Source organism: Panicum virgatum, chromosome 9N, assembly GCF_016808335.1.
Source record: "Panicum virgatum strain AP13 chromosome 9N, P.virgatum_v5, whole genome shotgun sequence".
NCBI lineage: Eukaryota > Viridiplantae > Streptophyta > Magnoliopsida > Poales > Poaceae > Panicum > Panicum virgatum.
In genome coordinates this window covers 68060681-68197000 of record NC_053153.1, presented here as the reverse complement: position 1 = coordinate 68197000, position 136320 = coordinate 68060681, and the positions used below count along the sequence as shown (strand labels likewise).

Genomic DNA, 136320 nt, shown 5'->3' with positions numbered 1-136320 from the left:
ATACCTTGATGCTTGATCACAGTGGGTGGAAGAGGTTCAGATCTGGTGAGCATTGGTATTGCCAAGTTAGCAAATGTGCTGCGATAGTCATCGACTGGGTGCCCACCGGCCAGAACCTTGTAAAGCTCAATGCACACAAGTCCTGTGGCCATGGCTGTTGAAGTTGCAATAGCTGGGATGATTCTCCCTGCAATCAATTTCGCCTTCAGCTTGTCGACCTCTTGGATGCCATAGTTCCTTGCGCGCATATTTGCAAGGCCAGCAATTAAGTCCATGTGGAAATTTGTATCATCATCCTGTAACATAATGGAACTTGTATAAGCAGAATTAAGATACCAAAAACAATCAACTGCTAAAGTTTTGATTACTTTTGTTTTTGTACAGCTAGAAGGGCGGGCCTGGTGCAGCGGTAGAGCCTACCGTCTGTAACCGGAAGGTCCCGGGTTCGAGCCCCAGCCTCTGCACATTTGTGTGGGTAAGGTTTGGGGCTTAAAAACAACCCTTCCCCAGACCCCGCACAGTGCGGGAAGCCTACGGCACTGGGTACGCCCTTTTTTTGTTTTTGTACAGCTCTACATCTTAAGTATTTATCTTATATTGGATTTTGAAGTTTAACATAAATGCCCACAAATACAATAGCATGGCTTCTCAAGACTTCAAGCTTTGATAGAATTGGTAGCACACAATTTTTTCTCAGTCGTATCATGAATTGGAAACAGAAACAAATATGGAAGATCTAAGTGACCGAGGAACCCACTGTAGAGATCTCTCAGAATTCTCATTTTCTCAAAGAACTGCTAACTGCACTTTTTCTCTCTGGCAGTGAGGCAGCAGGTAGAAGGAAATAATGGAATACTAATAGCAAGGAATCACAAAACTGATAGGCTATTTAATCCAGTCACAGCAGAATAGTAATGTGATGGCACATCACAACAGAATTTATGCTAATGTTTGTCCTTATCAGGTCACAACATACATATTGGTTCACATTTTAAAGAAATACATGGTGGCTTCAAAATTGAAAATATTTGCAAAAGGAATTGTTCTTCAACAGCAGGGTAAAAAAAGCTAAAACATAGGGTCTTAAACTTAAAACAGCAGAAATAAGGTTTTGAAAAGGCTAACCTTCTCAAAATGAATAGGTTTCATTCGGAATCCTGGAGGTAGTTTCTTGGCACATGCTTCCAACTTTGTTAAAAGATCTTCAATAACAGCGGCATCATCAACTGAGGCACTGGGGATGTTATTGTCCTTCTCATTTGTCTGAATCTTAACCCCACTCTTTGGCTTAAATTCAGGTATGTAAACTTTACTGATTGCATCGATCAGATTACTAGTGCTCTTTGCCCAGTCAGGTGTGTCGATTCCAGAGGACACTGCTCTCAATATGGAAGCCGCCATTATAAACTGAACGTGTGATACATCAGTAGCTGAAAATTCCAGCGGGCGAGGGAAACGCTTTGGAGCAGACCAGAAAGGGGCTCCCGAGCTAGTGGCGGCATCTTCAGGAAATGTGAATGTTAGCTGCTTCACACGATTAGAGAAGTAATCTTCAAATCTGGGAGAAAAGGGGATGTTAGATGGCACAAAAAATGAGTACCCCTTCCTAGTCCTATAGGTTTCAATGATACATTCAGCAAAATTAGTTAAACGTTGAACATGGAAAGATGGTTGAATTCCAAAAGAACAAAGAAACTGGGGAGATAAATCTTACTTCAGTCTTGCCCAGGTTATGCAATCTTCAAATCTTTCACAGTACTCCTCCTCGAGGCATTCACGTATGCGCTCAAGCAATTCCCTGGCCTGAGCATCACCTGCCTTTTTCGTGGCAGCAACATATTGAGTAGGATTAGACAGAAAAGAGTTGACTTCATTTGGAGTTTTATCTAGCAGACCCTCAAACTCTGAGCAAGCCCATGTCAGACAATGGTCAATATTGTGAGGAAATGAATGGACTGTGCACATGGGTGCCTGCTTCTCAGGAGGGTCTCGTGAAGCACCATAATTTTCAGTAAGGTGAGGAATTACCATTTGTGTATTACATTTTGTACCCAAAGTTCCAGATTCCAAGAGTGGTTTCTGGAAGTACAAGCATCTCATGTCCATGTACATCCTAGCATCAACATTATCAAGTGCATTAAGGACAACATCAAGGCCCTCCCAGAATGCATCATGGAACACGTGCTCAGTCTCTGGACAGGCACGATTCTGGAGAGCATCAATGTGAAGGCAGGAATTGATAGCACTAGCAGCTGTAGCTGCAACTGTAGATTTAGCATGTCCAATATTCCAATCACGAAACAGAAATTGGCAGCTCAAGTTACTTTTCTCAATGACATCATCATCTGTTATAGTTAATTTCCCTTTACGGCTGCAAGATACTCCCATTAGAGCTAGGTTCTTCAAGAATTCACATCCAAGAGCACCAGATCCCACAACAAAGACATTGGCATCCCGCAGCTTTTTCTGAAGCTTAGATCCAAAAACAGAAATCTGAGCGTCATAGCGGCTATTCAATGGCTTCAAGTCTTTAGGGCCCAATTGATGGGTTGGCAGACATTCAATAGACTCGAAGTAGAAGAACTGACAAAGGCAACATTCTTGTCAGATAACAACAGACTTGAGTAGCATAAAATATCTTGTAATCCATAACAATTACCTGGTACAGTGGATGAAATTTTCCAGAACATGCCTTCACAACTTCTTGACCAACAATTCCACCAAAAATAGCAGCCATTGGGTTCAGAACAGCTCTAGAACCACTTGCAAAAAGCCGCAGCAGCTTCTCATCAAGCTTACCTTCTATCCTGTAATCAATTGTGGCTTCATTGAAAGAAGCAGTGAATTCCACAATCCTTTGGGCATCCTGGCCACAACCAACAGCAGGGAAACGTCCAAACTCTTTCCTAAATTTATCCAAAGCTAGAAATGCAAAATGAAGCAGAGGTGGGCGGTCAAACTTCAAGCAATCACTCAGAGGGAAATTGCCAGGTTCTCTGATAGAATCTCTCAAACTCTTATATTCTAAGATACTTTGTTCTTTCACCTGCGTAGCAATTCCACCTTTTGTATAAATGCCAAAGTTACTTGTATCCTCCTCAATGCAAAATGAATATGGTCTTGAACGTATTATCCTCCTTGGCTTGCCATCATTCAGTTCTGTCATTCCCTGGACCTCTGAGAAAACAACAAGATCACCATCCCGGAAATCAAGGCGCTCATCATCAACAGAGTACACCGTTGCAGGATTGTCATTGCTGATGGATGCAATTATGCCAGTATTCACCATCGATATCATGAACAGTGAACTCAGGCCCAAAGTCACAAAAGACACTACCAAAAAGACCACGGACTTCTGTTTTGATAAAGAAAATTGGAGGCCGGTGGCTGCGACAATAATCATCGAATTCAAATGCCTTGTCCATACTAATGTCAGTGAAAACAACAGCCTGAAAATCGTAAGTGTAAGTATGATCACTGTGTGATGATTTCAGAGTTACATTGCCGATTTATGATACAAGACTTGAACACAGCAGCAATATATTTAGTGATGCTACAAAACACTGCAGAAACTGTCACTTTAATCTAAACACATAGTCTTCAGTCATATCATGTTACTAATCAGCAGTTCAGGTTGTAGTGTCACTTCAAAATTTCCAAATCTATTGACTGTGGCTAATTAGCAAGATATCAATATACAAGGTTGGTCAAGGGGATCTGCAGTAGAATAACCAACCAACTTTTTTCACAAAGTAGGTTGGAAAAGGTAGATCATGGATGCATCTGATAGCATGAAAGGACATCTGAGCCTCTGAGGTATAAGCAAACCCCACACACACTTGCAATTGGCAAAGAGACTATTACAGATTTGCACTAGTTCAATTGCAGGTTTCAGCAATTTTTATTGCAAGCAAATAAATTCAACTAGGCCCCACTAAAGGAAACCATTTGGCACTATGAGCATGATGATACTTGGGTGGAAAGAAAAAGGTACTTATAACATTAGGATCAGTTTCTTAAATCAAATAGAGAATATGAGCAGACACATAAAAGATCATAGTAAAGGCCAACCAGGAATGAACCTGAATATATATTTATAAAATCACACAAGTAGTTTCTTAGTCATGACTATGCTACCTATTACAGACAAACATGAAGAAAACATAACAAGGAGTAACAAATTTTAGCACAGTGGAGAATTAGAAGACCTGGAACTTTGAAAGGTGCTTGGTAGTCAATTCTTCTGTTAAAGCAGATATATCGACAGCATTGTTAAGTTCTTGAAGCTTTGCAACACAAGAAACAGCCCTGTTATTCCCAATGTCATCCTCAGATAGAAAGAAATTGCCTGATAGGTCCCACATTTCAACATTTTCCGCATCATGTAGGGTGACAGACTTAACACCAGCCAGAGCAAGATTCTTTGCTGTTGAAAGGAAATATTAATTCCAAAGATCATGATCCAGATAACATATATACTAAATAAATCATACTCCTAGCAATCATAGCATACCAATAAGACTCATGGTAGCATTAGAATCTGACAAATGCACATAAAATAAAAGAAATACTATCACTTAAATAATTGTGAATTACAGTGTCAAATACGGGCGGGAGGATCCTTATGTCCCCATGCTGACAGGAGGAGAGAGGAGGTGATCTAAATTATAACAACTTGAGGGGTGAAAGAAATACACACAAGAGGTGGTGAGTTAGGCTGTTCGCTGCTCATACATGTATCTTATAATGACGAGAACCTATACATTTCTCTGCCACAAAATACAGCACATATGTACATAATTAGCAGAAAAATGGTCACAACTCGAACAGAGTAAATGCCGCCAGTCTGTTTGCTTGTACATACAAATTACATGGAAGTATTCGAGGTGTATTTCACAATTGAGTAAATCAGCCTGGACACAAACTACATTGCTTAGAAATATCACAGGTTACAAACGACAGATAAAAATACGAGAGCAGCAGATAGATAGGTTTTCCTTTTGGCACCAATATTACAACAGGAAGTTAATAAACGTACGAATCGGAAATCAGAAGGGGGCACGCACCGATCTCAGCCCCAAGCCCGTTCAGGCCGGAGATGAGCACGTTGGACGCGAACAGCCGCCGCATCGCCTCCCTTCCGTACACGACAAGCTGCCTACTGTGCAGGTCCTCGTCAATCTCCGCCACCCCGCTCCCATTGCCGCTCCCGCCGCCGCTTACCTCCTCCCCGGCCACCATCGCCTCCGCCCCCACAGCCGATTCCCCAATCCGAACCTTCTTCACGCCCCCGTCACTGTCCTCATCTCCCTCCGCTCTCTTCGTCGGGAGCATATAGTGAAAAAAACCCTACACCGGGCAACAACATCAGCAACGAATCAAAAGCCAAAACCCCCTGCCCCAACCAAAACCCCAGGAATGGCGATCGGGGAACCACGGATCGAATCATCGGAACGGATCGAGTCGTCGAGGGGGCTTACGGTTTACTTTACTTGTGGGGGCGATCGGCGTGGCGGCTAGGGTCGGCGCGGGCGATCGCGGCCTCGAGGACGGCGGGTCGCCTCTTCCTCCCGGCGTGGAGCTTTGGAGGCGAAGCTGGTGAGATGGAGGTACTTATACAGCAGTGGCGGGCGGCAGACGGGTTTTGCTGCAAGGTGGTGACGGTGGATGCGGGTGGCGTGGTTGAGCTGGCGGGGGGAAGACCGGAAGAGGGCTTCGAGCGATCACGGCCGTTCGTTATTGACAGTGACGGGTGTGATTCTGTGGACAGGACGCCTGGACGGACGGTTGTTTTTTTTTTTTTGACAACTAGCGGACGGTCGTTTTGGGCAAAGATGTGACTGTCCATCGGAGGCATCACGTTGCTGAACCTGGACGGGTAAAGTCCCGGATTTTTTTGTGTTTTTTTTGCGGGTAGGATTTTCTTGTGTTCCTCTCTTTAAATTGCGCGGTATTCATATCGGTGCACAAGTTTGGAGGATCTATGGTAAAAAACTGATGTTTTTTTTATAAGTAACGAACTGATGGATGGCAGCTAACAAACCATTGCTGCTTCTTTATTTCTCTCTGGCTTCATTGTGTTTTCTAGTATTCCATCCGTTTAAAATTATATGTTATTTTAATTTTCTTAGATTCATAGTTTTTATTACATATCTAGATATAGTGTATGTTTGAGTGCATAACAAATATAATATATTAAAAAAGCTAAAACTACTTATAATTTAACAAACTTTAAGTGCATAACAAACTACTTATTTCATTGTCTCCCATGTAAACACCACAGAAGAAAAATCCCCCCCCACCCCCCCAATGCTGAATCTACACTCGACCGTAACTTTTCTTCTGAGCGGTCGATTTTTTCAACAGCTCTCACGTGGCGGGACCCACCACCCACTACCACCTCTTTTATTGCTGGATCCCGCAGCGCACCTCCCCTCCTTCCTCCCGCAGCCCCCCATCTTCTCCTTCCTCCGTCCCTCTCAAATCCATCCCGCGCCCCTCCCCCTTCTCCTTCTTCCTGCATCCTCGACGTGGCGGCCACGGGGAGCTCCGCCCGCGGCGCGGCGGCTGCGGCCATGGGGAGATCCGCTCGCGGCGGCCCGGGTAGTAGTGGTGTTTTTTTTCTTTTTACTTTGTGGATGCAAAGTTTTTGTAAAGAAAATTCACAAATGAAAAAAATACCGAAATTTTTTTGTTTGTTGGATGTAATTTTTTACCTTGAGTTTTTTTTGTTTTGGATGCAAAAATATTTTACTTAAATTTTATTTTGTTCTGACGCAAATTTTTCCTATTCAATTTTTTCAATTTGTTTCTCAATTTTCTCTCTCTAAAATTTTTCTGTATACAATTTTTCTCGTCAAAATTTTCTCTCTTTTTTCGTTTCAATTTTTTTCTTGAAAAAATTTCTTGGAATCAGAAAATGACAAAAAACTTACTAAAATAGGAAAAAATATACGGTCGGAAAATCGACCGTACGACCTGAAATTTACGGTCACTCGTAAACTAGCGTGGCCCCCCAACCCCCAGATTGCTGTAATCTCCCATAGACTATTAAAAAAAATGATAATTTAAGAATAACTTTACATCACTCTTTCCTCCACCAACCAATTGTGAATCGTTCACCATCAAAAAGGGCATTGAACTAAAAATTGTGGGCCAAGTAAACGGCATTTCCATAATTCTATATAGCATAATAAATGTTGTTAAGGTAAGCAGTGATTCCTGCCATTTTTAAGTAGTGCTTATTATAGAAGGTCAATTTTTTTAATCGAACATGACATACTCCGTATCGCTGATTTCATTTTGTAGGGTACCAAAGCACCCATAGCCATAGGGCCATATCCCCCATGCTAGATTTCTGTCTCGACTGTGACATCGTTTGCTTGAGCAGTGTGGTTTAATCGTCACTTTTGGCCTTAGTGTGCCGTCTTGACAGATGAGTCTCCATTTCCAACGGAACAACAAATACCGGTCACATGTATTATTACGATAACAAAATCTATGGGTTTATGTCTTTTTTCACGATGAAAAATTATCGGCCGTAGAAAAATGTATTCGAAAACATGAGCACAATATGTAGCAACACAAATGGTATGCCGAATTTTCCATTGTGAAAATTGGATTTAAACTCTCACAACCATGGCGGTTCCTTGTCAGTGAAAAGGCCAAACCCAAGAAGAGGCAACACATAAACCCTACAAAATGAGCCTACACGAAGCCCAATAGCTCGGTGCTTGACCAGTTGACCACGCACTCCGAAGCCCACGAAGTCACGAACCGCAGAGAGTGGCCGTCTGGCCGAGCCCTTCCTCGGCCCTCAGCACTCACCACTTCGCCTTGCTCTGGTCTTGTTTGGTTTGGAAAGAATTGTAGTGTTACTGAATAGTAACAAACTTTGATCACTAATTACGGTGTCAAACAAAGTCAGTTTACAAAACCAACTGCAGAACCTCCGTGCTAGTGACTCTGAAGAATCTAATGAGGTCTTTGACCGCGCGATTAGAGGATGGTTACTGTAGCATCACTATAGCTAATTATCGATTAATTACCGTCATTAGATTCGTCGCGAAAAGTTACACCCATCCCTAAAAAGATTTTGCAAATAGACTTCATTTAGTGCTTCATATATGCGAGATTCTTTTTTCGGAATGTGTGCGTGCTAGAATTCGTATTGCCAAACAAGGCCTCTCTCCATCTCCTTCCCCTCCCCCCTTCTCGTCTGGGTCTGCCCGTCTCGCTTCCCCCCACCTCCGCCCCCAGATCTCCAAGGCCAGGAGCCCCAGGGACCCTCTCGCACCCGCAGCGATGTCGGCGAGCAGCACGCCCGTGGACGCCTCGGGGGAGCCGATCCCAACATCGTCGGTGTTGATGGCGGCGTCCAAGCACATCGCGGTCCGGTGCCGCCCGGAGAACGTGGCCTTCCTCAACTGCAAGAAGAAGGACCCCAACCCCGATAAGTGCCTCGAGAAGGGCCGCCAGGTCACTCGCTGCGTCCTCAGCCTGTGAGTTCGCCTGCCACGTTCTCCCTCTATCCTCCCTGCCTGTCCTCCGTCCGATCCCCCTCCTGCTGATTGCGATTGGACCCCGGACTCGTAAAATGTTGTTTCCATCTTGCTGTTCGTTACGGTTCGATTTGTTATCGAAGGTGTGTTCGTGGCGCTTAATGCGTGTGGCCGATTTTGTTAATTGTAGTGAGATGTTCTGGGTTTGTGATGTTTAGTGGGCACTATCAAAGATAAGCTGGCGATTATGCCAGGCTTCGTCAATTAGGCTGTTCCTAGCTCGGGATGGATGAGTAGCCGCATTTCCCAGTCATTCAGTGTCAGATGTTGCACAGTGTAGCAGTCAAGCAGTGATAGTGCAGGTTAACAGCTAGTTGGCAATGGGTATGTGGCGGTGTGTACCTCTGTTACGCGGATACTCCTAGGAGGTGGCATATCCGTATCCGATACGTATCGGATACGGATACGCCCCGGATACGCCTTGGATACGTTTCTAGCCGTATCCTGAAAAAACGGATATGTATTTGCTTGGATACGCGTATCCGATACTTTTGGGCCAGATGGGATACAGCCCAAAGCAGTAATCAGCCCACCCTAATGCTGTTTTGGTAGTAAGAGATGATACAAAATGATGAACTTACTGCAATAGAACTGTAGAACTAGATGAGCAGCAACTGAAGAACCCCTTGTGGAATCAGTTGTGCTTTTAGAGAAGGCTAGTTATAGAGGTAATGTTATATGGACATGCAAGTATTGCACATCTGAGTATAGGTGAAGTTACTCAAGAGTAAAATCTCACTTGCTGAATATCTATGTGATATTTATATATAATTATTAATTATCCTAACCGTATCCCCGTATCAGTGTTTTTTGGGAAAGTGCGTATCCGCGTATCCGATACGTATCGTATCCGATACCCGTACTAGTATCCGTGTAACATAGGTGTGTACGCTTTGGTTATCAAAATGCCCAGCAGCTGAGTAGTTCTGCAATCTTCTGCTGAGGTTGTGATAATAAGTAATAGCCAGTAGCATTTCCTGAGAAACATTTGAAGAAGCCTGGGATCTTGTGGAAAGATGTTACACTGAGCTGATATGAGACTTGATTTGTAGCTGCTGACGAATACAGAAAATTCCGAATTATGATCACATGATGAATGCTAGAGTCCTGGTTGCACGATTGCTTTGAAAATAATGTGGATAAATTGGTGAGGCAGCACGGATTAGGCAGTGCACTATTAATCTGGTGATTTTGTCATTGTTAGATAGCTCATTTTGGCTGTAAAGTCATCCATAAAAAATGAGCTCATACCTTTACTGCTTAGTTTGTTTCTTTAAAACAAGAGTTCTCCTTTGCAACCATTAAATTACTGTGTGATTTCCTAAGTTGATTACCCTGAAGTTCTAAGATAGGAAGGCTACACTTGCATGAAACCTTTTTATAGTTTTAAGTTTTAACCTTATATGTGTTTCTGTTACTTCTGATTTTTATCCTTTATGTGTATCTGATTGTTCTGTGAGAGGGTAGCTTTTGATTCTGCCATGCTCATTTGCTAAAGCAGTTTGCATGAACCATACGATTTGTGTTTTTCGTTTCAGTTTCTTACCATCAACTTATTAATTGTAATCATATAGATCCTAGGGACAAAACAGTGATTAGTGAAGTCCCGAATGTAGCCAAGATTGATAAAGTTATAGTCTCTGGCATAACTAATTCCGCCGAAAACTGATGTTGCGATGCTTAGGTTTGTACTTGGTCTTACAGCTGAAATACAGATACTTTCTATCTACCATATATCTTCTTACAGTGGTTAGTTCAGTGTTTTTAACCCAAACTGGAAGTACGGGTAGCAAGAACCTACTGCTGCATGTTGTGTCACAACACCTTTTCTTCCACTAGTAGGCTGGGAACTATCCTACTGTAGATCTTTCATTTAGCCGCCTTCTATTTCTCTTGAGTCAGTTGATTCAAAACTAACCAGTTAGTGTGGTAACATATTGCATTTGTTAAATTTGATCCACCCTAGATAATCTTGTTCAATTAGAATGTTCAGTCAAGGCCAGATGATCTTAAATCATTGTGAGTACGGTGTGGCATAGCCATAAATTAATCAAGCGGAATTACATGTAATGCCAACAAGTGATTCATGGAAGTAAATGAGTTACGGAATTCACTATTTTATGACATCGCGGTTACACGCTGAAGATGCTGGTAACACAGGTTCAAGACTAGTTCTAACGTGCATGGTTGCATCTCCCAGGATGTTAGGGGATATGTTTCTCACAAGTATCCTGTATTATAACATGATACGCAATGGAGGAATTGTTCGTCTTTTGCCAAACTTTATACCTTTTTTAATACACTGTACTGGTACAGCAATTTAGTGAGAACAAGTGAATTAAGAGAGCATTTCATTCATCTTTGTCTCATATGATTTTAAAAGAAAAGAACTGGTGATGTCAACCTGGCTTTATATTCTACTCATTAAGTTTGTTTTAGGAAACCTATGAAAACGAGCCCATTATAGTTATGCATTTCTTGAGTAGAAGCCTGAAGTGGTTGAATTGGTGTTGCCATACTTCCATGTGCCCTTTTTTTGAGGGGCTTCTTGAGCATTGTGGCCAGGGAGTTAAATTTATATAGTTTGCACAGGATAGAGGTTAGAACTGGGAAGTTCATTGTCAGTGTTGACATTATGGCTTGTATTATTTGAGATCTACCATATCCTGAGGCATCTGGCATTCTTTAGAGGTTTAAAAAGTTCATGATATGCCCTGAATAATTGCATGTTCTACAATATACAATATGACACTTGTGCACGGCAAGGTTTATATGCGGCGCAAGAAGAAGGCCCAGGCGCCATCGGCCGTGCCGGACGGGGAACAGTTGGCCAATAAAAGTGGCTAGGTTTTAGGAGTTTGTTTCCTTGTTAGTCGGATTGTGTCAAGAGATAGAGTTTGAGTTGGTTACGTAGTCTTAGCATTATATATAGTCTTTAGCTTGTAACTTGGGATGATCATCAATCAAGTATCTTCCACATACCGTTTCTCCTACGTTGAAGGGAGCAGTCCTGCCCTCTGGTTGCCGCGCCGCCACGACGGCGTCGAGGCGGCGTCCGAAGGGTCCAGGGCCGCGCCCCTCTACCTCTCACGAGTACAATCTACGACATCTTCCTCCCTCCAACATCCCCGTCCATAACAATCTGGTATCAGGGATGCCAGGTGACGATGTGGATGCAGCGGAGTCCCTCAACAAATCCATCCAGAAGCTCTCAGATCAGATGACCAGCCTTCAGATGACCAGCCTCTCCAAGGATTTCAAGGCCTTGAAGCCGCTCATCCCGGCGGTGAACGAGTTGGTCAAGCTGCCCGCTGCGATGAAGTCACTCGCGGGCTCGGTCAAGGATGCCGAGCAGCAAACCGCGGCCCTCAACTTGGCGGTATCCAAGCTCGAGGGCTCCGGGTCAAGCAAGATCGCCAAACTCGGTATCCAAGCTCGAGGGCTCCGGGTCAAGCAAGATCGCCAAACATTCTGGCAAGGAGAAGAAAAAGCAGATCAGGCCGGTGGACGGCGATGATGCGGAGTATGGGCCGTCCGAGTCCGAGGGCGGGGGTGGCGATCCGTCCGACCCATCGTCCTCCTCCGAGGGGTCACGTTCGCCATCACCGCGTCGTCACCGTCGTGCGTACTGTGACCGGGACGCCCGCCGCCGTTTCCGTGGCGAGGACGAGGAAGACCGGCTCCCGACGCGAGTCCTCAAGATCGACTTCCCGACGTTCGATGGATCTGGTGACCCATTGATCTGGCTAAATCGCTGCGAGATCTATTTTCGAGGCAACAAAACCCCGTCACGTCGGCGCGTATGGATGGCATCCCTGCACATGACGGAGTCGGCACAACTGTGGTACTACAAGTATGAGATGAACAACGGCGAGCTGTCGTGGCGCGATTTCGTCCGACTCGTCCAGAAGCGGTTCGGGCCAACCATGACCGACACGCCGCTGGGGAGCCTTGCCCTACTACGCCACGCCAGGAACGTCGTCGACTACTCTAACAAGTTCATGCACTTGGCATGTCGCGAGGCGGAGTTCTCTGTACTCCAACAGGTGCATCTCGACGATTATGCAGCAGTGTTCCAGGAACCGCACGGCCTGCCTCCGGAACGTCGCCACAGCCACCGTATTCGCCTGGTGGCCGGCACCGACGCGATTGCGGTGCGCCCGTACCGCTACGCACACCTGCAGAAGGACGAACTGGAACGCCAGTGCGCCGACATGCTTCGACAGGGGATCATCCGTCCAAGTTCATCAGCGTTCTCCTCCCCGGTCCTACTGGTGCGCAAGCCGGATGGGTTTTGGCGTCTCTGCATCGACTATCGCGCGCTGAACGCGAAGACCCTCAAGGATAAGTTCCCCATTCCCGTGGTGGAGGAGCTTCTCGACGAACTTCGGGGTGCCATGTTCTTCACCAAATTAGACCTCCGCTCAGGGTACTACCAGGTTCGCATGTTTGAGGGCGACATCGACAAGACAGCTTTCCGCATGCACCAAGGGCTGTTTGAGTTCTTGGTCATGCCGTTCAGGTTGTCGAACGCGCCGGCTACCTTCCAGGCGTTGATGAATGAGGTACTCCAACCGTTTCTCCGGAAGTTTGTATTGGTTTTCTTCGACGACATCTTGATCTACAGCACTTCCCGAGCCGAGCATCTGCGCCATGTCCGCCTCGTCCTCGACACCCTGCGCTAGCACCAGCTGTTCCTCAAGCGCAGCAAGTGTACCTTCGCCCAGACGTCTGTCACGTATTTGGGCCATGTGATCTCGGAGCATGGCGTGGCCATGGACCGCGGCAAGGTGGACGCGGTGCTGGCATGGCCCCAGCCCCGTTCAGTCCGGGCTGTCCGCGGCTTCCTCGGCCTCGCGGGCTATTACAGGCGCTTCATAAAGGACTACGGGGTCATCGCGGCTCCCTTGACGAAGCTGCTACGGAAGGAGGCCTTCCACTGGACAGAAGAGTCCACGGCTGCCTTCCGGGCTCTCCAGAACGCGCTCACCTCCGCCCCGGTGCTCCAGCTGCCGGACTTCTCACAGTCCTTCGTCGTGGAGTGTGATGCATCGGGGTCGGGATTTGGGGCGGTGCTGTGTCAAGAGGGCGGGCCGATTGCCTTCTTCAGCCGACAGATCGCGCCGCGACACGCCAAACTTGCCGCCTATGAGAGGGAGCTTATCGGTCTTGTCCAAGCGGTGCGCCATTGGCGGCCTTATCTCTGGGGCCGGGAGTTCGTGGTGCGCACATACCACTACAGCCTCAAGTTTTTGCCTGACCAACGTCTTGCCACGATCCCACAACATTAGTGGGCAAGCAAACTTTTGGGTTTTGATTTCAGGGTGGAGTACAAGCCAGGCGCCCAGAACGTGGTGGCGGATGCGTTGTCACGTCGCGATGCTGATGGCGAGGGCGAGCTGGCTGCGCTTTCTGCTCCGTCCTTCCAGCTCTTCTCCGAGCTCCGGGACGCGGTTGCGGCTGATGCGTCTTTGGCCGAACAGCGCAGCAAGGCGGATCAAGCAGCGGATGGGTGGAGCTGGGTCGATGGCCTGTTGCTCCGCCATGGCAAGATCTACGTACCGGCTTCACTGGACCTCGCCGACACACTGATCGCCCAGGCACATGGCGCGGGTCATGAAGGCACACAAAAGACACTACTTCGCCTACGTGCTGACTTTGCCGTCGACCGAGATCGCGTACGAGTGTGTGACTTCGTCCGGCGCTGCGAGGTGTGCCAACGTAACAAGACCGAGCACCTCCGTCCGGGCGGCCTCCTACAGCCTCTACCGGTTCCGTCGACGGTATGGGCTGACATCGCCATGGATTTCGTTGAAGGCGTACCACGTGTGAACGGCAAATCAGTCATCCTTACGGTGGTGGATCGGTTTTCGAAGTATGCTCACTTCATGCCGCTTGCACACCCCTACATGGCGACCTCGGTGGCGCGCGTGTTCTTCGACGAGGTGGTGCGTTTTCACGGGTTGCCGGCTTCTGTCGTCAGCGATCGTGACCCGGTCTTCACCAGCTCTTTCTGGCGCGAGTTGTTTCGGCTGTCCGGAGTGCAGCTGCAGTACTCTACGGCGTTTCACCCCCAGTCGGATGGACAATCGGAGGCGACGAACAAGATAATCATGATGTATCTGCGGTGCTTGACGGGAGATCGACCGCGGTAGTGGCTCAGATGGCTTCCATGGGCGGAGTATTGTTACAACTCCTATCAGGCCTCCATCAAGACATCACCATTCAGGGTCGTTTACGGCCGTGACCCGCCTACCATCGCGGCGTACGGGCCTGGCGACTCCAAGCTGCCGGCGGTGGAGCAGCAGATGTTGGGACGTGATGAGTTCCTTACTGAGATCAAGGACAGATTGGAGCAAGCACAACAGCAGGCCAAATCTCAGTATGACAAGACCCACCGGCACGTGGAGTTTCAGGTGGGGGACTGGGTGCTCTTGCGTCTATTGCACCGGCCGACAGCGTCACTCAATGATACTCGTGGACGAGGGAAGCTAGGCCAGCGTTACTTCGGCCCGTACAGGGTGCTTGAGCGGATTGGACCCGCATGTAAGTATATGCTTTTTTATTTCTTGTTTAGTAATTGGTAACATATAAGCCTGTCTTTTTACCCCAGAAGCCACCACAAGGAAGTGTTTTTTATTTTCCTGGGAGGGAGTTAGGGCAGAGGATGAGAGGGAGATCCATCCTGGGGTAGTGCTTCCTACTTTTATCGTATTGATTCCGAAATTAAGTGCAGACCGGTATCCAATGTTCTAGCTATATTTTTTTAGAGGAAGTTACGTGTACCCTATGTTTTCCTGGCGATTCTGAAATTAAGTGCATACGGTATCCAATATTTTAGCTGTATCTTTTTAGAGGAAGTTACATGTATGACCCTATGCTTCATTATCAGGATTGCTTATTTAAAAAATGTGGTTTCTGTTAAGCTTTATCACTTTTTGTTAAGTTGCATTTATCTTCTAGGTTGTAGGACCCTGCATCTCTTGTTCAACATGGCTTTCTTAAGCAATGCTGTTTTCGTTAAGCTTATCACTTTTATACATCCTGTATACCAACTTTGACTGATCGTGTTTCATTCCCAGGTTGAAAGAACTGCACCAGAAGTGTCCCAAAGAGATGGACGCGTATGCTGGTTGCATGTATTACTTCACCAATGAATTTGACTTCTGCCGTAAGGAGCAGCAAGCTTTTGAGGAAGCCTGCCCCATTTCTGAGTAGATCATTCAGAGTTTTACTTCAAGTGATCTTCGCCAATAAGGAGAAAAGCCAACAAACCGAGTTCATTATCTCCCATGTTTGCTGTCCTCATGTAATTTTTACTGAATGAATAGCACACCCTGGAGCTATTCACCCCACTTGTCTCTCTATATTTTTCAAACTTGAATTGACTCAGCCCATCAGTCGTAGGTTCTAAAATGATGATGATGATGGTTTCACTTGTTGTGGTTCACAAAATACATTTGGCGGACCTGCCCTTGTTTCTGGCCGAGTGCTGCTAATCTGATCTCTCCAGCTCTGGACGTCAAAATCACTGCCACTATACTGCGCCCCACATCACATTGGCCTTGTTTGGTTGGTGCTAGATTTCTAGCACCAATGAATAGTAAACAACTTTGACTGTTAATTATGGTGTCAAATAAAGTCAGTTTACAAAACCAACTTTAGAACCCCCGCGCTAGTGACCCTGAAGAATCTAATGAGGCCTTTGACCGCGCGATTAGAGGATGGTTACTGTAGTATCACTGTAGCAAATCATCGATTAATTACCGTCATTAGATTCGTCGCGAAAAGTTACACTCATCCCTAAAAGGGTTTTGCAATTTGACTTTATTTAATGCTTCATGCATACGAAATTCTTTTTTCGGGAAGTGTGCGTGCTAGAAAACTAGCATTCCCAAACAAGGCCATTGCCAGCCTTTCCTCTTTCTTTCTTTTGAAACTGCATTGTCTCAGATCTGAATGTTCTGTGCCGAGTACCATTCTCTCTGTCGGAGTACAGGCGATAGTCGCTGCTGCTGCCAACGCAGGGCGCAGGCATGGGCTCCGAGAGAGAAGGCATCAATTCTTTTCAGCGGGGACTGATATGGTGGGGTGGCTGCAGAAAATTTATGATTCGAAGGTACTGAGTGGTCCGTGCATAGCGGTTGAACTTTATTACTCACTGACATTTCGGTAAGTTAGGTTCTACACACTTGTAGCCTGAGTCCATGATCATGGGACCTGCCTGCCCATTTTGATTCGATGGGAAAGTAAACTTAATGGAGTCATGGCTAGTTCAGCATTGAGGTCTGGTTGGAGATTTGGATGTGGTAATTTTGTGAGAGTTCCACAGGAAAAACGATTCGTTTCCCTGCCAGAGCTGCAAGTTCCAAAAGACCAAAGTATCAAAACAACGAGCCGGCCGAGCTTCGGGTGACCGGGGCAAGGGCAACGGGCGTCCCCGTGCGCTGCGCCGCGTGTTGGGCCCGCCGGCCGCACCCTGTCGCGCAGCAACGGACGGCCTGGATCGCAGCAACGGACCGTCCGTTAACCGCCGATCGCATCTGGGCGCCAACGGTCACCGCTCGTCGCCTCGCCGACCTCTCGACGACTCTTGTCGCCTGTTGGAAAACCACGGCGGCCACCTCGGCCACTGATCCTCTGTTCGCCGCCGGGATGGTTCTTCCAAATCTTCAACACAATTCGGCAGTAGACTCCGCTTCTGCTCTTCACACTTCTCCCCGTCAGATCGACATGGGTTTATCAGTTGCCGTGTCTTCTCTACCCCAAGCGTGAACACGGATCTGCGCACCGTATTCAGCTGGCCGTTGATCGTTGGGCGCGCGGCGGTAGACGAAATAATTGGGCGCGACACGATCATTCCACCATTGTTTTCTGGCAACCAACACACATCGCTCAAGGACTGGGATCGCCTCATCCCCAAATGGAGGGCGAAGGATCAGAGAGGAGAAGCATCTGATCTGACGCGGCACCAAAGCTGACGAAGTCGTAGGTGTCCGCTGTTCCAGGAAAACGAGACGCCAATGATGGCGGCGGCCATGGCCGTGGCCATGGAGGCACATGGCGTGATCACGGGCAGGCAGACATGGGAGTAGAAGGAGCAGATGTGGATACGAGGGGGTGGGTTGGGGTGGCTCCTCAATTTTGACCCCAACTTCCTAGCCGCATCGCAATCTTTTGAGCAGGTCAGACAGAGAATCTCAACATATCTTGACCTGTCCCGGAGACCAGCGCCGGTAGATCCAACATTGTTTATGTGCTGCTCGCAATGTGCATCCAAACACTGCTGTTTTTTTTTGAGAATAACACTGCTGTTCTTGGTGGCTCTTGATAAGCAGCCAAGGACTGTGCAGGTTGTTGTAGAGGATGGGGCACAGCATTGTGCTTCATCCCCACTGGATCCTGCAATTAAAACCCTCACGCCCTTTCACTTTCACGTCACTTTCTGTGGACTAATTCAAGATGGGCTGATATTTCAGGTGAGCAATAATATAACAAGCCTTTGCACATATATATTATATTATATTTTATCGGATGCAGTTTCCTGCATGATTAGGCAAACAGCCAAGCCAAACTGATATATAGCATATCGTAGAAGGAAAAATAAGAAAACTATCTAGCATTCTGCCTCTGTAGGATGGATATGATCTCAGAGAACTGAGGGCGCCTCAGAGGGTTATTGTCCCAGCACCTGTTCATCAGTGACCTCAGGAAAGGAGGACAGTCTCTTGGGATCTCAGGCCTCAGCCCGCAGGCGGCGATTCCAACCGCTGCTTGCACTGGCGAGTAGGTGGAGTATGCCTCCTCTCCGGTGATCATCTCCCACAGCACCATTCCGTAGCTGTAGACGTTGCTCATCCAGGTCTCAGAGACTGTTTCAGGATCTCCAGCAATGATCTGCGAGGAAAGTTTCAGCATAAAATGAGATGGTAGAAAAGTTATTTTGGGTATTGACGATTTAATGATTTTCTTTTACAGCCCTGTTTATGAGTTGCTGCCAAAGAAGGAAAAAGAAAACAATATCTCTCACGGTTACATAGGATAGTAACTGAGTGAAGACAAGAAAAATGAACTCGTGGACAGAAAAGGCAACAATTCTTCACAGGCTACGCAAGAATATTTATTAGTTCTCCAATAGGATAAGAAAGAAAAATAAACTTTTCTTCTTCATGAACACAAAATAGCTAGAGTGCTTGACCGACTAATTTGGCTGTGGACTCATGTATCTGCTAAATAGATCTGAGCCGTTTAAATTGAATAGTGCGGATCATTGAATAATAGCAGAAGATTAACCGTTTAAAATAGAGCTACTCCATAACTACGTTCGAGCATGCTAGAACTGAACATTTACTTTCAGAAAGATAACTTCTAGACAACAAAATAAATTTTCAGTAAATTTATCAAGTAGATAACTAACCTCTGGAGCTAGCCATCGATATCCAGATGTCTCATACTCCGTGACCTCACCGACATTATTACAAGGGGTAATAATGCCCATATCCCCAAGGCAAGCGTTCCCTTGCCTGTCTAGCAGGATTTTCCGAGAATTAAGATCACGGTACGCAATGCCATAGCTGTTCATGAAGGCTAGCCCATCAGCAACATCAAGGGCAATCCTAACTGTATCTCGGAGCGACAGTCTTTTGTTTCTCTGCATAATAATATCATGAACAGATCCCCCTTCCATCATCCTCGTCACTATGCAGAGCCCATGGTTTTCGTTGAAGCAAATGCCATGGAATTGGAGGATGTTCCTCTGGCCACAGCTCATCAACTGCAGCAAGTCCTGACGGATCTCAACATCATAAGCACTTCCCATGTCACAACCCCTCAATTTGTTGACCCAAACCTTCTTTCCTCTAAAGACCCCCCTGAATCAATTAGCACCAACCCAGTCAATGAACTCAATCTCCTCAGAACGCAGCATCCAGCGGCCAAGCTCCTCACCGCCAGATCGGATTGTTTGCCATTCATCCACCGAGACAAAGACTGATGACTGTGGTAGGGGAGTGGGAAGCTGTGGTCTGCGAATCGGCTCATTGTCAAGTACCTGACCATCATCTGGATCAAACATTGACTCCTCATCAAAGTTTCTTGATCCTTCTTCTTGGCAACCACAAAGCCCAAATGGTAGCTTCACACCACCACTGTTCTTCCTCTGCTTCTTTACAACCGATTTCAGTGCAGACTCGACCCGGTTCTTGAAGACCACCTCATTCCCAGACTGCACAAGTATCATGACAACACCAAGTGTCAACCCTCTCTTCTCAAAGATCTGGATCTTCTTGCAACAGAACAAAGGGCTATCTAATGATCCTGACATTGACTGCCATGAAAGTGGGGCAATGCAAGCAAATGTTAGCTGAAAAGTAGTGCCTTCATCACCACCTCCCCTGCCATGAATTTCCTCAGTGTTCACTGCAGGCTGATCCTCACCAGTCGCCTGCTCTACAAGGCGGGCATGCAAAAGGACGTCTTTCATGTCAAATCCTGCCTGTGCATAGCTGCAAAATGGAAACTTCTGCTTGTCAGCAGCCTTTCAGCAAATCCAAAGAGAAATGCATTGCCATCTCAGCTTACAGATCAAATTATGCAGTTCACTTAATCGAAATTATGTGCTTCATTTAATCATAAACACAGTAACAGATAAAGTAGCAGGGCAAATTTGTGTTATCTGGAAGTTAAAAACAAACGTATAATCATATACGGGTCCGTCTCTAAATATCCACTTGATGGCTGAATACTGTTATAAACAACAACTGATCTCGGATTGCAGCAAATTTGTGCCACCAATGAAGGCACTGGCAAGTTTTAAATCTCTGGGAGTATCTAGTTACACTGTTTCACCCAAAGAGGTAAAACACAGTTTCTGATTAATAATGCACCTTGAAATGTTGCAAAATTCGATGGTCCAGAAAAAGAAAAAGAAACCGCAAAAGGTGGCAACTTTGGGACACCGACCTGTTGGGCAGAGCGTCGAAGTGGCGGCGGAGGTCGGCAACGAGCTTCTCCGGCAGCTGCTGGTTGTTGGCGCCGCGGGAGTAGAGCTGCGCAAGGCCACGGAGGAGGAGCGGTGGTGGCTTCTCAGCGCGCGGTGAGGGGTCGTGGGGGAGGCCGCCGCCATCCAGGCTAAGCGTGTTCTTGAACGCAGCGATGGCACCGGCGAAGTTGCGGCCCAGCCTCTGCCACTTCTTGGGAGGCACCGGCGCCGACGTGGGCTCGCCGGTGTAGGCAGAGTCGGCGCAGGTCGGGAGGGAGTCGTCTGAGCGGCCGTGGGGCTTCATGAGAACCTGCTCCACCATCTCCTCGTCGGTGCTCGGCCGCCCTGACCAGCACTCCAGCGCCGCCGCCATAGCTGGAGACTGGGCTTTTTCTTCCGCTGCTGGAACTACAACTTCCTGAAGACGGCGGCTGAAGGGCCCCTAAAGATGGGAGTCTTGCTGCTGCTCAAGTTGGGATCGATTCTACACGGCTGAACTGATGCAAATGGAACATAACCAAGATCTTGCTATGGTGGTTCTTCGTCCTATGGCTTCTGCCTGGAAGATAGGACCGAATGACCAGGAAAAAGAGGTGGATTTTTTTTGGCTGGATTTCTTGGTTCTGAATTTACTATGTGTAGAAGAACACTGAAAGAAGAAAATGTCTACAAAATGCGAAGAAAAATAGCGAAAAGCTAGATCGAGCAGCGGCTAGAGAAACAACTGATAAGTGTTGTTTTTTCTTCTGGTTCTTGGGGAATCTATGAGCCAGGGAAGAGATTTTTTTTTTTCTCACTACGATGTTTGCTCTACACAACTAGTCTTGCTCCCAACCTTGCTCAGCTCATATGAGGGAGAAGAGGGGAGCCAGACAAGGAGGAGAGGGAAGCAAAGAAAAATGACGCCATCTTTGTAGTACCAGGCTACGAGCGTGCTATGAGTGAGGGCCTCTGGTCCATGGCAGAAGGGGGAGGGAGAGAGAGAACATGCATCATGGAGGGAGGTGGGGCTGGCGTCCTGCGAATAATTTATGGAGGTGTTTGGTGTGTTCATGTGATCTTGCTGCCAAGCACAGGCAAAAGAATTGGATTAAGCTGCAGTACACAGGCCCAGAAAATGAATTAGGGAGATGCTTTGCAGCTTGCAAATGGCACCCTTTCTTTGCATGGACCATGCACCCTGCATACACTCTGTAAGCTGGGATTTCTGATCCAAATGTCAGATGAAAAAAAAAGAATTTACGAAACCACTGCTTCTGCTCTCTGTTTCTTTTTCTTTGTTTTCTTTACAAAGCTTTTGCAAGCAGCATCAGTCATGTGTAGGTAAACGGGTAGGCTACGCTAGCATCACTACCGCATATACCCAAGACGCTTGCGAGTAGAAGATCATAGATCGTTACCGCTAGACGCGCAGCGCAGCGGAAGAAGTCGCACGTCGATGTAGAGGAAGTAGTCGATCACATCCCACGAACCGAGCTCCTCGTACTTGATCCCAGCAGCCGATCAGCGCAGCAGTCGCAGCAGCGCCTCCACGGAGTCCACACGTACGGGGATGAAACGCCGGGCGTCGGTGTGCTAGCACCGCACGCACGGCAAGGGCGGCGGCAGAGAGAGAGGGAGGGGCGGCGGCTAGGGAGGTGGCGCAGCTCAGCGGGTATCGCCCCCCTAGCCCCTCCCTCGTATATATAGGGCGTACTAATGAGTTTCTATCTCATAGGCCCATTAGTAACCCTAATCCCTCTTGGATCAATACCCTTTTGGGCCTTTAAACCGTATTGTGATGATGGGCTCTTGGGCATATCACCAACAATCTCCCACTTGCACTAGAGACAATCATACAGGCAAGCTTTCCAACATTCCAAACCCCTTAAGTGTGTGACCCGTTAGGTTCATGTGTAGGTGGTCGTGATCGGAAATCATTTCCGAATCACAAGTCAATAGCGGCACCTAGCAGTGCATAGTGACTCACAAATACACATAAAGATCATATCGGCCGAACCTTAGATATACTCATACACCGATCCCTTTGCCACACGATACCAGTCAAGCTCAAAGCGAGATGCGTGCCACCTTTGTGATAGCTCGACCATTCTCTCAATCTAATAGTGGATTATATTCATAACTAACATTTAGTCATCATGATTAACTCTTTAATCACTTTGACATGGCCATGCACTTTCAAATCCAACTATCTCGAGGGGCCCAGAGATATCTCTCCCGTTATCTAGGAGGGGCAAATTCCATCTTGATCCGCTCACATCCCATTCCATGTTTCATGACACACCTGTAAACTACTTTTGTAACTACCCAGTCACGGAGTAGCGTTTAGTAGCCCCAAGATGCACCACTACACACAGTGAGAAACAATGGCGATCTCAGGTCTAAGGATCCAGTAGGTATAACACTCAAGAACAACTGATGGCACATACAAAATAACAATCCCAACATTGTCTTGGAGTGGGTCAATCCAACACCATGTTCACCAATATGTGTCCACATCATTAATCCGATATCTCCATATCCATGATCCGTGAAACTTGATCATCAATTAATGCATGTGCTAGTCTCAACGTCGTTGTTGTCCCACACAACGACATAAACTATGGATAATTTAGAATCATATCATTGTCAACAAAGAGTTTCACGAACAAGTCACATACTTGATAATCAATGTAAAAATAATCATCCATGGAACAAATAACAATTATTTATCATTACATAAACATACTCATGACACAAAAATCTCCCACGCACACTAGAATCACTGATGTAAGTATCTAATACCCATAGATCTCATGTGCGCATCATGCTTTGGTTGTCGGAGAGGCTTCGTCAACGGATCAGCAACGTTTGAATCCGTGTGCACCTTGCAAACCTTCACATCACCTCTCTCAACAAAGTTACGGATGAGGTGATACTTCCGCAGTATATGTCTGGACTTCTTAGTTGTTCTAGGCTCATTTGCTAGTGCAACGGAACCACTATTATCACAATAGAGGTCCACTGGACAGGACGCACTAGGAACAACACCCAAGTCAGAAACAAACTTTCTGATCCAAACAGCTTCTTTTGCAGCTTCGGAAGCTGCAATATACTCGGCCTCTGTCGTCGAATCAGCCACCGTATCTTGCTTGGAACTCTTCCAGCTCACTGCCCCACCATTGAGGCAGAAAACAAAACCGGATTGCGATTTGGAGTCATCTTTGTCTGTTTGAAAACTAGCATCGGTGTAACCCTTTACAAGGAGCTCATCTTCGCCTCCAAATATTAGGAACATATCCTTAGTTCCTCTCAAGTACTTAAGGATACTCTTTACAATTGTCCAGTGAGCTTCACCAAAATCTGACTGATACCTGCTCGTAACACTTAGAGCAAAGGAAACATCTGGGCACGTGCAAAGCATAGCATACAAGGCTCATCTTCATTCTTGATGAAGTCAAACCCTTTGACTACTTCATCAAAACGAATATTCCAACTCCGAGATGCTTGCTTCAATCCATAGATGGACCTCTGAAGCTTACATATTTTCCCAGCATTTTTAGGATCGACAAAACCTTCAGGTTGTGTCATATACACATCCTCACTTAGATGTCCATTAAGGAAAGCGGTTTTGACATCCATTTGCCATATCTCATAGTCATAATATGCGGCAATTGCTAGGAGAATCCGAACAGACTTTAGCATTGCAACGGGCGAAAAGGTTTCCTCATAGTCAACACCTTGAATTTGTCGGAAACCTTTCGCCACCAATCGTGCCTTATAGATGTGAACATTTTCATCCATGTCTAATTTTTTCTTAAAAATCCACTTACAGTCGACAGGTCTCACACTGTCAATTTGATCGACCAAGTTCCAAACTTGATTATCATGCATGAATTTTAACTCGGATTCCATGGCTTCAAGCCATTTGTCGGAGTCGGGTCCCATTATTGCTTCTTTGTAGGTCAAGGGCTCATCATTTTCCATCAATAATACGTGGCGCTCCTCCGTAATAAGGAGGTTGAGCTTGTCAGTAGCGCGACGTGCCCTTATAGACCTTCGTGGGGCTGGTGCCTCAACTACGGGTTGTGCGATATCTTGCACATCCCGTGGATCTTCAGTGGGTGCTGAAACAGTTTCGGGTGTTTCCTGAATTTCTTCAAGTTGCACCTTGCTCCCACTAAATCCTTTTGAGAGAAACTCATTTTCTAATAAAACACCATTGCGAGCGACAAACAATTTGCCTTCCGTCTTATTGTAAAAATAATATCCTTTGGTTTCCCTAGGATACCCCACAAAAATGCATTTGTCTGACTTTGGAGTGAGCTTATCTGACATCAAACGTTTGACATAAGCCTCACATCCCCAAACTTTGAGAAAAGATAATCCGGGACGCTTCTCAGTCCATATCTCATATGGTGTCTTCTCAACAGACTTACTTGGAACCCTATTCAGTGTGAACGCAGCAGTTTCAAGAGCATAACCCCAAAATGACAATGGAAGATCAGCTTGGCTCATCATGGACCTAACCATGTCCAACAAGGTTCGGTTCCTCCGTTCGGATACCCCATTCCATTGAGGCGTTCCGGGCGGAGTTAGCTACGGAATAATTCCACATTGCTTCAAATGATCACCAAATTCAAGGCTAAAATATTCTCCTCCACGATCAGATCGCAGAAATTTAATTGTCTTGCCTAATTGATTTTGTACTTCATTCTGAAATTCTTTGAACTTTTCAAACGATTCAGACTTGTGCCTCATTAAGTAGATATAGCCATATCTACTAAAGTCATCAGTGAAAGTAATAAAGTACTGAAAACCACCTCTGGCTATTGAGCTCATTGGTCCACATACATCGGTATGTACAAGTTCCAACAAGTCACTCGCCCTCTCACTCTGACCAGTGAAAGGCGCTTTGGTCATCTTTCCAAGCAAACAAGACTCACATGTGTCAAATGATTCAAAATCAAATGAGCTTAACAATCCATCTTTATGGAGTTGTTCAATGCGCTTCTCATTTATATGACCTAAGCGACAATGCCAAATAAAAGTGGGATTCAAATCATTTGGTTTAAGCCTCTTAGTATTAATGTTACAGACAGATTTATCCTCAAGATCAAGAACATATAATCCATTCACCAATGGACAATGAGCATAAAAAATACCATTGCAAAAAATAGAACAATGCTTATTCTCTATTACAATCTTAAAATCACCAACTTCTTCCAAACATGAAGAAGAAATAATGTTCTTGCTCAAAGCAGGAATGCAATAACAATTATTTAATTCCAAAACTAATCCGGAGGGTAGAGACAAGTGGTAGGTACCGACCGCCAACACCGCAACCTTTGCGCCATCGCTGACACGAACGTCCAACTCGCCTCTTGCAAATCTTCTAGTCTCACTTAGACCCTGCAACGATTTGCAAGTGTGAATCATTGATCCAGTATCAAATACCCATGATTCACTAGAAGATAATGCAATATTTATTTCTATAACATTTATACCTGAAGTGGAAGTCTCACTTCCATTCTTCTTCTTTTCTTCCAAGTACTTCTTGCAGTTTCTAGACCAATGTCCCTTTTCATGACAGTGGAAGCATTCATCCTCAGAAGTAGGGCCACATTTGGCCTTAGGTGCTGGCTTTAGCTTAGAGCCCGAGGACTCACCACCGGAACTCTTTTCCTTGCCTTTACCTTTGGGATTAGGAGGCGTCCAACGCTTCCTCTTTTTGTTCCCCTTCTGAATCATCATCACATGATTGTGATTCTTCTTAATGCTCTCCTCTGCTGTCTTTAGCATCCCATGCAACTCACTCAATGTTTTATCCAAGCCATTCATCTGAAAGTTCATGATAAAAGGCTCATAGCTCGCCGGGAGCGATTGGAGAATAACATCAGTAGCCAAGTCTTGGTGAAGTTCAGAACCAAGTCTGTCCAAAGTCTCAATGTAACCAATCATTTTGATCACATGAGGACTGACCGGGCTACCTTCTGCCAGCTTGCACGCAAACAAGGACTTTGAGATATTGAACCTCTCAGTCCTGGCTTGGTTCTGAAACATCCCACGCAGCCCCTCGATCATGGTATGAGCATCCGCATGCTCATACTGCTTCTGCAGACCAGGGGACATGGTGGCGAGCATCAGACAGCTGATATCAAGTGAGTCATTGCAGTGTTTCTCATAAACTCTTCGAGCAGCAGCAGTTGCATTGTCAGGGAGATCATCAGGATATGGCTGCTCAAGAACATACTCCTTTTTCTCTTGCCTGAGAACAATTCTCAGGTTGCGGTACCAATCAATAAAGTTTGTTCCATTCAACTTTTCTTTCTCAAGAAGAGAACGCAAATTAAAAGCGGAATTGTTACTGGCAGACATGATCTACAACATTAAAGTAAAGCAAGATTTCAGCACTAAGTTTATGTAAAGACTTTCATTAACTGATTTAACAAAAGACAACCTACTATATCAAAGTCATCTTCCCTCTAATGACATATAGTGGTTTAAGATCCATAATCACTAAAATTCTAGTGAGCTTTAGCATTACGGCTAGAAAGGTAGTGATACAGGTAAGTAACAAATTACTAATCACATCTCTATGCGACTCTTGTTTGTTGGGTGGCATCCAATGCCCCGGCCCCAACCCTATGCCTTAAAGCCCAAAACTGTTTTGATAGCTTTGCTGAGTAAACCAATACTATGCTTGTGAATGTCCGACATCCACCCTATACAAAAGTGATAGCTGAGGGTACTCTACTTTGGTAAACCTACCACACAACGATCAAAATTTATAGGTGCAGCTATTGGTAAAAGGCATAAAAAACTCAACCTTTTCTGAGGGAAGTTATTCTATCATGATTAAAGCATCCACCATATGTAAAAGCATAAAAGAATAGTATGACAGGAAAATAAACATCACAGGCATATAATCATATTATATTGTGAATAGTATGGCCTCTTGCATCACAATGGGCTCCATCGCCATGGCTCCAAGGTGACCTCTATTGCCATCCGTCCTGTCTTGTGGTGATCATCATCGCCATCATGATTGAAGCCTCCATGAAAAGATACTAAGCTACTACATCTAATAGCTAGTGAAATAATTACATGAGGATTCAAACATCACAAGTCGACACGCAGGTCGTTATACAATAATGGTGCAACCTCAACCCGGTTGTGTTAACTTGCGACACGCAGGCCGCACAAATCATCACATACATCATCACATGACATTGAGGCCATACCATTCACATCACACCCTGCAAAAACAAGTTAGGCGTACGACGTGTTCTACCAAAGTAGCGCTTGGGAAGCCGCTATAGCGAGAAAGCAACGGCGGTCTATGGAATCCCTATGAAAATCTCATCAGAGTGATCGCATCACCTCAAATCCAAGCCATTCATAATGCCTCAATTTTCACTAGGTCAATCACCTTGACCGTGCAAACTTTGCACTTGAGAAGACTGCATCTACACATGACCTCGATCTGTTGGTTCAATCTGCTGACTATGCACACAGTTAGTCCCGATGGTGATTCCAGCCGGTAGGGACATGTCGTATGCATAACAGAGAAAGAACACAAACTAATCTTTTGTCACATGCCGCACAATCAACTCGCTCCAGTTTTAACCCCTTATGACCAATTGATCTAATCAAACCGTGCAAAAGTAATAGATCCAATCTACTACAACAACATATCACCTATATGCAAAAGATCCAGACCAAAAACTACGCAAGATGACTCTGGTACCACTATAGGTAAACGGGTAGGTTACGCTAGCATCACTACCGCATATACCCAAGACGCTTGCGAGTAGAAGATCATAGATCGTTACCACTAGACGCGCAGCGCAGCGGAAGAAGTCGCGCGTCGATGTAGAGAAAGTAGTCGATCACGTCCCACGAACCGAGCTCCTCGTACTTGATCCCAGCAGCCGATCAGCGCAGCAGTCGCAGCAGCGCCTCCACGGAGTCCACACGTACGGGGATGAAACGCCGGGCGTCGGTGTGCTAGCACCGCACGCACGGCAAGGGCGGCGGCCGAGAGAGAGGGAGGGGCGGCGGCTAGGGAGGTGGCACAACTCAGCGGGTATTGCCCCCCTAGCCCCTCCCTCGTATATATAGGGCGTACTAATGGGCTTCTATCTCATAGGCCCATTAGTAACCCTAATCCCTCTTGGATCAATATTCTTTTGGGCCTTTAAACCGTATTATGATGATGGTTTCTTGGGCATATCACCAACATCATGAACTTATGATGTAAATAAAGCTTTCAGTGTCCATTGATGGCCTCTTGCAGAGATCTCCTTGACCTTTACCTGGGGAAAAAATGGGCAGCAGCGAATACGGAGATTTCGCCACAGGCATGGTAAAATCCATCTCACCTGTTCGGCCTTTATGGTATCACGAGAAAGGAAAAGCTTATCTGGTACAGTGGCTGTTGCCGTTTGACCTTTTTCGCTGCGTGGCCTGCTGCACTGACTGCCGTTATGCCGACTCGGGCATCGCGTGAACCAATCTTTTTTTTAAATGATTCTGAAACGTGAACCAAATTTTTCACCCGTCGGTACTATCACAATCACTGCAACTGCAAGTGACACCATGACGTGACGCGATCGCTCAAGATCAGCATCGTGGCGTGCTCGTCTGCAGCATCAGCATCGCTTGCAACTCCGATGTGCCGCCGCCGCCGCTGCGCGACGGAATAAAATCACGTCAAAGCACAGGCGACGCCTGTGCCGCCGCGTCACTTTGCTGCTTATGGAAAGCTATATGTCCGGGAACCCTAACGAGCTAGAGCACCACCACCCAAAAACATTGCACGCAGGAAAAGACGGAGAGGCGGAGGGCTACTGTTCTGGTCAGCATCCCCCCGCAGCCGTGTGAACGGCAAGCAAGATTCCGTGCCCCCGCACCGGCGGAAACGCCAAATCGCAAAGCACCGTCGTGCAAGGCTCCAACGGAATCGTTTCACTCTCAGCGCAAAATACGACGTCGGACTTGGGATCAAGATCATCAAACGGAGCTGCAGTACGCTACAGTGCTGCTCAGGCCTCAGCGTGTGCACGGCACTACGGCTCTGCCGGTGGTGTCTCGGAGTAGCGCCCTGTGCGCCCGATTTGACGTCCCGAGACATGACCACGCGTCCGATACGGCCATCTCCCCCCTTTCTCGGCACCACCCGTCCTCTCAGCAGCAAGCCTCATCGGTCATCACTGTTCGAGCCCGGCCACTTGTCCCCGATCCGCGCGGCGGTCTCGCCTCGCCGGAAAGCGGAGAGCGTGTGTCCCCCAACCGAACCATCGGGCGCGCGCGCAACCCTGCTCCGGAATCCGGCCGCCGTGTCGGCCATCACGCTCCGCTCTCGGCCGCGCTCTCTGCGCGCACTCGGTCGAGGAGTCGGCGAGCTAATCATACCTGCGCTGCCGAGGCGATGAGGTTAGCGCCAAAAAGCCAGTTGCTTAACGCGAACCCATCATGCTAATCCATCCGGCCATAGGGTCATCGGGTCCTTTTTGTGCGCTTCCGGACTGGCCCCCATCTGGGCCTGATCCCGTTGCTAGGCTCACTCGCCTTCTTTTATCGCCACCCGCCTGGCCGGACGCGAGGAGCCTGTACCCAAATGCCGACTTCATTAGCGTAATTAAACCTCGAATCCGGCTGGCTGGATGCTGACGAAAGCGAAGAGGGCAGCCGCGACAGATACGAACCAACCGTCCGTCCTGGATGGCTGGATCGGGCCATTGATGGTCACATCCCCGGATACCTTACGCAGCGTCCTGCTCTGCACTTGCTAGGGGTGGTCTCCTGATCTACATATGATATAGGTATGATACGATTCATTGCTCCGAGAAAGCAATGCAATTAGGCTATTATACTACGTAGCAGATAGGACGACAAGTTCTAGTTTAAGGCCGTCTGATCGCGTCGGCCTGACACGCTCTTACTGCGACGCGAATAGGTTACGGTTCTCGATGGGAGCGAGAGCGCCGTGCCTGACGTCCAATCCATAACTGCTCTCGCAACGGCTTGCGCCGCTGCTCTCTGTTGCTCAACGAGGAGGCCGGCACGTAGCCACCCTGCTAGCGAGGCCGGTGCGTCCGTCCATGTGGCCTGCGGGGGGCGCCCATGTGACGGGGGCTGTTCAGACGGCAGGGCGCGGCACGAGGTTGGTCGCGGCGGCGCGCCGGGGTGCCGCCGCCCGATCCCGCCCGGCCGGTCCGGATCGCTGGATGGGGGCGCCCTGCTGCCACGCCGCGACGCGTGGCGTGGCTGTCCCGGCCCGGCCGGTGTTTCCCCCACGAGGCCACGACGCGTCACTGGCGATCGACCGGAGCGCGCTCAACGCCTAATGGCGGGCGCCTTTGCTTAACCAGCTTGTGTTAGCTTGATATAGATTCGGTTTGCCTTGGCCTTTGCCGCCACGGTGCCCTGTCCTCCTGGCAGCGGCGGCCGGCGGCACCCCCTGCCTTTCCGTTCTTTTTCCGGGGACCCAATGGGCAGGAGTCCGTACGAGAGCCCAGCTCTGCGAGGACCACGTGCTCGCGGACGCGGTGGTTGGCAAAGATCTCATGCCATGTGCCAATCGGCCGTCGACGCCGCGCCGGATTGCCCGGTGCGGCGCGCGGCGAGCGGCGCGAGACCGCTGGTGCGCTGGAAGCGCTCGCGCGAACCCGCGTGTGTGATCGCCGGTCTGCGTAGGCGACGGCGTTCCGCGCCGAATCCGGCCGACGTACGCGCGGGCACGCGGAGGGTGTGAAGTGTGAACTGTGTGAATTAACTTGTTGAGGCTTTGACTACCTTTGCTCCTATCCGTGGAGATCTGCTACACAAGAATATGTGAAGATAGCTGAAATATTATTTGTCGTCGTAGTCAAAGGATAGGATCATAGCAGGATGATGCCACATGGAGGCAAATGTTCAGTGCTGGTGGAATCAACTGTTCGATGAAATGGGGAAATTCCTTCCTGGAGGTACCTAGAAATTTGGAAAACTTTACAAGCACAAGTAGGCCTATGTTTGTTTCGTCTAGCTGAAACAAATAGGAAGCTATTTTACCATAGATTACACAATCTAGCTAGCTTCGTTCCGAATATTTTAAGCACGCCAGATTCCAAAAGCGATACACGATTTTGTTCAGGAGAACATGTGAAATTGCCCCTCAAAAAAACATGTGAAATTACACAAGCCATGAAGAAGAACAACAACAACAAAGTCTTTTGTCCCAAGCAAGTTGGGTAGACTAGAGATGAAACTCAAAAGACACAAAAGTCATGGTTCAGGCATGTTAATAGCTAGTCTCTAAGCGCTCCTATCCAAAACTAGCTTCTCAGAGATATCCCAATCTTTAAAGTCTCTCTTAACCGACTCGTCCCAAGTCAGTTTAGGTCTACCTCTACCCCTCTTTACCTTATCAACACGCTTTAGCACCCCACTACGCACCGGCGCCTCCGGAGGCCTCCGTTGGACATGTCCAAACCATCTCAACCGATGTTGGGTAAGTTTCTCCTCAATTGGTGCCACACCTACCCTTTCTCGAATAGTTTCGCTCCGGACTCTATCCCTTCTTGTATGCCCGCAAAACCACCGTAACATCCGCATCTCTGCTACACTCAGTTGCTGGACATGTCACCTTTTTGTAGGCCAACATTCAGCACCGTATAACATCGCCGGGTGAATCGCTGTCCTATAGAATTTACTTTTTAGCTTTTGTGGTACCCTCATGTCACAGAGTACACCAGAAGCTTGATGCCATTTCAACCAACCAGCTGAAATTATATGCCTAACATCTTCATCAATGTCGCCATCTTTTTGTAACATCGAAACTAAATACCGAAAAATATCCTTATGGGCCACCACTTGCCCATCGAGACTAACGTCACCACCCTCATGCCTAGATGCGCTGAAATCACACATCATGTACTCGGTCTTGGTCCTACTAAGTCTGAACCCTTTTGACTCTAACATGCGTCTTCACAGTTCTAACTTTCTATTTACCCCTGCTCTACTCTCGTCCATTAGCACCACATCATCAGCAAAGAGCATACACCAAGGGATATTACCTTGTATGTCCCTTGTGACCTCATCCATCACCAAAGCAAATAAATAAGGGCTCAATGCCGACCCTCGATGAAGGCCTATGTTAATAGAAAAGTCAGTGGTGTCGCCACCACACGTCCGGACAAACATCATCACATTCTTGTACATATCTTTGATGAGGGTAATGTACTTAGTTGGGACTTTGTGCTTCTCCATGGCCCACCACATGACATTTCTCGGTACTTTTTCATACGCCTTCTCGAGGTCAATAAAGACCATGTGCAAGTTCTTCTTCTGCTCCCTATATCTATCCATCAATTGTCGTATTAGGAAAATCGCATCCATAGTCGACCTTCCAGGCATGAACCCAAACTGGTTTTGGGTCACACTTGTCACTCTTCTTAGGCGGTGCTCGATAACCCTTTCTCAGAGCTTCATCGTATGGCTCATCAGCTTAATCCCACGGTAGTTAGTACAACTTTGAATATCTCCCTTGTTTTTTAAGATCGGTACTAATATACTTCTTCTCCATTCTTCAGGCATCTTGTTTGACCGAAAAATAAGGTTAAAAAGCTTAGTTAACCATACTATCGCTCTGTCACCTAGGTATCTCCACACCTCAATGGGGATACCATGAGGGGGCCATCGTTTTACCGCCCTTCATCCTCTTCAAAGCCTCCCTGATCTCTGTCTCCTGAAATCTCCTCACAAAACGTCTGTTGGTATCGTCAAAAGAGTCATCTAGCTCAAAGGTAGTGCTCTCATTCTCCCCATTAAACAGCTTGTCGAAGTACTCTCGCCATCTGCTCTTGATCTCGTCATCCTTCACTAGAAGTCGATCCGTCCCATCCTTGATGCATTTGATTTAGTTGATGTCCAGTGTCTTCCGCTCGCAGATCCTAGCCATCCTATAAATGTCCTTCTCCCCTTCCTTCGTGCCTAGTCGCTGATACAGGTCATCGTACGCCTTACCCTTTGCTACACTCGCAGCTCGCTTTGCAGCCCTTTTCACTAATTTATAGCCCTCGATGTTGGTTGCACTCTTGTTAAGGTGGAGGCGCTTGAAACATTCATTCTTCTCCTTAATAGCCCTTTGTACCTCATCATTCTACCACCAGGTGTCTTTCTCTTCCTGTTTGCCTCCCCTACTCACGCCAAGCACCTCTGAGGCCACCTTCCGGACATATGTCACCATCTTTAGCCACATGTCGTCAGCATCTTCTCCTTCTTCCCAAGGCCCCTCACCTAGCATCCTCTCCTTAAATGTTTGCGCCACTTCCCCTCTAAACTTCCACCACTTCGTCCTCATAATCTTGGCACGTTTGTCCCGGTGGACACGTACCCGAAAACAAAAGTCCGCCACCGCAAGTTTGTGTTGAGGGACAACACACTCCCCAGGTATCACCCTACTATCTAAGCAATCCCGTCTACCCTCCCTCCTAGCAAGGATAAAGTCGATCTGGCTCGAGTGTTCTCCACTCCGGAAGGTCACAAGATGGGATTCTCTCTTCCTAAAAAGGGTATTCGCTATCAACAAGTCGTAGACCAACGCAAAGTTCAAAACATCCTCTCCTTCTTGACTTCTGCTACCATACCCAAAATCCCCGTGCACCCGCTCTGAAGCGTCCCCTCATAAGAGAAGACCAAAATGTGTTACAAACATCAGTCCCAGGAGGCTGATGGCACATTTATTACATCAGATGGTTCATTACCGTACAACTCTACGTGGTAGTGAGCAGAGAAATGCCACTATCGCGAGGATTACAATCCACACACATGCGACGATATTAAAAACAAAGAGAAAATCCTCAAGGTCTTGCGCCATGCGGAAACTCTTGCGGGTGACCCAATCCACAGGCAAGGCTGGGTGCAGGACGGTAACCCTACTCGGCGTCGTCTGGCACAAAGTCTGGATCTTCTTCTGTAAGAAGGAAAATGGGGTGAGTACAAACGTACTCAGCAAGTCCAACCACACCCACGGAGGGGGGGGGTATAACAGAAAATATGCATAGGTAAATCAAGGATAAGGTTACGGCTTAATTTGCAGAAAAACGACATTTTATGCAGGGGTTTATTTTATAGAAAACCTTTTAGAAATTAGTTTTTGTTTTTACACGGAGTTCAGGTTTTAAAACTGCTACCGGGCTCCCCGTCCGTCGTAGCACACGGCACAACTGCCGGAACTAACTCCAAAACAACTCACGCCAGCCCATCCCAATGAAACACTAGTTATGTGACCACACCGTAACTCGCCCAATACCGTGGGCACGGACTATTCGAATAGATTCTTAACTCTGCAGAGGTGTGCAACTTTACCCACAAGTAGGATACCACAACTCGAACACCGTCGTGTCGGTGTAGATCCCAACATAGCCATTACCCACCATAGCTAAGCCTGACTAGCCATCACGGGATGCACCAAGGGGTCATTGACCGTTCACTTAGGTATAACCGGGCATAAGTCACTCGGGGCTTATCCCTTTTCCTTAGTCACCCGTTGCTCCCAGCTCTCCTGATGGCTATCACACCAACTAGTGGGATTTATGCTACGCCGTTGCCCATACAACGGTCGAGTGGTTTGCACGATAGTGGAGTTAGGTGAGATGACACACCAACTCGGTCCTTAGACACAACAAGATGGATAACTCCCTTCTTTGCCCTTCCACACAGGCATAAGCACACCAATCGGCAATTCACACAGAAATGCCGTCCATCTCGCCCATAATCATCTTTCGAAAATCCACATTTTATCCCTTCCCACACGCACACATTTTCTTTATCAAATAAATCATATTAAGGGTAAAGTCCTAAGCGTTCTAATATCGATTAACGTCCAAGCAAAATCAGACATTAATCTAGGTGGTCAAGGAATGGTCATCACAAATCAAGGGGGTGGCTATCCAACCGGGTTTTCATGCAAGTAAAACATATGCAACTTTATAAAACAGGCCATTTGGTTGTGTTCATAAAAACTAGGACAGAAACATGCATCAAATGATGGGATTGAACTTGCCGTCTTCGTAGCCTTCGGGGAAGTCCTGTCCTTCGGGCTCGGGGTCGCGGAACTGGCCCTCGTTCTCCTGCTCACAGAACTGCTCGTTGACGGGCTCTCCTTCGTTCACTCCGCGGTCTACAGCACACACAACCAAGCGTCCAATCAAAACAAAGATTCTATCGTTGAGCTCGAATCGGAAGCACATAAAATATAGAGTACGAAGTATTATTTTCGAGTGGTTTTCTAATGGCATGGCCAAGACTTGGTTAGGAAAGGCGTGATAAAGTTTCGGGTTGATCAGAGGTCGTTTGTTACATGAAATGATAGGTTTTAGTAAAGGTTCGGGATCGGATAAAGGGGCAGGGGCCTAGTTGTAAATAATTCGGGAAAACTCGGGGCCTGTTTACGATTTCTAAAAGTATTTGGGCCTAAAAGGGAAGTGCAGGGACCTAATTATTATTAGGTTTAAATAGTGGAGGATTTGTTTGCAAAAATAGAAAAAACAGAAGGGCCTTTTTAGGAAAAAGCCCATAAGGAGTGGGGGGTTCTTTATGGAATAAAGGGAAGGGGGAGGGCCTAATGGCAAAACTGCCATCTCCCTCCTCCCCCTCGCACTGGGAAACAGGGGAGGCGGGGGCTCACCGGCGGCGGCCTTGGGCCGGTGGCTCAGGGCGCTAGGGCGGCCGGGATCGTGGGGGAAAAGGGCAGTGGGATCTGGGGGATTGATTCCCCCACTCACCTTGGCCCGGGGCGTAGCGAGGAGGCGGGGCGGCGCGGGCCGGCGGCGGCGGCGCTACTGGAGCGGGGCGGCGGCGCTGGCGCTGAGGAGAGGGAGGCGGTGGTGGCTGTGGCAGCTTGGGTTGTGGAGGAGCGGCGCCGGCGGGTCTCTTTATAGCTGTGGAGAGGCGGTGGCGAGGCCGGGGGTAGGTGACGGCCGGCGAGCCGCGCGGAGCGCCATTAATGGCGTCTTGGCTCCTTGCGGGCGTCGCGGAGCGAGGCACAGGCGGCGAGGCGGCCTCAGTTGACGGGACGCGAGCGGCAGCGGCGTGCATAGGGCGGCGCTGTGCGGCCCAGGGCGGTGGCGCTAGCGGCGAGGCCGCGGCGAGCACAGGCCGTCGCAGCGACGGGCGGCGCGCGGCGCGCACGTGGGCAGGTGTAAGGATCACCGGGGTGTCCGACCCTAGAGGGGGAGGGGGTGAATAGGGTCGCTAATCGCTTTTCTATCCTAGGGCTCAATCTAATTGCATAAGATAAACCTAACACGTCCTACACATGCTAGTTATGACTAAGGTTTATCTATGCTACCCTCTACTTACCCCAAAAGACTTGCAACCTATAGTCAATCCTAATCAAACTAACTAGGAAAGTAAAGGTAAGCAAGAAAGAGTAAATGCGGAAACGTAATGCGGTAAGTAAAGCGGTAAGGGAGAGGATATGCAAACTCCCGTGAAGACACCAAGACACACGATTTAACGTGGTTCGGTTAGGACACCAAAGTCCCTCCCTACGTCCACGGCCACTTGCTCACAAAGAACAAGTGTGATACCGAGTCTCTTCGCTTGATCACCGTCTTGCCACGCCTCCAAGGCTCCCGACAAGCAAAGGCTAAGTGACACCAAGTCACAAAGACGAGGTCACCGCCACCGTCTATCTCGAAGCGTCACCACGGCACCGTCTTCACTATCTTGGAGCTTTAACACCAAGTAGGGGCCTCCTTCCCCGCACAAAGTGTCGTTGCCACTCCACACCAAGTCGGAGGGTCATACGACGAGTACACAAGTTGCTTGCCGCAGCAAGACTTTCTCTCAAGCTAGTTCTCTCAAGAACTAAGCCTAAACAAGCACTAAGCACTCTCACAAGTGTGCTTAAGCCTATATGATGTACAATGAAGCTCTATGGTGGTTGGAGATGATCTTTAGCTCTAGTATACTTCTTTGAACTCCAGCACACTCAAATGACCCGGCCTTGGGGGTATATATAGGCAGCACAAGCAAATATAGCCGTTGGAGAAAAGCTGCCAGAAAAACGCTTAACGCCGGTTAATCCGATGCTCCCCAAATCGCCATCGTCGGTTTAACCGGTGATACTAAACTGCCCACTGAAAACTAGCCGTTACGTGTACGGGCAATCAACCGACGCAATCGACCGGTGTATGTAATGTTAGCGTCGGTTTAACCGGTGAGTGCAACTGTCCTCTGATCCTTGAAAAACAAACTCTCTGGACAACTGCACCGACGCCATTAACCGGTGCATCATCGGTTCATCCGATGTATGCATTTTCCTTGGTCTGCTTCTGCCATTGCACCGACGTATTCAAACTTCCTATCGTCGGTTCATCCGGTGCCAAACCCTAGCCCGCAAGCCATCTCTGTCATTGCACCGATGAGTACATTTTGCCTTACGTCGGTTCATCCGGTGATACTAAAACTCCCAGACGTGCTCAAGTCAATGCACCGACGTGTGTAATTTGCTTGGCGTCGGTTCAACCGGTGACTTGATTTCTTTTAGGTTTCAGGGCGTTGCCCTGAGACCCGCGAGGGGCGGCTCCCCCTCGACCCCCGTCCGCTAACCGGGTAGCGGAACCCCCGTAGGGGCGGCCCTTCGGGCCTAGCTTCGCCTCTCTTCTCTTTGTCATCACTTGAACCTAAAAGCCTGAGTATATCATCTAAGCAAACACATTAGTTCAAGTGTTGCGTGTGTCATCAATCGCCAAAACATTATATTGAAATATGGCATGAGAGGCCATTTTCGCTACAGCAGGGCAGGGCGTGCGCGTGTGCGTGCGCGGCGGGGCAGGGGGTCAGCGGCGTGCGCGGGACCGGGGCAACGCCAGCGGCGGTGTCGCGGCGTTGGCGCGGGCGGCGAGGCTGCGGCGTGCGGGAGCGGGCAGCCTGGCGGCGGTGTGCGCGCACGCACGCGCGTGCTTGGTCCGGGGTTGGCGTGGCGTGGCGCGGCGCGGCGCTCGGCCAGTGCGCGGGGTGCGCGCGGGCAGGCGGCTTGGCACGGCCGTACGGCGGCCGGCGCCGCGGTCCGGGGCTCCGCGGCACGGCGAGCGCGTGCGCACGGCCCGGGTCGACTTGGCGCGGTGAGCTAGGCAAGTGGGGTGAGCACGCGCGCGCGAGAGCGGGGCGGGGCAGGCTGGGAAGCGGCGCTCGGGCGGCCGGGCTGAGAGAGGAGGGGGGCCAGGCCAGGCGGAGCGGGCGGTGCTCAGGGGCCGAGCGCGCGGGTAGGAGAAAGGAGAGGGAGGGAGAGGGAGAAAGGAAGGGGGAAGAGAAAAGAAAAGAAGAAAAAGAGAAAAGGGGGAAAAGAAATGGGAAAAAGGAAAAGAAATAGGGAAAAAGAAAATGGTAGGGAGGGAAAGGAAAAGGAGGGGGCGGTGCGCGCCAGCGGCGACCGCGACTGCGGTCGGCCACGCGTGGCGTGCGGCCGCGGGAGGTGGGGCACGCGGTCGGAGGGGAGAGAGGAAAAAGGAGGGGGCGGGATTCGCGGCGGCTGGTCACGACGCGTCGCGTTGGATGGGAAAGAGATGAGACGTGGATTGAATTCGGGTGTCGGGTCAGATCTCCGGGGATCGGGAGATCGGAGCAGGAGGGTTTCCGGGAAGTTAGGGTTAGGGTTTGAGTCGAGCTCAACAACAAAAACAAATTTAGCGCATGATTTATTTTGGTGAGTTTTCGGGATGTCACAAACCTACCCCACTTAAAATGAATCTCGTCCTCGAGATTCGGCTGGTTCCTAAACAGGTGGGGAAACTCCTTCTTCAGAGCGTCTTCTCGTTCCCACGTCACTTCTTCTACTCCGTGTCTGCTCCACTGGACTCTGCATATCCGTACTTCAGAGTTTCTGAGTCCTTCTGGTGACCGTGTCGAGAATCTTGACCGGTACTTCTTGATATCGTAGGTCTGGCTGTAGATCTATCGTTTCTATTGGCACGTGCTCTGCCTCGGGTACTCTCAAACATCTTCTTAGCTGTGAGACGTGGAACACTGGATGTATATCTGACATTTCTTCTGGCAGTCCCAAACGGTATGCTACTGCTCCAACTTTCTTCAGAACTCGATATGGTCCAATGTACCGAGGGGCTAATTTTCCTTGTACCTGAAATCTTCGGGTTCCTCGAATGGGTGATACCTTGAGATACACAAAATCCCCTGGACTGAAACTTATTTCCCGCCTTTTCTTGTCAGCGTAACTCTTCTGTCGGGACTGGGCTGCTTTCAGCTTTTCTCTAATCTCGGCCACCCTTTCTTCTGCTTCCTTTATGAGGGCGGGCCCGACTAGAGCACGTTCCCCAACTTCTAACCACATCAGAGGGGTTTTGCATTTCCTTCCGTAAAGAGCCTCGAACGGCGACATGCCCAAGCTTGCTTGATACCCGTTGTTGTATGAGAACTCGGCATAGGGTAAACTCTGTTCCCAATCTTTACCGTGGGTGAGAACACATGCTCTCAACATATCTTCCATAATCTGATTCACCCTTTCTGTCTGACCATCTGTCTGCGGGTGATAAGCGGAACTAAAGTCTAGCTTGGTGCCCATAGCTTTATGCAAGCTTTTCCAAAATCTAGAGGTGAACTGGGTCCCTCTATCTGAGACGATTCGACTGGGCACACCATGCAACTTTACTATATTTTCCACATAGAGCTTGGCTAGCTTCTCTCCACCGTAGTTGGTCCGTACGGGTATGAAGTGAGCCGCTTTAGTGAGTCGGTCCACTATTACCCATATGGAATCATGTCCTTTCTGGGTTCTGGGCAGCCCTACCACAAAATCCATTCCGACTTCATCCCATTTCCAAACTGGGATGGGTAGGGGTTGCAATAATCCTGCCGGCTTCTGGTGTTCAGCTTTAATTCTCTGGCAAGTATCGTAATGGGCGACAAATCGTGCAATATATGCCTTCATCCCATTCCACCAATATTTCTGTCTTAGGTCCATATACATTTTGGTGGATCCTGGGTGGATGGAGTAGGCCGAGTTATGAGCTTCGTCCATGATTATCTATCTGAAGTCTCCCTTCTGGGCCACACAAATCCTATCTTTATACCATAACGTTCCCTTATTATCCACTCTAAAGTCTGGTGCCTTATTTTCTCCGGTCTGCCTCCGGATTTCCACCAGTCCCTTGTCCGCTCTCTGGGCTTTCCTGATTCGTTCTTCTAGAGTGGATTGAACATTCAGCACTTGACTGGAGCCTCGAGGGACAATGTGCACGTTTAATCGCGCCATTTCCTCTTGTAAATGGTCATTCTTGGGCCCATAGGATTTCCGACTCAAGGCATCAGCTACTACATTTGCCTTTCCCGGGTGGTAATGAATTTCCAAATTATAATCCTTGACTAATTCTAGCCATCTTCTCTGCCTCAGGTTTAAGTCCGGTTGGGTGAAGATATACTTCAGACTTTTATGATCGGTAAAGATTTCGCACTTATTTCCAATTAAATAATGCCTCCAAATCTTAAGTGCGTGCACTACGGCTACAAGTTCCAAATCATGAGTTGGGTAGTTTTGCTCATGGGTCCTGAGCTGACGGGAAGCATATGCAACGACTTTCCCATCTTGCATCAGCACACAACCCAATCCTTGTCGGAACGCATCACAATAGATGACAAAATCCCGATGAATATCCGGCAGGGTTAGCACTGGGGCTGTCGTCAATCTTTGCTTCAACTCCTGGAAGCTTCTTTCACACGACTCCGTCCAGGTGAACTTTTTCTCTTTCTTGAGCAGCTCTGTCATGGGCCGGGCTATCTTAGAAAATCCCTCAATGAATCTCCGATAATACCCAGCTAATCCGAGGAAACTTCTGATCTCACTGACATTAGTTGGTTGCTGCCAATTGGAGACTGCTTCAACCTTCTCGGGATCCACTGCTACTCCTTCCGTGGTCAAGATATGACCAAGGAAAGCTACTTTCTCCAGCCAGAACTCACACTTGCTGAATTTGGCGTATAGCCTGTGCATTCTCAACTTCTCCAGAACTACTCTCAGGTGTTGCTCGTGCTCCTGAATACTCTTTGAGTAAATAAGTATGTCGTCAATGAAGACTATGACAAACTTATCTAGCTCGTCCATAAACACTTTGTTCATGAGGTTCATGAAATAGGCAGGTGCATTTGTCAGTCCAAAAGACATCACCGTAAACTCAAACTGACCATACCGGGTGACAAAAGTTGTTTTCGGGATGTCGCTCTCCCTGATCTTGAGCTGAAAATAGCCAGACCTCAGGTCAATCTTGGAGAAGTACCTGGCTCCTTTTAACTGGTCAAAAAGGTCATCGATTCTGGGTAGGGGATACTTGTTTTTGATAGTGACTTCGTTTAGTGCCCGGTAGTCTACACATAACCTCATACTTCCGTCCTTCTTTTTGACAAATAGAACCGGGGCTCCCCAAGGCGACGAACTTGGCCTGATGAAGCCAATCCGTTGCAACTCCTCCAGTTGTTTCTTTAACTCCGCCAACTCGGAGGCTGCCATTCTATAAGGTCTCTTGGCTATAGGGGCAGTTCCAGGGACAAGGTCAATAACAAACTCTACATCCCTATCTGGTGGCATACCAGGAAGTTCTTCCAGGAAAACATCTGGATACTCGTTCACTACTGGGACTTCTTCCAAGGACTTGGCTTCCATGCTGAATACCATCGGGTTTGCTCCACTTTCCCGGGTATGACAAGTCACTCGGACTCCCTCTGGGTTTGTTAGATGGACTACCTTGTCCGTACAACCTATGAGGCCATTATGTTTGCTCAGCCAATCCATTCCAAGGATCACATCTATCCCTTCTGACTTAAGTACTACTAGATCTGCTAGAAACTCTACCCCACTTAAATTAATCCTTACCCGTAGACAACCCAGTTGACACCTGATGTCTCCTCCGGGCGTCCGGGTTAATAGGGGTGTCTTTAGTAGTACTGTAGGTATTTTATGTTTCTCCACAAAACTCGAGGATATAAATGAGTGTGACGCTCCAGAATCAAACAGTACTGTTGCAAGAGTTGAGCTGACTAGGTACTCACCGAGTACTACGCCTTGAGCTCCTTGAGCTTCCTGTGCGTCGATGTGGTTGACACGGGCTCGTCCGAAAGATTGCTGGGATTGCCTCTGCTGATTGTTGTTGTTGTTGTTGCCGTTGCCACGGAGAGGCACTCGGTTGGCACCCGTCAGAACTGGCTTGGGTCCGTTCACCGTGTTGGAGAAAGCTGAAGTAGCCGGCTTGTTCTTGGCATAGGGGCAGTCGGCGATGAAGTGACCCGTCTCACGGCAGTTGAAGCAGGCCCTCACGTTGCTGTTGTTGTTGGTGACCTGGCTTGCATTACTCTGTGGGGCCCTCATGGTGCTCTGGCTTCTGGGCTGGGTGTTAGGGGCTCGTGGTCCTGTCACTTGCGACTGAGTTCTGTACTGCATTGGGGCTTGGGACCTTGGTGCATTGTAGCTGAAGCTTCTGGCCTTCTGGGAACGATCCTGCTGGCGGGCCTTGCTCTCCAGGAACTTGCGCTTGTTATCCTTTCTTTCATCACTCTTGGCCTTCTCAGTGAGGATTGCCTTGTTCATCAAGGTGTTGAAGTCAGGATAGATCTGAGGGGTGAGCAGGGTCTTGAGTTCTGGATTTAGTCCCTTCTTGAACATGTCTTGTTTCTTTTCGTCGTCGTTTACTTCTTCGGGCGCATAGCGAGCCAGCTCCATAAACTGGTGTGTATATTCTTCCACCGTCATATTCCCCTGCTGAAGTGCGCGAAATTCATCTGCCTTGCGCTTCATGGTGGCCGAGGGGATGTGATAACGGCGGAACTCTCTCACGAATTCATTCCAGGTGATGGTGGAGGCATCTCTGGCAGCAGCGCAGTAATTTTCCCACCAGGCTAAGGCAGTCCCGGTGAGTTGATGTGCTGCCAGGAGTACTTTATCTCAATCCTGGCACCCAAACAGCTCGAGCTTCCTCTGGATCACACGGAGCCAATCATCTGCGTCCAACGGGTTGCTGGATCCGGCAAAAGTGGGTGGCTTGGCCCTCAGAAAAGCTGTCAGCTTGTCATTAAAGGTCTGCTCTCGTGGCTGCCTATTCATTAGAGCATTGGCCAGTGTCTCCAGTATGAGAGTCTGGTTATGGATTATTTGTGCCAGGTCCACGAAGGGTGGTGGTGGTGGTGGCAGCTGTGCATCATGATTTTCTCCTCTGCCCTGACTCACTTCTTGTTCTTCCTGAGGATGGTTCTGCCCGTTAAGGCGTACTCCTGCATCAGCGGCTGCAGGGTCCCTGACACGGGAGGCCCTCGTGACGCTTCGGGAAACCATCTGCAGATTTGGTAGGGTTTTTGTGAGATTGGGATTAGGTGATGTTTAAGTTATTTAATTCGTATTTTGAAAAAAACAGAATTAACCTTCTGCGGAAAGGCACACACACAACAAACACACAACAAGGCAAACAAGCAACTTTTACTAAAGCGAGGTAGGGTACAATATGGGAACATGACTAGAACGCGTACTACACGTCCGGGTACAGGTTCAAACTAGGAATACAACTTAAACTGGAAGGGCTAGAAGGGTACAACAATAGGGTAGGGTTGGACACTCTACTCGCGGGGCGAGTCTTCTTCTGGGGTGGTACGTGCTTCCGGGGAAACAAACGGCTCGTCGTCCTCCGGGTTCCCGTTCTCTTGGGGCTGAGCAACAACTTCTCTTTCTCTGACAGCAGTAGACCCTTCGGGGTTCTCGGGTGGAGCTCGAGGGCTTCCAAAGAGCATTCCCCATCCTATGACGGGTGTCCCAAGTAGAACATGGTCTTCTCCGACGGCCGGAACTGGGGTCCCACTTTTGGTCCATTCTTGCATGCGCCGGTCTCGGGCCCGTCTGAGGCTCTCCTGTGCAACTGCTTCACTGCTGATCGCGGCTGCGGCTCTTGCCTCGGCTTGGGCTGCTCGGACCTGTTGGAGCCTCACCGCGAGTTCAGCTTGCTCGGCACGATTGGTCTGCTCCCTCAGCAGGTGGGCCTGCTCATCGAAGAGTTGGTCCAAAGCGGCCAGATAGTTAGCCACTTGGTACAAAGGGTCTACTTCATGGCGGCGCCGTTCCAGGCTTCTCATGCGGGCTTCCCAAACAGGGGTTCTGATGGCCGGCGGAAAGAACCTCATTGGCGTGGGTGCTAGGTGTTCTTCGAAAATCCGGCATAGGTACCGAAGTGCCTTTCTGACAGCCAAGGGATAGGTGTCTTGGTGCCTGAATCCCGTAGCGGTCACTCGCCACGACTGGATGTTGGGGTGGCGCTCACTTCTGGCGATGACTATGATCACCCTGCAGCGGAGAGTGCCATGATGCTCGTACTCTCTGCTGTAGTACCTTGGGCGTTCCGTAACGCCAAGGCTTTCCAGGGCGTTGATCAACAGGCTGGGGAAGCCAGGTGCAGCTTGGCAGTCGCCCTGGGTCCATCCTTCCTCAGCCATCTGAAAACAAAGATAGGGTGAAGATCTTGCACGAATATTTGCGGTACACAAAGGGGTAGATGGTTTTTATTTATGGCATCATGGTGGGGTACAACTTCATGGGTACATGATTATTAGAGCAAAGGTTCTAGCTTAGAGACCACTCCTATCATGGGGATTCTTCCTCAATCCTAAGGGAGCGCTTCTTCAGTGGAAAATACTGATTCGTGGTATCATCGGTCTGAGTACCCTTATCCCAATGGGTTTCCTCGGGCTCTTCTTCCTCTGTCTGAGTACCTACGTCCCAATGGGTTTCCATGGGTTCTTCTTCTTCATCTTCCTCTATCCATCCACCTATTCCCCAGCGAGCCTCGTACCTCCGCATCTGAGCTTGGAGAGCGGCTAGCGAGTTCTCGGCACGTGCGGTTCTTGCCTTTTGCTCTTCCAGTTCCGCCTCTTTTTCATCCATTTGGACTTGGAGGGCAGCCAGGGAATATTCGGCGTGTACGGTTCTCGTCCGTTGTTCTTCCAGCTCCTGGGTTGCCCTTTCTGCTCTGCGGACTTGTTGCTTTAGTTGTGTTGCTTGCTCGCGGTAGAGCTCATCCAGGCCGGTGAGGTAGATGGACAGGTGGGATACAGTGTCTTCCAGATCTTCTTCTTCCCTCCCGAGTCCTCTCATTCGGGCGATCCAGGTGCGTCCACTTCCTTCAGTTGGCGGGAAGAACCCCATAGGAGTCCGCTGAAGGTGATGCTTGTAGATCACTCGGAGCCGTCGCAGGGCTTTACGGGCGGCTTTCCGATAGGTATCCGGGAAACGGAATCCAGTGGTGGAGATGAACCAAGGGTCCACATCAGGATAGCGGGTGCTTCTTGCTATGAAGATCATCAGGTCACACCGAAGAGTACCCTTGGAGTCGTACTCCCGATAGAGAAACTCTGGTGGATCCACAACTCCGATGCGTTCCAGGCTGAGTATCAACAACTTGGGAAGGCCGGGCTCTGCGAAACAGATTCCGCCAATCCATCCATTGTCAGCCATCGGAACAGGGCAAGAACCAAAGGTAAGTGTTTGTGTGAGGAAAGGATTAAGGATAGAAAAGTCCTAAGGTAAAGGGTCTAAAAACGGGTTTCGCTCCTAGGGTCACGTCCTACGGCCAACCTACGGCTCTGATACCACCTGAAGCATCCCCTCATAAGAGAAGACCAAAATGTGTTACAAACATCAGTTCCAGGAGGCTGATGGCACATTTATTACATCAGATGGTTCATTACCGTACAACTCTACGCGGTAGTGAGCAGAGAAATGCCACTATCGCGAGGATTACAATCCACACACATGCGACGATATTAAAAACAAAGAGAAAATCCTCAAGGTCTTGTGCCATGCGGAAACTCTTGCGGGTGACCCAATCCACAGGCAAGGCTGGGTGCAGGACGGTAACCCTACTCGGCGTCGTCTGGCACAAAGTCTGGATCTTCTTCTGTAAGAAGGAAAATGGGGTGAGTACAAACGTACACAGCAAGTCCAACCACACCCACGGAGGGGGGGGTATAACAGAAAATATGCATAGGTAAATCAAGGATAAGGTTACGGCTTAATTTGCAGAAAAATGACATTTTATGCAGGGGTTTATTTTATAGAAAACCTTTTAGAAATCAGTTTTTGTTTTAACACGGAGTTCAGGTTTTAAAACTGCTACCGGGCTCCCCGTCCGTCGTAGCACACGGCACAACTGCCGGAACTAACTCCAAAACAACTCACGCCAGCCCATCCCAATGAAACACTAGTTATGTGACCACACCGTAACTCGCCCAATACCGTGGGCACGGACTATTCGAATAGATTCTTAACTCTGCAGAGGTGTGCAACTTTACCCACAAGTAGGATACCACAACTCGAACACCGTCGTGTCGGTGTAGATCCCAACATAGCCATTACCCACCATAGCTAAGCCTGACTAGCCATCACGGGATGCACCAAGGGGTCATTGACCGTTCACTTAGGTATAACCGGGCATAAGTCACTCGGGGCTTATCCCTTTTCCTTAGTCACCCGTTGCTCCCAGCTCTCCTGATGGCTATCACACCAACTAGTGGGATTTATGCTACGCCGTTGCCCATACAACGGTCGAGTGGTTTGCACGATAGTGGAGTTAGGTGAGATGACACACCAACTCGGTCCTTAGACACAACAAGATGGATAACTCCCTTCTTTGCCCTGCCACACAGGCATAAGCACACCAATCGGCAATTCACACAGAAATGCCGTCCATCTCGCCCATAATCATCTTTCGAAAATCCACATTTTATCCCTTCCCACACGCACACATTTTCTTTATCAAATAAATCATATTAAGGGTAAAGTCCTAAGCGTTCTAATATCGATTAACGTCCAAGCAAAATCAGACATTAATCTAGGTGGTCAAGGAATGGTCATCACAAATCAAGGGGTGGCTATCCAACCGGGTTTTCATGCAAGTAAAACATATGCAACTTTATAAAACAGGCCATTTGGTTGTGTTCATAAAAACTAGGACAGAAACATGCATCAAATGATGGGATTGAACTTGCCGTCTTCGTAGCCTTCGGGGAAGTCCTGTCCTTCGGGCTCGGGGTCGCGGAACTGGCCCTCGTTCTCCTGCTCACAGAACTGCTCGTTGACGGGCTCTCCTTCGTTCACTCCGCGGTCTACAGCACACACAACCAAGCGTCCAATCAAAACAAAGATTCTATCGTTGAGCTCGAATCGGAAGCACATAAAATATAGAGTACGAAGTATTATTTTCGAGTGGTTTTCTAATGGCATGGCCAAGACTTGGTTAGGAAAGGCGTGATAAAGTTTCGGGTTGATCAGAGGTCGTTTGTTACATGAAATGATAGGTTTTAGTAAAGGTTCGGGATCGGATAAAGGGGCAGGGGCCAAGTTGTAAATAATTCGGGAAAACTCGGGGCCTGTTTACGATTTCTAAAAGTATTTGGGCCTAAAAGGGAAGTGCAGGGACCTAATTATTATTAGGTTTAAATAGTGGAGGATTTGTTTGCAAAAATAGAAAAAACAGAAGGGCCTTTTTAGGAAAAAGCCCATAAGGAGTGGGGGGTTCTTTATGGAATAAAGGGAAGGGGGAGGGCCTAATGGCAAAACTGCCATCTCCCTCCTCCCCCTCGCACTGGGAAACAGGGGAGGCGGGGGCTCGCCGGCGGCGGCCTTGGGCCGGTGGCTCAGGGCGCTAGGGCGGCCGGGATCGTGGGGGAAAAAGGGCAGTGGGATGTGGGGGATTGATTCCCCCACTCACCTTGGCCCGGGGCGTAGCGAGGAGGCGGGGCGGCACGGGCCGGCGGCGGCGGCGCTACTGGAGCGGGGCGGCGGCGCTGGCGCTGAGGAGAGGGAGGCGGTGGTGGCTGTGGCAGCTTGGGTTGTGGAGGAGCGGCGCCGGCGGGTCTCTTTATAGCTGTGGAGAGGCGGTGGCGAGGCCGGGGGTAGGTGACGGCCGGCGAGCCGCGCGGAGCGCCATTAATGGCGTCTTGGCTCCTTGCGGGCGTCGCAGAGCGAGGCACAGGCGGCGAGGCGGCCTCAGTTGACGGGACGCGAGCGGCAGCGGCGTGCACAGGGCGGCGCTGTGCGGCCCAGGGCGGTGGCGCTAGCGGCGAGGCCGCGGCGAGCACAGGCCGTCGCAGCGACGGGCGGCACGTGGCGCGCACGTGGGCAGGGCAGGGCGTGCGCGTGTGCGTGCGCGGCGGGGCAGGGGGTCAGCGGCGTGCGCGGGACCGGGGCAACGCCAGCGGTGGTGTCGCGGCGTTGGCGCGGGCGGCGAGGCTGCGGCGTGCGGGAGCGGGCAGCCTGGCGGCAGTGTGCGCGCACGCACGCGCGTGCTTGGTCCGGGGTTGGCGTGGCGTGGCGCGGCACGGCGCTCGGCCAGTGCGCGGGGTGCGCGCGGGCAGGCGGCTTGGCACGGCCGTACGGCGGCCGGCGCCGCGGTCCGGGGCTCCGCGGCACGGCGAGCGCGTGCGCACGGCCCGGGTCGACTTGGCGCGGCGAGCTGGGCAAGTGGGGTGAGCACGCGCGCGCGAGAGCGGGGCGGGGCAGGCTGGGAAGCGGCGCTCGGGCGGCCGGGCTGAGAGAGGAGGGGGGCCAGGCCAGGCGGAGCGGGCGGTGCTCAGGGGCCGAGCGCGCGGGTAGGAGAAAGGAGAGGGAGGGAGAGGGAGAAAGGAAGGGGGAAGAGAAAAGAAAAGAAGAAAAAGAGAAAAGGGGGAAAAGAAATGGGAAAAAGGAAAAGAAATAGGGAAAAAGAAAATGGTAGGGAGGGAAAGGAAAAGGAGGGGGGCGGTGCGCGCCAGCGGCGACCGCGACTGCGGTCGGCCACGCGTGGCGTGCGGCCGCGGGAGGTGGGGCACGCGGTCGGAGGGGAGAGAGGAAAAAGGAGGGGGCGGGATTCGCGGCGGCTGGTCACGACGCGTCGCATTGGATGGGAAAGAGATGAGACGTGGATTGGATTCGGGTGTCGGGTCAGATCTCCGGGGATCGGGAGATCGGAGCAGGAGGGTTTCCGGGAAGTTAGGGTTAGGGTTTGAGTCGAGCTCAACAACAAAAACAAATTTAGCGCATGATTTATTTTGGTGAGTTTTCGGGATGTCACACACTCGAACCCTACATTAGTCGCACCCACATGGCCGTTGAGATCTCCTCCTATGAGGAGTTCCTCGCTGACATGCACGGTATTGACCATACTATCCAGATCTTCCCAGAACTGCTTCTTGGTGCTCTCACTAAGGCGTACCTGAGGGGCATAGGCACTGATCACATTCACAGCCGAATCTCCAACTACTATTCGGACCAGGATAATCCGGTCGCCTCGCCTTCTACGAATCTCCAACTACTATTCGGACCAGGATAATCCGGTCGCCTCGCCTTCTAACATCTACGACTCCATCCTTAAGGCTCCTATCGATCAAGATACCGACACCATTTCTACCCGATGTTGCCCCCGTGTACCCAAGCTTGAATCCAGTACCCTCAACCTCCTTCGCCTTCTGGCCCTTCCATTTAGTCTCCTAAACATATAAAATATTTACACGCCTCCTAATTGCTACATCAACCAGCTCTCGCAACTTATCCGTTAGGGACCCTACGTTCCAGCTACCTATACGAATCCTAGTTGGCTCGGCTAGCTTCCTTACCCTTCGCACCCGTCGAGGGAAGTGCGAAAACCCTTGCTCATTTATCACTACACCCGGGCGTAGATGTAGCGCGCCACTCAGGTGACGACCCGACCCTTACTCACTTATCATCGTACCCAGGTCACGATACGACGCGCCATTGGTGGGGTGGCGGCCCGACCCTTGCCCACTTATCACCACACCCGGGTTCCGATGTGGCGCATCGCTCAGAGGGTTACGCCCCAACGATTTTCTTATGGGTTTCGTATCCATTAGAGTGGCTATTTTTTACACTGGTTCGCCAAACCTACCGCAACCCTCCTCTTTTACCCGGGCTTGGAACCGGCTATGTTGAGACGACTCGAGAAAGTTTTCCAGTCAACACAGGCGGAGTTACACAAGCCATGAAGAAATAAAAGAAAAAAATGACTGTACCAGCTTACACATATGCAACTGTTATGAGCATTTCTGTAGCTCCTACCTGGTGAATTTTAAAATGCTAGAGCTAGTTTTTTTAGGGGGAATGCTAGAGCTAGTTGCCAGCAAAAACGAGAAAAGGAGTTCAACAGGCCTAAATCTCATCTGGTTTCCCGCAAGGGCCTCCACCACACATTCGGAGTTCCAAGTCGTCATGCCCAAGTCAGGCCCAACAGTCCAACAACCAACAACAACAGCATGCCGGCCGGGCCACGCACTCTATTGGCCCGATGGCCTGATGCCTACAGTTGTCGTCAAACATTATTCTTTTACTCCCTTCGTCCCAAAAAGAAAATATAAATCTCGCTTCCCGAAGAGTCAAACAATTTCAAATTTGACCAAATTTAGACAAAATAATATTAAAATTTGTATTACAACATAAGTATTTTTAAATTAATCATGTAATATACTTCTATACTTGTTGACGACCAAAATTGGCAGTAACCTGAACAGACCGTTCTGACCGGTGTGTCCAGGCGGTCTGACCGGTCTAGGCGTCTGTAGATGGTCTGGCATGACCAACCGGTCTGACCGGTAGGTCCGACCGGTCTGACCGGTCTAGGAGGAGTCCGAGTACAATTAGAGTTCTTAATATATTTAGATCTGTAAACAGGATTTCTTGCGGGGTAAGTCTTCCCCACCCTATAAATATAAAGGGTCACGGCCGATTGAAGGAGAACCCAATCGAACCAATCAAATACATTTATCTTTTATCGTCTTTACCTTTCTTCCTCGTTATCCTACTTTTCCAACCTCGACATGCTGTTCTTCTCTCGTCTCCATGGCGTTTGAGGACGCCCTAACTGGTCTGCCGAGCCTAGGGCAACCCTACGTGCGCTTGCCCCGACGGGGTCCCTCCCAGGCGAGCGTTCGTCGGATCGTCGCCATTGTGCACGGCGACCGGTCCCTCTGATCGGTCTAATCGCTCCACGCAGGAGGTGCTGCAAGGAGCTCCTCCTCGCATCGCGCGACCTAGCACGATCGTGTGTTGGCCTGTAAAAGGCGTCAACATATTTTGGCGACTCCGCTGGGGACAAAGGTGTTTCGGTTTTGCATAACCGAAATCAAGCCCTAGCAATATGGTGCAATCTGAAGACATACTTATGGCGATGACTTCTGAACTATGTCAGGAGATTCTTCGAGTACCGATCGACCTGAGTTTTTCATGCTGGATGGAGAACAAAGGATCGCCATCATACCACGATGTTCTGAGAGAGGTACTGTCTACAAGTATTTTATCCAATAGTGATCGTATTTATATCAAGTATTTGCTTGATAAACCTGAACTAATTGATATAGTGGATAAAGTAAATCCAATTCCTGTTGTTCAAAAGTCGGTTATTGAAAAGCCGACTAATAGACCATGCAAAAATTTACTTGATGTTGCTGGTCAAGATACAATTCGGCCGTCTCAAGCCGAAATTGTTGAACCAAAATCCCCTAACAAGAGCACAGAGACTAAATCTAGTACTTCAACGCTCGGGGGCAACAAAACAAAGGTAAAGATGCTTGTTGCATTGCAACCGGTCTGACCGGTTCCACGACCGGTCTAACCGATTCATCTAGGGTTTTGCAAAATAAATCAAAATCTAAGATGGTTAAACCCAAAAAACCCGAGATTGGTGTTTGGAAAACCGTTGAATTCAAAGGCCGTCACAAACATCAAAAGGAAAAGCCGAAGCCCTTTCTTGGAGATCTTCCGGCTAAATCCAAAAAACAAAATAATGATGCTAGTCGGTCAAAACATCCAAAACACTCGAGGTATACTCCAAAACAGCAATTCCATGATCGGAATCGGCAGCTGAATAATTTTCCTAATTCAATGCCGTTTTCATCATATAGGTCGTCTATACATATGCCATACGGATCTTATTATAGCATGCCTTCCTTTTATCCGTCATGGTATTATAATTCATATATGCCGTCTCTTCCTAGATATTTGTATCCAGATTATATTACCTATAGGGAGCCGGCAATTAGTAAACCATCACCTACCATTAATGACCGTTTTGATGAAAAAGATCGGTCTATGAAGAAAAAGAAATACAAGGTGATCAAGCAAGTTTATCAGTGTCAAAAAAGATGGACGGTTAAACAAAAATTCAGATTTGACACTAAATAAAGAAAAGCCGATTGTTGAAGAGCAATCGGATAGCTCAATTAGTAAAATTGTCCCCAATGATTATCCTGATTTAAACAATATAGTCGAACAATATTTAAGTTCGGCTGGGGGGCAAGATAAGAGCAACCATATCGGTCCTGACAGGACCGGTCTGACCGGTTCGTCAGATCGGTCTGACCGGTCTGAACCTGGAAAGTCTGGTGATGCAAAAAATAGGATCAAGCCGACTTTTGAGGAGCTTCTGGATAAATACAAGAAGATATCTGCGCAAAAACAAAGCAATCAATTGAAAGGCAAACGAAAAAGGAGTTCTTCATTACCAAGATCAAGAAAGCATCAACGGTCATCGTATTGGTCTTCGTCATTTATCCCGTCGATGCACGTACCATGGTCTGCATATTCAAGTTTGTTTAATCCATGGTTTGGTTATAATCCTTGGCTGCCATATTATGATTATCAGTTTTATACTTTACCAAGAAGCTATGATTTGTATAATCGGCCGCATTGGCCATCTCAAGATTTTTGTTATTGAACATGCTAAGGAATGTAAAGCCGAAATAGTTTGCTGATCATAAGCTAGAAATTGTTACATGCTAGTTCTCTTAGTTCAGCTATTTTAGCATGTTTAAATATAATGTATGGCCGACGTATTGTTAATCGTCGTCCTTAGACAATTTTGGTCCAGAGAAGTGTTCTTTGGCACGCAAGATTTGCCAAAGAACAGGGGGGCATATGTTGACGACCAAAATTGGCAGTAACCTGAACAGACCGGTCTGACCGGTGTGTTCAGGCGGTCTGACCGGTCTAGGCGTCTATAGACGGTCTGGCATGACCAACCGGTCCGACCGGTAGGTCCGACCGGTCTGACCGGTCTAGGAGGAGTCCGAGTACAATTAGAATTCTTAATATATTTAGATATGTAAACAGGATTACTTGCAGGGTAAGTCTTCCCCACCCTATAAATATAAAGAGTCACGGCCGATTGAAGGAGAACCCAATCGAACCAATCAAATACATTTATCTTTTATCGTCTTTACCTTTCTTCCTCTTTATCCTACTTTTCCAACCTCGACATGCTGTTCTTCTCTCGTCTCCATGGCGTTTGAGGACGCCCTAGCTGGCATGCCGAGCCTAGGGCAACCCTACGCGTGCTTGCCCCGACGGGGTCCCTCCCGGGCGAGCGTTAGTCGGATCGTCGCCGTTGTGCACGGCGACCGGTCTGACCGGTCCCTCTGACCGGTCTAACCGCTCCACGCAGGAGGTGCTGCAAGGAGCTCCTCCTCGCGTCGCGCGACCTAGCGCCATCGTGTGTTGGCCTGTAAAAGGCGTCAACAATACTATATCTATTCGGAAACACAAATATTAATAATTTTTGAATAAATTTGATCAAAATTAAAATAGTCTTCAGGAAACGAGATTTACATTGTTTTTTAGGGCGGAGGGAGTATTTCCTAGACCTAGTCCACGTACCTATGCCGTGGGCCCGCAGCTCTGGAAACCGGGTGCGACCGGCGTACGGTGTGCCACAACCACACCACCAAGTACGAACTGTGTCACGCTCTTCCACTTCCCTTTCCCTCCCTCGCGGCCTCCCCCTCTCGCCGATCTGACGGGGAACGCGGAGAGGCTTCCCCGCGCCGCCACAGCGGCGCTACTCCCGCTGTGCCTGCGTAGCGCGTCGCCATGGCCTCCTCGTCCTCCGCTAGGTACGCGAAGCACCGCCGGATCGGGGAGGACGAAGAGGCGGAGGAGGACGAGGAGGAGGCCGAAGAGGAGGTACACAGCTTCCGCTTCCTTCACGCGCTTGCTATCAGGCTGTTTCCGATTTTTTTACCAATAGTGTTTGATTTGGTGCTGTCGTTGCGTGACGATGGGGATTGGTTTTCGAGTGTACTCACGAGGCGCATAGCTTGAATTGCTGAAGTTTCTAGGCTAGTTTTGGAGAATTTGTACCATATTTTGTTGCTAAAATCTGCTAGTATGGGACATGTCGATGTATTGGTCGCCAGATCATGGGTCACGACTGTGTTGATCAATAAACTAGTCCATTACTGACCTGTTTATAGTGTTCTGCTTCTAAAGGAGTATGCATTTGCACATTTCCTTATGCAAATGGTTATAAGAGGCAGAACAACATGGTAGTATGTAGGGATCATGTGTAACAGAACTTTATGATGCTCAATTACATAACGTGTGCCTGTCAAACATTTTAATTGCTCGGTAACTGCAGCTTCTGTGCTTTGTTGGTACCGCTTGCCGCACTGTTCAGATTGACAGCATGTAACTCGCAGTTAATGCTAGTTTTTCTTCACCGTTTCTTTTTGTAAGGCCCACCGTGTGTAGCTCCATACATTTTGAGCTGAAAATTATCTGTTAATTTATCGTATTTCATTTCACTCCACAGCTTGAGCGGTTTGATGATTTCACTATTGCTTCATCATGGGAAAGGTATGCATATCTATGATCATACTATCCAATTTTCTTACTCTCGTTTATTGTCAATTTTAGTTACTGCAAAGGCTTATTAAGATTTTCTTGATCATCTAGGTTCATATCTGAGATAGAGGCTATTTGCCGTCAGTGGCTTGCTGATGGCCCAAAGATCTTAATGGTACTTCTCTGTCTGGAACCTCATATTCAAGATTGTGTACTAAATTGTTGATCTGTTAACTAACATACATTCTTGTAGAAAAAAGGTGCAGATTGTGTTCCTCCCTTTGAAAACTTATACATGATCAAACGGGAACTGAAGCATGGGAAAAGAGTGTATTCTATGGAGTATCATTTCATGAAATCTGCAAAAGGTGCATTTATTTGTTTAAACTTTAATGCCTTCAGCAAGTTTCTGTGTCATGTTATTCTTCTCCAGATAACTTCTGTTTTTTATTTTTCTCACAGTCACCAATATCTATCTGTAGGCAAAAACTCGTACTGGGATGATGATACACATAGCATGCAGCTCTCATTTGGAGTTGATGAGTTTTTGGTATTTTTCTGTTTCGCCTTATACAAGCATAGGCCGTCATATGATTCTGTTGGGTTCATTTATTATTACTTCAATCATTTTTGTGTTTTTTTAGCTTTTAGTCCTTAGTTCCCTTTCAGCATGAAATAATTGCAATTTCGCCAATGAAAACCACTGAATTATTAGTTCAACAAACTTTAATGTTCCTTTCCAAAAAATTTCACCAAGCTCTAACAGCGGAGCCTAGTTATTGTGCATAAGCTAGTTTGCATCACCAAATTCTCTCATAGTGTTCTTATGTGCTCACAGATGATTGCTCCACTGAGTGCCAGCGGTGTGGTTCTTGACGACCCGGAATCAACTAAACTTTTGAGTTCTGTAGCAATTGCTCTTTCTAATTGTGGCAGGTGTGTGATCTTTAGAGGTTAGCTTCTCTAACAAGCAGTATCACTGTCATTACTGAACTGTTGTTGTAATTTAGCAATTGGCCAGCATTTGTACCTGTTCACGACCCTTCACGGAAAGCATATATTGGAATTCAGAACCTGGGAACAGTGTTTACTCGAAGATTTGAAGCTGACCGAATTGGTAGCCAAGTGCCAATAAGACTCATGCATCTGGAGGGGTTACATGAGCTATTTCTATCAAAATTTGTGAGTATCTCTAAAAGCTTCTATTGTTTCGTGATGTCTTCGTTCTTTCACTAAATCTTGATAGTATTTTACAAAACTAAAAAAATTCTGAAATAATGTGATGGTATTTTATAGGGGGGAAGATACACCGACTAACTATATACTACGCATAGCATTTGAACTTTAGAATATATTACTTGCTTTTGTTCAGTAATTCTGTTACTCTTTGACTCCTCATATTCAACATGCCTTACCTGTTCTGTACTGTTTTTTCATGGGTTAACCTTCATTTTTCTGTTTTTGACTTTCGAGGTTCTATCCTCGACAGATTTTCCAGCCAGGGTAAAGGTTCATTTTTCAATGAAGCTTACCTACCGGACTCCTGAATACGATTATGATAACGTGACTTTAGACTCTGAAGCTGCTGAATCGTTAACTGAAAATGAAGTTGCAAGCCACCCCAAAAAACAATGGGATGATGATTGCCCTTGGGCAGAGTGGTACTCTGCTGAGGATCCTGTGAAAGGTAACTGAAGTCTCATGATTTTTATAAGGAAATTTGAATAAACATTAAACAGCCATAGTGGGAAGAGCCGATTTTAGCCATGGGACTGAATCTAAAAGGCACAGATCAATGTCAATAAGCTACCAATACTTCTAAAAATTCCCCTGAATTATTCCACTTTACACCTATGCCCTTTCACCATCCAGTAACATGAGGTCTATCCAATTTGATATATACCATCCAAGGTTGATCTAGCATCAGAAATTACAATTGTCAATGTTCTATTTTAATGGTAGTTACCACTTTTGAATTGAATTGCTCCCATGTTTTACATATTAGTACACTGTGTATAAGGGTAATACATAACATAGTTATTAAGATTCACATTTATCTTCTGTCACAAAAAATTATCTTCATGTAGAAGGAAATGATCCCTTTCATTGCAAAAGTGAATATGGAGGTAAAATATTTCTCGTTCTGTCTTCATACATGATAACAATAACCCTAACATGGACCAAGAGATAATGTACCTTGCATATGACAAGGTAGATTTCTTGTGTAGAAATTTAGCTATAATAACTAGTTCCACTTGAATGATACGTTTGAGAAATGTTAGCTCAATAAGCAGTGATAGTTGCATGTTATACATTTGAATTGATACATATCATGTTTCAATTTTTCCTAGAGGATATTTCAACTTGGTGTATGTTTAGAAACATGATCCACTTGATTATGCTAGGTTTTGATCTGACTGCCATTTGGGGAGAGAGGACATTTGAAGAAACCCTTGAGATGGCTGAAGTGGAAAATGTTTCGTCCTTTGATGCTGATAGCTGGTTTCTTCACCCAGTTGTATCTCAATACATGTAACCTTTTTTATTTGTAAATCCCTTTTTAGCTTTCTACAAGTAATTTCTATTTCATGAAGTATAAGCGTCATATCTATCCATCACTTCAACACTCACCAGTTAGGTGTCTGTTACATAAATAATATATTCTCCCTTATGATGGATGTATTTTTTAAATATATGTTCAAACTTACATTGTAGGGTAGACGATTCTATTGGAAAATTTGTTGGGTTTGCATCCCAGCTACAGCTTCTAGTGAATGCGTATGAATCATCAGTGGAGGCGCAGTTTTTGGAAGATTTTGTTGCAGGTTAAGAAGTTGATAAAAGTCGCTGTACCCTCCAAGTGACCCCAATTATTTTTCTAGCATTTTGTTTCTAATTTTAATTCGCCGTGCTAGGTAGCAGATACTTCAGGTCAGGACAACTTGAAATCTACTAATGTGCCTCCACCATCTGTTATTGATCGTGTTATGAAAGATCTTTTCAGTGATGGTATATATTTATCCTCCTTTTTTTGCCTGATCAAACTTAGTTACTAAATCAACATGTTATCTATCATAATGGAGTTAATCACTTATGAAATTCAATGCTGAAAATCTGAAGGTTCCACATTGTTGCACTAGACTGTGAGTATATAAGTGATTGGGCTGATTCATATGGTACTTTTTGCATGATATTCAAATATTAGCACCTTGCAAAGCTTCTATTTAAAATCTATGTAATTGAAGTAATCAGTTAATTTGAGTCTGAGAATGATCTGCTAGCCTTAGCAGACAGTGAATTACTCCTGAACTCATGCTACTCTCTTTGTGCGTTCATGGTTTGGCAGCGTCGGGAGTTTTAGTTCAGCAGTCTACATGGATGGGTCTGTCTTGCTTGATCTGATAGTCATCTAGTTCTGGTCCTCTGACTTACGTCCCAGTTTCGTTTTTCACGTCCTCAGATTGTGTGCAAGCTTCATGAGCTGCTGATCCATAAAAAGGATGTCATGCCACCTTTTGAGGTTGTAGATAGTGATTGGCATTACTGGATTCAGAAACTCAAACTCAACTAACAATAATGAAATGACATTACTTGATAGATGGATCATAATATTTCATGAAATTTCTGCATCTTTCTCTTCAAATCCATTTTGAGAATCTAATAAACTCTTTATGTTTCTCTTTAATAGAGGCTGGAAACTCAAACTATATGGAAGCAGAAAACAAGTATACCCGTGCTATGAGAGGCGCACCTGCAGATTCACTTTTTGGCCAGTTCTGTTTGCACGCACTTTGGTTTGGCAACTGCAATATACGTGGTCTGTATTATGTGCTGATTTTTCTTTTAATTTCAGTTTCTAGAGCTTTATTGATAAAAGACTATTGTTATGCCAGCAATTGCTGTATTGTGGATTGACTTTGTACGTGAAATTCGTTGGTGCTGGGAAGAATCGGAAAGATTGCCTAGGATGAAAAGCAGTTCGACCATTGATCTCTCCTCTTGTCTTATCCACCAAAAGTTACAAATGGTACATCAATACTTTTCAGTTTTCGCATGTCTTTAGGGCAACATCTCCTTATCTGAGATTATAATAGTCATAAAAATGTTATTTATTTATTTATTTATTTATATTATTTCTCAGTATACTAGTTTAATGAATTTTTAGAAAGAATACATGTATCATAGTACTTCTAGCATGTCTGTGTCTCCACTGCGCTCAGCCAACACATGCTTTTAGCAATGCTCTACTGCCATGCCAGGATGGCAAGCTCTGATATGGCCTGTGTCATGCCTCCATTGTGTGCTTGGCCTATACAATGCCCTCAATTCCATGGCAATATGGATGCTTCAATGTGGCTACCGTCATGTCTTTACCACTACGCTAACACAGCTTACAATGCTGTCCTTGAATTGCGCTCCTCGTGGCAAAAAATTTGGCCTTATGCAGGCTGTGGTCTGTGGATAGGTATAACTTCATCTAATAGAATTAGAGCTAGTTTTAGAGATAGAAGGGGGAGGTGCAGTGGCGGAGGCAGGATTAGTCTCCTGTTCATCTTCCTCCTCTCATCTCCCCTTCCCTCCTTCCACCTCAAATTTGTTGGGGAGGCTTAGGGGGGGCTCCATGGGATTCCCAGCGGGGAGGGGCTTGAGCCTCCCCAGACCCACCGCTGGATCCGTCCCTGGGGAGGTAAGGACGTGGGGTGACATACAAATCAGTCACTACACATCAGTTCTATATACTAGAAAGATCCATGCAATATTTCATTATGTTACTCTAACAAGGTATACAGTCATGGGTTTTCACTTGTTTCTGCAAGCTACTGTTTATCGAATGATGCAACTATTTTTTTGTTACTACCTCTTTCGCATCTAATAAATTTAGCATTGATAAGCTATTTGTTACTTATCTTACGAATGGAGTATTAAGTTTTGACATATGGAAACATGTTTTAAACATCCGGTCCTTAATTTTTTTGGGCAACTGTTTTTTCCAGCATATTTTAAGCAGTTGTGTCTTTTGCTTTTTCTTATGGCAAGCTTGCGATATGCATTGAGAGAAAGAAATCACCGAACCATGAGAAAGGTGCTGGACACAAAGATGAAACTTCAAATAGTAAGGTAGTATACTGTCAGCCACTGTATTTATTTGGAATTTGAAACAATTTGATGCTAACTCATAGTTTACTAACAGGCCGTCACCAAAACTCGGAAAGGATCAGCTGGTGTTGTGCCTAAAATGATGCTCCTGAATACATTTCAGGAAATGCATGCTCCATATACTCAGGTTCTGGTTGCGCTCTTCTTCAGATTTATTATTGCGGTCCTCATGCACCACCTTATGTTTCCATCAGTTCTTTAGGATGCACCTTTGATGACCGAAGATATGCATGAAGAAAGGCTTCACGCAGCTGAAGCTTTCGGCAATGCCATTGTAAGTTCTTGAACTTGCTCTTTGTATGCATGAATGTTCAAATTCCTTTATAGTGCTAACTGTATTGCCTAGTCAGCCTACCTAAATCAGATCAGATTTTCATAGCATTCATCTGTTCCTGCAGGGTCTATCTGGTCAACTGGAAAGGGATATATTATCTTCGGGTAAGATTTTCTGGGGACGTCATGGCATTACATTTGTTACATGATGTGCTATTATCTTATTATTTCTAGAGTCTATCTTCAGAAATTTTCTTTACTTCCTCTGATTTATGAGCAATGGCTATGATAGGAACTCTACTTTTCCTTTTTGTTACTAGTATTGTAGAACTTCTTCATTTGCTAGTTGCTACTAATCAGAAAGCCCTGCTTCCTGCTTAGATATGTCTGCTTTTAAAGCTGCAAACCCAGATGCCGTCTTTGAAGATTTTATTCGGTGGCATTCACCTGGTGACTGGGTGAGTGAGGGCAAAGCAGATGGTAATTCAGGCTGGCCTCCTAAAGGAAAGCTTTCTCAGCGTATGTCTGAACATGGGAATGTGTGGCGCAAAATCTGGAATGATGCTCCACCATTGCCTGTATCCGAACAGAAGTCGCTGCTTGATCCTGTTCGGGAAGGAGAAAAGGTGATTCGTTGTTTCATATCCATGTGCTGGTGATATCGTCATCATATAAGAAGGCATGTTGGCATCGCTACTAATTGTTGTGGCTCTTCAATTATAACTGGCAAATGCAATTACTAGTAGTGTGTAATTTGAAGGTTTCAGTTATTATTATAAAGAAAATTACAAATTAATCAGCACATGTTTTCTTTTAACTGGAAATGGACTTTTGAACCACATGTGGTTGGTTCTCTTTTAAAGTTGGTACCATGATTTTCATGACTATTATTTAACATCTTAGTATCTTACTCTTGATAAAATAATAGCATGCTGCTTATTGAGCTTTTCATATATGTGATACACAGGTGCTTCATTACCTTGAAACTTTGAGGCCACAGCAGCTCCTTGAGCAAATGGTGTGCACTGCCTTCAAATCATCAGCTGACATCCTGAACAAGACCACATATGGTGGCTTCAAGTTAATGAAGACTAAAATGGATCAGCTATATGCCACAATGGTGTCAACACTGAAATCTCTTCAAGGTACTACTAACTATACTCGTCAGACAGCTTGTGTGTGTAGACTTGCATTTAAAGAAAGTACCAATTGATTGATTTTCACAGGAGACCTTTCATTTGTCTAACAATAGAAATAACAGCCAGTTTGAAATGTCATATGCATTTAGTTGTTTTTCTGTGAAGGTGCAGCTTTAAAATACAGCCCAAGGATTATTGGCTGCCGGGCAAATAAAATATTTAACTTTTATGCCAGCAGGCCTTAGGGACTAGAGAACTTCCAGGATGTTGAGCACTGGCATGAATACTCAGGCTGTCATTATTTTTAACAGGAAATTCTGACATCAGTGATTTGGCTGGAGACCTGAAACGGCTTTGTCAAGTTTTTGAGCACATCGAGAAGTTGCTGATTCTTGCTGCTTCCGTCCATAGGAAGCTTATAGATGCTCCACGACTGGCGCAAGCAATTTTTGCTGACTACTTCAACTACTATCTTCCGAAAATGGGAACTACTTTGGAAAGCATTTGCTATGAAAAGGTAAATGCTATATTCTTTACCCTTATTTGTTACACATGCTGTCATTTACATGAACGAAATTGATGAACTAAAATGTTCATATGTTGAATTAATTTGCTCCATTGTTTACATCCTAAAATTGCAGATTGGTGCAGTTCTTATATCAATTATATGATAGTTTACTAGATACTAAAAACTGAAGGTTTCCATTGTACTTCCTCCATTCACTTTTGAAACTAATTAGCTTGTCACATCATATATTGAAAAACTGAGTGAGTATGAAGATATTGTTCTACCACCTAAGTCCCCTCCGAGCAGGTGGTAGTCATTAGTCTTTACATATTAGGATGTAACCACATCACAACTCCTGATCTGTATAACAGTAAACTGCAAACTTTTCTGTCATGCTGTTTTTATCAATTTTTCAACCATATCACGCTGGTGTGGACTAGAGATATTTATATTCCTTGCAACATGCTTCTTTTCCCTTATATATTTTTTTAAAAAAACTTCATTTAGAATCTTCAATTTTCTAAGACTTCATCTGAGGTTATTCTCTTAGTTTCTTGCTGTGCCCAAGCATGGTCATTGTTTTCTTTTTCCACCAAATTTTCTGAGGCCATGCTCCTGATTTTCTTTTAACATATTGTATGTTAGGAGTTCACCACTAAGGAAAAGGTGGGGATGCACGAGAGAGATGCTGTATCAAACCTGTTTCCTCCCCCTACTGCTAATCAGTCATGGAGGAAGGTTTTGAGCATGGGAAATCTTTTGAATGGCCATGAACCACTGCAAAGGGAAATCATATTCTCGGTCCAGGAGAGAATAAGCAACGGTCACTATTCGAGCCCAACCCCATTATGTACTGATGATGAGCAGATCCAGACACATAGGATGTATATATCTGGGACATCTAATGATCTTTGGGTTGCATTGTCTGTGACATCCTGGGATTGAGCTGCCCATCTGCACAGGAGAAGCCTTTGAATCGACAATTGGTGCAGGCGGGGGCCCAGTTTTGATAGCAAATCAAAGTTTCAAATCCTCATCCACGAAAATATTACCAGGATCTGCGTGATTGACGTCCTGTGGCCAAGTTTCCTGAGAGCTGCAGGCCTGTATCTTCGTGGCCTGAGCCGAGTGAAGTCTTTGATTTGGCTTTTGCTTTTGCTATAGAAAACTGGAGCTACACAAGCTTCAGTTTAGCCGAGGCCCGAGGGCATTGTTTGGAATGGACTTTTGGAAGTCGCAATTTAGATATATGTGGCGGGGGTCAGGTGTACCACATTGGTTGTATTGTGTCAGTTTTGTACGAGTGATACGGAGGTAGATGTACTTGGAACACAGATTTTTTTTTTATATATATAACATACTCGAAACACATTGATTGACGTTTACTTGTGTAGTTTGATGTGATGTGGTGCATGATTACGTTGCGTTCAAATCTTGTCATGCTCTCATTCCACCCAGCCATCTGATCTCATTCCCATCTAGGTAACTGATCTTGCACGAAGACTGCACACTTCATCAAAGGCAGCAGTACAGAAGAACTACGATACCCTTTAACGTTTGTTAAGGACGTAACCAAACGTTTCTTCCAGTTCTCCGTGCCACGAACAACTGAATCTTGCGCCTCCTCCTTTTGGGGGATTTTAAGGGACTTCCTAACTTCCTACTTTAAAAAGATACCGAGAATTTCTATGCAAAATACTATGCTCCAAACGGAGCCTCACGCCAAACAACCAGTTGATTCTCACCCACGAGGCATACGCAAAGAGCAAACCAGATCAGACTATGATCAAGCAGCAAAGCAGCTTAGTGCATCATTAATTCATTATTTCTGTACGACCTACTGCAGCCAACCCATAGTATGTAATCTGGACAGTAACATGCAACTGCCTATGTCCACATGACCCAAACGAGCACACCGTGCAGTATCAGTTTTCATTGTCCGGGAGCCGCATCCTAATCTTGCTGTCCCTTCCCTCCTCTTCAGCAGTCGCAAGCTCGATGCCGCCGGAGTTGTAAGTGACGCCGTTGCGCGCCACCACGGTCTCGAGCGCCACCGGCGGATGCACCAGCCCCTCGCAGACCTTCGGAGGACTGCCCTTGTAGGCCTTGCAGACGTAAGCCTCGAAGTTCTCGTAGTCCTAAAACGAGAACATGTTTTTTCATCATCAGCAAGAAACGAGTTTGATCAAACAGTCGCGCAAGGTGAAGTGAGCCACGAGCCCACAAGTGCAGATGAAATTCCGGTGGAACTTGCCTCAAGCAGTGGCTGCCCGTCGACGACCACCCACGGGACGTACCGGTGCGGCGGCACGAGAGCGTCGGTCTGGTTCGCGTACTTGAGCTCAAGCTGGAGGAGATGAACAGGACGCAAAACAGCACAGTGGTTAGTGCAGCACATAGCAAGTGATGGGAATGGGATACAACTTGAGCTAGCCGCCGAAGATCGAGAATGAACCTTGTGACCCTGTTCGCTTTTGTAGCATTCAGTTACGGGCTTCGGGTCAAGCCCCAGCTTCTGGAAGCAGGACTCCCACTCCTTGTACTGACGCTTCACCACCAGGTCCTCCACGCAGTAGATGAAACGGAAATGCACGTCCTGCACACAGGAGCATCAACGACAGGATACACATTGAGCCACTGTGAAATCTAACCCAACATTTGGAGCGAAAGGCTGCAGAGATGTTGTCAATTTGAGCCGGAAGCTTTGAGGAATGCGAATAGAGTACGGTGGCATGTTCGACAACTATTTGTTGATAAAGAATTCGCTGCGATCGAGTGATCGTTGTATGGTTTAGTGCCGTTCTATCCGGTGCGTTTTGCACTCGTTCTTGGCAAGCAGTAATCAGCAGAAGAGTGTATGAGGAGAGAGGAATTACCAAATCCGGCCAGGCGTCGATGGCGCAAGCTTCCACGGTGTTGAGCAGGCACTCGTACGGACCATGCTGCAAGAAGCATGAGCTCAGCACTGTTAGCATCAGCAGTTAATCCTAATGCTGGGCTAGAAGAAACAGAAAGTAATTCCCGATCATGCCTCGGATTACCAAGCACTACTGCGAGAATCGAGACCCAAGAGATCAAGCCAACAAGTCAACCACAACTCCGAAGTCGGAACGAAATAGCGCGCCGAGCCAGCGCGCCTTACCTGGCACGAGATCTCGCCGCCGGCGTGGACCCTGGCGTTGCCGTAGGGGAGGAGCGTGAGGTCGACGGCGTCGAGGAGGCCATCCTCGAAGACCCTGGCGAGGCGGTCCACCACGAAGCTCGCCGAGTAGGGGCACAGCGACTCGTAGTAGAGCGCCACGGCCACCTTCTCCGGCCCCTCGTCGCCGACCGCCGCGGCCGCGGAGGACGCGAGCAGCAGGAGGAGGAGGAGCGCGGGGACGGCGAGGCGGGCGGCCATCGGGCGGGATCGCGATGCCGACGCGAAGGTCGCCCCGCGGTGAAGTGAAGTGAGAGCAGAGGAGGTGATGCGGGGAGGTGGAGGTGGAGGCTTGCCCCACGAGGCGTATTTATCGAGGATTAGCGCGAGGCGGGTGGCCACGTGCGCCCCGCGCTGCGTTTATTACCAGAAAGGCGACTAGGAGGTGGGTCCGAGTCAGCCTGCCACGTGGGACGCCGTGGGACCCAGCGGCAGCAACCGTGGGACCCAATGGGTTGGGGGCCGGGTATGGCTGGGAAAAAAACCCGATACCCGAAGCTCGAACCCGAAAAACCCGAACCCGAACCCGAAAAACCCGAGCCCGAAAAACCCGAACCATAATACGGGTTCCAGCCCACGGTACCCGAAATTAATACGGCTAGTTCGGGTTTTGGGCCACGGTACCCGAAATACCCGATTTACCCGAAAAATTCGTCAGCCCATTAGCCCAAGTAAATTGCAGCCCAGCCCACCACCAACACAAAGCGTCCAAGCCTAACCCTAACCCCACGCCGTGCCCCCAGACGGCCAGACGCGACTCGCCAGACCCAGACGCCCAGACCCCGCGCCGCGCCGCCGCCCCAACACCGCGCCGCGCCGCCGCCGGAGGCGCCTCGATCCACCCTCTATCCTGCCCCCTCCGCGCTGCTGCAGCCCACTCGCGCCGCTGCACCACCCTCTATCCTGCCCCCTCCGCGCCGCCGCCGGAGGCGCCTCGATCCAGATCCAGGTAACCCTCCGCCGCGGCAACTGCTTCTCTCTTTCTCCTCACTCGGGCGCGCTGCAGTCGGTTGCTTCGTGCTCTGCAGATTATCTGCTCTGCTGCGACCGTTTTTTCATGGTGTTCTGCAGATTCTCTGCTCTGCTGCGAGCCCTTGAATCCAAAAGTTTTTCTTTTATATTTTTTGTTGCGGATCTGTTTATTTGTATTACGCTGGACTTGATGCGCGGAGGGGACTATCAATTTACTTTCTAGGGGTTCTCCATGTTTAGGGGATTTGTTAGTTCTCGGTCAGATCTAGTTGTATTTATCGTTTTCAAGCAATAAGTTCTTTTTTTGTCCGCAAAATCTGTGTTTTGCGGGTGGGGCAACTTGCTCTTTGATTTTGCTGGGTCAAGCTGTTTTCGTCGGTTATACGGTGAAGGATTTACAGCGCGGATCTTAGTTTTACTTCCTCTGGAATTAGGAATAGTTGCAGCTTGACATTTATTTAAATAAAAGGTGGTCAAACCGCCAATCCACGGGCTGTTGTTTGCTAGCATCAATCGTAGAGTGGGCAGTTCAGTGTTCACAGATCACAAATGATTTATCATAAGCAACACCAACAGGAAGCAACTCCAAGTCGATCTCCAAACCTGGGTCATCTACATCTTAAAAAGGTAATGCTCTAATGGTTTTTACTTTTTTTTCAATCTCTGTTATGTTAATGAAAATCTCTGTCTTATTGCTTTGCATTTAGGGTGGTGCAGTGGTGCTGCTGGACAGATGGAGTACTGCCGTGCTGGGTGGTTTGGACTTTGGAAGCGAATCTGTCTTAGTCATGTAGTTTTTTCATCTATGATTTGATTTGTGTGCTTTAAAACTATGTTTATTAATTGTGATATGTGAAGTGTGAACTGTCACGGTTTGGACGTGTGAAGTGTTAGTTAATTTCGTTTGAACTGTCAGTTTGGACGTGTGAACTGGATGTATGGTTGGGTGTATTTGATTTGATTTTATACTGCATATGTGGAGTTCCAGAATTTCGGGTAATTCGGATAAAACCCGAACCCGAATTTTCGGGTTATTCTTTTTCCCAACTGATTTCGGGTATTATTTTTGGAAACCCGAAATTCCTAAAACCCGAACTACCCGACCCGAAAATTTCGGGTAACCCGAATGCCCAGCCATAGGGCCGGGGCTCGTGAACATGGACGCATGGAATACAAAACCGCTCGATAATCGCGATTATCGGTGAAATTTATCATTACCGATGCTAGCTGAAAACGTAAACCGACTGGAATTTCGGTGGATTTCAATGGAAAATTCAAAAATTTAAAAAAAATCATAAAAAATAAAGAACTTATTTTTATAAAAAACTAGACATTCTCTTGATTCCAGAGTGTTGTCACATGTTGAAAGCAACAATTGTTTGCTTAGGGAAAAAATATTTTTCGTGCGATTAAGGCCGATAATCGATATATATAGCGGCGATTATCGATGATGCTGCAGCTGGGAGCGAGGGAGCTGTGATCAGTGGCATCGATAATCGAGGTAAATCGTTGATTATCGATTTGTATCGGATGATTTTCAGTTCAGGCCAGCTTCTTTTGTATTTCTACTCACCGATTTGGCCAAATATACTACATTGGTATACAATATTCATTGGATGGTTGGTTGTATCACAGATCTAAAATCTAGGCTACAGTTTTAGATATTAGTCCAGGAGAAAAGTTTATTGTTGTACAATATGCTATGTTAAATAGGAAAACAAGGTGCATGCCTTTACTTTATATTGTATGCCTAAATGGTACAAATTAAGAGTGAGTATCATTTATTCGTAGCATAATTTTGACACAGACGACATGATTCGATTTCCCTCTTGCAGGTGAATGTCTGATAATCAGGAACTTAGTTTGGGAACATGGAGAGAAGATTGGCATTGGCTTCAAATGCAAAATTGTGCATATATGTGTAATTTATCTAATATAATACAATACATAACCTAAAAAATTAAATGCTATCAAATCTTTATATTTTTTCCACTGTCAAAACATATTTTCAGTAGGCGAAGCGATAAATCGTTCGGTTTGCATCGATTCTCGACGATAAATTGTCGATTTTCGTTTTTTTGAATTTGGAGTCCCTTTACCGATCGGTTTTGACGATTTTTCACCGATTTTCAACCGATTATCGTTACCGGAGCTCACTGATAAATGTTGTATCGCCGGTAATGTAATCCTTGCATGGACGGTATCCTGGACGAAATTAGCTCTGCTCGCGCAAAGCGTAGACCGACTGAGCAAGTAGCAAGCTAGCCCAAGCGAAAGAAACGTACGGTCGAGTGTGAGCTGACAACTACGGAGAGTGTGAGCGTGGCGTGTGACAAATGGCATGTCTAGTAGCTAAAAGAAAGCAGCATTTGCAACCTTCGTGCTCACTGCAAGCACAGAAATGCTGCACACGGTTGCAAGGGCTGGCATTTTAGGAAACATGGGGGGCTGAAATCAAGACCACTTTGCGATTCGTCAAGGAACCCGGCTGCCATTAGCAGACGGCGGTTGCAGATCGTGCTTGCCCTACCTCAAGTAGTGCAGCGCGCTTCGCGTGCACAGCTTAGATCGATCGGTCGGTCCGTTTCCATTTATGGTCATGGTTGAGTGTGATTAGTGGCCTTTGCTTTGTCGTGTAAAAGAGGGCGACACTACTGTCTTCATCGATGTGTTCAGAACTTCAGATACGCACCCACCCACCCACAAGCTAACTTGCGTTTCTAGTGATTGGATTGGTGACTAAGTACTGCAGGTGTACTAGTGTTTAGTGCCATAACCGCGAGTGGTGATTTGTGAGCAACTGAGCATATTCACTACCGAGTGCGCAAATCCTGTAGTAACCCCCACCCCACAGAGACACAGACAACACGTAACCTAAACACCCACACCCAGTCACCCATGGTAATACTAGCAGCAGAAATTGATCATAGGCTGCACCGCTGCAGCCTACAAACAAGTTATTAGCAGTAGTTGACTGATTCATTAAGGCTTTTTAAGTTTCAGAAAAAGGAAAAAAACACTGGAGAAACGTTGGATTGGGCCTCAGTTTTTACCTGGCAAGAGATGTCGCCATTGGACCCGACGCGGGCGTTGCCGTAGGGGACGAGCCGGAGGTCCACGGCGTCGATGAGCCCGTCCTCGAAGATCCCGGCGAGGTGGTTCACGATGAACCGCGAGCAGTAGGGGCACAGCGACTCGTAGTAGAGCACCAGGGAGACCTTCTTCGCCCCCTCCGCGGCCACCGGCGACCGCGGCAGGAAGGCGCCGCCCGCGGCGGCGACGAGGAGGAGGAGGAGTGCGACCGGCAGGAGGAGCAGACGCCGGGGGCCGGGAGCAATCATGCTGCCCGGGAGGTGTCTGCGTGCTGCCGAAGCGCCGAGCGGTTTCCCCCCTTGCTTTCTTGGTTCTCACCCCGATCGGTGGCGAGCGGCGGGCGTCGGTCGTCGAGCAAAACAAGTGATGGGATGGGATGGGCCGGCCGGAACCTGGAATTTCCACGGTGTCCTTGTTGCGTGCGGTGGTGTGGCCGGTGCAGCGAGCTTGATGGGTACGGGAGCTCGGTGATTTTTTTCCCAGCTCATTGAGACGTGTCAAGTTACCAGCGGCACATTGTTTAAATTTTCTAATGCTTCAGTTAACACAAACACAAATTCATCGTGGAAGATAACACGACAAATGCAAATTGCCAAAATAGCATAGCGTTAGTCGGTAACAGCAAGCTCTTTGATTGGTGGAACCTAGTAGCAAAAATAGTCAGTAATACAACCACAAACGCTAATGAATAAGCATGGCCAGTTCTCTGTATGTTCCATGTATTTAGATGTTCCCTTCTCTCTAAATTTATTTGGAAGTTAAAATGCCGCTAAAATATAATTAATCTTTTTTTGCTACAAATAAACACAAATTGCGTCCTTGAAGATCCCCGCGAGGCGCTTCCCCATGAACCGCGAGCAGCAGGGGCACAGCCACTCGTAGTAGAGCTCCACGGAGACCTTCTTCGCGCCCTCCAGCGGCAGTGGCAGAAGGAGGGCGCCGGCGGCGAGGAGGATCCCGACCGCCGACCGGCAGGAGGAGGAGGAGGAGACGCCGCGGGGCAGCCACACCCGTGTCTGTGCTCGATCGTTGGTTCTTAGCCTGCCCTGATCGAATGCGAGTGGCAAGCGTCGACCCGTTCCGTCGTTGACAGGGGAACTGACGGGGACATGGTGTGTCCGTGTGTCCCTGTTGCGTCTGGTGGGTGGCGGCCGATGAAAGTTGCTAGGCCTGCCTGGAGACGCGCCGAGTTACCGGCGGCGAGCCGGCGACTTGATTAGAATTTCAAACGCTCTAACCCAGGCGCAGTGTTAATTGAAAAAAACTGCAAACGGCGTTATGTTGATTTATATGATCCTCGGTTAATAGGGGATTGATGGTACTGGTAGAAATAGAAACAACCATGAAACATGAAGTGGTTCAGGGCGCATGCGTAGATGAATCAAAGTCCGCATTCGAAACAAAGCAGAGTACTGATTCGCCGTAGCTGCTTGCCTGCTTCTAACCAATCAGCAGCCCCCATTCCCGAGACTGCGACGAAGACGAGGGAGGAGCCGGCGCAATAGGAATATAGGATGGGATGACCAGCAGCTCGGCGATGAGCTGCTCCACCCCGGTTCTCCTTGCCGCAGTCCAGCATCGCGTCGGGGAAGAAAGCAACCGCCGGCTACGCGAAGGAAAGAAGGGGAAAAAAAGGAGGAGGAAAAAAAGACTTCGGAAGCCCATATGAAAAATTATCAGAGCCAGGTTTCGATCCTGGGACCTGTGGGTTATGGGCCCACCACGCTTCCGCTGCGCCACTCTGATGTCTCTGAAGATTGCCTGTTGTAATTTTATTTATTCGTTTTAGAAATCGCAACGTTCCCCCGACACCCTCTGATCCCCCGATCCACCGTCCACCCGACATCTCACCGCCTCCTCGCAGAAAGAGCAAGAAAAAAATTGAAAAGGCCCGAAGCGACGTGCCAATCCGCGCCCGCCAGGCTACGCGCCCCGAGACGGGCCGTCCTTGGTCCTCGCCGGACGCGTGTAGCACCCGCGTCGCGCCGCTATAAAATAGCCGCTGCGGCACGGCTCCTCCTCCCTCCCCCTCTGCACTGCACCCCGCCGGCTGATTTGCTTCAGTAGAACAAAATCCGTGTGCTTTGCCCTAGTTCGCACTCAACGCCTTGCTGGTTGAGAGCTTAGTTCCCAGATGGAGGATTCGGTGCGTGACGAGGAGAGGAGGGAGTTGGGGGAGACCGCGGCGCAGGCGAAAGCGCATCAGGAAGAAGTAGCGGCGGCCGGCGGTGCTGGCGGCGGCGGCGAGCCGGCGCAGGACGGCGGGTTCCTGAGCGCCATGGCGTCCAGGATCGGCGCGACGATGTCCGGGACGAACGGGAGCGGCGGCGAGGCCAATGCGGCCGCGGCGTCTGATGGTGGCGAGGCGTTGAAGAGAGACGGCGACGGCGACCCCGGTGAGGAGGGCGGGTTCCTGATCGCAATGGCGTCCAGGATTGGCGCGGCGATGTCCGGTGCTAATGGCGGGAGCGAAAGCGACGGCGGTGGAACTGCGGCCGTGGCGTCTGATGAGTATGACGAGGGCAAGGAGAAGGACGAAGGAAACGGCGGTGGCGGAATCTTCCATAAGCTCCTGTCCAGTTCGCCCGCTGCTTCGTCGCCGGCGTCAGGTATGGACTCTGTTTTCTCCGATCTCCGCATCCAATTACACCGGACAAGTTTGCATTTTTTGCAGTGAACTGAATCCTTTCGATTGATCGATTGGTTCATGCAGGAGCATTGGAAGCAGAGGAAGCAAAAGGGGAAGGGAAGGATCAGGGCGTGTCAGACGAGCAAACCGGGATTCTGAGCGCGATGGTCTCCAAGATTGGCATGGCCATGTCTGCCGCCAATGGCAACGGAAACCACGGCACCGAGGACGCCAGCAAGACGAGCAATGGTCACGCTGCTGATGTCAGTAGCGGTGAGGAGAAGGGCGGCGACGCGAATGGTGGTGGAATCCTGAACACCGTGGCTTCTAAGATTGGCATGGCCATGTCTGGCGCAAATGGTGATGCGAACCATGGCGGCAGTGGGGTCAACGCCAAGACGAGCAATGGCAACTCCGTTGATGCTAGTATGGATGAGAAGAGGTCCGAGATGAATGGTGGTGGGATTCTGAGCGCTGTCGCTTCCAAGATCGGCATGGCCAATGGCAGTGGCAACCACAGCACCGAGGGCGATGCCAAAAAGAACAATGGCGACGCTGTTAATGGCAGCAAGGGCGAGGAGGAGAAGGAGAAGGGGCATGATGCGAATGGTGCTGGAATCGTTGAGCAGATCATCTCCAATCTCCCCTCAGGTATTTCTGCTACAAGCTTGTGATTATGGTGGAAGCAGTACTTTTTATGTTTTTTTTTAAACGAATACTTTTCATGGTGGATTGAACTGACAGCCTCTCTCTTTTGTTTTCACTGTTACTGCAGATGATCAGGCGCTAGACTCCGAGGAGGCTTCCCTGCTCATATCCATTATTGATGACTAGCTCCATAGGGACTTGGTCGCTCTTGAGCAACAGTGGAATAGATTTGGTTGTTCTGAGTTACTTAGATTCCTCCTCAAAAAATAGATCGCTCTTAATCTGAAGGCATGTAAGTTATTGATGTGGATGCATGTAAGCACCGGGGTAGGTTTCATGTAGTTGTAGACACTAGGGATGCTGTAAGACTGTAACTGTAATCACAATGTCTGTTGGACAGGAGTGAAAGCGATGTTTGTATTTCAGACATCAGGCTTGTGAAGTAACGGAGATAAGTTGAAGATCAAATTGGACATGCTATGCTAAGAAACTTAATAATTTTCGAACATTTTTATTAACAGAATTGCATCACAAATATGATGCCACAGTGGCATTTCGCAGAGAGAAGGGGGAAGGCTAAGAAAACAATAGTTCAGCGTGGATCACTGCATCAGTAGTAAACCGGAAGTGAAACACAACGTTAGGTCAGCAAGTTATCACCTACAGAGTGCAGGTTGAACAATAATATAGAAACCTGTTGCTGTCGACAACAACATAACACATTTGAGAACACAGTCGATTAAGGTGGACCTTCAAGGTGCAACAATGGTCCAGTTATTATAACTCCGAAGCCAGGTAATAAATTGAAAATAGCAAAAACTTTAGGGTACAAAATCTCTCAAGAGATGTCAATGACTGGATGTTGCAAATAACCAGGTTCTTCTGCTATGGCTGCTCATACTCTGCTACAAAAAAAAAGCTTCATTTCAAATTGGCATCACACATTTTAAGTATGCCGATCAAAGAACTTCTCAATCGCCAGTGAGAAGGCAGCAAAACCCACACATCCAATGCATGTTGCTTTAGGGCCACCTGCAAGAAAAAAAAATCCATTCTGTATGAGTTCAAATATAGATACATCAGGACTGCAATATAGGAAATGTCTACTCATTCTAAGCTAGTTATCTAAGCAGGTATGGAAAATCAAGGGATATAATCATAGAAAAAGTGTATGTCACCATACATACAAAAGGAACAGAAACATCTTTCAACTTCGGGCTATGAGTGGAAATGCAGATATAAAGCTAATACAGAACACTTCATTAAGTTCAGCTATCTGAACTCTGAGACATGGCAGATACACAAATAGTTGAAAGAAAGGTACTAGAGATGTCAAAGATACACATCCATCTCAATCCATACAAAATACAAGTCCAACATTTGCACTGTGGGGTTTTAGTTCGGGAAATTGTCATGGAACTAGTAAGTTGATAATAAGTTAAGTCAATTGTCTCATGATTTCATAGATAGTGACATGGCTAAATAGTTACCTTTTACTGCTAAAGCTCCACCTGTGACACAGCCAGCAACCGCAGTATTGGTAGTGTCATGCTTTGCCCGAGCCTGCCAAAATATGAGAATACAAAGTTTAAATAGGAAGAAAACATGTTGAAACATTCATGAATATGAAAAATGTTACAGTTATCTACCTTCTCTACGACACATTCAGCTGCTGAGAAAATCAGACCCATCACCGCAAAGGTTTTGGCATTGCTTAAACTTCTCCTACCCATCTGTTTTGCTGTGTATACTATTTGTTGCCTTGCTGTCATCTCCTCTGCCATTATTGGATTGTCCAGAGCTCCAAAGAATAGTCCCATAAGTACACCAAGACCGCCTCCTATTGAATGGGAAGGATACTGAGTTAATACAAGTTATAAAAAAAAATGCATACCTCTATCTATCATCGTTGTGATGCCATTGTATGTTTATTGCTCCATGCTTATAGCAAGAATGAAGGCAAAATAAGAAAACATTGAAGGGAGCGCACAGTTAATACAGCCTTTTACCTGCTTATGGGCAAATCTACTTGAATTTTTTTTCTGAACCAATTCAGTGAGCATATTCCATGACTATCAATTACCATGACAAAGCTATAAAAAATATCACGCTTATCTGAGGCAAGTTCACTTCAAACATACTCCATTAGCATATCATATTTCACATTAAACTCCATTTCAAGGGATAATAAGATTTTTCTTTGATTTAGTCCAATAATTTGAAAGATATCTAAACAGGCAAGAGGATAACACACAAAATTATAATAATAAAACCAACTATCGAATTGACACATTAGCACACCAAATTCTTCTCATTCCTTACAAAACTAGCTTTATTTGTTTTGAACTCTTTTGACAAAGCAGGGAACAACTACCCACAACAATATAACCAATGAACAACCGCTGCAATACCAGACCTCTCAATATCTCAAGCACATTCCAATCTCCAAGCTTCCAATGGATTAACTTTTTTTTTTGTCCAAAGCATGGCGACAGTTAACTTCATAATATTAAACGCCAAGTTCACGTAGCCCCAAACTCCCAATCAAAATGTTTTCTTGGGGACTAGCTACGAAATTGTAGAAACACCACTGACGACACTAAGAAAAGGAAACAAAGCCGGAGCTCCCGGGCTCAAGAGCAGTGTCCCTCACCCATGACGCCACTGACGACGCTGCGGACCGCGCAGTTGTTCCAGATGTCCTGCCCCTTGATCTCCTCCACCGTCGGCATCCGGATCGGCTCCACCGCCGCCGCCTGGCTGGTGGACTCGCCCCCGGCGCCGGCACCCGCCGCGGATGGCTCCGGCGAGGCCATCTCTCGCAATCTGGTCGCCTTACACTCGGGCGATGGAGGTAGCACCGGACGCCACAGCTAGTGTAGTGTCCCCGGCGCCGGCGGCAGCTTCGCTTTCTTACCCCCTCCTCCAAGAAGAGGGTCGGCGCCAGGGAATCAGAACGGACGCAGCGCGCGGGGGGGGGGGAATAGGTAATACAATCGCGCGCGTGATAGAAGTTGCTTTTGTCACCTGAGAGCCGTAGGGTAAGATTTTATACGGCCCAATTTGCGAAGTTTTTTTTTGAAGAACCCAATTTGCGAAGTTGTTTCGAGTTTTTCTTATCTATTCCTTTTCTGGTAAGTGAGTTAGCGCAGTTTTTTTTTCTTCCTATTTTTTCTCTATTCTTTTTCTCTCCTGTTTTTCTATTTATTTTCTTCCGGCCTTTAACTTTCCTTTCTTTTTTTTCTTCTATTAGTGAGTGAGTTAGCATAGTTTTTCTTCCTAATTTATCTTTGTTCTTTTTCTTTACTTCTAATTTTTATTTTGTTTCCTTCCTAATTCCAGATCTGCTTAGTTCTCACTTCCACAACAGAGTCAAATCTAAATATGCTACTTAGGTGCTCTAATCACTGGCCTAAAGGCCTTTTTGGTTTTTTTCCTTCTAATTCTCTATATGTACATATTTATTATTTTCATTTACTCTTTATTTTCATTTTATTTCCCCTTGAACCTTAGGTACATATCCTTAATTTTATCTTTTTTCCAACAACATTCCACATTTCCACTTTCTCGTATATAATGAGGTGAGTTTCTATATTGGAACAACTGGTTTGCTTTGAATAGTGATTCATGCTCCGTGTATACCAACTGTTTTACTATATATGAATATATCCTCATTAGCCGGTGATGCAAAGTGATTTATTCAGTTCATATACTAATTTATTCACTATCTGCACATATAGTATTCATGTGTAAGAATAATTTGTTCACGTGCGAAGTATCTTAGTTCAGTTGACGGATAAATTTGTTCGCCATGTTAAATTACATGTTCGCTTTGTGGACTAATTTATTCACCAGTATAAGTAATTTGTTCATGATAGAAACTTGTTAATTCTCCAAGTAGAACATTTTGTTCGTGTGCGAGCCATTTTATTCAGCTTATAGACTAATTTATTTGATGTGTTAAACTATTTATTCATTTTTTAGACTAACATGTTCAGGTGTGTCACCTGCCATTAAGTTTTAAACGTGCGAGACATTGTCCAGGTCGCCAATGTAAGAAGCTGAACTAATTAAGGATGGCACTATAAGGCGACAGTGAAATGCAATTTTCTTTCCTATTATTTTATTTTATTTGACCGGATGATAAGAAAAATAATTTGTGATTGCATTCGATGCAGCCAGTTGTATATAATAAAAAACCTAAGGGAATAGACAAGAATATTTCAAAATGCAACGTGCTCATTAGCTACGACCCTTACCATTAACAAAAGCATGTGCATTATTCATTGATTTGTAATGTTCAAAATTAATTAATTAGTCAAAAAATATTTGTAAAAAATATTAAAATATAGTTAAGTGAGGTCTTATTTCAAAGATCTGATTATGGTGTAACTAAAATTAAATTTTGATCCATTTAGGATCTATAATTATTTTTAGTTCACATGTATGCATATATGATAATATCATCAATTTCTGTTAGGCAATATCTCTCCTTCCCGTTAAAATATAGTGCCGCGAAAATGGCACCTGGATTCGTCCAAATTCCAACAAACATTAGAAGAACCAAGCACCATCTTATATGCAAACAAATAATCCTCAAAATAAAATTAGTTAATCGGGCTGAAAAGCGGCCCATTAACTCCCCGCTCCTTCGGGCGCTTCTAGCCCTAACCGCGTCCGTCTGGACTCTGGACCTCCCAGGGCCGCACGTAGGCTATGTTTGTTTCTATTAGTTTTTTTAAAGTCTCTATCACATCAAAAAAATCTTACTATTTATTAATATTAAATAAAATTTATTTATAAAATTTTTTTGCAGATAGGTGCTAATTTGCGAGATGAATCTAATAAGTCTAATTAAATATTTGCTAATTACGAATTAATATATTTTATTAGATTCATCTCGTAATTTAACCTCAAGATTCTGCAGTTAGTTTTATAATCAAATTTTATTTAATATTAATAAATATTAAAAAATTTAAATATAAAATAGTCTAAAATTTAACTCTGGAACCAAGCAACCCTCGTAATAAGGCGGCGCAAACCGGTTGGAGATATCATCCGCTCCATCGCGTGGCCGTTCGATTCGTTGAGTTCCCTTCCCGAGCACAAACAAGCTCCTCCGCCCGCACCCCGCCGCCGCCGTCTCTCCAAAACCCAAGCAAACCCTAGATCCGCCGCCTCCGTTTCCCGACCCAAGCTCCGGCGAGACCCACACCCCTCCGCCAGCGAAGATGCCGAACCTCGAGTGCCGGATGTACGAGCCGCGGTTCCCCGAGGTGGACGCGGCCGTGATGATTCAGGTGAAGCACATCGCCGACATGGGCGCGTACGTCTCCCTGCTCGAGTACAACAACATCGAGGGCATGATCCTCTTCTCCGAGCTCTCCCGTCGCCGCATCCGCTCCATCTCCTCCCTCATCAAGGTCGGCCGACAGGAGCCCGCCATCGTGCTCCGTGTCGACCGCGACAAGGGGTACATCGACCTCTCCAAGCGCCGTGTCTCAGAGGAGGAGGCGCAGGCCTGCGAGGACAGGTACAACAAGTCCAAGCTCGTGCACTCCATCATGCGCCACGTTGCAGAGACGCTCGAGATCGACCTCGAGCCGCTCTACCAGCGCATAGGCTGGCCGCTCTACCGCAAGTACGGCCACGCCATCGAGGCCTTCAAGCTCATCGTCACTGACCCCGACTCCATCCTCGACGCTCTGACCTACGAGGAGAAGGAGACCGGCCCAGATGGCCAGGAGGTTAATTCCGTTTTTTCTCTCAACCTGCAAATCACTATCGTGACCTGGCTACACATGCCAAAGTTGCTAAACTCTCTCGTTATTCGTTAATCAATGTGATAGGCTAGGCCTGTCTCTTCAGATAGACGTATGACTGGTTTATTTCGGTCTTTTGTCATAGACTGATAAGCTACCTCAGATAAACATTATTCTCGTTTGTTCACGTTTTCTTTTATCATTGGACATCTTCATGGCATAATCAACTATTGTTTTTTAGAACTTAGAGTAGCAGTGCCTTCTGCCTTGGCAGTTTTCCGGAGCTGTAAATAGTTTGTAGATGGTGTGGCCCCTCTGTTAAATTTTCCCCATATGAAGTTTTTCTGTTGAATGGATAATCCCAGCTTTGTGGCTGCTGGTATGTTGATAACACTGAGATGATTAGTTGGCTGTGACTTTCTATGCTTGACATCAGTTAGTTCAAATAATTCTTGTCAAACTAACATTTGCCATTGCAACCTGGGTAGTCATCCCTGTGGTTATTTAAGTTGTTTGAACATGATTAGCTTTAGTGACAACCAGCTTAAGTAGGTTTCAATTCTACTGTAGGTATTTTTGCACATACATAGCATCTGCCCTTGAATCTAGTTGTAATTTATGTAGAATCAAGAGCAGTAGTTTACTATTTTTTTGGATTAGTAATAATTTGTAGATAATGTAGTTTGTCTTTCAGTGGGTACTTATCCTCCGTCGGTCTCATGTAGGTACCTCATAATGTTAATATATTGGAAAAGCTCAGTTTGAAGTTTGAACTGAGAAGAAATCAATGTCATTCAGATTAGTAGTAACTGGTCATTATCAGTTTGGATTGCAAGCAGTAGATAGACGGTGGTATAGCTTGGCTTTGGTGATTAACTTCGTATCAAGAATATCTTATAGGCAAACATTTTGCCAAATTTGGCACATTTAGTTGTCTGTTTCCGTATGTGTTTTGGAATGATGTTCGTGCAGATTTTTGTACTCTGTTATTGAAAAGTACTATGAATTTGCTCCAGATATGTTTCATAGAAACTATTTGAGACAAGGATGTTCTTAAAATTACTGGCAGGTGACTAAGGTGGTGCCTGCTGTCACTCCTGAGGTTAAGGATTCTCTGGTGAAGAACATAAAGAGGAGGATGACACCACAGCCACTCAAGATCCGTGCTGATGTGGAGATGAAATGCTTCCAGTTTGATGGAGTGCTTCACATTAAGGTTATACTTACCCCTGTTGCTGCTCTATTTTTTAACAGAGGTGTTTACAAAATGCTAATTTTATATGTATTTGCAGCAAGCCATGAAGAAAGCTGAAGCCTCTGGTAACGATACCTGTCCTGTGAAGATTAAGCTAGTTGCTCCTCCACTTTATGTTCTGACCACACAGACTCTTGATAAGGTTGGTATTTTTCTCGGTACTTAATTCAGGCGGGTTTCTTGTTATAAGCTGAGCGGTACATAATGTTTCTTCTGTGATAAAGCTCTACATTTCTCCTCAAGTATGTGATTACAAATTTGATTGTAACACTCTACTGAGATTTGAGAGTGCATGTTTCAATTAATATTTGTCTATTCTGGAAGATAGATTTAATTGCATCACTTTCCATGTTGCACTTATTTGGTGCTAATTATATAGTGGTGCTTGTTATATTTTGTTTTGTTTTCTCATACTTTTGAGTTTTGACCTTGTGCCTTTCCATTGGGAAAAATGGCCTGATGTACTAGTTGTTTTTTCCTGGAGTTGCATTTTCCGTAACACATTGACTAGCCAAATTTACAATGCAGCATTGCCTGGTTCAGACTTTTCATTGTTCTTAATTCTTATCAATGTGCCCTAATTTCGAACTCTTAGGTTAACTTGGATGAATGATAATTAATGGTAATGATATTTTCTGCAACCCGTGGTTAACAGGTCATATATTAGCAATATGGAAAGACCTTAAATAAGCATTATTTACATTGCTTATTCTAGTGTAACACCTTGATTCACCTTTTGTGCAGTGTAAATACTATGTTGTATGTTATTTTTAGTTCTGACCCCTAGCATGGTTAAGGGCTTGTTATGTCTTTACTATCCTGAAAATAATAATGATGATCGTTTCTTTTTGGCATTGCCTTTGAACAGGAGCAAGGCATTTCAGTTCTCACTGATGCAATCAAGGCTTGTACAGCGGAGATTGAAAAATACAAGGGAAAGTTGGTGGTGAAGGAACCACCAAGAGCTGTAAGTTCTTTTCAATATCTGCTTATTCTTTTACATTCCCGCGTTCAAGTATAGTTATCTTCCAAATGATGGTTCTGAAAACTAATGCTGTGCATACTTTCTTGTAAACAGGTGAGCGAGCGGGAAGAAAAGCAACTCCTCGACCAGTTTAATTCCTTGGTGGCGCAAAATGAAGAGGTTGATGGTGATGATGACAGTGAAGAGGAGGAAGACACAGGAATGGGTGACGTCGACCTTACAAATACCGGAGTCACAGCTTATTAAGGCCCCTCTGGACCCTGGTTGGTTTGGATGAGATTTGCTGTATAGCACCAGCTAAGACCTGAAACGTCCTGTTTGGAAGCAGTTTCTTTTTGTTTAGGTTTTTGGTGGCTGAACCCCAGTGAATTCACTTAAACTTGTTACCTGCCGTGTTCATGTTTTTTTGGGTTCAGCTGGTGTCGGGAAAACTTTTACTTGGCTCGAGCAGCACATAATTACCATTGGGAGTGAAACAAGGTTCGTTAGTTGCCGCACCTACCCTACACGTGTTCATTCCAAGACGTTTTGCCCCTTTTCTCATGATATTGGATAGTCACAGCCTTTCGCTCTAGGTTAGGAGTCGAAGTCGCTCTTGTGTTCTCCCTTGTGTAGTCATATCTTTGTGCTAACGGTTATTTCCACTCCGTCTACAAGTATAGAGATATTAGCCGCTGCAGGGAAACTTTAAAAATAGAGAAATCTGTGTTCTGGGCTTTACTTTGCAGTGCAAGATTATATCCTTATTTTAAGGGTAAAATTACAAACTTAAGAAAAATAAGGGTAATTTCACAATTGCACTATTAAAGTAGGAGTAATAGAAGCAAGAACACAGGTACCCCTTGAAAATATATCTCACACAAATGCTGAAAAACATTTTTTCCATCAGTGATGAAGCTACATGCGATGTACTGTATAGCAGGTGGCCTAGGGCCCTAGGGTTGTTTAGGACAGCTCTCCTAGAATTGCTTTACCGGTGAAGCCGAAGCCAGTGAAATGGTTTCTACTTTATTTTTATCCTGATTTGCAAAATGGCCTTTACGTCACGAGATCTCCATTTACCTTCAATTTAGGTCATTCTGTTTATTTGGCTTGTCAGCCAACCAGCTAGCAGTGTTTTATCTCACACTAAATCAATACCAGCTACTAGCCATCTAGTAGTATTTTTCTTTCATAACAAATGAGCAACATCCATCAGCCACAATTAAATGAACAGAGTGAATAGAAACTCTCCTAAACGGATCGTACCATTGCATTGCCAGTTTCTTTTTTCCCAAGGCCCTGTTTAGTTCCCTTCAAAATTCCAAAACTTTACAAGATTCCCCATCACATCGAATGTTTTAACGCATGCATGAAGTATTAAATGTAGCTAAATAAAATAACTAATTACACAGTTAGATTGTAATTTGCGAGACGAATCTTTTGAGCCTAGTTAACCCATGACGGGACAATAATTATCAAATACAAACGAAAGTGCTACAGTGTTTTACACCCAAATCTTTACGCAACTAAACAAGGCCCAAGAAGGAAATGCCAAAAAAACTTTTTTTTGAATTCAGTGGATCTAGATTAAGTTTCATACTCCTGCGTTTCATACTCCTGCGTTTCATACGAGCTTGTCACTGGTGATTATTTTAGATTCACCGAAAAAATACCTAGATCCGTCGAAAAAAAAACTTAGCTACGGCTAGTCGACTGCCCCAACTCACGCACATTCGCAAGCAGCACAAAAGCACTAGTCGTATTCCATCTGTTGGCCTGGCCCTGCAGCGCCACACGGAACACGAGGCAATGCCGTCCAATCGCCGCCGCCCGCTGCCGCCGTTCGCACCTGGCCTTCTCCTGCTGCTGCCTTTCCTCGCCGTGGCGCCGCCACCGGCGGCCTCCGCGGTGGGCGTGAACTGGGGCTTCGCGTCCTCCCACCCGCTCCCGGCGGCGCAGGTCGTGCAGGGCCTGCTCCTCCCCAACTCCGTCCCGCGCGTCCGCCTCGCCGCCGCCTCCTCCGACGCTCTCTCGGCGCTCGCGGGCACCGGCGTCGCCGTCACCGTCGGGGTCCCCGACGCGCTGCTCCGGCCCCTCGCCTCCTCAACCAAGGCCGCCGCCGCCTGGGTCCACGATAACATCACCCGTTATGCCTCCAGCGTTCGGTTCGAGTAAGAGCACCCCTCCGATGCAAGATTTCTATGCGCCATTCTCTTCAAAGAAATATTTCTAGGCTCCACTTTAGGTCATGAAAGGGTAATTGGACACTATTGACTCAAATTGACTTGATTGTCAGAGACTGACCCTTTGACTCTCAACCTGACATCCTAGTACACCATGTGAGCTTAGTCATTTTTATAGGAGGGTTAGGTCCTGTGTATCTTGGAAATAATGGGGTTTGTATTTCCCCCCTGAATTATGGTAGGTTAACCCAGCAATGCTGATGGCTGATTAATCTAAACTGAAGAAGGGAGATATTGCTCTAACTAATTTATAGGTTGAGTCCTGTTGATAACTTCCTAAGTTCCTAGATGTGTGTTGGTTGCAGTAGCTCACTGGAATTTTTATTACTAGGCACTAATTTGTGAAATGAAATCATATGAAGGGTTTGCAAATGTTACCGCTGGTGCACTGGTAGATTTTTCTTACTAAGTTTGAGACCCTTACCCTCTTATATGTTTGGGTATCCTCTTGGTAAATGCTAGTTGAGAGATGACACAGGGAATTATCCTAGACCTGTATTAAGTAGATAATGGAGGTGGAACATAGCAACTTGAAGAGCAACTTTTCAAGTGTAACAGTTGGTAAGTGTATCTTTAGTTGATTACTCCTTGGTTACAATTTCCCAACCGGGAAAATATTTTCTTTTAGAGTTTGCAATTCTTCACTGCATAAATGAGGGGTCCTGGATTTAAATAGTAATATGTAATTTATGTTTGTTTTTTAAAAGCAGTGATGAATTCAGTTATTATTGTACCTCGGAATATTATCTTTTCTTTTTGTTGACAAGCAAATCGACATTACAGATATATTGCTGTTGGGGATGAGCCATTTCTTCTTAGTCATGGACAACATTTCCAGCCCTTTGTAGTTCCTGCAGCAGCAAATATCAAAAAAGCGCTGACTGCTGCAAAATTATCTACCAAGATCAAGGTGGTAGTACCCTGTAGCGCTGACACATACCAGAATGCATCTATGCTGCCTTCGAAAGCTAGCTTCAGACCTGATGTTAACAAGACCATGGGAGAACTACTCTCATTTCTTAGTAACAATAGTTCACCATTTATGGTCGAGCTGGATCCATTTTTGAGCTTTCAACGGCACAAGAATCTGTCATTGGACTATTATCTTTTCCAACTGATGTCACATCCAGTAAAAGATGGTCAAAACAAGTATGACAACTACTTCGATGCAAGCATAGATGCTGTGGTTACTGCTCTAACCAATGCTGGCTTCAGTGACATGGACATCATTGTCGGCAGAGCAGGATGGCCAACAGATGGAGCTGTGAATGCAACTCCAGCTATTGCTCAGTCGTTCATGATTGGCCTAGTCAACCACCTTGCCAAAAAGTCTGGGACTCCTCTTCGTCCTAAAGTGCCTCCAGTTGAAACATATCTCTTCAGCCTTCTAGACGAAGATCAGAGGAATACGACAAATGGAGGTTATGAAAGACACCACGGTATTTTCACCTTTGATGGCCAGGCAAAGTACTATGCTAACATAGGTCAAGGTCCTAAATCACTCAAGAATGCCCTTGATGTGGGCTACTTTCCATCAAAATGGTGTGTGATTGACAACAACAAGGACCTCTCCAATGTTTCTGCCAGTTTTTCTGCAGCTTGCTCTCATGGTGACTGCACTGCTCTGTCACCTGGTGGCTCCTGCTCTGGCCTTGGCTGGCCTGGCAATGTGTCATATGCGTTCAACAACTACTACCAACAGCATGATCAGAGTGAAGACAGCTGCGACTTCAATGGCCTAGGTTTGATAACGACTGTTGATCCATCTGTCAATGATTGCTTGTTTCCTCTCGCAATTCGGACTTCTGCTGCCGCTTCTTTGCACCTGACATTGGCCATGTTTCGGTTACTAGTTTTCTGGGTTTGCATTTTTTGTTTATAGTCTGATGTAGCTGCCTACCTTTGTCTTTGAGGCCAAATTGAGCCTTAAAAGTTGTTCTTTGGGCCTCTCATCGCATGCACTCCAAAATCTCGGTGCACCATCAAACAATAGTATTCCTAAATTGGTACAATTTCTGGTGTCCCACTTCTTGGAGGAGTATGCTACTCCCTTCGTATCAAAATAGATGACACAATTGATTTTTGATCCCGAGTTTGACCATTTGTCTATTCAAAAAATTTAATAATTTTAAAAATCTTATGTATGACTCACCTCGTCATTTAAAGTATTTTTTAATCATGATTCATGTTTTTGTGTTTTTGCATAAATTTTCTGAATAAGACGATTGATCAAACCTGTAATCAAAAGTCAATAGTGTCATCTATTTTGATACGGAGGGAGTGTATCTGAACGGGTCTGGTAGATTTAGTCAAATGTAATAATGCGTGTAAAGTTCGTTGGGCCAAATCAAAACAGCAGCTATTGTCTTGTTCAAAATTTGACCTTGGCAACATATCCATTTCATTGAGAAATACAGTCTTGGTTTCACTACATCCTAAAAGCAAGTATTATGGGTGGTTGAGAGCTAGCGTAGAGTCTACGTGGACAAGAGAGAGAAGATGGTGGGCGTCTCCTCACGCGCGCGCTCAAGCCGGCTGAGAAGCTTTGCATCCATTTTGATTGGTTGAGGTAGTGGGCCCCACCATCATCATTGTGTTTTTCCCAGCCCGCTGCTGGCGTTACCATTAACCATGCTCTAAAAGGGTCTGCAATAGAAAAGTTATGCATTCAAATTTGGTTCCGCTACAAGCTATTGATGCACTTGTAAAAACACGAATAACATTCGGCACATTGTAGAAAGCGCTACATGTGGTGAGTGAACCGCAGTTTGGTTGGAGAGCCGGACGGCACTAGCTGGGATTGGGGGTACAACTGGAAGTGCCAAAGAGCATGGGGCCAGCCTCGGTAGACGGAGTAGTCGATAACGCGGCCGCGGCTGGAGTAGAAGAGCATGGGAGGGCTGGGGCTGGAGCTTCCCGTTGAAGCCGCGTTCCTTCTCATCAGGCCGGGGCAATGGACGAACCAGCGAAAGAGCCCCGGCGGGTCGACGAGATTTAAGGACACATGGACGCACCGCCCGGCGGCGCTCGTCACGGCTGTCGTGGTCGCGTTCCTCGTCGAAAGACGCGCGGGCGCAGCAACCAGTATTTGAAATAAATCATGACTGTAATACGTCTGTGCAATAACGTAGGTACTGAAATCATTGGATACACTTCTGCCGTCCTGCAAGCAAGAGGGACATGATTAATCCATGACCATCTGTACTCATCAGAGAGGAGAGATTAACCGGGCACGGGGAGTGGGTAGAAATTGGTACAGCCGCTGATGGCCACCACTCCATTTCGCCACAAAGACATCAGAAGTGAATCGAGGCAACTGCGAATGCCAAAACAGCAAAACTGGCAATGGGTTTTTCTTTTTGAACGTAACAAAACTGGCAATGTTGCAGGGGCCGGAGATAATTGCAAGGAACAATGTTGGCTGAAACATGAAAGGAACCAGCAGCAGAGATGCGAACTGCGACAGGAGGCTAGCAAAAATGATGCCGTGCAGAGGCTGTTCATATTCTGTAATGAGCACTACTACCAGGTTAAACCATGCTCATTATGCGCCATGAATGTGACCTTTTGATTCCTGAAACTGAAGCCTTTTCGCTCACTCTGAAGCTAATTGCGTCTCTTCGCTTGCATGCCCTTTCATCTTGTATAAATACAGCCGCAGGCCCCAATGCCCACAGGCGTCTCGCAGATAAGCACCAGCGTCGCCCATGGCATTCTCCGGCATGCCCCTGGCCGTGCTCTCTTGCCTGGCTCTGCTCGCCGCGGCGGGCGCGCGCCGGCCGGAGCCGGAGCCGGCGGCGCTCTCGCCCGCGGCGCCGCCTGACGTGGCCAGCCTGGCGCGGCGGCTGGAGGGCGAGGGGTCGCAGCAGTGCTGGGAGGCGCTGGTGGACATCAAGTCGTGCACGGGCGAGATCATCCTGTTCCTCCTCAACGGCGAGGCGTACCTGGGGCCCGGCTGCTGCCGCGCCATCCGCGTCATCGAGCACAGCTGCTGGGCCGCCGACGCCATGCTGTCCGTCATCGGGTTCACCCCGGAGGAGGGGGACATGCTCAAGGGCTACTGCGACGCAGGCGACGACGGCGGCTCGCCGCCGCCCCAGCGCGCCGTCGCGGCGGGCGGCGGGAAGGAAGAGCGCCTCGACGCACCACTGATCGTGCCGGCTCGTGTCCACGCCCAATCGCCCATGCTTGCTGGAGCAGTAGCGGTCAAGTTTCTCGTGAGATAAAATGCTTGGGTGGCAGCCGGTGTCGGCATTATCTTGGTCTGCCTGACTGCTACCACCAAATAATTTGTCTTCGAGAAATTTTGGCCTTATACGAGATAAATAATAGGTGAACCCGGCAGACTACAATTTTGAACTCAAAATTCACAGGTTGTGCGTCCAAGGACTTTTGCAATCAAATCAGTATATCAGTTAAGCTCTCTGTCTCGCTAGTCTTTACCACGAAAGCGACGTATACGGCCGGTTGGCCTTCCGACGTTCTAGGTCCTGGGACGCCTGCACACCACGCGACGACACCCCAGACACAGGCCGCGGCGGCAAGCACCACGTGAGCGGATGGGGACGCTGCGTGCGCAGGGCGGATGGGGACGCTGCCGCGGCCGGCCGATGAAGGCTGGCATCGGGGTTGGGCCCCGGCTCCCGAGAGCCGGGACACGTGAGCGCCGCGCCTGCCGCTGCGGAGCAAACGCCAAACGTGTCGAGCTCCAGCCGCGAAGGCATCCGGCATCCAGGCTCCGCTCCGCTCCTCAGCGCTCGCCGCCAGCCCACAAGAGGACAAGCTCGCACGCTCCGCGCATCCTCAGTCACGCCGCCGCTGCGAATGCCCGCTCCGGGGTCCCGCCGGCCGCCGCCGCTCCTCCTCCTCCTCCTCCTCGCGGCCGCATGCAGCTGCGGCCCCGCTGGTGCGGGGGGAGGCGGCTCCTGCGAGCTCTCCGTCGCGCGCGGCGGCGAGCTCTACAGCTTCGCTCTCGCGGCGCCGACGCCGGCGCACCGCCACGGCGTCCTCAGCGAGGACGGGTACGTGACTAGCTAGAGCCACTGCGCGCCCACTACTACTACTAGCGCGCCCTTTAAATTCTCTACGTCCTCCGCGTCCATCGGGACGGGGATTGGCTCGAATTCCAGTTTGAGGGTAGGGTACAATCCTCTCGCTTCGCGGTCACCTCGGGGCCTCCCCTTGCCTCGCGGTCGCGGAGACGCGCGTCTCGTGTTAGATGAAATGCTTGTCCTGCGTTGGGGCATTGCGAAGTTTTGACTCAGTCAATTACTTCGCTATGTTGAATGATTTTGGTTTGTGTATCGAACTTATATCGGTATCCGAGCATCAATCAACAGATTTGTGCATTCGTAGACTGCTTGGCCTTTTTAGAAAGCAAGTTGCGTCCGTGGCTTGCTGAAAGTTGACCTCTAAAATCGTTGTGGGTGAGGCAGCTTTTCGAAGTGTGTCCTTATAGATATTGAAATCGATCAGCCTGACTTGGTTGCAAACTCGTGCGTTATTATATTCTCTCTAGTGAATTGCACGCTTTTGTGTTATGATACCTATGCTGAGTGCATCCCGTAATAATTTGTCTCATGTTTCAGGTTTTACAAGGTGGCTGTGAATGATTCCATACTCTGGTTCCAGGTTGGTTATGTTAGGATACTCGTTTCTGTGTGATCATCTTTTGCACATGTAGGCATAGTTTCTACATTTAGAGAACCTAATATGATAAAGCTGGCAAATAACTGAAATGGGCTTCTGAATTCCCTAAAAGAAACTTTTGAGGTTTCGTGCTCCACCCACTAATGATGGTTTTATTTGTTCCATACATGCAGCTGTGCGATGAAATGCTATTCAACTTTGACCCACCTATGTGTCTTAATTGTGAGGTACTCCCTTGGCTTTGATATAGCTATTCCATCAGCTAAAATGAAAGCTGTTCTGATTTTTTCTAGTATTTTGTTTGCGGATTATGATGCGCACTCACGCCTGTACATCAGCATGTACCTTTCATGCTTGTGTTGAATGAGCAAGCATCATTGTTTCTTCATTGCTTATCTGGACACTGTTTCTAGCTGTATTTGTTACGATTGCCTAAGGGAACGTGTTATCACTGGAAGATTTGCCAACCAGAAGTGCGTACTTCACAGCACGTTTGCTGTTAGCTGACCTTTTATGTGCTAGGGGACACTCTTTCATTAAATAATCTTTGTCTCTTTGATGAATTCTCTGTCAAGGAGTAGCCTAATAGGCGGTAGTGATAGCATGGAGCCGTGGACACAATTACTTCTTAGAATGTTGTTATTTTTTCTAATAATTTAAGCTCCTCTGTACCGTCATACTGAGTGCTGTCAAAGATTCTATTTTTTTTCTCATCTCTTGCTTTAATTTTGTTTTGTTCTAACTTCTAACTATTTATGTACCACAATAGGGCTGTGGCGGTCCATTGAGGTGCGGAACCCAGTGTAGTGCACTTGTGTCGAATAATATTGGAGGTAGCTTTTTTCTCTCCTGAGTCCTGATTGGATATTATTTTCAGCTGATCCCTATTATATCCTTAATTGTGTATCCGGAATGATATCAGTGGAACAACTGGTTCCCGTTTGCATTTTTCAAATGATTTTGAACTTTATTTTTCAAATATCAGTCTGAATTGTTCTATTGTCCTCTTTTGCTGTCGGCGCTGGTCATTGGAAGTAACATAATCTACATTTTTTCTGTCCACAGGGTATGATGTTTGCACAACCCTTGGGAGTTTATCTAAATCCCATTTATCTCTAATTGGTAACAATGACATACAATTCTTTCAGAACTATCCTTTTTTTATGGAAATAACTTGATTGTTGTTTTGTTGGGGGAAGAATAGACGAGAATAATCCTCAAAAGGGTGTTGTTGTTAAGATGTTCTCATCAAAGTGTTCTATTTCTGTTTCTGTCCTTTGCGATTCAATTGTAGCACAAGTGAGTAGATTCCTTCATTTACAGCTCCTTGAAGTTTATGTTTAGTTTGTTTCTTTATCACCTCTATTTTACCTTTCTACTTTATTTCCTTTCGTTCACAGGTACCAGGCAAATTCGTCATATCTGGTGATTGTGATTATGTGGGTACACAACATTTGCAACGATGCAATTTTCTATATCATATTTTCTTCTAAGATATTAATATAATTTTACATCACAGGCTACAACATTTAAGCACCCTTCTGGTTGTGCAAGATCTGTTTCTGCTTCTGGAAATGGCTGGGGATGGTTAGGCACTTTGTTCATAACGTATGTTATTTTGAGTTGCTTATAGCTATGAAACTTGAACTTGTTTGGACCATTGCGGTACAATAGGAAGAAACTGATCTAGCTCAACTACTGGAAGGTGTCGGTGTAACCCTGCCACCTTGGTTCAAGCCCATTTCATCTTGCTTGAGTGCTTATTTTCTTCTTAATACAAATCGTAGTCTCTTGTATGATTTTTCATTGCTCGCAGAGTTTCATACTTTTTTTTTCTTTTGGTAGTTCTCGCTTGATTAATATCTAACTTTTCTGCAGAATACTGTCCCTTCTTGGAGGTTACATTTTGATTGGAGCAGTTTATAGATATTATTTCCTTGGCATTCATTCTGTAGAGGTAAATCAAGTATTTAATGGGTCCGCCAATTTTTATGCCTCATCCATTTTGTTTCAAATTATTTGGAGTACAATTTTATTCTCTAGTAGAGGCTAGTTGTAACACTCTCTCAGTTTCTTATCTTTAGGCTCTGGTGCATAGCTTAGAGTTAGAGGAAAGTTCTCATTAACCCAACTCCCACTAAACCGATGCATGTGCAAGTGCATGTGTGTGTGCATGCATGGTTATTGTAAAGAACATTTTTTAAAAACCCGTAGAAAAAAGTACCATTTTGTCCCAGCTTTTGTATTAGATAATTTTTCATTAACGGTCCAAGATTTTGGAATGGGATCAAGAAAATTCTTACTGAAAATTTCTTAAAGTTTGTATTAGTCTTTGCCCAAAAGGCTGAGTTACACCAACTCCTAAAGGTAGGATTCCGAAATAAATGTAGACTGTAGCTGAACCCAATGTTTAGAGACAAAAACAGATCCCTTAAAGTGTTGAATTATACTTAGGTTGTACCAAACGTCAAGTTATCAGAGCAGAAATATTATCTCATAATTGATTTAATTCCAGTTTTGTGTTTCTAGTATATACATAGCAGAAGCTAAATATTGATTGCTAGGATAAGGATCAGTTTTATTAGACAGCAAGGTCCACCTGGCTATTAAATAACTGTTTTGACTTTTGAGAATTCTACTTGGATTTTTAGAGAAAAAAATTCTACTTGGATTTCATGGAAATTGGTATTTTCCATCGGGTTTCCCTCTTTTTAGTTAGATTGTTTAAGAAATGTTTATAATTTAACAACACAATAAAACTTACTGAGAAGCACAGAAGAGCTAAAAGAATATCAATAAATCAAATGCAAATAAAAAAATGTAAAACATAGTGCGCCCTTTGTAAAACATTAAATGTTCCTGTCAAATTGTGATATACAGTATCAATCCTCACTTGGCCTTGATATTTCTACAAGCAATAATTTAGGAACCTTTTCCATCCATTTTAATTCATGATGTTTTCAAACCACTTCTTGTCTTACTCTATTTTATATTCTAGGCCATTCCAAACCTGCAATTTTGGATTGGTTTGCCGCAACGAATTAAGGTGAGTTTAAGGGAGTCTATTCGTTTTTATATCATGTGTTCTCTATTAGCAAGCTGCTGTATGGAAGTGATTTTGTTGCATTGGTTGCTTTTTTTCCTTCTTCTATCTACATGTCATATTTGCTCTGTACATCTGTAAATTACTAGTACAACCAGCACTAATGATATAGTTTTACTTCAAATAAGATGAATGCAATGAGCAGGTAACTGATTACTTGTAAGTAAACAAGTTTCAATTCCAGCAATTATGTACCAAAGGTCTTCTATACTGCAAAGCATTTAGTTAGTTACAGTCACAATAAGTAACATGCTGTTTTTTAAAGAAGGAAAAAGGAAAATTTATTTTGGTAGTTTACAGGTGTGTCTGATGAAAATGTCTAGAGTTCCTTTACTTGCGCAACATCATTCACCATGTGTAACCTTATGCCTTGTCCATCCATCTGTCCAGACCATGTTTGTTCCTGCAACAAGAAGCCACGTAAGTTATAGCAGAGATGCTCTAGGTGCATATACCCCAGGAAACCATTGAAAAGGTGGCATCCTAGAAAGTTTATGGGCAGCAATACAGTTAAAAGTCATTTATGTACTCAACATCAGGACAAATCTTTGATCTTGCCAAGACACCAGGTACCATAATGAGTCATTTATCTTATCCCTTGTGTTAGTTTTGGGTAGTACAGTATCTGAATGAACTCTCACTAGGAAATAAAAGTGAGTAATGATTGCAATTACCGTAAGCACGTCCATGAATTACCTGTAATTTGGTGTCTCTCTTTCTCGTTACTTTTTTGGGGTGGCCCAAATAGTTGCTGGTCAAGTATCATTTCACATGAAGTGGAAGATTTGTGTTAACAGCACAACTGCACTATTGTTATACAGACATCATGATGACAACTCATTTTTTTCAAGTCTGGAATCATTTTGTCTCAAACTTGCATAATGAACACAACTATCTAAACTCAAACCTATATATGATTTCTGTACAGAAATCTTATCTAACCATGTGAGTTATAGTCAAAACAAATGTGTGGCCTATTTAATTCCGATTCCATTTTGGAACTGTATTTCCTTATAAAACTTAGTGCTTCATTTTGAAATATTAGTCCACAGGCGTACAAATCAAATACAATTATACTTCAATCACGATTGCCACCAATAAATAGAGAATATACTGATATATCTAATAGGTAAAAGTATGATATTGTTCTGTAATATATTACATTTTATTCAACTTTTTTGCTTCATAGGTATGCAAGTGGGACTTATATTGTGAAATGGATGAAGTATTTGTGTGCCATGGAACAACAGTTCTGCTGAAATGTTATCACTTTGAGCATGTACCTCGAGGTTGATTTATGCTTTCAAAATCACCCGTGTCATCCGTTTGGTCCATCATTGCAAATGCTGTAGAGCAAATCGCTGCACCTTTAGATGGCTGCGATAGTATGTTTATCTAGATGCACAAGTTATTGTGCAAATGATTTGTTGGATTGGAACCATGAAAATGAATGGTTTTGCATTTCTTGTTATGATTTTTTCTTAGCTTGCTGCTTGGGAACCTTTTGCACGAAGATGACCTTACAATCTGCATAATACAATCTCTCTGTCCAAAGGAACTTGTACGTCTATGATATGCAACTGTAAGTTTTGACAGTTTTCAGCAACTGGATGCTTGTGCTCTGGACAAGGGCAACAGATAGGATAAGATTGAGACCTCCAATTGTGGGTTGTTACTTTGTTCTCGGAAGCCACAAGTCTTTTGGCATTGGCCTCAACTTTCTGTGGATAAAAATTCTGAAAGCTAGAAATACCTTCATGGAAGGTAGATGAATCACTCTTGTGAAAACGTGGTGAAAGCAATGTGATGCGAAACTATCGTGATTCGTGAGCAGACAAACGAATTATTATCTAGAAGAATGGTAATTTTTCTTCATTTTGCGCCATAACTTTAGCTCAGAAAAAGCGATGCAAAAATTTTGGTGTGGCAAGGCAAGCAGGAATCTTTTAAATGTTTATATTGACGTTTCTGCTCTGGTATGATATTTGTTCACTGGTCGTTTTCAGAATATGAACCTAACAAGATTGATTCAGTGAACAGAACTGCTGTAGTGTAATTGTGCATTTGTGCTCTATGTGTTAGAGTATATTAGGCAACTCCGGACATGATTAGTTTAGGATTGATTGTAATCCCGGGATAACCTTCCTTATCTCTAGGAGAGGCTACTTGCCCTTCAAGCCATGTACTCCTATATATACCGTCCAAGGGGCTCAATGCAATATATCGACTTCATTATACGCATCCTACCTTTCCTACATGGTATCACGAGACTAGGTTCTAACCCTAGGCCTCCGGCTTCCGCTGCCATTGCGCCGCCCCCGGGGAGATCGATCTCCGCCAGGGGCAGCGCCCTCGTAGGATCAGTGCGTGGATCCCTTTGATCCGCCGCGCCGTCGCGTCGTCAAGCACAGCAGAAGAACCTACCTCCCGTGGTGATGCGATCTCGTCGGCTCCCTCGTCGCCCCTTCCGCGCCGACTCCCCCCGTGCGCGCGGCCCCGTGCTAGCCCTCTCTTCTCCTGCGTCGTCGTTGCCCTGTGCACGACCGCGAGGCTGCGGAGGAGGTACAAGGTGCGCCAGGCCGCTGCGCCATCGGAGCCGCGAGATCAGGCCGGGTTACCGCGCCGCCGGTCGATTCCGGCGTCGCCCATCGAGATCCGTTGCAGGGACGAGCTGCAGCGGGGTCACCCCGCTTCGCCCCTCGGCCTCCACGCTCCTCCACCACGTCGCTCCTCCGCCGTCGCCGGCAGGCTGCGCCATCGTGGGGGCTTCACCCCATCTCGGCATCCCCAGCACCTCTCCGCCGGGCACCTCCCTGTGGCAGAACCACCTGAATTATCCTGGCTCAAGTGCGCAGGCCATCACCCTAAAGGCAACACCAGCTCAAACGCACTTCAAACGGAACAATTCTTGGTCTGTCGGGTAACGTCCCGATACAACCACCGGTTCTCGGATCGAACAAGCATACCCCGCACGAAGGCGAGTCCAGAGATATTACAACCAAAATTTTACAACACAGGCATAGTAAAGATTACAAACCAGTTCAACTCATTATTACAAAAACCAAACTTAGAAGACAGTTATACAAGCCATAACTATAAGTTCAGAGTTTAGACAGCGGAAGATAAAACACGACGGCTATAACACGTCGCCAAAGGATACCAGGCTAGCCCAAGCATGGTATCACTCGTCAAAGTCATTGCCGGTCGAAGACGTATCCCACTCTACGGACCAGCCAGGAGGCAACGAACAAGGATAGGTCAAACTAGCGATCTGATCCTCAAAACTCATACCTGAAAAAGGGTTTCAACAGCAAGACTGAGTATTCTAATACTCAGCAAGACTTAACCGTCAACGGGTATAAGTAGCCCACTTTAGCTAGACTATGTAAGGTTTTGTGAGGCCCTGGTTTTCCTTTTTGCTGAAAAGCAATAAAGAGTATGTCCTTACTTTCAAATTTTAGCTTTCAAGATTCTAGTTGATTAACCATTCTATGTAAGCAACTACTATTCAATCATGGTAGAACTTTAAGCAAACATCAAGATTGATCATAATATTGTTGCTCTTCTTACTCTGTGTGGCAAAGAGATCAAGCAGTCTCATTTCATCGTGAGAGGCAGACGATTCTGAATCGAAATTCAACCTGGCCAGACAAACCTAACACACACGTTTGGAATACCGTCGGGTCGTTTCCAAACAACCGTTGACCTTTCTTTCCGGCTTGTGGATAGGAACACTCTCCCCGACTACAGGGCTCCAAGGTCCACCCTTCTACGAGGTCCACCCTTGTCCCTTGAAGTCGCATTGTTGCGCAACATAAAAATAAAACCTATCCCTAAGAGAGAGTGTCAGGTATATCCACTCCCCGGTCCAATCGGCTACTATGCTTGCCGCGTACCATATTGACGGCATGTGGCTAGTACTTTCAAAAACTTAACCACCGCTACCACACACCGCGACCTTAGCAAGTTCATCAACACAGACGGGGTCTCACATAAAGTCATGATATCGATCACAACCCCGTCCGTCGTCCTTATATTGATAACAGAAGTAAACAAGCAATTTCTATAAAGCTCGCGAGTGACAGGCAATCACTCGACTTTTACCGGTCCTATAAGCTTAGCAAGTAGTCGAACTCAAGTCTAGTGTTCAGTACATAGGTTCCTAGGATCATGCATCTAGGGTTTCAATTCAAATCCTAAGAACTGTAAATGCACAAGTAAGTAATACAGTAAATGATATTAATTTGAAGTATAGGTTATGTCCGGGGCTTGCCTTCTCGGTAGTCGCTAACTATTTCAGCTCTAGGCTCTTCCGAACTTTGGTTCGGGGCTTCAGTTAGTTCAGCGGCGTTCACCTGAGCTTCGAGATCACCTCCGTCAGACTCCGGGATCAGCTCGTACGTCCCGTCCGACAAAGTAGTCGTATCTATATGTAATGCAAGAACAGAATTATAAACACACATGGGCAATCGTTTATAGAGTAGTTAAACAATAAATCTAACTACACAAGGCATCATGATCAACAGCACAAATGAAGTTTACTAACTTCATAAACAAGTGGGGTGATTTCCTATAACAAATAAGTCATGGTTTGCAAATAAATAAACAACTCAAAGCACAAACAGAAATAAATTTAGCAAAATTTACCCTAAATAGAACATGAACAGATTAAGCTACCCTGTAAATATCATGCCAAAATATGTAGCCATTTATTCACAACAAATCATTCATTCAGATAACACCTAGAACAAGTTTGAATTATACAGGTCAAACTAAAGCAAAACAGAATCTCAAAAATTAACAGTAGGTCTACACAGAGATGATTGAGCTACTGTGAATTTTTCATAATTTTATATACACAGAAATAATTATGAAAAAATAAACAAAACCGACAACAGATTAGCAAGATATATTTTTAACTCCTGATCTAGCCATGAACTGAAGCTCAAACTTCCTGGACAAGCTAAGATACTCCAGACGAACACTCGGGAATATTTTCAGGATTTAACAAGAAAAGAAACTATTCAACATAAATAAAGTCTACTAAACAAGGATTAAAACAAATAAAAAGCTACACATGAGAACTGAGCACAAAATTTTTATAACAAAACTAGTGTCACATGAGTAAACTACCATAAACATTTCCGAGCAAGACAAGCTTTCAATCATCAGATAAGAAAAAGATTAAATAACTAGTCTTTATTTACCTAGTGACACAAAACTAATTACACAGCAAAAACTTGCAACAAACACCTACCATATTATGGTTCTATTGCAAAGACCTACTCTCAAGGATTCCAAAACATCAAGATTTGCTATTTTACGAATTTTCTACGAATTTCTATTGAATTTCAAAGTTCACTGCAAAAATTACAAAGGAGTCCTTGGTGGCACTATTCAACTGAGTCTAGGCCTATTCAAATTACCCCCTGGGTTTTCTTTCCTTTCAACCCGAGGTCCCTGGACCGGGTCAGAGAGGGGAGGCGGCGGTTGACCGGCCGTTTCCCGGCGAGGGGCTCACCGGCGGCGAGGGTGAAGGGGTGTGGGAGCTTCACGGGTTCAAGGCGCACCACAGGGTGGTCTTGGGTGCGGGGAGGGGCTCGGAGGCGGCGGGTCGGCGGCGGAGTTCGACGGCGGCTGGGTTCTCCGGTGAGGGTTGGGCGAGGGTAGGTGGTCTGGGAGTTGCGCGAGCTCACGGCGGAGCTCTCTAGGTGGTTAGCGCGGGCGGAGGAGCGGCGGTGAGGCGGCTCCGCGGCGGCGTCAAGCTTGCCGGCGTTCAAGCGGGGCGGCGGCGGCGTTCTGCGGTGTGAGAGCGAAGAGCAAGAGAAAGAGCAAACAGAATGGCTTTCTGGGGTTCTTGTAGGGCTCAGGCGCTCGCTAGAAGAGGGCGGCGGGCTCTGCAGCGCGTGTTCCACGGCGGCGTCGCGGTGGCGGCCGCCTGGGCGGCTCTGGAAGCGGCGGGGCGCGTGGCACGGCCGGGGAAGCTCCAGCGCGAGGCAACAGGCGGGGGAGGAGGAGCGGCGCGACGCGTGGGCGCCAGCGCGACGGCAGAGGTGGCCGGGAAGGCTCTCCACGGCGCCGGCGGGCGGCGCTGTCGGTGGGTCGCGGCGAGAAACAGAGCAGGGAGGTGGGGGAAGGGGATAAGGGTCATTTTGCAATTTCCGAAAATTCCAGGGACTAGTCTGCAAACCAACGATAACTTTTAAAATAGGGCTCAAATGAAAAAGTGCCCAACATGAAAGTTGTTCAACTTTTCAAGATCTACAACTTTGATGTTGTGCAAAAATTTATTTGACCAAATATTCAAGAGCTAAAATTAAAAACATAAGAGGGATTTTGAATTCTAGGAATTTTGTCTTTTTCAAAGCAATTTCACTTCAAATATAGACTTAAAAGCAAAATTTGATGCCATGCAATAAATGCACTGAAATTTTGCAAAAACACCCTCCACAAAAGCTATATTCAAGAATAACTATAGAAAGGACCTTGCATAAAATCCTAATTGCACATATAACCTTTTATAATTACAAAAAGGTCCTTTGTCAAGCAATTCAAGCACATGATGTATATAAAATATACACAATTACTGTAAAAACACCCAGGGTGTTACACTCCCGACCCCACGCGGGGGCCCCGGCCGCTCCCCACATCAGCGGAGGGCACGCCGCGCCGGAATCAAAGGAGGCAGCGCCGGCGACCCACTCCCTCATCTGCCCGATCTCCTTTTCTTTTTCTACCCGTGTTGACCACGGGGGAAGGGGTAAGGGAGGGGGAGGGGTACCGCTAGGGGTACTCCGAGAATGTACTCAAGGTTCGTTTGCTGTTGTTGTTTTTTTCTTTTCCGATCTAAGATCGGTTTGCGTCGCCCTACCGTTCGTCGCCGTTCATCGTCGACACTCCCGAAGGACGAGGTTGTTGCTGTGCCCTCCAGGCTGCAGTGACGACGTTTGTGATCAAGCCACCCTATCAGTGTCATCGCCTTTTCAGGCGGTGGCGCCACTCGCCGCCGGTCTTCGTCAAGCAGGCCCTCGATTCGTCTCCGCGCCTCCAGCTGTTCTCGCGCGGACATCGCCGCCGATGTTCCTGAAGGAAGTCGTCGTCGCCACCCCTGATCTGAGTGCGACACTTGCTGTAACCTGCGCCGTCGCCACCCCTGTCCTGAGCGTGACTTAAGTCGCAAACCGCGCCGTCTACCATCGTCATCCGCCGCACCGTCCTGCTGCTGTCTTTGGCAAGAAGCTGCTGAGTTTGTGTACTCGAGCACCTCGACGACGCTTCGATCCGCACCTCCTCCATGGCTTCGACCACGTCCACCTCGACTTCGGCTACTACGGCACTAAAGGGCTGTCATCTGCATGAGTCTCCAGTCAAAACTTTCGCATCGGCGTTCCGACTGCAGAGGGGATACGTCTCCATTGTTCTCCAGTCTGACCATTCGTGTTGCTACCGATACGACTACGGAGGGATGTTAGAGTATATTAGGCGACTCCGGATATGATTAGTTTAGGATTGATTGCAATCTTGGGATAACCTTCCTTATCTCTAGAAGAGGCTAATTGCCCTCCAAGCCATGTACTCCTATATATACCACCCAAGAGGCTCAATACAATAATCGACCTCATTATACGCATCCTACACTATGCATTTTTTTTGTTTTGGACAATGGTGCAGATGCGCGGTGCAGTGGAAATGAGATCTTGGAATTGACAGATTCCTTTTAAATGGCTTTTGTGACATTTTGATTCACTCCTTATCTTGTATGTTCTGTTTTGTTTTATCCAATTGTTAATTACACTGTGGTCTTCATTTTGGGGTGAACTTGATTGGAATGTTCATGTGTGGTGCCATTACAAGTCATCAGTCTACCGAGGTAGAAATAGGACAACAATGACATGTTGTCATGCACAACAAAAGGTAGAGAAAGAAAGCAAACCTGATTCCTGATGTTGATTATTTGGATTAAGAATCTATAGGTTATCATTATAGTTTTTTTTTTGTAAAAAATATCGCTACGTTAGTTGTGCTGCCTTATATTCTATTCCCGCAGCTGCGACTGCGAGTTGGAGAAGGCCAGCATGGCTAAAAGAAAGAGTTACAGATAGGGTGAACCTAGATGCAGGTACCAGGAATGCGTAGCAGATAATGCCGTTGAGCTTTTCTCATTGCCAGGTTGCGAATCCGTGGCTTGTTCCCCTTCTTTTGGAGAGTGGCTGTTGCGTGTGCCAACTACCAGGCCACTATTGGGTTGTGTATCTATGACTGTGTTTGGATCCATAGGATATTTTTAACCCACTTCTAAATAGCCTCGAATAGTCTAAAAAGAGCCAAACAGCAGGGTTATTTTGAGCTATTTGAAAATAGCCTACTCAAAAAAAATTATCCCCCCAACAGATGATATTTAGAGCTATTTTCTATGAGACCCACCTTATTCCACTCCCTCGCCCTCACGGGATCCTCTTCCTCACCCGACCCGACCCGCTCCTCCCTCCCTCCCTCCCACTCCATGCCGATCCGCTCCTCCCTCCCAGCGCCGCCGCCTCCGCCCGCTCCCGCGCCGCCGCGGCGTGGGCCCGCCTTCTCTCCCTGCGGCCGCACCACCCGGCAGCTGGCCGCGACGCCGCCTCCCCCACCCGGCCGCGCCGTCACCTCCCCGACCCGACCGCGCCGCCGTCGGTACAGCCGGCCGCGCCGCCGCCTCCGCTCCGACCGGACTGGCCTAGCTGGATGCTCCTCCCGCCGGCCCATCGCCGTGGCGTGTGCTGCCCCCGCGGCTGGCGCGGAACGCGACGAGGCTCCTGGTGCGCTGCAGCTTGCCCGCCGCCGCGAGGTCCTGGAGCAGCCCGAAACGCGACGAGGCTCCTGGTGCGCTGCAGCTTGCCCGCTGCAAATTTGGAGAATCAAGGCAAGGGTAGTGGGAGCTCAATAATTGGAAAGACAAAATAACTCAGAGATAGAGCTATTTGGGTGGGCTAAAGAATAGCTGTCAAAATAACTCTTGATTATTTCTCCAAACAGAACCTATATTTTCCTTTGTTGAAGAACACCCGATAAGTTGCTACCAGCCCACTGTTCCACTAAACTTGCGTATTTGTTTCTGATAGGCTATATGAATTATGATCTCAGATCGTGAAGTTGATGGCATACAGATCCTTGCAAGTTTTGTGGGTTGACCATCAGATCCTCATCTTGGACTTGCCTTTCTTCTCGCCCTCTCTTCCAAGCGAAGGCCAACATGACACTCACAAATGGGCATCAACCTTGCAAATACTAACGTGGCTAGTCAGGTCAAAACGCCCGGAAACAAACAACTAGTCACCGTGTATAAATCAGAATTAGACCACGACTTGATCTCTCCAGCTGGAAACAAAAGGCAACTTTTCCTGCTTAAACCAAATTATACCAAACAATGCGGATTCCTAATCCGGCCTGCACACAGCATCAAATTAATTTAAACCAATCATCAATCAAGAACAAAGGAATATGCATATGCAAAAGAAAAAAAAACTTCCAAGTGCCTCCTCTTCAGGGGACTGAAAAAGGGATTAGAGGAGTCAGGAGAGGAGAAAAACTTGGGGAAGAAACTGCGACACGGCCCGGGAAGGATGCGTCGAGATCGATTTGACCTCCGCCTCCTCTTCCTCCCCGTCCCCTCCTCCTGAATGGCGACACCCTACTCCCCCTCAAATCTCTCCTCTTTATTCCCGTCCCCTCTTCCTCGTGCGCTCCCCGTGCTCCGCCCCGTGCTATCCCGTCAAAACCCTAGCCCGAGCGCAGCCGCCCCCCATGGCTGCGGACTACCGCACCCCGGACCGCCTCCTGCCCGCCGCCGCCGAGGAGCCGGCGGCGCCCCCGGGCCCCCCGCCCAAGCCGGTGCTTAGCGCCCCGGCCGTCCCCGCGGCCACCCACGATGGCCTCCGCTTCTGGCAGTACATGCTCGCCGGCTCCGTCGCCGGCGTCGTCGAGCACACGGTGATGTTCCCCGTCGACACCCTCAAGACCCATATGCAGGCCGGCGCGCCGCCCTGCCGCCCGGCGCTGTCGCTGGGGGCCGCCCTGCGCAACGCCGTGGCGGGGGAGGGCGGCGCGCTCGCCCTCTACCGGGGCCTCCCCGCCATGGCGCTCGGCGCCGGGCCCGCCCACGCCGTGTACTTCTCCGTCTACGAGTTCGCCAAGTCGGCCCTCACCGATCGCCTCGGCCCCAACAACCCCGCCGCCCACGCCGCATCCGGGGTGCTCGCGACCGTCGCCAGCGACGCGGTCTTCACGCCCATGGACACCGTCAAGCAGAGGCTGCAGCTCACCAGCAGCCCTTACACGGGCGTCGGGCACTGCATCCGCACCGTGCTGCGCGACGAGGGGCCCGGCGCCTTCTTCGTGTCCTACCGGACTACCGTCGTCATGAACGCGCCCTACACCGCCGTCCACTTCGCCACCTACGAGGCAGCCAAGCGGATGCTTGGGGACATGGCCGCCGACGAGGAGTCCCTCGCCGTGCACGCCACAGCTGGGGCCGCAGCTGGCGCACTCGCGGCGGCGGTCACCACACCGCTCGACGTCGTCAAGACGCAGCTACAGTGTCAGGTGAGGATCTTATGCACTTGATTCACGATCTGACCAAGCTGTGACTTTTAACGCTCTGCAAGACTGCAACAAATATTATAGCTGATTTGGGTGATTTCTAATGGCTTGCCCACCAAAGGAGGGATCCTCTTATGCTGTCTAGTTGACCAATCCACCTCCAAGATTATTGGAAACAACTTGTGAAGTAGCCTTCTGTGTTCATTTGATCTGCTAGTTGTGATTACTGTTCTAAGGATGCTCTGCAGAACTTTTGTGGAGGCCTAATGACGCAGGGATTTGACCTTTTTATTTTTGTGGTCACTGGACTGTGTGACGCCAACTCCAAGCCACATTTTCATATGAGGACTAATTTGCTGTACATCACTTTGGATAAAAGACGACGACAACAACAATATAACCTTTTTTCCCAAGCAAGTTGGGGTAGGCTAGAGATGAAACCCGAAAGAAATAAGTTCAAGGTTCAGGCACATTGATAGCTAGTCTCCAAGCGCTCCTATCCAAAGCTATCTCTTTAGAAATATTCCAATCCTTAAGGTCTCTCTTAACTGATTCATCCCACGTCAGTTTAGGTCTACCTCTACCCCTCTTTACATTATCGACCCGCTCAAGAACCCCATTTCGCACCGGCGCCTCAGGAGGCCTTCGTTGGACATGTCCAAACCATCTCAGCCGATGCTGGGTAAGTTTCTCCTCAATTGGTGCCACCCCGACCCTATCCCGAATAACTTCGTTCCGGACTCTATCCCTCCTTGTGTGCCCGCAAAACCACCGCAACATCCGCATCTCTGCTACACTCAGTTGCCGGACATGTCGCCTTTTTGTAGGCCAACATTCAGCACCGTATAACATCGCCGGACGAATTGCTGTCCTATAGAATTTGCCTTTTAGCTTTTGTGGCACCCTCTTGTCACAAAGGATGCCAGAAGCTTGCCGCCATTTCAACCAGCCAGCTGAAATTCTATGCCTAACATCTTCATCAATGTCGCCATCATTTTGTAGCACCGATCCTAAATACCGAAAAGTATCCTTCTGGACCACCACTTGCCCATCTAGACTAACGTCTCCCCCCTCATGTCTAGTCGCGCTGAAATCGCACATCATGTACTCGGTCTTGGTCCTACTAAGTCTGAACCCTTTCGACTCTAACGTGCGTCTCCATAGCTCTAACTTCATATTAACCCCTACCCTACTCTCGTCAACTAGCACCACATCATCAGCAAAGAGCATACACCAAGAGATCTCACCTTGTATATTCCTTGTGACCTCATCCATCACTAAAGCAAATAAATAAGGGCTCAATGCTGACCCCTGGTGTAGGCCTATGTTAATAGGAAAGTCAGTGGTGTTGTCATCACATGTCCGGACAAACGTCGTCGCATCATTGTACATATCCTTAATGAGGGTAATGTATTTAGTTGGGACTTTGTGCTTCTCCAAGGCCCACCACATGACATTTCTCGGTACTTTGTCATATGCCTTCTCAAGGTCAATGAAGACCATGTGCAAGTCCTTCTGCTCCCTATATCTCTCCATCAATTGTCGTATTAAAAAAATCGCCTCCATGGTTGACGTTCCAGGCATGAACCCAAATTGGTTTTGGGTCACACTTGTCATTCTTCTTAGGCGATGCTCGATAACCATCTCCCAAAGCTTCATTGTATGGCTCATCAGTTTAATCCCACGGTAGTTAGTACAACTTTGAACATCGTCCTTGTTTTTGAAGATAGGTACTAATATACTTCTCCTCCATTCTTTCGGCATCTTGTTTGACCGAAAAATGAGATTAAAAAGCTTAGTTAACCATACTATTGCTCTATCTCCTAGGCATCTCCACACCTCAATGGGGATACCATCAGGGCCCATCGCTTTACCTCCCTTCATCATCTTCAAAGTCTCACCGATCTCTATCTCCTGAATTCTCCTCACAAAACGTCTGTTGGTATCGTCAAAAGAGTCATCTAACTCAAGGGTAGGGCCCTCACTCTCCCCATTAAACAACTTGTCGAAGTACTCTCTCCATCTATCCATGATCTCCTTATCCTTCACTAACAGTCGATCTGTCCCATCCTTAATGCATTTGATTTGGTTGATGTCCCTTGTCTTCCGCTCGCGGATCCTAGCCATCCTATAAATGTCCTTCTCCTCTTCTTTCGTGCCTAGCCGCTGGTACAGGTCATCATACGCCTTACCCTTTGCTACACTCACAGCTCGTTTTGCAACCCTCTTCACTAATTTATAGCCCTCGATGTTGGCTGCACTTTTGTCAAGGTGGAGGCGCTTGAAAGACTCATTCTCCTTAATAGCCCTTTGCACCTCGTCGTTCCAACACCAAGTGTCTTTCCCCTCCTGTTTGCCTCCCCTACTCACGCCAAACACCTCCGAGGCCACCTTCCGAACACATGTTGCCATCTTTAGCCACATGTCATCTGCATCTTCTCCTTCTTCCCAAGACCCATCACCTAGCATCCTTTCCTTAAACGCTTGTGCCGCTTCCCCTCTAAGCTTCCACCACTTTGTTCTCGCAATCTTAGCACGTTTGTCCCGGTGGACACGTACCCGAAGACGAAAGTCCGCCACCACAAGCTTGTGTTGAGGGACAACACACTCCCCAGGTATCACCTTACAATCTAAGCAATCACGTCTATCCTCCCTCCTAGCAAGGATAAAGTCGATCTGACTCGAGTGTTGTCCACTACGAAACGTCACAAGATGGGATTCCCTCTTCTTAAACACGGTATTCGCTATCAACAAGTCGTAGGCTAACGCCAAGTTCAACACATCCTCCCCCTCTTGACTCCTGCTACCATACCCAAAACCCCCGTGCACTCGCTCGAACCCTACATTAGTCGCACCCACATGGCCATTGAGATCTCCTCCTATGAAGAGTTTCTCGCTGGTAGGCACGGTACTAACAATGCTATCTAGATCTTCCCAGAACTGCATTTTGGTGCTCTTACTAAGGCCTACCTGAGGGGCATAGGCACTGATCACATTCAAAACCAAATCTCCAACTACCAAACGGATTAGGATAATCCGGTCGCCTTTCCTTCTAACCTCTACGACTCCATCCTTAAGGCTCCTATCAATCAAGATGCCTACACCATTCCTATCCGGAGTTACTCCCGTGTACCAAAGCTTGAAGCCAGTATCCTCAACCTCCTTCGCCTTTTGGCCCTTCCATTTAGTCTCCTGAACGCATAGAATATTTACACGCCTCCTAATTGCTGCATCAACTAGCTCTCGCGACTTACCCGTTAGGGACCCTACGTTCCAGCTACCTATACGAATCCTAGTTGGCTCGGCTAGCTTCCTTACCCTTCGCACCCGTCGAGGGAAGTGCGAAGACACTTGCTCATTTTTCACTACACCCGGGCGTAGATGTAGCACGTCATTCAGGTGACGACCCGACCCTTGCTCACTTATCATCGTACCCAGGTCACGATACGACGCGCCCTTGGGGGGATGGCGACCCGGCCCTTGCCCATTTATCACCACACCCGGGTTCCGATGTAGCGCGTCGCTAAGAGGGTTACGCCCCATCGAGTTTCTTGTGGGTTTCAAATCCATTAGAGTGGCTATTTTTATGATGGTTTGCCAAAACCTAACGCAACCCTCCTCCTTTACCCGGGCTTGGGACCGGCTATGCTGAGACGACTCAGGAGAAAGAGAGTCTTCCGGTCAGCATAGGCGGAGTTTTTGGATAAAAGAATTAAGAGAATTTTAATGTAAATGCAATATGTATAACTGTTTCACACTGTAGATATGACATAGAAGTTTACAGCAGCTGACTTGCAATTTTTGCTGAAAAACCAAAGTGGAAATTTATACAAATAATTGAGCGCACACATCATTAACTTCCTAGTTCAAGCTTATTTTGGAGTTTGGACATTCACGTGCTCAATTTCCACCAATGGCACGTTCTGTGTCTAGTCTGCTCCCTGGTGATTGGTGAATGTTGATTTGTTGTTTGGCTGTCATATTGGCCATAGTTCAGTGTATTTATTTGCAGTGTGTGTTTGAAGAGGTTTAAATATTATGATTGTGTGACTCGGTTAAACTTATATATATAAGTTATTTATCTTGCTAAATATCACATCAGAGACTTTCCCTGGAACATATAGAGCAGTGGAACCTTGCTTGAATATTGGTTTAAATGCATGTTGTTCAATTCTTGAATTATATACTGACATTTTAGTCTTTCCTATTCTTCTGGAAACTCATCAAGTGAAAATACACAATTAAGTGAACCATAAAACACTTTCATTTTGGGTATTGAATCAACATGAAAAGATCTCGGTGGCGTGCTTAAACCCTTTCTTTTTGGTTCAATTGAAAGCTACCCATTTCATGGCCATGGAGATACTGCCCCCGTCACCATCGTTTTGTATTGTGCCTCATGTTCAGTTTTAATGTGGATTTTTTTCTTCAAGTTTTCTTTTTCTTTTTGAATAACCTGCCATCAGTTTCAAGGAATGTAACACTCATTTTGGTGATCAGGGTGTCTGCGGCTGTGAGCGCTTCCACGCCAGTCTCAATAGGAATGTGTTAGAACAATCATAAAACGAGATGGATATTCTGGGCTGATGAGGGGATGGAAGCCAAGAATGCTGTTCCTGCACCTGCGGTCTGCAATTTGTTGGTCCACATATGAGGCCTCGAAATCATTTTTTGAAGGTTCAATGAGGAAAGGCGGAAATAGTCCGAGCATTTCTTGGAATGCCATGTATTTTTCTTGAAGTCAATGTACTTCCACACAGGAGCATACTCGCTAAGCTGACAGAAGATGCAGCGTAGGGACACATTTGTTAGGCTGTTCGCCCAGAGCTGTCCATTGGGGAATTGAGGTCATGAGATGTGCTGCACGTCAAGCTTGTCTAACGAAGATCTGTCTGTACCCTGTCCTTTTTTTCCTTTCAGATAAGTTCATGTATTATTTTCCTGCCCTGGCTTGAGCTAGCAATACTAGAATAATATTTTGCAAAGTTTGATCAGAATCCCTCAGCAAACTATTATATCTGTAATCCGTCTGGCCTCCTGCCTTTGTGCAGGTTTTTTGTATAATGCAAAAGTGGTTTTGCTATTTTGGATTAGTTGTTTACCACAGGCTATGTTCGGACATTCCCTTCTCCAGAATGAACAAAATTGCATGAATCAATTATTTATGATTTAAAACGAAAGTTATAATAGTGTAGGAATATGATGTGATGGTATTTTATCAGATTATGATCGGTGTTTAAAGTAACCTGGAATGTCGATATGTACCTGGAATGTCGATAGGTTATATTATCTTTTATTACAGAGGCAACACAACAGCACCAGTGGTCTAGTGGTAGAATAGTACCCTGCCACGGTACAGACCCGGGTTCGATTCCCGGCTGGTGCAACTTAGTGTATAGTTTATATACTTTTTGCAGAAGTAGTGTATGTAATTTGCTGGGTCCTCTGCGTTGGGGCAGCGTATTTTTACACCCAGTTCTACAAATCTGACAAAACGCTTGAACTTTGGGATCAAAAGAGGAAAAGGCCTTGTTTGGTTTTGTAAAATGCTAGGAAATCATCATTTTGACCGCTAATCATAGTATCAAACTAAGCCAGTTTATAAAACTAACTTCAGGACCCCTGAAGAATCTAGAGGCCTTTGACCGCATAATTAGAGAATGATACTGTAGCATCACTGTAGCCAATCATCAATTAATTACCGTCGTTAAATTCGTCACGAAAAATTACACCCGTTCCTGAAAAAAGTATTGCAAATAGACTTCATTCTGGACTCCATGCATGCGAGATTTTTTTCTCGACTTGCGTGCGCTAAGGATTGTGGAAGAAAACCAAACAAAGCGGAAAACGATTGAACTGCACCGAGCTCTGCCTATGCTTGGGTCTATGTTCTCATTCAAATCTTAATACTGTACAGTAAAGTACGTGCGTGAGTGCGTCACAACTCACAAGTCCCACAATAAAGCACACGGTCACACAACTAATTAAGCGTAGAATTTATTCCTGCAAGCATCTCAGCGTGCAAAACCAGCAAGATCGAGATCGTCCGTCCAGCGGCGCCACATACTGACATACAGCCAGAGCTAGAACTCGTCGACGGTGATGCCGCCCCTGACGACCTCGTAGGCGTCCCGGGCGCGCGACCTCTTGATCCCGGCCGTGAAGTGCACCTTGGCGGCGTCGGCCTTGACGGCGGTGACCCTGGCCCAGACGAGCACCTTGGTCTTGATCCCCTCCACCTCCGTGAGCCGGCCCTCGCCCAGCGTGCCGGACACCGTGGCGTCGAACCGCATCTCGGAGCCGTCGCGGTAGCCGACCTCGCACTTGGACGGGATGTACACCGTCAGGCGCCGCGTCTCCGGCGCGAGCTCGTAGTTGGTGGCCTCCCGCGGGAAGAGCCCCACCGGCAGGCCGTGCTCCTTGAGCAGGTCAGGCAGCGGCTTCTGCATCTTGCCTTTCAGCTTGTTCACCAGCCATTTCGCGCCCTCCCCGACGCTGGTCGAGAGCGACTGCAGACGCAGGAACACATCTAGTGGATCAGTATCAAACATCAGGACTCAGGAAGCATGAAAGGGTTTGGCCTTTATTTTTCTTCTTTGGCTTCTCTGAAAATCTCTGACAAGAAAGCCAAACGATCTGATAATCTGACGATAGACACCAGCTATTGATCAATAATTGATTCACTCAGAGCTCGTATAACTTTTAGTTCGTGTATTGGTCAGTCAGATGGAGATCAGAGGCCGCAATAAGGCAGGCCAAGCTGTGTGCGTGCGCTCATCAGATCTGAGCAACGCTCCGACCAAAGAAAACTCTAACGAAACATGACAAGCAGCAAAAAAGAGCAGGTAAGAGATGCTGGCTTTGTCCCACGGACCTCGATGTCGTCGCCGGCCGACGAGATCTCCTTGTTGGCCCTCTGCCCCAGCCAGTAGGCGCCCACCTTGTTCATGATCTCGTCCATCTCTACGGCCGCGCCCTTCTCTTCCGCTTTCCGGCGGCCTCCTGCGCGCGGCGCGGCGCGATCTCTTGCTCCGGTTCTCGGTTAACTTCGTTGGCACGCGGAGCCGGAGAAGAAAGGAATCGTTGGGGTCTGGTAAATTGGTATGGAGGCTGGCCTGGTTCACCAGGTCGCCCGTCGAGACGCGACCAATACCGAGTGAAAGCGCGAAGCGGCGAGGAAGATGTGCGCCTCCACTGCCGAGTGAAAGCGACGGCTCTTCTTTCCTCCTCGCATGGTGTGCGTTTGTCGCCGGCACGGTAGCGCGTATTGACAAAACAGGCCGCTGTAGACGGACAACGGGACAAGTGAGACTTTTTTTTTTGGAAAATTGTGTGCCTTGAGGGATTGGTCACGTCTCTTCTTTGGCCGTGATTGGTAAGGTGCATAAGAGGCTAGCGAGGCTTGTATAGTGCCGATCCTTATGCAGACTTAGCTAGTGCAAACGGATTTGTATTGCGGAAGATAGATTTCAGCTCCATCTTCGATTATACAGCCTGCATAAGGTCCGGCGTGGTCACTTTTGTGGGTCCAACTGCGTTACATAGTGAGCACCTTATGTAGCCAACCAAACACAATCTAACCAGAACAAAAATTGACAATGCAACCAACCAAACATATGTCTAAAGACTTTCAATCGTCTGGTTTGGCCACGCATAACTCCTAGAAATAGCCCAAGTAACCCAGCACACCCTCCTGGCAGCCAATTGGGCCACGATGCGGTGGGCCTACGATCCCACATGTGATGTGTTTGGGCCATCGAAATGGGCTTCTCAAATGTACGGCCCGTCTCGCGGTCCAGTGATCCCAGCGAGGTCGGGCCACTCCACGGGGCTAGGGTTTTATGGGTGCCTATAAGAGCTCCCACCCGCGCGGCCACCCGCGACTCCTCCAAACCCTTGCGCCGGCGCCTCCACTTCGCTTCCTCACCCCATCTCCTCGCGCTCAGGTATCTACCCGTCTCCATCTCCGCCCGCCTCCGGATCCACCGCCGGTCTCGCGCCTCTGATTGTTATCTTCCCTCGAGCGCTTGTTGCTGATCTGCGTCGTGATGTTCGAATCTCCTGGCGGCAGGGTCCGGCGCCGAAGGGAGGCAAGATGTACACCGCGAGGAAGAAGATCCAGAAGGAGAAGGGCCTCGAGCCCTCCGAGTTCGAGGACTCCGTCGCTCAGGTGAGCAGGGCGCCAATCCCTCGACACTTCTGTTCTCCCCTTCGTGGCGGCTCCTTCGCGTTTCTTATCTCGTGGGCATCTCGGCGGTCTGATGCGTTTGTTGCTACCTCGCAGGCCTTCTTTGACCTGGAGAATAGCAACCAGGAGCTCAAGAGCGACCTCAAGGACCTCTACATCAACAATGCTATGTAAGAGCCTCGTTTCTTCATGTACAATATCGCTTGTTGAGATGTCGTTGCCTGTTTTGTATGGATGTACCTTTGGTGATGATGCTTGTTGTGGCTTTGCAGCCAGATGGACGTTGCCGGGAACAGGAAGGCTGTTGTGATCCACGTCCCATACCGCCTGCGCAAGGCCTTCAGGAAGATCCACGTCAGGCTTGTCAGGGAGCTGGAGAAGAAATTCAGTGGCAAGGTGAATTTCTCATGTTTTGTTGTTATACGGTGGTGCTTAGCTTATGTGGTAATGTAGAGTTACTGACTATGCTTGAATAAAACTAATAGGCTTAGGTGTCGGGCATGAGGTTCCTTCCAACGTTAGTAGTAAATGTAAATGTATCTGGATTAGGAAATGTAGTGTTAAATTTACTAGCACGTAAGTGATAGTCATCCACATGGCTTGAACCATATGTTGTTGTATATCCTTTTAATTACTCGAGAATAAATGAATTGACTGAGGCGGCGAATCAAAGCCGATGAATTTGGTCTATAGGCTGTTTGGTTCACTGTTATGTTTACGAATTGTGAAGAACTTTCTTCCTACTTTTTTTAATTGATTATAGCCTCTTGATGTTTGAATTGCCTGATGAGAAACTTTTTGTTTGGTGTTTGTGATATTAGACTATTAATATATCTTCTCTCAGTAATATGCTTTGTGTTCTGAGTCTGAGGTATAGTGATTGTTGTCATGAGGTATGCTATAGAAGCTTTTAGCCAAGCGTTACTGTTTGGTGTGCATATCAGTAATTGTAGACAGGTTTTCTGCTATTCAACATCATTGATCATGCTTAATGCTTTGCTTGACTCAGGATGTAGTAGTTGTTGCCACAAGAAGGATTGTGAGGCCGCCAAAGAAGGGTTCAGCTGTTCAGCGACCTCGCACCAGGACTCTAACTGCTGTTCATGATGGAATCTTGGAGGATGTTGTGTACCCAGCCGAGATAGTTGGGAAGCGTGTCAGATACCGTTTGGATGGTGCCAAGATCATCAAGGTATACTTCCATCATATTTTATTCTGATAATCTAAATATCTTGAAGCTTTAACATGTCATGTTCATAATTTGTGACATAATAGTTATTCACTGGTACTACTATATGTACATGTTCATACACTGAAGGTTTTGCAGTAAGCTTGGCCGACCAAACTGGATTGTCACATAAGATGGTCTCCGTTAGGTTCTTTCTGATCCTTTTCTTTTGATGCTCTTTTCAGATCTTCTTGGACCCGAAGGAGAGGAACAACACTGAATACAAGCTGGAGACTTTCACCGCAGTCTACCGCAGGCTTTGTGGGAAGGACGTGGTCTTTGAGTACCCTGTAGCTGAAAACGCATAAAGCTGAAGTCGTGGATATCTCCATTTCATTTCTTTGAAGCAGGATGTTTTGTGGTTGGGGTCTCCGACTAGTTTGCTCCCTATGTACTGCAAAAACCATAGTTTTGATGCCAAAGTTATTGCTTAGATGTTCGGTACCTGGGAATTGGCAGTGGATGTGAACTATGTTAAGTTTTGAGCATTTAAATTAAACCTTTGCCAATGTTAACTGGTGATTTGTTCTCAAATGCTTAATGTGTTCAGGTGCGTCTTTTGAAAAAGGTCATTTTGCTTGTCTTGAGCAAATTTTCATGAATGCCGACATCTACTCTTCTGTAGGAAGTGTGCATCAGGAATGTCTTCTATTCTTCTGTAGGAAGTTTGTTGATTGTTAAATCATTGGTTAAAATTAGTTATGCTCGTAGTTCGGCTGAGCCAAAAACAGAATTTGCTGTCTGTACTTGCCTACTTAGACACAAGCTGCAGTCTTTGGGAATCATCCTGGCAGTCCTGTGATCTGGCTCTGAGGTATCGTAGACGGTTATAGTTGGCAGGAGCCATAGTGCCTTTGTGGTCGACGCCAACTGAGCATGTGTTGCTGCAGTTTGATTCGCTTGTGCATCCGGGAGAACCAAACCCGATCTCATGGCGAGCGTGTAAGCTGGAAGAGGCGATGATTCACGAGGAAGAAGCGTGGGATGACAAGAGCGTAGGAAGTCAGCAGTACGAAACTTGGCCAAACGGCATGCACTTAACATTTAATTATCGGGAAAATTAGATTTGAACCACTAAAAGATCCTATCTTTTGCTATATACCATCAAAAGAATCATCTCTAGCTATGTAGCATTGAAAGATCACGTTTCTTTGAAATTTACCACTTCCGTTTGTTTTTCTAACGGCCGACAGTTTTGCACCCTTCTAAGCCAAGCGATGTTCAGAGCAGCGTGGCGGAGCTCACCTGGCCGCCTGAGCAGCTACCTGGCTCCATTCCAAATCTCTCTGCCTTCCCAGTCCCAGCTCTTCTCCACGTCCCAGCATGCAGAAGCAGCAAATCAGTGTGAAGAGGTTCCTCTGCTGCTTCTGTCCAAGAAGAGCTAGCTCGTCGAGTCAAGAGCAAGCAGCTGCAGTGATGCGGGGACCCGTCCTCGTAGAGCCATGAAGCGGTAGCTTGAACGATTCAAGAATGTGCGCGACTGCAGTAGTGGCAGCGGCGGCAACAGATCAAGACAGCCGCGGTGTACTACAGCGAGCACACGTATCCGCCAGGCGCGATCGTGGCGGCCGGCGGCGGCACATCTGCGCCTTCTATCTGTAGGAGAAGCCCCTTCCACGGGCTGCCACCGGCGGTCTCCGCGTCGCCATCCTTGATGCCGCCGTCGTCCAATCGCGCCTCCTCTGAGATGCCCGCGCAGGTGGCCGGCGAGCTCCGCCCACTCGAGCTCCACCGCGGGCGGCCGAAACAAGCTCCATCACGCTCCTGCTGGCCGGTGAGCTCCGCCATGGCTAGTCGGGCAAGCTTCACCGCGCGCCTACGGGCGGGTGTGCTCCGCCACGGGCATGTCCAGGTGAGCTCCGCCGTGCTGCTAACCTCCGGCATGCTCTTAACGTCATTTGGCTTAGAACGCAGTCAGACGTTAGAAAAACTAACGGAAGTGGTAAATTTCAAAGAAGTTTGATCTTTCGATGCTATAGATCTAGAGATGATTTTTTTGATGGTACATAGCAAAAGATAGGATCTTTTAGTGCTACACATCCAATTTTCCCCAGTTCAAATGATCATTTGATACTATATAAAGTTTACAGGTATCAATTTTACATCACGATCAAAATTCAACAATGGCGGTAAACAACATAACTGAAAATTGCCCAGCTCTATGAAGAAGTCCTACAATAATCGCTGTAGTTCACTCTCGCCCCTCATTTCACCACCCCTCTGCTATGAAACTTGGTAACATCCGGAGGTCATCAGATCCCTTATTATCTCGCCCAGAAATCTTAAAATTCTACCATCTCAAGCACCGATGTTCTCAATGACAGCACCTTTGTTGATCCTCTTGAGAATACCCGCTATAACCTGGTTACCAGAAAACAGGGTAGTACAAAAGCATTATTACGTCATTTTTGCACCAAGAATAGTTCAAGCTGCTGCGCTACAATTTAGAACCAAAATCACTTTATTGCGACAACTGGAAACAACAAACTGAATAATAGAGTCAGGAACTATAAGCTAATATCTTACCTTTCCTGGTCCGAGTTCATAACTTTTATCAAGTCCCTTGCCCATAAGAGTCTTCACAGTGGTCTCCCATTGTACAGGAGAGGTTACCTGTCCCTCATGTAAGCCAGCGCCATACAACAGTTGGAAATCACTTTATACCAGAAAGCAGCTAGCCTGCAATATGAAATTAAGATTGGCGTAGAGCTCACCTGCCGCGCCAAAATCTGCTTGATCGTATCAGGATCTGAGTGGGGATGTGCATCAACATTGGAGATGACTGGAATTCTTGGTGTTCGAATCTCAGTGGCAGCCAATGCAGATTCCAATCTCGAAACAGCTGGTTGCATGAAGCTAGTATGGAAGGCACCAGCAACAGCAAGGCGAACCTGGAAACATAATAGTTAATTTGGCATGTAAAATCGTTTGGTGACAATGGAACAAAAAGGCCAGTGTAAGATATTGAAATCGCAATAGCCAGATTTCATAGTTAAGTGGTATACATAATATTTCGAAACATATGCTTCAAGCAAGCAAATATAGATATCTTGGGGCACTAACCGTCATTCTAGCCTTGAAGGATTTTGCTTTGGCTTCAACCACTTCGATACCTTTTACACCACCAGAAACTGCATAATTCCCCTACAATGTAATTTTACTTTGTTTCGTATCAATCAAGATCCAATAGACAACCAAGAGGCTACTGGTACCATCAGATAAAACACTTACTGGACAGAGAAAGTTTGCAATCTGAACTCTTTCCTTTTCATCTACTTCCTCATTAGCAGCATCACATAGCTCTTGCACCTTTTCTGAATCTAGACCAATTACACTAACCATCGCACTATTGGCAGCATCTGAAGCATCCTACACCGCAAGGGACATTAGAATTCAATGTACAAAATCATCAAACGATCTCTTAGTGTTTCTGTAGACTAACCTGCATAGCTTCTCCTCTTAGCTTGACAAGCTTCAGTCCGTCCTCAAAGCTGCATGTTGATATACGATGTGTAAGTATGCATATTTGATATACTACAGTATCCAACCTATAGTCAACAAAATAAGCCTATTATGTATAGAGCTTCACTCCATGTAGGACATGATTTGACCTGACAAATGAGTGCTTCTAAATGAACAAAAAGAATACCTAAAAGCACCAGCAAATGCAAGTGCAGTGTATTCTCCCAAGCTGAGACCACATGTAACATCAACAGAGTTGATCACATCTTTGCCTCCATCTCGTGCACGTAGTACCTCTACTGCTGCAAGGCTGGTAACATATATAGCTGGCTGCAAAATGAATTGATTCAGCAAGCAGAACACAACACTTCACTGACAAGACTGCAAAAATACTATACTTCAAATGCATAATCGTAGGTAAATCTTGAGCCATACAAATATGCGATATAGCTGATGCAAAAGAAAATTACCAAATTAATTCCTTGGAATATCCAGCCTAACAGCAAGCTTTGATGAAAATATTGCAACTAAATAAGAGCAGGCTACTGCTGAAAAATTGTGTGATCAAACCCAGGATTTCCAAGCCAGGCATATAGTGGATGCAAAGCTATAGTAGCAGTAGTGAAGGGCTGCATGAAAAATAAAATGTATTTACTTTATAATGGTTCAAGTGACTTTGGACTACGAAATCAACATACCTGACTGATCACTGTTGAGTCAAGCTTTTCTTTTGGTCCATTGGTGCAAAGATCCAACAAATCATATCTATATGCAACATATAGATAGAAAAACATTAGCATGCGTGCTCATATTTCATTTTCTTGGAAGGCGAGCACCCATGCAATTTGAAGTAGTACACCAAATGCAAGAGAGAACACCCCAAAAAGATCTACATAGATACTATGAGAGACTTGAAGATACCCGAGTATGTCATTTGCCTGGTTAAACAGTTTGGCAGCGGCTGGAACACTTTGAGCCTCTGCGCCCATTCCAACAGTTTGGGCACCCTGAAATTGAAGGAATTCAGAAATAATGAATGGCACAGACATGCCTCAAAGGCATTTATTTTGGAAGAGAGTAGCAGACTTGTTTTCTTTAGCTCAGAATCACGCATGTTGTAGACGCAAATTAAAGCAGCACTAAAGGATCAAATTATAAATCAACAGAACCTCCTGACATAACCTAATCATCACAGTCACGCCTTAATCTTTGCGGTCAAAATTCGATCTTCGTTAACTGAAGCGTGCAAAGTCTGACTCTGAAGTAGTTACCAATAACAAATTGCTTCTGATTCCTTCAATTTTCCATTCAGCTAGATGATATTGTCTGTTTTACTTTCAAAGTTGAAACATGCCAAAAGAGCTCGCTGTCTCGTTGTACCTGACCGGGGAAGAGAAAAGCGGTGGTGGGCTTGTAGTCAGCGAAGAGCGCGTCGCCCACCGCCACCTCCGACCCGAGCGACACCCTGGCCGATAAGTACCTAGATCTGGACGACAGCGCCACCCTCGCGGTAGCCGGCGCGGCAACCCGGCCCCGTGGCCCCGCGAGCGGTGCCGGCGCGGAGGGCCTGAGGATGGCGAGCGTGGAGGCCATCGGGGAGCCCGGAACGAGGCGGAGACGGCGAGGCGGGAAGCGCTGGAGCGGCAAGCGTGAGGGGGCGAAGAGCATGCGAGTGCGGAGCTTTGTAATTGTACAGTCTGGTGGGGGAGATGGCTGGCCAGTAGCGATGTGAAGGCGGAGCTCACGAGGACGAGGTGCGCAAGGAGGAGGATGGCGGCGCGTTGGGCCGCTTAGAAAGGGTAATGAGAACATGGGCTGTCTGTGGGCTGGGCCGCATCAGCTCACTGTTTAGTGGTTACAGCTCTTCTTGGGCTTTACGGAAGGTAGTTAAGCCTAACTACTTAATGGGCTTATTTGTTGGGTCTTAGCCGGCCTCTTTGATGAAACTTAATTGGGCTAGTAGAACGCATTTTCTCAGTCTTCTGCATCAGCATCTCCTTGTTTTAATGTTTTCTTCCAAAAAAGCAGCTCCTTCTTTCAGAACCCATTTCTCAGTACGTAAGGGCCAGGGCAAGTATTTCCTAGCTCTAATAAGATTGCTTATGCTGAGTTAAGCTTTCAACTTACTAGTACGTCCGGAAGAAGAAGACAACGGTAGCATTTGCCACAATGAAAATGGAACCTAAAATTAGATACCGTTCAGTTTCATTCCGCACAAAGAAAATTCCAAATTTATTTCTTGACGAAATAGATCGATTCCCACAAGGTCTAATAACTCTGACCAATTTCAAATGAGCAGCCGTTAGAAAGTTTACATGAGAAGATACAGGGTCCAGCCATAGGAGAACTCCCCGAGCTCCAAGCCACTTCGAATGCTAAGATCGCAGTTATCAAAATCACAATTCTATACTCTGGTTTTATGTTTTTACAAGCTCGAGTAAAGGTCTCGATTCTACGACTCTAGTCGATAGAATTAAAATCTACCTACGATCAGGGAAACAGAAATGGCTTTCGCCCAGGGCTGCTGGGTCTGTGGGCATGTGCTGGATAACCTGGATTTGAGTCAAATCCTAGTGGTTTAGGTATTGAACATGCACAGAATTACTTGAGGTAAAGTATGATGGACCCGTGCTGCAGCACGACCAGCACGGGGCGTGGATCCACCCCTGCCTACTATTTCCATATATAACCCCTGCCTACTATTTCCATATATAAGGTCTGGGGGTTGATTTTTTTTTTTGAAGAAATTTGCAGGAGCACTGCGCTGTCATTTAAAGAGAGGGAAGCAAGCAGAGTGTCTCACAAAGTTGATATTACATAAAAAATCTGAAACCCGAACACCAAAACAAAAGTAGGAAACAAGTAATTAAACATTAAAAGAACTAGGATAACTCTGGCCTTCTGCAGGCCAATCTTCTTGCCTCCATTTCCATCTTAATCTCGTGTAGCACATCAGCTGGCGTTCCTTGTATGTTCTCGAATATCCGCCGATTTCTTTCCTTCCAAATGTTCTAGGCACCGTACATCATGAACGCAGCCTTTATTCTTTTTTTTGGTAGATGTGCTAGTTCTTGTTGCCACCAATCATTGATTTGTAGCCTGCCGTGGATGCACTAGCTCTCTTGTCCAGTCTTCCATTTTCTCCCACACCAAACGTGCAAAGGGGCAATGTAGTACGAGATGTGCTGCCAAACGTGCAAATTGGGTTGCAGGGCCATTGCCTGGCTAGGTCTAGGGGTTGATAAGGACCTTATTTTTTAGTTAAATAATCTAAGAGCCGGGCTCTAAAAGGGTCTTACTTTAGGTCATACTCTAAAAAGATCGGACTCTAATATTATATAATTTTATGCTAAAAATATTAAGAGACAAGTTGAATTGTGAAGAGAGCATTAGAGTCAAGTTCCATTACCACCACATCTTACAAACCTGATCTAAAGACCCCCTATTCGTTCTAGAATCTACTAGTAAGATTTTATTATTTTAACAACCTTTCAGAAAAAAAAAGGAGTACACAGTACTAGCTCGTAACGGAAAATGACCGGTCCTCTACAATTCGTTCGTGAGTACCAGGCCGCCAGCTGCAATCACTTCATCATCAGCTGGCAAAGACCCAAGAAAAAACCGAGCGCTACACACGCACGACCCGCACTCCGCAAGCCACGTGTAACAGAAGATGGCGGTCAAAAGGAGGATTTGAAAAAGATCGTAGCTACACAGATCGAGTCGCGCGCGCGCCCATCAGCCCAGCCAGCGGTCTCACACGTGAGTCTACAAGAGCAAGCTGATCACAAGGCCACGCGAACCATATCGAACCTGACCCTGCACGTACGGCGCCGCTCGTGCACGTCTCCGCACACCAGAAAGCAAAGTGCACGTGTCACACGGAAGGTCCTGCGACTGCGAGTACGTACACAACTGCTCGAGTACGTGGGCCGATAGAGTGGTCGTCGAAGAGCGTACGTAGAACGAAGGTGACGCAAATGCGAGACGTCGAGGCAAACAAAGGGAGAAATAAAAAAGGTACTTGGGCCTTTATTGGAGCTACTACACTAGTTGTCACCAGACTTGAACGGTATATACTGGATCGGAGAAGCCCACCACTACTACAGATGGGGCCATTTGTCCCAGTTTCAAAGAGCCATTTGTCCCGGTTACCTATTGCCTGGTGCATGACTTTCTTGCCAACTCATCTAAGTAGTACATGTGACTCAGTAAAAAATAACTTTCTTTTGAACTATCACGTGGAGGGGCTTTTTATCCGGGTTGGTAACACCAACCGGGATAAAAGGGTCCTTTAGTCCGGGTTGATGCCACCAACCGGGACAAAAGAACCACCTTTAGTCCGGGTTGGTGTTACTAACCGGAACAAAAGAGTTGGGTCTTTTATTCCGGGTGGAGCCACCAACCGGGACAAAAGGGGGTCCTTTTGTCCTAGTTGGTGCCTCCACCCAGGACAAAAGACATATGTCCCCTCGCTGGCCCGGTTTGTTGTTGGACCTGGGACAAAAGCCACATTTTGTCCCGGACTCAAAGGCAATCGGGATAAATGCCCTGGAACAGAAATATATGTTTTCTAATAGTTTACGTTACTCTCGAGTCTCGCCGATGCTTTTGGCGTACGTGGAGCAAGTGGCGGCTGGCGGGCGTCTTCCCTCAGGGATGGTGTTAAAAGTAGAGAGTACTCTCTCCGTCCCAAAGTTGTAGCGTGTTGGTGCCGATCTAGAGCCGCGCCTAGCTACTATCGCTTCATGTGTGTTTGTGGAGTTGCTTTCGCTTCTCCACAAACACTTTTATCTGTTTCAACTTGTCAGGTCTACACGCCATTTGTTTCACCAGAAAAGTTCCACAAATAATTCATGTAGAGAAGGGATTGCAGCTCGCCAGCTCTGTATAAATCATTGGGACTTTTGAGGTGCTGTTTAGACTTTACAACAATGTTTAGGAAGTAAATTTGTAACTAATTAATTTCGTTAGGCAATGTGATTCAATGGATAGTTTATTCTTTTTTTGGAGAACAGATTATTCGTTATGAATATAAGGATACATTTTATTCTAGCAAAGAAATAAGGTTGTTTATTCAACATTTTGGAACACTGAAATTAGACAAGTTATAAATGTAGGCATAGCCCATCCTAATTCATCACGCTCTGCTTAGAGCAACTCGGCCACTGGTGACTAAACTCACATTTTAGTCATTTTGCTCAAATTTCCATCTCCAATAGGGCTTCTACTTGGGTGACTAAAATAAGGGGGTGACTAAATTTCCTCTCCCACACACTCAATTTGGTCACCCTCTACTTAGGCTACCAAAAGTAGGGCTCACTATTTTTTCTCCTTTTAGTCTATTTAGAAGTCTATTTAGTCGGTGCTGCTGGAGTAGAGACTACATTTAAAATGACTAAACTTGAAAAGTGGGTGACTAAAATAAGTTTTAGTCACTCAAATTTAGTCACTCAAATTTAGTCACTCCACTGGAGTTGCTCTTAGGCGCGTGTACTAGTTGCCATGAACTTTTTTTCTATCTAAATTTGTCACAGTGGTTGCGGTCTTGCGGACAATCCGTACTTTGCAGTGTACCCCTTAGCATTACTTGCCAAGCAAACACAAAAAAGTGCTGGAAAGAACCCATGAATGTGCTCAGAAAAAGCCAGGCAGCACTGAAAAATAACAAACGGCAAAGGCCAACCTATCAATGAGAATTCGTAAATTGCCCTCGGAAACAAAGATACAATTTTTTAATCTTAATGGCCCTACCATGCCAGCTGAAAAACATATCAGGCGCATCTGGCTTACTTTACTTAACTGGGTACAGTATAAAACAAATCTCCATGGCCCTCAAAGATTAGTGATGCATAGCAGACTTATAGTTATTATTAATAATTTGACCCCCTAATAAGACTGCGTCCAGGCCCACTGCTATTTAATTAGCTGAGCGTAACTTTCATGAGCCAAGCTGGTGACGATGCGTTAAGCCGTTAACACACTACTAAAATCAAAACAAGCCCCCACGCTGGGGAAAAAAAAGAGCATAACAAGTCGAGCTAAAACAAACTTCAGGATAGGTATGTCAGTCTCTGTCACCTTCAACCTTTTTGATTGGGTATAAATTTCGAACAAACCAGCAATGTTAGTCGATTATTCTAGTCGAGCTAGCATCCAGTGACGCGTTTTTTATTTTCTTTTCCATATTTAAATTTGCAGAGCACTTTTCCCCCGAGCAACGTACGTGTTGCCAACTTTGGCAATTGGCATAGGATTCAAAGTAGTCGGCCAGAGGCCAGAGACCCAACCATTTTGGATCGAGTCGTTCGGATATTTTTGCCAATGCATTAAAAAAACATACGGTTCTTTAGCGTTGTATTTTATTTACAATATACATCACGAAAAGTGTGGTTCTGAAAAGAGCAATAGCTCACTTTGCTGTTATCTTATACTTCATCCATTCTAGAAAAAATGCAACTCTCGCTTTCTAAGAGGTCAAATAAATTCAAGTTCAATTAACTAGATTTATATAAAAATTTACAAATTTTATATCTCCAGATAGATTTAGTATGAAAATACATTACAATATTAATCTAATAATATCTGTTTTGTAATATAGATGCTAATACTCTTTTGTACAAGAGTCGTATTTTTTTTTGGACGGAGGGAGTAGTAGGTAAGTCACGCCAACAGTCACTCACGATCCAAGCTCTAATTGGTAAAAATGCTAAATTTTAGCACTAGCTTCTCCAAGCAGGAGTCGTAATGGGGTGGGCTAAATTTTAGCTAAATCTCAAAAAATTTAGCATGTGCATAAATGTTAATATGTGCTAAAATTTAGCACTCAACTTTAGCTTCATAAGTACAGTCATCACAGGTCACTTCATTCGTGCACTTGGGCGCGGACGCGCTTTATTTCTTGCATTTGGACAGATTGAAGAGTGCGTGCATCATGTGTGTTTCCATTAGCTAGAGATCGACTGCAGAGTGAGCGCACAGGTGGCTAGCTGCTACTCCCCCGTCCAAAAAAAATCATTCTAGAAATTCTAGAACAAAATAATAAGAAGATAAGATGACTATGTTTGCTCCTATTTATTACACATATTTGGCACTAATTGATTCTTGCCTGCACATGCTGTGTTTAGATCCTCAACCAAAATTTTTTGGGAACGGGATCTTACTAATTTGAAGTACTAAATGAAGTCTATTTACAATTTTTTTTTGCACAGATGGGTTGTAAATCGCAAGACGAATCTAACGATGGTAATTAATCTATGATTAATCCATAATTAGCGGATGATTACTGTAGAATCACTGTTGCAAATCATGAATTAAGTATGCTCCTTAGATTCATCTCGCAATTTACAGCCCATTCGTGCAAAAAGTTTTGTAAATAGACTTTATTTAGTACTTCATGCATGTGTCCAAATATTCGATGTGATGTTTTTGGTGTAAAAATTTTGGATCTAAACATACCCTAAATTGAGTAAGATGACTTGTTTTTTTTTTTACAAATTTTGAATCCTCGTTTTTTTGACCGAGGGAGTAGGTGATTAATCGACGGAGTCCTGCTGATCTCTCGTTTAATCTGGTCACCTATTGGCCGTCAGCATCGCCATGCATGTTGCTGCAACAAATTGAAGGACAAATAATAGTATATATAATAAACAGCAGAGCACCTTCCTTATCGATAGACATTGATGCATCCGTCCGAACTCGATCGCGTCAGGATCGAGAGAGGGTGGTGTACTTACAGTCGAGCAGCTCTATTAGCCAGCAAAGGCAGTTAATACCGAAAAGACACCTTGGACAGGGAAGGGTTTCTGGGTATTTTCGATGAAACTAATTGGCGAGACCGAGTAGCAGGGACGACGCTAGAGCTGAATCAAGGGATGCACAGCTTATAGCTTTGCTGCTGCTACTCTTATTTGTAAGGTGGAAACTCTTATTTATAAGTTGGAAACGTGATGATTAGCACCCACTAAACCCCATATATATAGCTCCGCTACTTCCGAGTAGCACCTATAATCTTATCCTAAAAGCTACATGGGGAGGGCTATCCATATATATAAGCATATCTCTAGAATCGAGAGCCCTTTTTATATGATGGCACCATCTGAAAATATTAAACGCTAAGTGATTTTGTCTAATCTACTCAGTCTTCTGACCACGGCCGCCCATGACCAAAGAAAGCAAGATCACACCCCACATACACTAGATGTTGGCGGCAACTGAGACCGTACCGACCCTGTCTGGCTTGCTCGACCGGCGAATTAGAACTCACCTCACATACACTAGATGACTAGTGGTCAGGGGCGGATACAGGAGGGGGGCTAGGGGGGCTCAAGCCCCTAAGCTCCCCTAATTACACGTAAAACACTGTAGCAAGACCTTCAAATCACCATTAAATTTTCACACAAATCAACATCTCTATTGTTTCAACCCCTCCTTACCTCCAATCCTGCATCCGCCACTGCTAGTGGTAGTGGTGCGTTCTACGACATCGTTGCAGTTGCAGCATGTTCTATGAAGCGGCTATCAGCTGCGCACTTGAGAGTTAAAGCATGCAAGAGGCGCCAAAGATATCGATCGGTGCAAGGTCGACCGCACGCACAAGCCACACGTGACGCCAGATGCGGTCAAAAAAATCGGGAGGTCGTAAAGGCACAAATCGATAGTCGCGTGGTGCTGGGTGCCCATCAGGGCATCATCAGCAGTTCAGCACCTGCCAGTTGCCAACACGGATCGACCGGGACGGCGAGCGAGCGGCGGCCGCGGCCGTGCAGGTGCAGCCGAGCGCGCTGCGCGACCCGCCCGGCGACCGCGCCCACCCGCATGGACGCGCGCCGCCACGGCCCGTGCTGCGTGGCTGCGGCCTGCGGGCCGGGGCGCGCGCTAGCTACCCGCGCGCCTGCTTTAATTTGCCTCGCGATTTGCCGTGCACGAGCTGAGGAATCCCGCGACCGCGACGCCCCCGGAGCCAGCCACGCCCGCTGCCTGTGCGGCGGCGGCGGCCTGCACTTACGTGTTGTGCTCGCGTCGCGCGGCCGCGCGCTGGCATGCACCGACCGATCGATCGATTCATTCGCACGCTCGTCGGCAGACGACGGGCCATGTCCGCCGGCCGCGTTCACACATGCATGCTGCCGCCGAGCGAGACGCGGCCGACGGCAGTCGGCACCATTCCCCTTGAATTCGACTCGATCGGAAACATTTGCACGAAAATCTCAGCACGGACTGAGCAGGGCCTGGTCAGGACGACGAACCGGCCCAACCCTACAGACTACCGTCGCGGGATCAGCTTGTCCGCAGCCGCAAAGAGCGGGCCGCCGTGGCGCGCGACCACACGCCTCTGTACGTGCGCGTCGGCCAGCCACAGAGATCGTGTGTCCTCGCCCCCAAGGGACATGCCCCCTAGCCCCCGAGCTGCATGCCCATGCAAACTCGCACGGGAAAAAAAATATACTAGGTGATGGGTCAGGTCAGGCGGCAAAGGCAACTACGACTACTTGCTTGGGCAGTGGGCACGCTACGCTACTCGTGTTGACACCGCGCGCGGAGAGGGCAGCAAACGGGTGGCCGAACCGAGCCGGAGGAGCCGAAGAGGGCAGCAAACCGGGCAGGGGAGACCGACCAGCCCAAGCAAGCGAATTGAAGACGACGACGAAGAAACAAAGAAAAAGGCGCAGGCCAGGGCATTGGAGTTGGCGCTGGCCTACTGCTTGAATCAACGCCAGGACGCATATGGCAGCCCAAGCCCCAAGTTGCGGCTGCAGTGGTTGCTTTTGGCGTGGAGCGCGAGCTGCAAGTTGGGCGTGATGTTCTCTTCCAACCGTCCACCGAAGCTATCTGCCCATCCTCGCTTATCTATCGATCTATGCAAGTTGCAGCGTGCTGATGTTGAGAGGTATTATCGCTTCACTCTGGGCGAAAACTCTAATTTAATTTGCTTCTCCGAAACTGGAGCTGCTTTTCTGAGAAGCGGCGGAGGGGTCTTGTCATCTGAGTGTTTTGGCAGGCGTGATCGCCAATCTAATTTATATGTTATAATCGATCACGGCGGGCTCAGCCTTGCATGCCAGTACTGAGTGTTTCATGAAACAAAACAGATCGCCATACTAGTACATAGGAGACTAGGAGTATATATATAGTCCCCAGATCGAATTAGCTGGCCTTAACGGACTACATACAGCCATCCAGCCTGCAAAATAAGACTGCGTTTCTGGGCCCACCTGAACTGGCTGATCATCAGGTAGCATGGGCAAGCTTAATTTGGTGGTGATGTGGCGTGTGAATGCATTAATTACTTGTACAAGAACAAGTCTGATATATATAACTAATGCCCTGTTTAGTTCGTTTTAACTTTAAACACAAAATTTTTTTTGCGTGGGAATCTTACCAATTTGAAGTACTAAATGAAGTCTATTTACAAAACTTTTTACACAGATGTGTTGTAAATCACGAGACGAATCTAATGATGCTAATTAATCCATGATTAAGCAATAATTAGCGGATGGTTACTGTAGCATCAATGTTGCAGATAATGGATTAAGTAGGCTCATTAGATTCGTCTCGCGATTTATAGCCCAACCATGCAAAATTTTTTGTAAATAGACTTCATTTAGTACTTCAAATTAGTAAGATTCCTTTTCACTTTAATGTGTTTACGGCTTTTTTACGTTTACGGGGTGTGAACTAAACATGGCCTAAAACGCTTGCACGAGAGCGAGCGAGGTCTCTCCTCCCATCCTATTTGGAGGGCTAAAGTTAAATACTAAACTTTAGCAACTATTAGTACTTTAGTCCATCTTATTAACACTCCTATTTGGATACAGTAGTGCTAATGTTTAGCACTTTCATCCATTAATATTTGGATCCAAACGGGATCATAGTCAAGCACATAGTCCTTGGTCCTAGCTCGACACAATAATTTGATTTGGATAAACTGCGGGAAAAAAAACCAAATAACAATGTTATTAAGCATCCGAGAATCAAGTATCGGGTTATTAGCAGAGGGTCTGCCCACCAGGATCAACCCTTATCAGATTTCTCGTTCTCTGCTGTGTCTCCCAAACGGGCCCTGACGAATTGACGATATACCAATTCTTGCATGAAACAGTATACAGATAAAGCGCAAAATGATATTGTTCCGCATGTTGTTTCCGATGAGGATAATGCATGCATGCGCATGTCACCGTGTGTAAGAGCAACTTCAACAGATTGATTTTTCCCTTCTCCTTTCCACTTTTTAGCCATAAAAGAGATTTAGGAGAAAAAATTTAGCTCCAACAGATTGATTTTCCCTTTTTTACTTTCCTCTTTCCCCTTTATTTCCCTCCTCTCTCCCCTTTTTAAAGGGGAATTCCACCTTCTCCTTTTTCTTCTCTCTTTCTATCCATTCTTTTCTAGCCACAAGATCTACATGCATGAGAAAATCCTAGCCACTCATGAATTAAAGGGGAAAGGGAAAAATCAATCTGCTGAAGCAAATCTTTCCGATAAGATAAAATTGTGATGGGAGATTCCCTTATAAGATGAGAAATGGAAAAGGTAAAAACCAATCTGTTAGAGTTGCTTTAAGCTGTATATATAATATACGTACGCTAATCACAGTGTGCGCGCGCGTTCCCTCTGCTCGCGACGTGGGGAATAAACAATCGGCATGTACAAGTCTATCTATCGCTTATCTACTCATCAGTGGTGTGCTAGCTGCCCGCAGATGGGTCCAATCCAAGCAATAATATAGGTCCCTAGCTGTAGATCGTTCTTCCGTCTATGGATGCAAGCGGGGCGGGTTGCGGCTGCCCGCCCCGCGTCCGCACAAGCCGCGAGTCCTATCGCGGGCATATGCGGCAGCCCGCATAGCGCCGCTTTGCTTTTGCGGGTTTTGCGGCAGCCCGCATGCGTCCGCCAGTCGCACAGCATACAGAGAAGCCATCGTGGTCATTCAATGGTGGAGACGCGCCGCGAAGACTAAGAATAGCATCGCTGGTCTCGTGCCCCTGCAACTGCAAGCTCCTGCACCGTGATCTGACCTCATGCCGCCGTCACGGCCATTGGCAGACTCTACGGCGGGCTGCTAGCTCCATCGCAAGGGAAAGCGCGAGGGCCGGGAAGCTCGTGGTGGCCTTGCCGGCGAGGACGAGCTTGCTCCTGGCAGAGAGGTTGTCAGCCCCGAATACGTGCTTCCCGCGGGCGGATGCCAGTGACGGTAACTAAGAACTGACAGCAGGTTAACGGCGAGAACGAGCTTGCCACAGGCAACCAGATCTTGCCGCCAGCATCCACGATCTATCTATGAGGCTAGCTAATCAATGAAGAGATGCCTGATCCAATCCGTGGAGCTCGATCTGCACGGGAGTTGCAGGTTAGCTGGCCGCTGATGTAGTGTGTTGGAAGGGGCGGGGCCGGGTGCAGGCTTGCGGCGGCGCCGCCGCTGGATACCGCGAGTAGAACATCGTGGTTCGCTTCAGCGACGCGGTGTCGGCACGCAAGTGGACGGCGGCGGCAGACTGGGCCACGACAGCGAGCGGACGGATGCGACGACCACACGCCAGAGAGAGAGCCGACGGCTTATCGTTTTGTTTTGCGGGCTCGGCGGCGCCGTTGGCTCTCGCGGGCTGTCCGCGTAGGCCCGCTTCACCAACGCGGGCTGAAACTGCAGTGTCTCGCGGGCACGCGGTGCGGGTTTGCCCAGCGGGTTAGCGGCAGAACCCGCCCCGCTTGCATCCATACTTCCGTCATCTCGATCGGCGACGATCGCTCACCATGCGTCGCCGCCGCCCAACTGTTGCGAGAATAAGGCGTCGTCTATCCACCCACTGGATATACAACTAGCGGCTGGAGAGAACGAACCTGCCACAATAGGGCTCTGTTTAGTTCCCAAATTTTTTTCTATAGTATCCGTCACATCGAATATTTAAAACATGCATAAAATATTAAATATAGTTAAAAAATAACTAATTACATAGTTCAACTGTAAATGACAAGATGAATCTTTTAAGCCTAACTAGTCCATGATTGGATATTAATTGCTAAATAACAACAAAAGTGTTACAGTATCCAAACCCAAAACTTTTTCCACGAACTAAACATGGCTTAGGTCATCACAGTAGCAACATCCAGTCCCGGACCTCCTGTCCCGGTACGTGTAGTCTATCGACAAGCTACGGATGACCACACCACTGGGGTTATGTTCAACTAGCAAGGTGGCCCGTGCTAATAGCACGGGTAGCTAGTATTTTTTTTAGTATATTTTAGTTTTTTAAGTTAATCGAAGAGACATATTTTGCATTTTATTTATCCTTGATTGGCTCTCATATAGTACTAATAGCTTTCCATGTATAGGCGTTCATATCAATCATCATTTTTAAAGTTGCTTTGTTTCATATCATGTTGACATATTTTAATACTTTAACTTGCAATATCTAAAATTGAGGATTGAATTGAATATTAGTTCACCATAAATATAGGTGCATATTGTAAAACATAATACTAAGTTTGATGACTAATAGTAATATAGGGTCACCTTGAATTCATGTTTGTCTTTTTCTAAATTTTTATGTAGTTATTAGATACATTTATACATATATGTGTGTGTTAGTGTTATTTTTGAAGCCTACAACTTGTAACTTAGATGGTAGACTTTGATTTGTGCCTTGCAATAATTTGATTTTTACTAAGCGAAAGTATCTCCAGCCTAGTTGGTGTAGTTTTTAGAGCATATGGATAGGCATCCAACAGACCTAGATTCCACTCCTCATTATAGTGAATTAAAATAGGCATAGATTAAATAAAAAGTTATATTATAAAATGGGTTGGGGCTCTCAAAAATATTTTATTTATTTATTTTCACCTACCGTAGCAAAACTTATATATAACTCATATGCTACATTAATTAATATATACATATATTAGTTTTTATTTAGTCTAACCTGTTGGTATTTTTCACACTTTGGTTAATGGACATTTTTTGTCTTTCGCCCATCTAACTACAGAAATTGGCTCACTTCAGAGTTGTGTCATAGCGGCAATGGATAGTTCCAAACATGTCTTTGTTGTTATCTCTAACTCTTTTCTTGACTTCCATTTTCTCTAGCTATTTTTGCCAATTTCACTCTCTGTCATTTTCTTCCTTCACACATTTGAAATCGATTAGTGTGTTTCGTGTCTGATACACCTAAAAGAATAGTTTCATGTGAGGTTTGATTCAGTTGGTGAGTTTAGATTGTGTGTCGGAGCTTTTTTTCTAAGATCTTTATTATATTTTATGGTGTATTTTTGGATAATAATTTAGGATAACATTAAATATGTTTATGTAAACACTGGATATTTACTGGAAGTAACTAAATATTTATATATTTTTGATGTAAATATTATTTTTTTAGAAAATACTTGCTATGTACATTTTTTCTTGAGTGTTCTAGTTACCGTACATGATAAACAAATTACCCCTACACTTGAATAATAAGATTTAGTTAATTGGCTCAATATATACATATACCACACCAGAAGTATAATTTATTTTTTTTTATTTCCTCCAACCACTCATTGATATAGCCCTGTGATGCATGTTCTCATATTGTCTTAGGTATAGTTATCTCCCGCCATTATGCTCCCAAAATCTTTGCACGCTATACCACGATAATCAAAGATGTGTCATTGATAGTGTACGACTGCATGTTGTAAGGATCACCGGGGTGTCCGACCCTAGAGGGGGAGGGGGTGAATAGGGTCGCTAATCGCTTTTCTATCCTAGGGCTCAATCTAATTGCATAAGATAAACCTAACACGTCCTACACATGCTAGTTATGACTAAGGTTTATCTATGCTACCCTCTACTTACCCCAAAAGACTTGCAACCTATAGCCAATCCTAATCAAACTAACTAGGAAAGTAAAGGTAAGCAAGAAAGAGTAAATGCGGAAACGTAATGCGGTAAGTAAAGCGGTAAGGGAGAGGATATGCAAACTCCCGTGAAGACACCAAGACACACGATTTAACGTGGTTCGGTTAGGACACCAAAGTCCCTCCCTACGTCCACGGCCACTTGCTCACAAAGAACAAGTGGGATGCCGAGTCTCTTCGCTTGATCACCGTCTTGCCACGCCTCCAAGGCTCCCGACAAGCAAAGGCTAAGTGACGCTAAGTCACAAAGACGAGGTCACCGCCACCGTCTATCTCGAAGCATCACCACGGCACCGTCTTCACTATCTTGGAGCTTTAACACCAAGTAGGGGCCTCTTTCCCCGCACAAAGTGTCGTTGCCACTCCACACCAAGTCGGAGGGTCACACGACGAGTACACAAGTTGCTTGCCGCAGCAAGACTTTCTCTCAAGCTAGTTCTCTCAAGAACTAAGCCTAAACAAGCACTAAGCACTCTCACAAGTGTGCTTAAGCCTATATGATGTACAACGAAGCTCTATGGTGGTTGGAGATGATCTTTAGCTCTAGTATACTTCTTTGAACTCCAGCCCTCTCAAATGGTGCGGCCTTGGGGGTATATATAGGCAGCACAAGCAAATATAGCCGTTGGAGAAAAGCTGCCAGAAATGTGCTTAACACCGGTTAATCCGATGCTCCCCAAATCGCCATCGTCGGTTTAACCGGTGATACTAAACTGCCCACTGAAAACTAGCCGTTACGTGTACGGGCAATCAACCGACGCAATCGACCGGTGTATGTAATGTTAGCGTCGGTTTAACCGGTGAGTGCAACTGTCCTCTGATCCTTGAAAAACAAACTCTCTGGACAACTGCACCGACGCCATTAACCGGTGCATCATCGGTTCATCCGATGTATGCATTTTCCTTGGTCTGCTTCTGCCATTGCACCGACGTATTCAAACTTCCTATCGTCAGTTCATCCGGTGCCAAACCCTAGCCCGCAGGCCATCTCTGTCATTGCACCGATGAGTACATTTTGCCTTACGTCGGTTCATCCGGTGATACTAAAACTCCCAGACGTGCTCAAGTCAATGCACCGACGTGTGTAATTTGCTTGGCGTCGGAACCCCCGTAGGGGCGGCCCTTCGGGCCTAGCTTCGCCTCTCTTCTCTTTGTCATCACTTGAACCTAAAAGCCTGAGTATATCATCTAAGCAAACACATTAGTTCAAGTGTTGCGTGTGTCATCAATCGCCAAAACATTATATTGAAATATGGCATGAGAGGCCATTTTCGCTACACATGTCATTATCTTTTGTTGAACACTACCTGTGGCATGCAATGGATGGGTGTGCATGCATGTCAAATATCGATTTTCAAGTTGATTTGTTCTAGATCTCGCACAACACTCCACAATGGTTGTCATCTATCGTTTTTTCACTTGTAAAATTTTTTAGCTCTCGGTCATCAACAAATGATAATGCTATATGGTTGTTTCATGTAAGTTGTTGCTATTAAGTCGTGATTCTCCATTGATGCCCTAGCAATGTTGCATACCTCCAGTTTTCATAACATACTTTGCCCCACTTGGCAAATGTTCTCTTCCATTGCGCATCCACAGTCCAATGAGCTTACTAATATGGAAGGGCGAACGACCTAGTTCACTCAAGTATTACTAATTTATTTTGAAAATTTTAATTTAAAATTATGGTAGTAAATAAATTTTTACAATGTTTAACCCTTAATTCTTAAATTTAGCTGACCTTAATGAGGTGTGCTCCCTCTAAATTTTACCCTAGGTTAGTCGCAAGTTACTAATGTGTGAGGAAGATGAAGTCTGCAATTAAATCTTCTTTATCATTGGAATATATGTGCTTATCATTATTAGGGTTATAACTCGAGTATGTGACCATCATTACACAATGGTGATATGCACTGTAGCTATCTATATAATTAGTTAGTTTGTACAATGTGCACTGGTAAGTAGGACTTGTGGGTGGTAAGCGATCATAGTCCTAGTGGTCTCTTCATGATTTAACATGATCCTTATATTTTGAGCTCAAATTATATAAGATAAGAGCTCCACTCTTTTTGAGCCTGACACCTAGATTATCTAGATTAAATTTTGAGGTTATCCACCACCCTTGTGTTACCTTCCATGAGAATATGCTCTATGGTAAAAATGGCTGGAGGTCGTCGTAGAGACAGGTTTTCTCTTAACCAATGGAAGTCTGGTTGAGGATAGCTTTGTAGGTCAGTATTGTCAGCCAAGTCCTGCAAATGCATTATAGTACCATATTGTTGCTAGCTTAATAAAATTATTATGGTAAATCATTAGTTGATAATTCAGTAAATTATTATAGATTCTTCTCTCCTCTTGCAATTTCCAATTAGTGCAGTGGATGCTGGCCGCTATACAAATCACAGTTTACTCGTCATAGTTTCATTTTTTTTTGCTATGCTCCAATATTTGTTTAGCACATAGCTTTATTGGGACGGAGCACATGATAGCATGATATTTTTCCCTTCAATTGTTTTCTGCCATGATTCACCGTTTCCTGTTAGTGGCTGCGCTCGGGCACATTGAATACTAATTCAACGTGCGGCGTGTTAAATAGCGCACCCTATATATTTTATTCAACAGAGTCCATTGGTATTTTTCAATTTGGTTATTGTACTTTCCTTATTTATTTTCTAGCCCATTTGATTGACTGCATAAATTGGCTCATTTCAGACTTTTGTTCTCTCATCGATGTATAGTTCCGGGCATATCTTTGCTGTTGTTTCTAACTCTTTTCTTTTACTTCATTTTCTCGAGCTATTTTGGCTGATTTCTCCATCTTCAATTTTTTTTCCTTCATACATTTAAAGTTGATTAGTGTGTTTCACGTCCGATGCACCTAATGGAGAAGTTCCCTATTTAGTTCAACTCAGTTGCTGGTTTAGATTGTGATTTGTTATGTATGGTAGATTCGTAGGCTATGGACTTGGGGCTAGTTTGGCCAGCTGCGGCTGAAATAACTTTGGTTGTATATAATTTCATATGAAATAATAAAGTAAAGAATATAGTTATAGAGTAAACATTTATTTATTGATGAGGGTGAGCATTTTATGTCCAGCGTTCGACCTGACCTTGATTTGCTAAAAAAAACAGGAATGTCCTTTTTATATTTCCTCTTTTATTTGCGCCTAATTAGGAATGGATCGGACATATTTTATGATGTCAACTTTCCTTTTTTTTCTTTAAATCTGACCAGAGACATGATTACGGAAAGATGGAGTCCGAGTCATTTTCACATTGGAAAAACTAATAAAGTCTAATTCTAATAGGAAGTACCAAATTAATATAGACATACTTTTTGGTGCAATATAAATCGTTAGATTTTTATATAATCCTACGGTGCAAATTCTTCTCTTTTTTAGATTAATATGGGAGTCAATTAGTGTGCTAATCAGTTGCTCAAAACTTGACATGCTATCTGATTGATGATCTCCAAATTAATATAGGCTCAAAACTTTATGTGCTACCTGATTGACGCTCTCTAAATACTTGTGATTCAGTTGATGAATCCTTGGGACAGTTGTTTGAGAGATCTGGTTGAGAAACGATGAAGAAATTCTTTCGGCTAGAAAAAAGTTGTGCAAGACAAAGTTAATTGTGCCAATTGTTTTAATGTTCTTTTTATATATTTAGCGTGAGAATATACGTGACAGAGTCGGTCTTGGACTTGAGCAAAAGCTTTGATGAACGTGATGACCTGAGCAAAAGCTTTGGTAAATGAAGCACGATAGAGTCCTACTTTGATAAACGAAGCATGATAGTCCTAGTACGTGTTTATGATGTGGCCTTTAATTTCCTTATTTTTTAATTCTAGCCGTATACGAAGCATGATAGATTTCTAATCCAATGTGGATTTTTTTTGTGTGATATGAATTTTTTAATACGAAATGAATTCTTAGAATAATATAGACCGTTGGATCTTCATAAGATTCAGCGGCGCAAATTCTTCTCTTTTTTAGATTAACGTGGGAATTTCTATACCCTCTCGGCGAATGTGATGGTTTCTTCTTTAATAATATAATAGATGAAACCAGACGATATCGAGTCACAATTAAATGTACAGTGCTACATTGTTAGCACCAGATAAACACCGAACCCAAGTGGATTTTGTCTAATCAATCGGTATGAAATAACACGAACGTGGCCATTAGCCTTAGCTGGATGAAGTAGATCGTCGTCCCAAATTATTAGTCATTTTAATTGTTATAAAACTATACATTTCAGATTTTACTATGTATGAAGATATATATTATTTTCTAAATTTATAGTACCTTTTACTATGCATGTAAATATATATTATTTTTAGATTTACCAGATGTCGGACGTTGACCACCTAGCTGGACCGGCCAATCGTAGCGCAGGGATCGGAATCTCTCCCCAGCCAATCATCGGGTGCGTTTGGTGACCTCGTTGCACGTTCTACGAGGATGTACGGCGGTGTAGCCCCAACGGAGGCTTCGCGTACGAATCGGAGAGCAGTGCCGTGCGTACGTATGATTACTGCGGCACACGAGTAATGTTGCACGTATACGTACCTTTTTTGTTTAATTAATTACCTTGTACGAAAGTAGATCTCCCTTTTTCTATTTGGTTTGGATCCACCCAGCAAATCTAGAAGTTGATTAAATAGAATTAGATAATATAAGTTGGACCAGCTAATTGGATATATAGTAGCTATTTAGCTATTTTAAATAGATTTAGCTATGCATTAGCTGGTCTCGTTTGGATCGACTACAATTAAAATTATTTAATAATCAATTAGCTGATGGATTCAATTTACCCTTGAGATGCCCAACCCACAAAATCAGCATCCCCCATCGCATAGGAGCTAAATATAGCCCGGTCGGACACAGTGATCAGTAAGATATTAAAAAATGGTTTTTTGAAAGGAAGAAACTTCAACCATCTTTTTGAAAGGAATCAATTTTTTTTCGAAAGGAAGAAACTTCAACCATCTTGAATTTTGACTAAATCGTTGTCGAAACTCCAAATTTCAAAAATTAAAGAAAAGAAGGGATGGAAGCTTCCTCCCTCGGCTGGAAGAGGCCTGGTCGAGTCCGGCCGATAGCCCGTCGAGACCGTTCCAGAAGCAAGTGGAAGGATCGATCCATCGGCCCCCAATGCAACTTGGATGCCAAGAGGGGGGCAAAAAAAAAAAAAAAAAAAGCAGCAAGCGGGAGGGAGAGGAACCAGCCGTGTAATGCTAATCACGCGACCTGACGTGCAAGTTGAGCTCCCACTTGCGCAGTTAATTACTCGCGTCACGTACGTCTGCTGACCTGGCCTGCGTGCTCTCTCCCCCTGCTCTTCTTTCCTTTTCCTTTTTTTTTTCTTTTACCGACGGCCAGGCAAGTTGCAGCCGGTCTCGATCGGAACGTACGCGCAAGTTGCAGGTAGCGTCCTATTATTGTCTACAGGAGCACAGCAGCAACCTTAAGAGTGATACAGTACTTAGAGCATCTCCAAGAATTTGCCATATTTTACTTGGCATATCTTGTGTTTTGCCAACTTCTAAAAAAATATGTCAAGTAAAAAAAGAGTTTATCTCCAACAGTTTGGCATAATTCACTTGTCAAATCCAGATCTAACTTACATCAGGAACCCTGAGAGAGAAACAAAATTATGTTTATACTCTTACACCTCTTAAAACTTAAATCAGGAACCCTTCTCTATTATTTTTTTTTCACCCTCCCACCTGACTAGAAATCACGACAACAACCGCGCGCCGCGCGCGTATATTTACGCGCTGGAGGCTGGTTTTTCCCAAGTTGCTAAAAATTGCCAAGTCTTTTGCCAAACTGTTGGAGGAGTATTTTTAACGTTTTTGCCAAAAATCAAAGATTGCAACTCGATTTGCCAAACTGTTGGAAATGCTCTTAGCAGAAAGCTAGAGATGGTAGGAGTAGTTGTATATACATATAATTAGATAAAATAAAAGCGGTAAGGAGGAATTTCGAAACGGCCGGGGGGCGGGGAAGGGGACGGACGCGATAGGTGAGAGAAGGGAAAGGGGAGGCAAGGCAACGACAGGCCTCTGCCCTTGCCCCGGCAAGTTGGCTGCTCGGCTTGGCTGGCGCGGGGAGCGGGACGGCGGGGCGGGGGCGGTAGCCGGTAGTACAGCTCGAGACGTTGCGACGCGCCGCGAGTGGGCGGGGCGGGGCACTTTCGCAAAGGGCACCC

General features: G+C 46.4%; 14 protein-coding genes, 1 long non-coding RNA gene, 2 other non-coding genes and 2 pseudogenes across 22 annotated transcripts in view; 11 read left to right on the top strand and 8 right to left on the bottom strand.

Annotated features, from left to right (window-relative positions):
• Positions 1-5639, bottom strand: part of LOC120689523 — a 6230-nt pseudogene extending 591 nt beyond the window's left edge. Inside the window, exons 1-7 of the transcript XR_005681306.1 lie at positions 5481-5639; positions 5067-5349; positions 4209-4426; positions 2660-3449; positions 1715-2583; positions 1126-1558; positions 1-296 (exon numbers count right to left, since the gene is read on the bottom strand). The exon at positions 1-296 is cut by the window's left edge and continues 591 nt beyond it. The product of XR_005681306.1 is annotated as a ubiquitin-activating enzyme E1 3-like (transcript). The remainder of the gene's footprint in view (positions 297-1125; positions 1559-1714; positions 2584-2659; positions 3450-4208; positions 4427-5066; positions 5350-5480) is intronic.
• A 2184-nt stretch (positions 5640-7823) lies between these two features.
• On the top strand, positions 7824-16060 carry LOC120690412 (NADH dehydrogenase [ubiquinone] 1 alpha subcomplex subunit 8-B-like). Of its 2 annotated transcripts, XM_039973052.1 has the most exons (3): positions 7824-7838; positions 8184-8501; positions 15644-16060. In XM_039973052.1, exons 2-3 carry the CDS (start codon positions 8305-8307, stop codon positions 15777-15779), a joined length of 333 nt encoding a protein of 110 aa, XP_039828986.1. In that variant the 5' UTR covers positions 7824-7838; positions 8184-8304; the 3' UTR covers positions 15780-16060. The 2 variants fall into 2 exon arrangements, 1 of the variants encoding a protein (XP_039828986.1); XR_005681744.1 differs by lacking the exons at positions 7824-7838; positions 8184-8501 and adding an exon at positions 8508-15107.
• Positions 16061-18041: 1981 nt separating this feature from the next.
• Positions 18042-21565, bottom strand: LOC120690860. The gene is made up of 3 exons (XM_039973719.1): positions 20523-21565; positions 18979-20065; positions 18042-18458 (listed from the first exon to the last, which is right to left on the bottom strand). The coding sequence occupies exons 1-2, from the start codon at positions 20912-20914 to the stop codon at positions 19438-19440; spliced, it is 1020 nt and encodes a 339-aa protein (XP_039829653.1). The 5' UTR covers positions 20915-21565; the 3' UTR covers positions 18042-18458; positions 18979-19437.
• Positions 18174-19380, bottom strand: LOC120689292 (serine/threonine-protein kinase STY8-like). The gene is made up of 2 exons (XM_039971595.1): positions 18979-19380; positions 18174-18458 (listed from the first exon to the last, which is right to left on the bottom strand). The coding sequence occupies exons 1-2, from the start codon at positions 19378-19380 to the stop codon at positions 18174-18176; spliced, it is 687 nt and encodes a 228-aa protein (XP_039827529.1).
• Positions 21566-54270: 32705 nt separating the features above from the next.
• Positions 54271-63621, top strand: LOC120690519 (rab3 GTPase-activating protein catalytic subunit-like). Of its 2 annotated transcripts, XM_039973198.1 has the most exons (21): positions 54271-54499; positions 55128-55171; positions 55271-55334; positions 55413-55527; positions 55642-55709; positions 55998-56095; positions 56170-56341; positions 56633-56846; positions 57565-57691; positions 57875-57984; positions 58082-58168; positions 58848-58976; positions 59053-59186; positions 60197-60277; positions 60351-60443; positions 60519-60590; positions 60715-60754; positions 60971-61215; positions 61557-61734; positions 62040-62245; positions 62882-63621. In XM_039973198.1, the coding sequence occupies exons 1-21, from the start codon at positions 54407-54409 to the stop codon at positions 63179-63181; spliced, it is 2670 nt and encodes an 889-aa protein (XP_039829132.1). In that variant the 5' UTR covers positions 54271-54406; the 3' UTR covers positions 63182-63621. The 2 variants fall into 2 exon arrangements, with proteins under 2 accessions (XP_039829132.1, XP_039829133.1); XM_039973199.1 differs by lacking the exons at positions 54271-54499; positions 55128-55171; positions 55271-55334 and having other exon boundaries at positions 55414-55527; positions 55622-55709; positions 62882-63181.
• A 376-nt stretch (positions 63622-63997) lies between these two features.
• On the bottom strand, positions 63998-69916 carry LOC120690521 (gamma-interferon-responsive lysosomal thiol protein-like). 2 transcript variants are annotated; one of them, XM_039973202.1, is made up of 5 exons: positions 69461-69916; positions 65113-65178; positions 64692-64832; positions 64491-64583; positions 63998-64374 (listed from the first exon to the last, which is right to left on the bottom strand). In XM_039973202.1, the coding sequence occupies exons 1-5, from the start codon at positions 69746-69748 to the stop codon at positions 64162-64164; spliced, it is 801 nt and encodes a 266-aa protein (XP_039829136.1). In that variant the 5' UTR covers positions 69749-69916; the 3' UTR covers positions 63998-64161. The 2 variants fall into 2 exon arrangements, with proteins under 2 accessions (XP_039829136.1, XP_039829137.1); XM_039973203.1 differs by lacking the exon at positions 69461-69916 and adding an exon at positions 65379-65725.
• LOC120690523 lies at positions 66163-67401 on the top strand. The gene is made up of 2 exons (XR_005681795.1): positions 66163-67034; positions 67115-67401. It is a non-coding gene; the product is annotated as an uncharacterized LOC120690523 (long non-coding RNA).
• A 1258-nt stretch (positions 69917-71174) lies between the features above and the next one.
• TRNAM-CAU lies at positions 71175-71246 on the bottom strand. Its single transcript has one exon. It is a non-coding gene; the product is annotated as a tRNA-Met (tRNA).
• Positions 71247-71509: 263 nt separating this feature from the next.
• Positions 71510-73204, top strand: LOC120690520 (glycine-rich cell wall structural protein 1.0-like). Its single transcript, XM_039973201.1, has 3 exons — positions 71510-72109; positions 72214-72780; positions 72905-73204. The coding sequence occupies exons 1-3, from the start codon at positions 71635-71637 to the stop codon at positions 72961-72963; spliced, it is 1101 nt and encodes a 366-aa protein (XP_039829135.1). The 5' UTR covers positions 71510-71634; the 3' UTR covers positions 72964-73204.
• Positions 73205-73430: 226 nt separating this feature from the next.
• Positions 73431-75749, bottom strand: LOC120690522 (mitochondrial import inner membrane translocase subunit TIM22-4-like). The gene is made up of 4 exons (XM_039973204.1): positions 75431-75749; positions 74427-74617; positions 74268-74340; positions 73431-73809 (listed from the first exon to the last, which is right to left on the bottom strand). Exons 1-4 carry the CDS (start codon positions 75591-75593, stop codon positions 73724-73726), a joined length of 513 nt encoding a protein of 170 aa, XP_039829138.1. The 5' UTR covers positions 75594-75749; the 3' UTR covers positions 73431-73723.
• Positions 75750-77831: 2082 nt separating this feature from the next.
• Positions 77832-81280, top strand: LOC120690413 (eukaryotic translation initiation factor 2 subunit alpha homolog). Its single transcript, XM_039973053.1, has 5 exons — positions 77832-78524; positions 79609-79755; positions 79832-79936; positions 80663-80761; positions 80873-81280. The coding sequence occupies exons 1-5, from the start codon at positions 78009-78011 to the stop codon at positions 81023-81025; spliced, it is 1020 nt and encodes a 339-aa protein (XP_039828987.1). The 5' UTR covers positions 77832-78008; the 3' UTR covers positions 81026-81280.
• Positions 81281-82514: 1234 nt separating this feature from the next.
• Positions 82515-85093, top strand: LOC120690570 (glucan endo-1,3-beta-glucosidase 9-like). The gene is made up of 2 exons (XM_039973265.1): positions 82515-82932; positions 83788-85093. Exons 1-2 carry the CDS (start codon positions 82571-82573, stop codon positions 84884-84886), a joined length of 1461 nt encoding a protein of 486 aa, XP_039829199.1. The 5' UTR covers positions 82515-82570; the 3' UTR covers positions 84887-85093.
• Positions 85094-86699: 1606 nt separating this feature from the next.
• On the top strand, positions 86700-87463 carry LOC120690573 (egg cell-secreted protein 1.3-like). The gene has a single exon (XM_039973268.1). It carries the CDS (start codon positions 86712-86714, stop codon positions 87228-87230), a length of 519 nt encoding a protein of 172 aa, XP_039829202.1. The 5' UTR covers positions 86700-86711; the 3' UTR covers positions 87231-87463.
• Positions 87464-87643: 180 nt separating this feature from the next.
• LOC120690572 lies at positions 87644-93631 on the top strand. 2 transcript variants are annotated; one of them, XM_039973267.1, is made up of 12 exons: positions 87644-88025; positions 88593-88635; positions 88827-88880; positions 89423-89486; positions 89719-89775; positions 89858-89952; positions 90054-90092; positions 90173-90261; positions 90532-90610; positions 91652-91699; positions 92147-92325; positions 93242-93631. In XM_039973267.1, exons 1-11 carry the CDS (start codon positions 87829-87831, stop codon positions 92225-92227), a joined length of 846 nt encoding a protein of 281 aa, XP_039829201.1. In that variant the 5' UTR covers positions 87644-87828; the 3' UTR covers positions 92228-92325; positions 93242-93631. The 2 variants fall into 2 exon arrangements, with proteins under 2 accessions (XP_039829201.1, XP_039829200.1); XM_039973266.1 differs by having other exon boundaries at positions 92946-93314.
• Positions 93632-101256: 7625 nt separating this feature from the next.
• Positions 101257-107427, top strand: LOC120690974 (annotated as a pseudogene).
• Positions 107428-107649: 222 nt separating this feature from the next.
• On the top strand, positions 107650-107720 carry TRNAG-GCC. The gene has a single exon. It is a non-coding gene; the product is annotated as a tRNA-Gly (tRNA).
• Positions 107721-108185: 465 nt separating this feature from the next.
• LOC120690973 (uncharacterized protein At5g01610-like) lies at positions 108186-109499 on the bottom strand. Its single transcript, XM_039973912.1, has 2 exons — positions 109209-109499; positions 108186-108843 (listed from the first exon to the last, which is right to left on the bottom strand). Exons 1-2 carry the CDS (start codon positions 109293-109295, stop codon positions 108418-108420), a joined length of 513 nt encoding a protein of 170 aa, XP_039829846.1. The 5' UTR covers positions 109296-109499; the 3' UTR covers positions 108186-108417.
• A 633-nt stretch (positions 109500-110132) lies between these two features.
• LOC120691045 (40S ribosomal protein S7) lies at positions 110133-112346 on the top strand. Its single transcript, XM_039974004.1, has 6 exons — positions 110133-110280; positions 110406-110504; positions 110619-110692; positions 110795-110918; positions 111532-111714; positions 111936-112346. Exons 1-6 carry the CDS (start codon positions 110176-110178, stop codon positions 112056-112058), a joined length of 708 nt encoding a protein of 235 aa, XP_039829938.1. The 5' UTR covers positions 110133-110175; the 3' UTR covers positions 112059-112346.
• A 1448-nt stretch (positions 112347-113794) lies between these two features.
• On the bottom strand, positions 113795-116943 carry LOC120691442 (malonyl CoA-acyl carrier protein transacylase-like). The gene is made up of 10 exons (XM_039974511.1): positions 116593-116943; positions 116134-116219; positions 115911-115977; positions 115400-115542; positions 115193-115241; positions 114982-115119; positions 114814-114894; positions 114465-114641; positions 114277-114363; positions 113795-114111 (listed from the first exon to the last, which is right to left on the bottom strand). Exons 1-10 carry the CDS (start codon positions 116878-116880, stop codon positions 114049-114051), a joined length of 1179 nt encoding a protein of 392 aa, XP_039830445.1. The 5' UTR covers positions 116881-116943; the 3' UTR covers positions 113795-114048.
• Between the last annotated feature and the right edge of the window lie 19377 nt (positions 116944-136320).

Bases quoted from the DNA above. Each gene is read 5' to 3' on its own strand.
- LOC120690412 (XM_039973052.1), top strand. From the start codon at position 8,305: ATGTCGGCGAGCAGCACGCCCGTGGACGCCTCGGGGGAGCCGATCCCA. The intron at 8,502-15,643 runs GTGAGTTCGCCT...TTTCATTCCCAG, and splicing joins ACTCGCTGCGTCCTCAGCCT to GTTGAAAGAACTGCACCAGA.
- LOC120689292 (XM_039971595.1), bottom strand. From the start codon at position 19,380: ATGGGAAGTGCTTATGATGTTGAGATCCGTCAGGACTTGCTGCAGTTG. The intron at 18,459-18,978 runs GTTAGTTATCTA...CTTTCCTCGCAG, and splicing joins ATCGATGGCTAGCTCCAGAG to ATCATTGCTGGAGATCCTGA.
- LOC120690860 (XM_039973719.1), bottom strand. From the start codon at position 20,914: ATGGCGGCGGCGCTGGAGTGCTGGTCAGGGCGGCCGAGCACCGACGAG. The intron at 20,066-20,522 runs GTCGGTGTCCCA...TCCATTTTGCAG, and splicing joins TTCGACGCTCTGCCCAACAG to CTATGCACAGGCAGGATTTG.
- LOC120690519 (XM_039973198.1), top strand. From the start codon at position 54,407: ATGGCCTCCTCGTCCTCCGCTAGGTACGCGAAGCACCGCCGGATCGGG. The intron at 55,172-55,270 runs GTATGCATATCT...TTGATCATCTAG, and splicing joins ATTGCTTCATCATGGGAAAG to GTTCATATCTGAGATAGAGG. The intron at 56,342-56,632 runs GTGAGTATCTCT...TTGACTTTCGAG, and splicing joins AGCTATTTCTATCAAAATTT to GTTCTATCCTCGACAGATTT.
- LOC120690521 (XM_039973202.1), bottom strand. From the start codon at position 69,748: ATGATTGCTCCCGGCCCCCGGCGTCTGCTCCTCCTGCCGGTCGCACTC. The intron at 65,179-69,460 runs GTAAAAACTGAG...TGCTTCTTGCAG, and splicing joins ATGGCGACATCTCTTGCCAG to CATGGTCCGTACGAGTGCCT. The intron at 64,375-64,490 runs GCAAGTTCCACC...TTCTCGTTTTAG, and splicing joins ACGGGCAGCCACTGCTTGAG to GACTACGAGAACTTCGAGGC.
- LOC120690520 (XM_039973201.1), top strand. From the start codon at position 71,635: ATGGAGGATTCGGTGCGTGACGAGGAGAGGAGGGAGTTGGGGGAGACC. The intron at 72,110-72,213 runs GTATGGACTCTG...TGGTTCATGCAG, and splicing joins TGCTTCGTCGCCGGCGTCAG to GAGCATTGGAAGCAGAGGAA. The intron at 72,781-72,904 runs GTATTTCTGCTA...CTGTTACTGCAG, and splicing joins CATCTCCAATCTCCCCTCAG to ATGATCAGGCGCTAGACTCC.
- LOC120690522 (XM_039973204.1), bottom strand. From the start codon at position 75,593: ATGGCCTCGCCGGAGCCATCCGCGGCGGGTGCCGGCGCCGGGGGCGAG. The intron at 74,618-75,430 runs GTGAGGGACACT...CCCATTCAATAG, and splicing joins CGTCGTCAGTGGCGTCATGG to GAGGCGGTCTTGGTGTACTT. The intron at 74,341-74,426 runs GTAGATAACTGT...ATATTTTGGCAG, and splicing joins CTGAATGTGTCGTAGAGAAG to GCTCGGGCAAAGCATGACAC.
- LOC120690413 (XM_039973053.1), top strand. From the start codon at position 78,009: ATGCCGAACCTCGAGTGCCGGATGTACGAGCCGCGGTTCCCCGAGGTG. The intron at 78,525-79,608 runs GTTAATTCCGTT...AATTACTGGCAG, and splicing joins CCGGCCCAGATGGCCAGGAG to GTGACTAAGGTGGTGCCTGC. The intron at 79,937-80,662 runs GTTGGTATTTTT...GCCTTTGAACAG, and splicing joins CCACACAGACTCTTGATAAG to GAGCAAGGCATTTCAGTTCT.
- LOC120690570 (XM_039973265.1), top strand. From the start codon at position 82,571: ATGCCGTCCAATCGCCGCCGCCCGCTGCCGCCGTTCGCACCTGGCCTT. The intron at 82,933-83,787 runs GTAAGAGCACCC...TCGACATTACAG, and splicing joins GCCTCCAGCGTTCGGTTCGA to ATATATTGCTGTTGGGGATG.
- LOC120690573 (XM_039973268.1), top strand. From the start codon at position 86,712: ATGGCATTCTCCGGCATGCCCCTGGCCGTGCTCTCTTGCCTGGCTCTG.
- LOC120690572 (XM_039973267.1), top strand. From the start codon at position 87,829: ATGCCCGCTCCGGGGTCCCGCCGGCCGCCGCCGCTCCTCCTCCTCCTC. The intron at 88,026-88,592 runs GTACGTGACTAG...CTCATGTTTCAG, and splicing joins GGCGTCCTCAGCGAGGACGG to GTTTTACAAGGTGGCTGTGA. The intron at 90,093-90,172 runs GTGGGTACACAA...TTTACATCACAG, and splicing joins TATCTGGTGATTGTGATTAT to GCTACAACATTTAAGCACCC.
- LOC120690973 (XM_039973912.1), bottom strand. From the start codon at position 109,295: ATGGACGAGATCATGAACAAGGTGGGCGCCTACTGGCTGGGGCAGAGG. The intron at 108,844-109,208 runs GTCCGTGGGACA...CTGCGTCTGCAG, and splicing joins CGGCCGGCGACGACATCGAG to TCGCTCTCGACCAGCGTCGG.
- LOC120691045 (XM_039974004.1), top strand. From the start codon at position 110,176: ATGGGTGCCTATAAGAGCTCCCACCCGCGCGGCCACCCGCGACTCCTC. The intron at 110,281-110,405 runs GTATCTACCCGT...TCCTGGCGGCAG, and splicing joins CCCCATCTCCTCGCGCTCAG to GGTCCGGCGCCGAAGGGAGG. The intron at 110,919-111,531 runs GTGAATTTCTCA...TGCTTGACTCAG, and splicing joins AGAAGAAATTCAGTGGCAAG to GATGTAGTAGTTGTTGCCAC.
- LOC120691442 (XM_039974511.1), bottom strand. From the start codon at position 116,880: ATGCTCTTCGCCCCCTCACGCTTGCCGCTCCAGCGCTTCCCGCCTCGC. The intron at 115,978-116,133 runs GTATCTTCAAGT...TGTTGCATATAG, and splicing joins CAGGCAAATGACATACTCGG to ATATGATTTGTTGGATCTTT. The intron at 114,642-114,813 runs GTTAGTGCCCCA...TTATGTTTCCAG, and splicing joins CCTTCAAGGCTAGAATGACG to GTTCGCCTTGCTGTTGCTGG.